Source organism: Strigops habroptila, chromosome 10 (assembly GCF_004027225.2).
Source record: "Strigops habroptila isolate Jane chromosome 10, bStrHab1.2.pri, whole genome shotgun sequence".
NCBI lineage: Eukaryota > Metazoa > Chordata > Aves > Psittaciformes > Psittacidae > Strigops > Strigops habroptila.
Window position 1 is genome coordinate 36,185,640 of NC_046359.1, and position 114,693 is coordinate 36,300,332.

Consider the following 114,693-nt stretch of genomic DNA (forward strand, 5'->3'; position numbering starts at 1 on the left):
AGGACTGTTGAGTGGACACACTGAACACCTCAGTAGGGAATACAAGTAATTTTCTGTGATCGCAGTTGCACTGCAACAGTCTTAATGACCTGCCCCTTTTTAGCTTGTATCACAGGAGAGAGGTTTGGCTTAAATTAAAAAAGAAGTCATTGCATTGCACGGGTATTCTTATAATGCTCCTAATTTCCAAGTAACTTTGCTAAGCAAAACATCATAAACAGGTTTTGTGTGAAACACGGAAATAAGAAGCAGAAGTAACTATACAGCAAGGGAAATTGGCACAACATTGTATGAACATCTAAACCCACCCAAATAACCTCACTGAAACCACAGAGTGATCTCTGATTTTTTAAGCGCTAATAGGCTGTGGGGGTGCCAGCACTTGAAAGAAGAGGTAACTTCTCCTAAGAGAAAAAAGAAGGTGAAGGATTCTGAAGACCCAGGCATCTCCATACAGAAAGTTCAGCAAAATGGGAGGAACAAAGGCATTTTTCTTCAGATCCTACAGTGCAAAAACTAACAGGAATTCCGACTTCACTGGAGCTGGATTTCATCTGTGGTCTCTGTTTGCAGGGACTCACGTTGCCATGCCGTCAGGCACACATGGCAGAGCTGAGGAGACTGGGCAGGTACTGATTTTAATCAAGTTACCTGAAAAAGTCAGTGTGGAAGGTGTCTTTACCTTGAGGTGACAGAGATAAACCAGATACCTTGGACACTGTTACACAGAGACAACTTAATGTCAGTGTGTGCCTTAAAGCAGTGAAGGTTATGTGGGCAATTTGACACAGGCATACCTGACATTCTTCCCAAATTGGAGTGAAAAGACCAGCCTGTGATTTATACAAAGGGGAGACAAAGCTGCACAAAGGCCAGAGGCAGGGAAGAGATCAAAGTTCTTAAGCAGAACAAGCTATCCTTATCAGATTGAGGCTTTTTTGCATTTCAGGAAACCTTTAAAATATTAATTTCCAGCAAAAATCTTACTCTCAGAATCATCATCCTAAAAAAATGAAACCCTTGATTTAAGAAACTTCAGGTTTCTTCTCTTGTTTGATTGATTTCCTTAATCACTTTTTCTCGTCTTTCACTTTTTCAGAGGCAAAACAGAAAGATTAAGAGAGACAGAGAAAGAGAACATATCCATCAGCCACAAAGAATCCAGGACATTTCCTGCACAAATGCTTGTGTACTATTTTCAATTAATAAGGTGTTTATGCTGTATGCAAAGGCTGTCAACATGAAAACCTTTCTAAAGATCATTTTTCTACCATCATTTATACACAAGCCTTAAAATAACACTGGATTCAGGTATCACTCAGCATCAAGTTGAAAACAAAGAGCCTAACATGACTTCTTATTCTCTCTCCAAGCTTCTCTTTTTAAAGGCAATATTTACAGGAGTAGGAGGCTCACTCTTTCTTATTCCTGCCTACTATCCTATGCTGAATGGCAAGCAGAACAAAGCTAGCACTTGCTACTGCCAATCCATGGCCAGACACAGCTAAAGACAGTAATTTCCAGGAATGGTACACAGGGTTTATTTCTTTAAATGGCCAAGTTTCTTGTATGTGTGTTTTCCTTAAGCGTTTTCTAGTTCAGCCATGTTCTGGGGTTTCATTTACAGCTCAGGCCTCCCAAACATTGAGATTTCTGACTACTCCACATTTATTCTGGGCTTGTGATTCTGTTAATTCTCTCCAGGCTGCTGGAAAGACAAGGTAGAAGAGCAGACAGTCAGAAAGACACACTTATTTTCATCTCTCATGCAGCTGATATCTGAGATGAACATCTCAGTGAGGCCCTAAGGGCAGCAAAGACTTTGATTTACTCCAGAAACTGCTTTCTTAGACAAGTTGCTCTCTTGGCAAAATTTAGCGTGAATTCTTGAACTATAAAGGCCCAGGGAAGGTTTTGACTTCCTGCCCCACTTGAACAAATATTGTTTGCCCTGTATTTTGTGTGACCCCACCAACCCCCCAGCAACAACAGTAAAATTTCCTGGTGGCATGTCAATATGTTGCACGTTTAAAGCCTTCATTGTTCATAATATCAATAATTATTATACAAACACAACATTGAAGAATTATTTCAAATCCTCATTAATTTCAGTACCAACGGGAAGAGGAAACTAGGGCAGGAAAACCCTGGAATTACTGTTACGCGTTCCCCGTAACATCAGTCACACTGCATCAGTACACTGTCTTCCTTGTTCTGCATCTCTCTTTAGCTCGGATATCCTCTGGCAGAGCCAGCTCAGAGAACAAAAGCTGGATTAGACATTTGTATGAATAAGAATAGTATCTAATATTACACTACCTAATGAAAAATGTCCAAAGATATCAACTGTCATGCTTCAAGAGGATAAACTGATCGCCAGCTGAGGTCAAGAAAAAATAGCTTCCCCACCCTCAGCCATGCAACACTTCAATGTAATTACAGTGGGAACACAATGAGCATTTAAACCTTCTGCGCTTTTGTTGAATCAGGCACAACTGGAAGCACTGTTAAGAAAACACTTGACCAGGCAACTTGCTCGTCTCAAAAATCCTTACAGCAGTACAAAAATAGACAGGGTAGCAATCCAGACCAAGGTAATAAAGGAATTTTGGCTTTCCTCTTGAAATGCTGGCAGATGAGCCACATATGGCTGCTTGCTGCAATTCATGCCAACACATTAACGAGAGTTTGTTGATTTACTACAGTTTCTTTACAGCGTACTGTCTGTATATCCACTGTGGACCCATATTACAGTTCAGCACACTCTGTTTAACTCCAGTTGTTCTAATCACTGGTCCTGCAAGGTCAAACTGCCTTTGTTAAGTTTGGCGGTTCTTCGTAACTCAGTTCTTAACACACTGAAGTCTACTACTCAGCAAGACAGTAATACATACTCTCAGAGGCACGTGCACATCTCAGGTTCAGCTAGTCTGACTCTACATATGTTTCTTTTATACCCTGTTCAGTCAATATTAAGTATACCTCTGAGTAGCTGGTTCTGTCTCTGCTTTATTTAGCAGGCAGAAGGAGGATTTATCTGGCTGCCAGTGCTATAGATTTAACCCATCATCTGAGAATTAGGCTTGTCTTTCTATTTCATACATCTTTTTTAATAAGAATAATCATGCAGTCACAGTGGAGATGTAATTTAAGAGATGGTGCCTTCGCCTGGAGCTATGCAAATTCTGAATCAGGAGTAGCTAATATATATATTAATTACCTGGCTCTCCCTAATTCTTGTATCTGTTCCTCTCTGGTAGTATCCTTGCCTTCCAGAGTTGACCTTGTATTTATCTGTAAATCCTGGAACAACCATAAAAGGTTGCAGAAGCAATACAGAACTAAAAATGCTGGACAACCAAACTATCTGCCTTATTTTGGCATTCTTTTCCCTATCTGTAATATTGCAGAAATGAAGCAGATACGACAGAATCACAGAATAATTGAGGCTGGAAGGGACCACAGGGGGATATCTAGTCCAAATGCCCCTAGAGAACACTGCTCAGGATTGTGTCCAGAATACCATGTAGTGCCTGGCAGTCTTCCCTCTTGAAAGTCAACATTCATTGGGGTAAATATTTTAGTAGAGAAAGGGCAGGTGGGAGAAAATTCAGAGATACAAGAATGAAGTTCACAATATAAGTACCTAACTGTAAAAAGACTTTTTAAGGAAGTTCTGAAATGTATCCTCAGGGAGTTCTGATTCTAGATTCATCTCATATCTTTAGAGAGATTTTTCTATCAACTGTCAAGAGAACGGATATGTCTGGGCTGTGTGTCTGGTGTAGGACCAGGAATGCAGCAGCTACTGTCTTGTACAAACTAATATTTAGCTTCCAAACCTGATTCATTTGTTGATTTGAAAACTAGGTCTGTGCCTTAAATTGATACTGAAACTAAGTAAGAAGTGGCACTTCCCATTGCAGCCTCAAGCATGGAGAAGGCAGGCAGGCAATCGCATGCTGTCCCAACTGAAGTCTGCGCATCATCCTCAAACCCAGCTTTAGATACAACAAAACGCAGTCACACAATCTAGAGGTGACGAATGAATTGGCATAATGCAGCCAGATGCTGTGTTAGGGAAGAAAGGCCAAACTTTCTTAGAAAGCTGGAAGTGAAAGATTACGTTTTTAGAGACTAATGTAAACCTGAGCTTCCTCAAGTGAAGCGTACTGATGTGTCTCAGAGCTTCAGCTCACCTAAACACTGTTTTTATAACAGCATCAACCTTGATGACCAGATTTAAGCTTTAAAGAAACCTGGGTTTATGCCTGCTTATTTATTTTAGATTTTTATACACACACTTACATATACGTACATGATGTTAGAACTTCACCAGAAAACTTGTTTCCCACTGGAAATTACTCACTTGATTTCTCCTTACCAGAAAGGATGACTGTAAATTGCAGGGTCAGAGACAGTTTGTTGAAAACCTAAATCAAATGATGGCTCCTGTGTGTAAGTACAGAGGTGTGCAAGAAAACTGCTGATCTCTAAGAAGAAGAGTAGATCACCTGTACTTCTTAGCTTCGATATTTACATACTGGAAGATTGTGAACTAGAAATCCAGTATATTAGTCTGCAAAAAGCACACAGGATTTTTAACTTGTTTGTTAATATGCATACTGCATACAAAGAAGTATTACCAGTGTCCTGCGTGAGTGCTGTCTGCTGCCACAGGCTAAAACCTACACCTCTTCCTTTTAAAACCTACACAAACAAACAAATGAGAACAATAGATTAACTGAATCAAGCTTTCCCAAGCCAGCACACAGCTGATGGCTGACTTAGCAAGAAGATGAACTGGATTTAGAGCATGAGCATGGGGAAGACATGAGACAAGAGCTGGGCTCAGAGCACTGGGCCCAGGGAGTACTGTAACCACTGATTCTACCCTATAATGAAATAGGTAACCACTTACCCAGAAAAAGAGGTGTTCTGTCCCTAAAAGACAACTACTAAAGACTATTGTATAGGATGACTTCCAGAAGTTAATATTGGCTTATGGCTTTAATTTCCTACAGCACTGCAGAGAGGTATATGTGGTAGCTTGATATTGAAGGCAGGATAAATAAGCCAGGCCAGACCTTGCCTTGTCCCAGCTCGATTCCTTTGGTGGCTAAGGGAGCAGGACAAGCATCTCAGTTAAGGCTGTCAACCCTTTCCTTTGCCTGGTCAAATAAAAAGATTCATGGAAGTGAAGTAGCCCCTTTGTCCAGCTTCCTACCTCAAAGAGGAGAAAAAGATTTCACCTGTTCCTGTGCTTGTCCAACTTTCCCACGTTATTGCAACTTCAGGTTTCAATCCACTTGCATGTTAGTTAACAGGAAAGAAAGAGACTATACTGCATTTTTAGCCAAAAAGGCATTGCAACCTCTGGAAATCTTCAGAGGGTGATGTTCCAAATAGCTAATTCCTAAATTAGGATCCCGGGCTCTCTGGACAGTCACTGAGAAGAGACACTGGTGCTTCTAGAAGGTTGCACCTGAATTGGATGTCTGAGGAAGCAGGATACCACAGCCCAGGATGCATGTGCTTTTTCATAGTGGCAACAGTCAACTCTAGGTGCTGGCATTCCTATTGTCTGCTGCACCCATACCCAGGCAGGCTGAGCTCTCTGATCTCACTTTACTGAACTAATTCAGTGTGTGGCAAAACCTGGTATCTGGGAGTTAAACTGTCAGTTCAGATCATCAATTACAGATCAGCCACTGTCCTATACACAAGGGATGGAAGAGACTGAGAATGAGTCTTTTGATACAGTTCCAGTTTGTCTTCCCCATTTCCTCTTCCACTGTAGAAGAGGGTACAAACAAGAGCTGTTTCTAGTTTGATATGCCTTCAGATCCTCTGAAGTAAAACCAAACCAATCTGAGAGCTGCGATAGCTTTGAGGAAATCTACATGCAGTCAGGCACACCTAAACGTAAAAACATGAAGAGGCTGTGGCTTCCTCGCTGTCTGGGTTTCCTAAGGAAGGGTGGACCCATTTTCAGATAGCATGGAGTTGGGTGGAGGGAAGGGGGAAGACACTGGCAGCAACAACATCTGACACGAATCTTTACTCTCCTAATCTTAAAATGCAGCAATGTGAAACCAGAGCAAGCGTGAAAGCTGAAGACTCCAGCAGGGTTTCACATCAATCGGGCTTTTCAGGCTAAAGTGTATCAAAAAACCAGGAGTGAGGCAGCAAATGTTAGCTGTCAGGATGATTTCTGAGCTCTTGCATAGTCGGAAGACAAAATAGGTTTAAATCCACAGCACTTAGATTTACAGTCCACCCCAAAAGCTGCCCTGTCCCCAGGTGGCAGAGGAGGTTACAGTGCAAACAATAGCTATCTTTGGGGCAATGCCATTTAAAGAAATGAATCAGCCCTCTTCCACTGACAAGGGGCTCCAACAAGGCTGCACACAAGCATAGGGGCTCCCTCCTGAGCAGGGCCTCTCTGCATGCAGCAAAGATTTGAGGACCACAAGCATCGGGAGGGAGTCGCTCTCGATTGCCCAAAGGAGGGGGGATAACTGGCAGAGTGGCCCAGTGACAACAGACAAAAGGCAAATTTCAACCTAATATCAGAAAGATAAATTGCTGAGAGTTCTCATGACTGGAGACTAATCCTCAGGGATTGCATGGCCCAGTGCCCCCTGCTACAGAGGCCATCGCACCTGCTCTGCTGCTTGACATCAATCACTCCCTCGTGGTCCGGGAACCAGGCGAGATATAATAGCGGGTCTTATTCAAGCTCTGTGCCTGGGAACATACACTTACAAAGCAGGCACACAATAGTATAATTGCAGCCCCTCCGAACTGGTTGGCCCCTTGCAGTCTGATAACCGGCTCTTATCCTTTAGGATGCGTGTTCAGACACTGTAAGGAAACAAGAGATTAGCTGGGAAGAACTTGAAGACAGAACACAGGTGGAAGAAGTCTTGAAAGGAGGGTTGTGGAAAAGGCAAGCTAGACATGAGGCATGTGTATACAGACTCGCCAGCCATCAAGCGTATTTTGCTTCTGTTTTACTATTACAGGTCAAGTGTTTTGTGTTTTTGAATCCCCCAGTTATTTCAAACAGTTTTAAACCTAGCTGTAGGTACTTTGAATCATCTGTGCATCATGTGTCAAATTCATTATTATAAAGGCATCGTGAAATAAAATCATGAATTACTAAATATGATAAATGAAAAGAGAGTTTATATGTCCCTACTGTGCTAGACCATTTATAAAAAAATGGAAATCATAATAACATTAAACATCAATTTATAATAATAGGAGTTTAAGACTGGAGCATATTATTCTAGATTTTATATATTTAAAATAAATATAAGCTTAAACATCAGAGCATAGTGTTTCTTGGAGAGCACCAAAACAAAAGAAACAGATCAGGCTACTTTTTACACTTAACTAGGGTGAAGTGAAAAGTCAAACCATCAGTTTGAATGTCAGTAATTTCATAGCTATAAAAATTCATGGAGCTGGTGGAAGTGCTCACTGAGCCACTTGCATCATTTATCAGCATTCCCGGCTAACCAGGGAGGTCCCAGCTGACTGGAGGTTAGCAAACAAGATGCCCATCCACAAGAAGGGCCAGAAGGAGTATCTGGGGAACTACAGTCCTGTCATTCTGACCTCTATGCCAGGGAAGGTTATGGAGTAGATCATCTTGAGTGCCATGACGTGGCAGGTACAGGAGGACAGGCCCAGCTAGCATGGGTTTGTGAAAGGCAGTCCTGCTTGTCTAACCTTATCTCCTTCTATGACAAGGTGACCTGCTTAGCGGATGAGGGAAAGGCTGTGGATGTTGTCTGCCTAGACTTCAGCAAAGCCTTTGACACTGTTTCCCACAGCACTCTCCTGGAGAAACATGACTCGGATGGGTGTGCTGTTTGCGGGGTAAAAAGCTGGCTGGACGGCCGGGCCCAAAGAGTGGTGGTGAATGGACTGGACTTGATGATCTTAAAGGTCTTTTCCAACCTAAACAATTTCTATGATTCTATGATTTATTACAGGTTCATGGAATGTGTCCTTTTCAAATACCCCTAGTTTTAAATGCATAGAAGCTTACAATTCCCTAACTAAACATCGACTACCTTTTACATGCTATTGTTTGCATCTCTCTTTCATGCTTATTGCTCTGAGATCATAAAAGTTACTGTAGTCTCAAATATTATGGTTTAGAAACATTTTCAAGACATTTACTCCATATGTATCGTGTACAAGAGATATCAGAGGACAGTTTCTTGAACTGTCGGTCAACAACACCATGTTGTTCACCTGGGACATATTAAGCTAGGTGGATTTGAAAGTCCTCATAGAACTGAGAAAGTAGCAGAGCTTACCTCCTGGCGAGCCACTGTATTTCAATTTTATGTTGTTTTGCTTAATGCTTCCTGAATCATTTCTTCTAAAGTTTCTTTGTGTGAAGATAAAACTACACAAAAGAAGGTGAGAGTAAGTCATTGCTTGTCATTTATGTTACAAAATTCATGCCCATCTTTGTGAAGATTATACTCTTCCAGTGCTATGCCAAATAAATACCTCCAAATCACATAACTACCTACATCTAGAAGTATTCAAACTAGTGACAGTGTAACACAGTACTTTCTATTTCTGCCCAATTAGTAGTGTCATACTGCTGTGAAGTGTTAAAAAGCTGACATATTATACTCCCCAAATGTTCATAAAGCTTCTCTAATAAAAAAGGATCAAAGAAATTATGCTACAGAACTACACAAGCTGCATTTCAAAAGCTCAAGACAAATGGGAATCAACAAAAGGAGAGGAAAGCCTGCTACATGCAGTTTTATGACTACATGAAATACAGAGAAAACTGATTACCTCTAGTGTATATTAATGTCAAAATGAGCTACATTTGGCACTTAACAGATCAGTACTGTGTCAGGAAAGAAATCAAGCTGTTAGAGCATCAAAGAGAAAACCAAAATTTTAAGGTCAGATGGGACAGAACCCTAACTAAGACCAGAGTAGAAGAAAAGGGAATAAGGGTTTTGGACAGCTTTGCTGCTGAGACAGCCATGAGTTCAAGTTCTGTCAGATTGAAAAGAGGACATATTAAGGAAAAAGGTTTGATGTTCAGCTATGCCTTATCAGATCACTTGGAAAATATTTGGGAAAATACTATCATGTATTATAAAATAGATATTTAGAACATTTTTAAAAGATAGGTTTAAAATTGTATATTTAAACAGACTATTTTTGTAAGAAAAAGTAAGGGAGAGTATCTAACCTTTTACTTCAGGATGGCACCAACAGAACTCTCTATTCAAAGCACTGCTAAACTCATCTTTCTTCATTGCTGAGTTCACAAGCCTTCAGTTGACCATTTCTGTTCATTTTTACCTGGACTGTAAGGACATCCATGGCTTCTCTCTTTGAAAATTGATTTAGGGCCAAACACTAAAGCGTACCAGGAGTTTTTATGAGAGAAAAAACCTCAGCAGTTGCAATACCCCTCTTTCTTATACCAACACAGCTCCAGTAACTCCAATTAACTTACTTTTGATTCATACCATTAATGTAGAGTTGAATTATTGTCCCAGCATGCAACACACAGAAGGGTTTTTTTATTCCAAAATTAAGAACTTCCTCAGTGAGTGAAGGGAGAAGAGGTGGCTGATGCGGTTACTGTCCTCTGCTCCCCCTACGCTGTGGGTACCTGGCTGTGCTCCTGTCACCTCCTGAGCGCTGCCGTTACAGCAAGGTGATTTCAGGTAACCTGGTGCTAGGATTAGGCGAGGGCAGACACCTCATCAGTCATCCCAAACCAAGCTGTCCTCATGTGTCCTTCATCTGACCTGAAAATGACTTCAAATATACACAAACTCACTAATAATCTCAGTACATCATCCATCTTTAAACTACAACATTTCCTACTATTGAGTAACACTTTGAAAATATTATTATATGCAGAAGACATGGCTTAGGTAAGGGTCTGCCTTTAGTTTATATTTTAGTCACACTGTTTTCCAAGGATCAGAAGACTGTAATATCATCAGCATTACTAAAGAGTCAGTTATGAATAATCTGCTCCTTTCCTAAGCCACAGAGAAACGTGCTAGAATTGCTATTGAGATAAATCTACAGGCAATTTTGGTTAAGGCTTTACAAGGGCTTAAGAAAGTTTGTTTAGGCCTCAAAGCAAAGCCATCCATCTACTCTAAAGACTCATTGCTGGAAGAGTTCAGCTTCTTACACTGCCATCATTGTGGCCAGCCCGCAGCAAGAGAGTACAAGTTATCCTTGCTGCTTTTACGACAACAAATCAGCACCAGTTTTAATTAAAGGTTTGGGAACTAAACCTCTGGAATATATCTATCCATTTGCGTGTAAAGCGACATTTATCAAAACCTAAACACATGGAATCCAAACCTGAGTTGGACATATTACCTTTCATACTTTTCAGGAATTAACCAAAATTCCATGTCTCCAGGAAGCACCTGAGTCTGTGCAACCTTCTAAAGTGGAGACCTTAGGAAAAACACTCAGAATACAAGCTGCCAAGTAAAGAGAAACAGCAAAGTCAAGGGTCTTTGGTGTGTAAGACTACGTAGTATTCAGAAGTTACAGCAAGGTAGGACTGCAGCCTTTCTAATCCGTGCACGATCTGTTTTACAGCCTCCCCAGACCTTAGAGACCTTAATTCTGATAGAGGGAGTGAACCTATGATATAGAGAGGCGAGGTAACTGATGCCAGGCTGATACAACACACAGAATAAAGAACCAAAGGGTAAGAACATTAAAGTGAAGGTAGTTCTGCAGCAGTGACTCTGGATCCAAATTGAGGAGCCTGTGGAGATCTTTTATGAACTCTGGAAAGTTATTGCCTTTCTTCCAGCCTCTCTTACTTAGGCAGACTGAGCTTTCTTTGCAAAGGCAGTACTGTGTCACAGTACTGTGGGAATATGCAATACTGTCCCAATGTACCATCATAAATCAAATCAAATGCTAGATGTATAGGCACTTCAGATATTAACAGCAGAAGTAAAATTTAATATAGCTTACCAGCATGTGGAAAAAATTTAAGGTCCAATTCAATGAAGTCAGTGTGATTTTGGCCTGGATCGCCCATCTGCTCCCTATATTAAGTAGTATAACATTCTCTGTGTACATAAAATAAATTCGATTTTGATGATGTTTGACATTTCTTACAGTGCTAAACTTTTTGTCATTTGTCAACCTGTATTTTTAGAGCTCTCTTGGACTGACTGCCAGGGCTCCATCTGGCAAAATTAGAAGTGTTCCTAACCCAAAGCATTTAAAAGGATTTCTCCTACATTAGTTAAAAAAAGAAAAATCAAATTAAAATGATTGTGATTGGAAAAAGATGGATTTTAATTTTCTTATAAAACACAATGAAACAGTATCTTAAAAAAACCTCTTTCCACCACTATACCAGCTACCTACCCATCCATCAATACCTTGTGTGAGGTAGCTGCATTCGGAGTGATTATATATTGAACTTAGTGTAATATTTTAAAGGACTTACTGTAATTATTGTACATTAATTTTTGTTAAACTAATCACTGTATTACCCACACTATAAATGTGATTGCAATCCGAAAAACACAGGCCCTAAGGACAATACAGACAGCCAAAGTATCTAATACGTTAAATATAACTTTTTTCCCCCGAGGTGAATTTGAAAGAGTTGGTCTCAGATACAAGTCCCACTCCCAGGAAGATTCTGGTTTGTACGCTTTATTCCTGAAGAAAGTGTACTAGCAACTCAGAGCCACAAACAGAACTCTGTCTTCCCACATAAAGTCTTTCCCCCCTTGGATAGTCAGACGTGTCACTTTAAAGACTCACTGCACGTACAAGTCACAGTGAAGTCTTCCCTAGCCTTTGAAAAGGCAGAAAGCTCATCTGTCATGCGCCAAGCTACATGTCATCACTGCCAGAATAATTATCAAATGCCCTGCCCAATCTGTTAAATACCCCAGCATGAATTATCCATAGAAATAAGGCTCTGCATCTTCTAAAGCCAGGACCACGTCACTTAATGGAGGAAGCCCTAGCCAGTGCCAGTGGTAGGGCCCTTACCCCAAGCGGGCAGCCTACAAGAGAAGCACCACACTTAGCCAGCATGACATGCACACCCCCAGGTTCACTATGCAATCCTAATGCAAGGGAGGACCTTAGTGACAGCAAATCAGTTAATGGAAATAAGAGTATAATTCTAGACTCATCAGCTTCCCTTGGGACTTGGCAAATCATTGGCAATTCTTGGAGAGGTGTCTCAGTTGGATCTAATGATCCTTATTAAAATTTCCTGGAATGGAACAGGATCCCAGCTCTCCTCACTTCCTTCTAGTAGCCTTCTAGTATTGTTTTTTCCTCTCATGAGTTTTCTGGGGGTAGAGTAATGCATAGCCTTACCAGCCTTCGACTGTCACTGGAACCAACGCCTCTCTTCCACTCTCCAGGAGTTGTATTGGTTTGGATCTGAGAGTCTATGCATGAGCTGACATAGACGTGGCGCACACACGAGGCTACATACTTGGTATTAAACTTACCTATTTCAATGATCACTCCTTGTCCAGCTAAGTGATTTGGAAAGAATAAAGCAGTTAGCAGGGAAGCAATAGCAAAGTCACAAAGAGCAAACACAACAGTGGTACTGTTCACTAGCCAAGCCGATTAGTTCACCTTAATCTTTTCTAGGAGTATGTTACATCACGATTCCTTATCTGCCCCATTTTTTTCACTGTATCAACCTTTAAGAACATACAAATCATAATGAAAACACAATATTAATTTCTATCACTTACCTCAGTGTTATAAAATCAGTTATTAATTCAAGCAGTTGAAAGGGGTTTCCTTATACAGAATGCACTCGTGGAAAACAGGCTTAGAGAAAATCTCACTTTTGAGCTCATCAGCTCAAAACGTCTTATGTTGTGTAAATGTGTTAGCTGGGGACCAACCCTAAGGCTCATGTCTCAAAGGCACAGCTGTGAAAGAGAGCTGATGTTCCAGGCAGTACATAAGCATTACACACTGCTTTAGCCAGGTCTGACTGCAGGACAACTAAACGATCATAACATCGGTTTTATTTCAGGACGATTTATTGCTTAGTGTGCTACATACACCCCTCACAGAAACTGCACCCAAGCAGGTGCAGTGGTCAGGAAGAACGTTGAACAACAGTGACAGCCCAGTTTATCTCTTACCCCTTTTAATTTCTTTGGATTGCTAGCACTGCAAGTCTTAGCTCTTTATAACTAATGGCCTCTACGGTGTTGAAAGAAAATGCTTGAATGATTTACAAACATTTAGACAGAAACTGGCTTTGAATTATGAGTTTTTAAAGAATTTAAAGTGAGTTTTATTTTATATCTAAGAAAGAGCGCTACTCTTCTTAAACTACGTAGAACTATTTTAAGCCTTTTATATAGATTTCAACTTCTTACTCTATTCCAGTCACTGGGATATATAAGCACTAACATCGCTACTTCCAGACAAACCAAAGTGGTTTGTTGTACAATACTAACATACATCCCCTCAACATGGATATTATAACATAAAAAGCCAGGCTGCTCCTCCAGTGATTCAGTGCACACCGAGTACATGATACCACATCAGTCCATGAAATCTATCTTCTGTTATCTGTGTATTGTAAATCAACATAATCAGCATAACTAAAGGATTATATGAAGAGAGATTTGTCATTAGGGTGCACAGCAATTATGCCATACTACACAATTCCAGGTCTCAAATCCACTCTCCCTGAATGATGAGACCAGCAAGCGTTCCCACGACCAAACCAGAGCTGCCATTTGACTAAACCCTGCAGTTACAAACACAACGTCAGAAATCCCATGTCTCCGTTACATGGTTTAGTTCAGGATTTGTAACTACATCCTGGAACTTCCGTGGGTAAGGAAACTCAGAGGACAGTATTTTATGTATTTGAAGCTCTTAATTGACTTAATCTGAGACTACTGACAGTAAGGCTAGAACATGTGCTTTAACTATGCCTTTCTCTACAGCAGATTTACTTCTAATTTCTGTACTTTGTCGGGAAAAAGTTCTGTACTGAAAGGCCTAATTTTGTAACTCCTGATTTAATATACATACATGAGTCATACACATGAATTACACTTTTCTTGTCATCACTGAGAACTAAAAAAAATGTTAATTTACTATGTTTCCACCTGTATTCTCTGGTATTTAATGGTAAAGACTATACAGTAACTGCCAGAAAGAGCAGTTTAAAATGTTTTATTGCACTATATACAGATATGCAACAAGTGCCCTTGACCTCCAAAAGCTTTTCTTTAGATTTTGTTAGGCTAAATAGATGAAAACAACTCCCCTGCAGAGCCAGTCTTTCAGACAATGCTGAATGAACACAGTTACAGTCCTGCTGCTGGTTCAAGGCAGCAGGAGAATAAAGGTAAATAATGTACTCTGAAAACGTGGCAATCTCAGCCCACCCCAAACACTATTAACCTCACAAGCCCTGGCTTCAGGAAAGGGAGAGTTTTTTTGTAACGCTTTATTTCTTGAGCTGGTTTATAAGGACAATTCAAACTCTAAGGCCCTGGGACAAAAACTAAATGAAGCATGATCCATCTTATGAGTTACAGCAAAAAAACATTCTGGACAACATAAGGTTTTACTACATGTAATGGCTTTATGAGATGTATAAATGTTACTGTTCTATAAAATACATGTTTCATTCCAAAACGCAAATTATAATTCATATTTATTCAGGACTTGCCTTTTTAGCGTTTTGAACTTCCTTTGCAAAAGAAAGACACAGGAATCCCAAATTAAAGATTTATTATAGTGTTTTTATTAACAAACTTTCATTGGAAAGTTCTGGGCGCATTAACATAGGAGGCACATTGGCTTCGATGTTTGGCATTTGACAGTCAACAGAATTGCACTTCACTGTGATAGCCTTGCTACAGCAGTGGGGATTTTCACGGCAACCCTCGTAGCGAGCCTCTCTCACTGACCTGTTCAGCAGATGGTTTTTATCATTTTGGTCAGCCTTCAAAACCCGGTCATTCTGCAAAGAACACTGATCTATCTTGCTCTCAGCTTTCTTTTTCTGCTTTGACAGAGAAGCTTGCTTGCTTTCAACCCCATTCGCTTCTGTACCACCCTTTTCATCACCCTTGTCTGCCTGCTGACAGAATCCCTTTTGGTTATTTAATACACTGTTCTCACATTCAGAGCAACGCACTATCAGAGGTCCTGCGTTGCGGCAGACAAACTGTGAGGAGCTCATCACCTTTGGAACAGTTCTTAGGTTTTCCTCTGGGTTTGGATGAGCATGTGACTCTGTCCTATTTATTCTTTGATGTGCCTGAAACTGTTGCATGGGCTGGAGGAAAAAGTTTTTAGGCAGAGAGCTCTGCGTCATTGTTCTTTTGAGCCTTCCTTGAAGGCAACTGCAGTGGAGGACATGCTGGACTGGATGCACGTAACCTTCGGCAGCTTGCTGTAAAGCATTTAGAGGAGCTACAGAGCTTTGGATCTGTACAGTTCCCTGCGAAGGAGAACACTGGTAACAGAAGGCATTGCTTAACTGTTGGCATGAGTGTGGACTCCACTTCACTGCCACTTGCTTATATGCATCAGGACAGTTACACTGCCTGGTTTGAGAGAAAATTGGGCATATGGTGTGTTGGTCAATAGATGTCTGTAGCACAGCTGAACTAGCAACATTTTTTATGCTTTTGCTCACTTCACTATTATAGGTGGAATGCATAGGCATACGTGTGTTTTGGGGCCTGCTGCTGAAGAGCTCGGAGCAGATATGAGTTTCTTCATAGGCCACTTTCTCTGCAGGGTTACAGATACCAGTTTGTGATGCCAGAGGCTCAAGCTCATAGTGCTCGTGCTCCATTTCTGGCTTTTGACTTCTGGAGTCCAGCTGATACTTGCTAATGGGATGTGATTTATTTTGACCTCTGCCTCCCTGGCCTCCTGAAAAGGTCTGAGAGAAGGCATTACACCGCAGTTTTTTTGGCAGTGGGATCTGGCCACAAGTGCCCTGGGGTCCAAGGCATCGGCACATGCACTGAAAGAAGAACGTTGCAAAAGCCCAACTAATGCACATTATAAGCATCATAAAAGTGCCAAGTTGCGTGTATGCCAACACTGTAGAGGGCATCATCATTGCTCCAGCTACAAATGTAGTCAGTGCAGCCATTGCAATAGCAGAACCCATACGGCTTAAAGAAAATATGACTTTTCCCTCTCGGTCAGGGTCAGGGGCTAAGCGATAAGCCACTCCATAATGAACAGCAAAGTCTACTGATAAGCCGACTGCCACTGAAATAGTGACAGATTCCAACACATTTAGTTCCCATCCAAGGAGAACCAGAGAACCTACAGTGACAAAAATAGTTCCAGCTATTGAAACTATTGCATAAAGGCTTATAATTATGTTCCAAGTTGTAAGAAGCATTACGCTAAATGCAACAGCAACTGAAAGACCCATGGCAATCAGAGTACCATCAGAAAGACTGTCCTGAAGATCATAAAATTCAAGGTTACTCACAAACCAACCACTGCTAAGACCTTCAGGAGCAGAACTAAGCTCACTTGAAATCCACGAGTCCACCTCCTTGTAGAACTGATGCATTTTCTCATATGCCAGGGTGAAGAGGTAGGTGCTTTGGAACTCCAACACCACTGCCCTGATGGTGTCATTTAGGTCAAAGCGAGGCCCTGGCGTTTTACTATCTAAGTGGTACCCTGTGCTTCTTTCTAGCTCCATTATAGCTCTCTTGATACATAATTCAAAAACTTCTTGTTTGTATGGAAAGCTCCAGTGGCTGCAGCAGGGGTAAAGAGATGGCTCATCACAGTCTTGATTTTCCATCCACTGCTTAAATGTTTCAATGAAGCAGCTTGTGAAGTCTTGTTCCTCAGTCTGATAATAAAACGTTTGATTTCTTAACTTCTGACAGAAACGTAAAATCCAAACCTGTGAAGCTGGGCTAGCGATATTAAAACTGCTATCTAGCTGCAGCTTTCCTTTACTTTTAGGGTTTAAAGGGTCACCGTTATCCTCAGGGGTGACACCCCAGATTACTGTTATTGGCATGTGAAGCTCTTCTCCATGGTGGACACGTTCAAACATAAAAAGCTTTTTGTATTCTGCATCATATCGTTCAAACGGGTGAGAAGATCTAAATACCTGAAACTCTGAGAGCTCCAGTGATGGTAACTTCATCTTTGGGTTTACACACACGATATATGCTCCACCAATTGTTAAGGCAAGGAACCAGAAAAGCCAAATATAGCGAAATTTGATAACGATGCATGGCAAAACTTTCTCAAAAAATATCCTAGATGCTTCTGAGACTGAAAAAATAATCTTGTGGAACATTTGGCACAACACTGTCCAGCAGCTTTTGTTGTTGTATACCCTTTGCTGAGGTTTCTTAAAGCAACTGAAAATATTGAGAAGGTATCGTTCATGTAGTACAACTACAGCAGGTAGCCATGTAACCATCAGAACATAATTCACCAAAATAGCAGTGCCAGCATAAACACCAAAACACCTGATTGCTGTGATATTGCTGACATAATTAGCATAGAAGGCAGCAGCGGTAGTAAAACTCGTGACAAACATGGAAAGAGCAGCATGCTGCAGCGTGATGCTCACCGTCTCAGAGGTTCCAGCATGAGGTTTATCAAATTTTGTGTAGTTCCAAACGTCACATAAGACAAAAGCATCATCTGCTCCAATCCCAACAAGAATAATCAATGCCGTGAGATTCATGAATGGGAAGAACTCAAAATTAAATACTACCCGATAGAGAAAGTAAGAAATGATCAAGGAACTAATTATTGCAAACATAGTCATCAGCGTGATAAACATGGACTTCGTGTATACACACATAACTAATAAAACAATTACAATGGCTATAGCAGGATACACAGTATCCATCAACAGGTAATCTTGAAACAACCTATGTTTTATTCCAAACTCAATCCCTGTGACGGTTGTTACACCATCGGAAGCGTTCCAGTTCTCAAAGTTATCTAGGTAAATACTCATCATGCTTTCCCCTTTCTCAGTCGGAGAGAAGAGCATGCTGTATTTTAAAGCTGGTAAGACATAGTCAGCTGTCTTTGGGCTTAGAAAATCCTTGTCCACTAGATAGTGAAGGATCTGGTAAACAGCGTTGTACTTGGTACATTTGCGAGGCACGTTTGTACACTTGAGTTGGTCCTTCCTTTTGGCATTCATATCCCAGCAGTCCGGCCCCAGGGTTCCATTGTAGTAGTATTTGGCACATGTGCGAAGCAGCTTTAAGGTGTGAGAGACATCCCGTTCTACTATTTTTTGACACGATGACCTGTTATTTAGAATAGCAATATAGTTGCCCAGTGTCCAGCTGGGACAGCACGAAGCAGCAGTGGCTCTCTGGCAGAGATCACCAAACTGGGAATGGGATCTGATCTGTATAAAGACAGGCAGGGCAAAAAAATCCAGTTTAAAGGACTAGTCTGAATTATTAGGAACATTCACCCACCAAGCAAATAAAACATTCCAAAGTGATGAAAATTCACCTTATGGTCCTTTCGCATTAACATTTTAAATTCTTATCTCCACACACATTGTTTTTGATCACTATCCTCTTACATGTAGCAGACTAAAGCAGCAGAAACTCAGTACATGACTTGTCACAGCAGGATAACATTAGCAGAAGTGTTAGGAATACTGTAATTCTGTTGTTTGAAGATGCACTGAGGTCTTGGGGCTTTTTCCCCCAGACTGAAGACTGGTAATTCTCTTATCTCATGGTATAAGCCTGAAAATAAACTATCAGCCATACATCAATCAAGTTTCATTCTGCTTGGAATCATACAGTGCACTTCCTAGGAGAGGCAGGGACTTACCACCCAGAAAGGCAAGATGTGACAGCTTTACGACGACTTCCTCATCTGACCTCTCTTCTACAACCCTCACTTTATAAGTCTTTTCTAGCTCTTGTACAGCAAAAAGACACTTCCCCCAACCAGTCAGCCTGCCACCCAGGCACTGCGTGTCCTTAAGTCATACGGGGTTTCCAAGGCACAAGCACAAGATAATTCTGCTGTGACATAAGGCACCCCAAAATAAGCCCTGCCGCACAAAGACAATGGTCATGCCTTTGAATGCTGCACCCACCATGGGACAAAGTCCCATGAGCTGACTCAGGAGCAGAGTGGAGGAAGATGCAGCAGCAGCAAGGCCAGAGAAGTCCAGAAGCTAAGGACTCTCCTTAACTAAATGAGTGTTAATCCCTTATACGGATACTCTTCTTCCACTTCGAGAATATTCCAGATTTAGTTGAAGCCAATAGAGCACAACTTAAGTAAATACAAGGCACTTCTAGGCAAAATCGAAAGTATCTATAAAATAGAACTAAAACTCTTAAGTAACAAGGTTATGTCTAGGAAGTTTTCTCAAGTTGGGAAAACTCAATCTTGACAGGGCACAGGGAATAGAAGTCTTAAAAGCCAGAACTTTTGGCTTTTTATACATGACAAATTAGAATTAATCCTTCAAATAGATGTAAAATTTCAGTCTTAATCAAGTTACACTGAATGAACACATATTAATACAGTCACATTAATAAAGCCATGTGTTTAAGAGTTTACAGGAGTGGGGCCTGAAACCATTATCCATGTGTGTTTTAAACTTAGCTGGTCTAAAATATACCACTTTGGGGGGGGGGTTTGTTTGCTTGGGGTTGGTTTTTTGTTAGCAAAGTTGCACAGATGATTAGCAATCCTTCATAATGCACACAAAAACCCTGCACTTGGGGATTCTTATGGCAGTTCTAAAAGCTTTAATATGGACTTGAATTTTGTCTCCCGGTTTCTGAACAGTAACAAAGTGGCATTCCAAAAAGGCAGGGTAATTCACATTTGATCGTTTCCAGATAAAAACACCAACACATGCAAACTCAGGAAAAACTGAACAACCTACTAAATAAAAGGAAGCACTGGAATAGCATATCTCTATTTTTCATGGCCCATCTCCAGGTTAATCCTAGGAGGATATAATAGGCAAACTGGGAGGAAAGGATTGTATTGTCTTCTCTATGTATTCAAGTTCAAGATGGGACAATGAGGTTTATATGCTGTTCTTCAACACTTGCTGCAGGCCATAAACATTCACCAGTAAAGCAGCTGTTGCCAAAGATAAAGTAACATGAGCTGGCAGCTGGAAATTAGAAATTAAAATACAAAATTTAGCTCCGGATAGCTCATTAAAACACTATGTAAAATGTTAATATATTGTAGCGTTGGGCTTTGTTGGTGATCCAAAGGAACTGAAAAGGCCATTTTGCTGTTGCCAGACTTGGTCTGCCACTGGCAACATTTTCATTTATTTTGGATCAAGCAAGGAGACTAAGCTGTGCAACCTGTGTACATGCTGTATCTGTGGGCAACTCTGTCCAAATGGATCTATGCAGTGACAGAGAATCACAAACAACATGGTTCTGGGGAAGCAGTCTGAGGAGATCATTTACAGTCTTTGAAGTTTATAAAATAACTGTTTACAGTTTATAGGGAAAACATTCTACAATTAACAGGTGGGGAAAAAAAGGCTTTTCTTATCCAGGTAGTAAAAAATCAGAACACTTCTTATAGCTATTTTGTATATAAAGTTTCCAGGAAGATTATAGGACTACCATATGCTGAGCAGCTGCAGGATGGAGCCCCTAAGTGTCAGTAAAACATATAGTTAAAGCAGTTACAAGCAGACGGGAATACAATTAACACACATGGGGTATACTGTTAGTTCATACTAAAGCAAAGACTAGTCAGTGCTGAAATCCTGTTTATCATCAGAAAAATACAAAAATTCTACGGTTTGCGTTTCCAGAAAATAGCTTCTGATCTTCCTGGCTCAGAATACAGAAAGCTTTGCCACTTACTTCAACAGAATAGTGGTCCTACACAAGCACGAATTTAACAACAAACATAACTACAGCCAGAAGAGAGTCTGTTAGATCAGAAGGTCACTCAAGCTTCTGATAGCTGCAGTGCAAGTCAGCATCCTGCCTAGGGACTGGATGCAAGCAGAACTTAGCATTAAAAAGGGGGGCATATCACAGCACTTAATGGAGTTACATACTTCATGAGTTCTAAAAAGTGTTAGAGGTGTTTAGGAATTGTGAGAAAGTGTTACAATTGTTTAAACATGGTATTTGTAAGTAACGAGCATTTAAAAGAAATTAATGAAAAAAGATTCAGCCCTTTCTGAGCCCCGAGTATCTAATTTCTGTTATAAATTTACATACAGAGAACAACAGTAAGTGCAAAACCTAACCACATCCATTTGTTTTGTCTACTAACTAGCTAAAAATCAACACTGCTATCATGATGCACTGTCATTTTGCTCAGCTGAGATGTTCAATTACTACGTTCTTAAGTCAATTAGAGAAAAGATCCACAGAAACATTACCTGCAACAATACTCTCTATAAATATCCACACAACTATGGGTGTAGCTGAAGTAGCCAACACATAATTTTCCGAAGTGTTCTTCTTTCAAAGGAAGAGCTGTTTTTATGGATACAAGAAGTGTGGTGCTTGGTTTTGTTTTTCTTTTGTGAAGCATTTCCATCCTTCCATCAGAAGGTAATGTATTTCAAATGTATTTGAGAAAATACATTATTACCAAAGCGTGCATATAGGGAGGAAAAACCCCAAAATTCCTCAGGAGTAATGCGTTCATTAATAAGATTGTTATTCAGAGGTAATTAACTCTCTTTATTCTGTTATAGAGAAGTATTTTCTTTTCGTTATTCATTGCTTTGCAATGATCATAGAATCATAGAATAGTTAGGGTTGGAAAGGACCTTAAGATCATCTGGTTCCAACCCCCTGCCATGGGCAGTGACACCTCACACTAAACCATGTCACCCAAGGCTCTGTCCAGCCTGGCCTTGAACACTGCCAGGGATGGAGTATTCGCCACTTCTTTGGGCAACCTGTGCCAGTGTCTCCCCACCCTCACAGTAAAGAACTTCTTCCTTATATCCAACCTGAACTTCCCCTGTCTCAGTTTGAACCCATCACCCCTTGTCCTATTGCTACAGTCCCTGATGAAGAATCCCTCTCCAGCAACCTTGTAGGCCCCCTTCAGATACTGGAAGGCTTACCTGAACCAGCAGTCTACGTGACTAAACTTCTATGGTCAAATACAGAGATAAATCAATTTTTACCCTTGTAAAAGGCTCTTCTCCACTGTATCTCCTGATTAAAGTGCTGATATGATTACCTCCTAGTTCAGTTCATTCAAACTGAACTAGGCTAGGTTAAATACTGTACTTTGCTCACCTGGCTCATTCTGATTGAAAGAGATAAAGGCTAATCACATGAGCCATCCTGCCCATGCAATAATCTCTGATGTGGAAATAAGGAACATTTCCTGAGCATGTGAGGACAAAACCCACTTACAGCAACAGAGGCCAACCAGGACAAAACGCCTGTGAGCAGACTGCCAAGGGAAATCTGTTACAGAATGTTTCACTACAGCTCAACATTTTAAGCAAGCAAATGCCAGCTGTTAGGGAAAAGTTTGGGAATACGCTATATTAATACAGTTGTCTAAAAGGCAATGATAAACAAAACTAATAATGAAAATATTCAACATGAAATAAATGTGGTATAATATGAAGCTGTTTATTTTTGTTTCGGAGGAGAAAGAAAATCTGTAAATAATCAGATCATTATTAATAGAAGAAAATAACATTGCTTTATCTCCACCCAAAGTCACCAGTACACAAAAATTCATGGTTACTCAGCAGTTCAAAGGAATTCATTCCAGCAAGTGACAACCTTATATTTTATAAATATACCATCTGACTGCTTATTTTATTTTAGCTTTTGTCAGTTAACTTCCATCAGTTGAAAACAGACATCGATTTCAATCAGAGTACTCAATTATCTTCTAACACATGTAAAAGAAGCTACGTCAGCTCCAAAGCTGGCTATTACAATGGTTATTTTGACTACACAAGGTACTGAGTACAAGGAGCGCCAAGAAAAATTGTGTCAGGGCCAGACCGACAAGGCCAAAATGTTTCCTTTCATTTTCTCAGTTTTAAAGAGAAAATTAATATTACCCTGAAAGTATCACTATCCATGTCTGAATAACTAGGCTATATTCCTAGCTACTATATCTATGTTCCTTTGATGTCCATCTGCCAACCTATTCTCTTTTGACCTAAAGAAAAAAAAGTTCTGAGTGACCAACTGGGTATCAGAGAAAACTGCATGTGCTATGAGGATGCAGCAGGAAAAGATGAATTATTTGCTGGGAAACAAGAACAAAAATCCATGGAATAACATTGTAAGAGTGAACACACAGCAGAATTTCAGACAGTCCTTCCTGCAACACTCTTCCATCTATTCTGGATGTAATTAGTAGCAAAACCAAATAAATTCTCTTGTACCATCTGTTTTACAATTGAAAGATGTTTAACTTTGTCTGCATGCTGACTGACCATTCAAAGAGCATGTGAACAGTGTGAAGTCCTCTCATATGCTACCAGATGGCAACGGGCAGCAAAACAAAGATTCAAATACACGCCTCGTATCTGCAAGTTAAACAAATGAAATGCCATCTTTACTTACCCTCAAGTTATCCACATTGCACATTGACTTAATTGCATTCAGATTCCATAAATTCTCTCCTTCTGTTGATGTAAACACCACTCGTGAATAGCGATCACCTGCAATTACAGGAGGGGGGTGGTTACAGACTGTTTGTGTGTGCCTGGTTATCAAAGACTGAGGCAAAATCCCACCATTCAAATGACACAGACAGAATCTTTGTCAGGTCATGGGAATCCACCTCCTTTTCAAGCCGAGCTGTTTATCTGTAAGACTCAGTCCACATGAAAGTTTCAGTTTCGTTAACGTGCTTATAGTAAATATCGCATCTTCAATTCTTTATACCACTTAGAAGCTCTATTCAAGCCAACTATCTTCTGAAATATGACAGACAAATAAAAATCAAATGATCTAATCAGCGAACTATGAAATTCTTGGCACAGCATAATGGCAGCTCACAGATAATAGTAATCAAAGGCTGATTTAGTAAGTCATTTAGGAATATAAATAATAATTATAACGCTGTTTCTACAAGAATGTTTTTGCTTTAGAAGCAAATGACTGCAGTGGAAGTTGTGATATCCTTGAGGCCATTTTTAAGAATTCTACAATTTAGATACATACAGCTTAAATTACAAATTAAATCATATTTATTAGAAGACAGCTTTTAGGAAAAGAAATAATTACTTAATGACTGTGAGATCTTTATGCATATCTAACAGGGGAAACATATATACAAACATAATTGTACAGTACCACATAACACAATATGGTACTTTGAGTTAAGAAACATTATCACATTAATTACAATACTCCCAAAAACCAAAAGGCTGAATTTTTCCTACTGCTGTGAACACGCAGAATTTTGCCTTTCACAAGACTGTAATGAAGACTCAAAGGAAGTGCTTTCTGATCTCTGACCATGCTTTAGGAGCAAGGAAACTGAAACCTGCAGATCCTGGAGCAGGCAAAGAAAGATACCAAGAATGATAAAAATGGGTCAAGAGGAAATCAACTATTTTCCTTACATAAAGGACTGGCAAACTTTCCCATAGAATCCCAATTCCTTCATGACTGCCACAACTGAGACTATGCAGGAACAGTAGTGGAAAGAATGAGAGTGAGACTACACAGAAACAGCGGGCAGGATAAGAGGAGTTAAATCTGCATCAAGTTGCAGTACTCTCAGTAGAGTTTTGAGTACATTTCCTCTTCCTCACATAAGATATGCTCAGGTCTAATTTGGTTCTGTTCACAGAAGCAGAAATTAGGACCTTGCTCACATCCTCTCACTTAGATTTAAGACCATACCGTAATTGAGAAAACCAACTCCATAAATCTGTTTTTCACCCTGGTTTTTACTGTTCTTTGCTCGCTCAGATCAAGTAATATAAACAAATTATTCCACAATTATGTTTTTGTGCTCTGTTGTCAGTCCTCACATATTGAAACAGCAGCAAAAGAGCGCAGGTCATTATATGAATAACGGCAAGATCTCCATCTGTTAATGCATGCTCTCTGCCAGACCAGGACTTATCAAAGTTTTGCAGCATGCCTTGGAAAAAGGCAATAAAGATTTCTTTGTCTTTTTTGTCCTCTAGTTTAACTTAGACAGCTTCATAAGCCCTCAGTACTTTAAGCTGTTTTACTTTGTATTTATTTTTGTTTCTTTAAGGGTTTTATTTTAGGGTTTTGTGCATTTTGGGGGCTTTTGTTTGTTCTTTTTTCCTAAGCAAACTCCTGAATTCCGTACAAGACATGACCTGTGGATGTCTTTTAAGGCCATATGCAGGAAAAGTATTTTGATTTAGGTTTTTTGTAAGTAAGTTAATGGCACAGATTTAACACAACTTCTTCCCTGGAGTGAATTAAGTGCTACCTCTACAGTCAAACACATAACACCCCTTTTACAATGATCACATTACCAACAACTAATAAAATAATCTTTACAGGAAACAGAACTACTTAAAGGAAGCACTTTCAGTTGCTTCCTATAAAAAGTCAATAGAACACCCCATTTCAACCCCATTTCTTCAGACTTCTGCACTCAGAAAGGTGTTTATTGTGAATATGCTAAGCAAAAAATATTGTCCTAATAAAGCATACAATATACAGAAGAGTGCAGAAATCATTCAGCTGGCAGAAGTTTTTAGCCTTCCTTACACCACTACTCCACTTACTTGGAATATCACAGAAAAAAGTATCCTTGTGGAAGTTCCAGTCTGCTTGCCTCTTCTCTCTTTCATAGTGATCATCTGACCATCTGTCATCTTGATGACTAAAATAGAACAAATAGTTTTATCTCACCTTAGCAAAGAGATTATTAGTAGAAGGAGGATCCAAACAAGTCACACATCTCAATAGTTCTTATATATGAGAAAACATATTTTTACCAACATGATTTTGGTAAACAAAAACTGGAACATTCATTGCATTTTTTGTTTAAATTAGAGACTTCAAAGGAAATATGATTGAGCCAAGTACTGAAAATACCCATAATTCGAAGAGAAAACTAAAATTATACTTTGTTTTTTTAAGAGCTGGCAATGGGACATATCTATTCCCATGTGAAAGACCTTGAGAATTGTAGATGATCAGATTCAACATTTATTGCAATCAGTGACAATATACATATTAACATCAGAGGGTACTGGAGCAAGCACTATGTACACACCAACCCCCCTCCCCCCAGTAAAATAAAATACATTTTTAATACAAATTCTTACCTTTTAGCTTGTTCATCTGCATATTTAAAAGGATAGTTTGCAAGTGTTGCTTTGTATCCTGTGTTTTTCACCATATTGTTCCATGTGACCAATCTCTGTCCTATGGCCGTCCCTCTGGGTTCAAAACCCTAAGAGAAGAGCATCACAAAATTCCATTAATACTTTTCATTCTTTAGCTCAAATGGGAAAGTGGAAACATGATCAAAGTGATGGATAGTTTTCATTATGAAGCATAGTTACTCCAGACACCTACTTTTAAAGGTAAAATGCTTTCTGACAGGTCAGGAAAAATAATGACCAACTGTACAGAGTGACAAGGGATTAAGAATTCTTGCACGTACTACTCCTCTCCCTGAGAAGTGATGATGATTTAGTCTATCAAACATTCAACACTCAGTTTTCAGAGCAAGGGCATTCTATAGAGTCCTTTCCTGTATCTCAATTACCAATCCTTACTGATTAAATATGATTAAAAGCACTCAAGTGTATCTTCTTTATTTCTCCAAGAATAAGGCAAATCTTGAAGTAACTTCGAAAGTGACTTTGAAACAATTTTAATCACTTCACTGTTTTCAAGAAATATCCATTAAATATGGACATGTACAGATATACCCTACTATAAGTAACAATAACTTACAGGGACAGTGTATTTTTATTTGAGGATAATAATTAAAAACAGTATTTTCAATAAAAGTCCTGAAACCTACTCATGTGTAAGACAGTTCATGAAAAGTAAGAAATGAGCAGAGTATTTAATAGAATCGGATAAAAATCACTTTCAGTCTTTTAATATGAATATCATTTCATCCCCAGAAGGCACTCCAAATCCTCTTCCTTAATAGATGCTGCCCCCTGCTCTTTGAAACCTGATTTAGAACGTATGGTCTTGTGTTGTACTGCGCTGTACATCTAAAACTGGGATTGATTTACATTATTCATCTACAGCAGCTCTGTTGAAGGACATATGACCTTTCTATAGCAAAATGCAGAAGGAATTTAAAATAGTGGATAACACCCTCTGATGGCAACTGCATCTTCACATCACAGTGAGCTGCTCCAATGTCAAGATTTAATACTTATTTTTTTAATTAGAGAAATTACAAGGCTCTTTAACAACTCATTTCTTTCATGGGTTCATTAGGCAGAACTTGCTTCTGCAGGCTTACTACCAGTTGAATCTCTCCGGAAATTGACTCCCAAACAGATTCACAGTACAGGGAACCTTTCGAGGCATATTAATGATGTTATTTTCCTCTAGGCAGATCTCAATTTAAGAGCACTGTACCAATTGCTATACTTGCATTTGCTGCTTATCGTTATCACTGAAAAAACAGCAAACCAGAAAATACTTATTTGACAGTACAATTCATTAATATTTACCTACCAGCAATGGATCAGAGAAATCTGGAAGATCTGGAACTAATATTCCAACCAGTGCACACACCACTATTAACACAGTACACATGCCCAGGACCACCACAGGCCAGTCTGCTATCAGCGCAGCATAGCTACAGAAAGGAACAGAGAAAGAGATGTTACACAACTAAAAGTTATACACAAAATTAATACATGCCTCTCTAAAGAACCATGTTGAAACACCGACCTGTTTTCTCTTTAATACTTACAGGAAATTAAGCTAGCTATCATAAATGAATGGAAACCATTTGGAAACTATTTCTACCCCTTTATTTTATGCAAGAAAACAAAAGAACACCCCAACACTTTCTATCAAGTCTCCCTACTGAAACTTTCTATTCTTATATAGAAAAGCCTTTCATACCAGACTGTTATTTTTCCCCCCAGGAATTCTGACAAAAATGCAGGCTTTATCCTAGATTTAGTTTGTGCTGCTACAGAGGTGATTTACTATGAGCTACTGAATCAGCTATTTCTGTTGTTTAGTGCATATTCAGCATTGAAAACTGTCATAGCAATGATTTACATAAAATGCTTTCACATTAAAAAATGCAAAAAAGGGCATATATGTGAAGTGAAAAATGTTGTTTAAGACTAAACACATTTTTTTTTGTACGAATATCTTTTTCTTAACTTTATACTCAACTTTTGGCATGGATATTATCCATGGTTGGGGACCACTAGAAAATAGATGCATTGTTAAAGATTGAATGATAGAAAACTTCACAGTTTCTTCTTTGAAAGCTTAAGCTTTTCTAAGAAGAATATCAAATAGAGAAAAAAAAATCAATTTTAAAGTAGAACCCAAAAGAAAACATTTCCTCTATATTTAAAAGTCATTAAAAAAAAAAAATACTCAAACCCTAAATACTAAAGATCCATAAAATCTGTTGTAAATTCAAAGGCGCAAGGGAGTTGTGATATGATACCTAAACTAGTCAGCATTAATTTAATCTTCTAGTGTAAGTCATATCCTTGGATTTAACTCTTAGCTCATTCTAAATTTTAAGACTGAAAGAATTTTTATATGTAAATCTAATTTTCATCATTCTCATATTTTTATTTTATAATAATAATTTTATTCATTAAATTGCTAGAAAAGTATCAGAAAATAAAATGAACCCTAGAAATCTTAATTCCTGAATAATTCCTCTTACGCTAAAGACTTGAATTCATAGAGTTTATGTTTCAAGGACAACACTGTCTGAGGAGCAAAGAGAGTACACGAAGTCCCACCAAGTTTAAAAGGCATTAGCAAACTAATCACAGGCTATGAATCATTCTATACCGATAGTCTCTGTACACACTAAATATCGAGCAAGAAGATCTATACTCTTATTTCCTCCTCAACTCACATGCAATGTAACATGAAAGTTACAGCAGAGTGCTCTTTCACTTATTTCTACTGTCTTAAAAGATTATGGTTATTTTCAGTTTAAAGCAACTCATTATCTACTCACAGTTGAATCATCGGCTGTACAGCAATTTTCTGTCCCATTGCTAAGAAGGGAAGTAATGCCCAGATCCTCACTCTAGCAACACCTTCCCATTGCTAAGAAGGGAAGTAATGCCCAGATCCTCACTCTAGCAACACCTTCCCAGTTTTACAGATCCAACTGTAAAAGCAACGGCAGTGAGCCAGCTTATTGCTGACTTGCCCTAGCACGTGGAAACAGGGATGTCTAAGGGTCCAAGAACACTTTTAAGGAGCAAGGAAATGCAAAGAGCTGGGTGTACCTCCACTTCCTATTAGGGTAAATGTGGAATAATTCTTACGTTCTCACACAAGAGGTTAATTAGCAAAAGCTTGAAAAGCAATCTGAAGTGTAAGTTTTTATTAAACTGAATCACAAAGGGGCAGCTTGCCAAATGAGCAATTGTACAAAGTGAAGGGAAGTAAATGACCTAATAGAATTTTCCTATTTATAGGACTGTTTTCCTAAACACCAAGCTAGATCAACTATTACAGACATTTGCTCTGAAGTCATAAAAATTACACCCAAAATATTTATTTTCCTATTCATCACTAGTGCCAGATTTATCACTTTGACATGTTGTCTCTACGCTTCCATTCTCAGCTGAGCAGTTCTTAACTTGGTTAAATCCTTCACTCACTAGCACTGTGTCCTAGGTGAGGTGTTTAACACACTAACAAGGCACATACAGAGAACAGTAAGTGCTTGTTTACACCTGCACGTCTGTCCTGTTCCTTGTATCACATACTGCAAAGCTGACCTGGGCTAGAACACCAAAAAGGACTAAGCATGCCACATTTTAGTGTTATTTGTCTGAGCATCATTTGGTGCTGCTGAGGGCTCTGGCTCCAACCAAATTGCCTACAGCCAGCCTCAATCCCAACCCACTGTAAGTGGCAGAACAGATGGCAATGATTTTATTTTCACCCATTAAAAAGCCATAAAATGAGTTCAGTTACTTTTTATTTTCTGTGAAAAGTAAGCCACTGCCCTCAGTCAGGTTCTGTGTAAATGACCCCTTGCCTGAAAATGTCCGAGTCCAAAAGAAAAGTGCTTAAATAAATTCCTCAGACAAGGAACCACATTCAGAAAGGGCATCCTTAGTGCTAAGCACATCCTTTAGCACTTTTCTAAATCAGGATAACACCTCCTGCTTTTTGGTACCTAATTAAAACTATGGTTGTGCAATAAGCTGGACATACAGCTACACTGACATATTCTTTCTTTCCTCCAAACTATTTGAGCACTGAATAATGAATTCTCAATAACTATGACACTGACTGAAATCTTTTTTATGCCATTTCACCCTTTGCTTTCAATCCAGTTATTAGAATGGTAACACTATTTCAAGCTGCTTTGTACCATTAAAATGCACATAGTTTTCATTCATTTCTTTCCTCCTAGTGTTTTTCACACACCTGAGAAAGGTTTGGATTTGGGTTTTTTTCTTTTCTCATGTTTTAAATAATTAAAAATGCTTAGGAGATATAGTAAGTAATTCAATCTATAGTTATCTCACCCATTTAGCACCACTAAAAGACTGGTTTCAAACTATTTGCCCCAGGGTGATCTAAGACCTCAGATACCATCTTCAAAAGGAGAAGGTAAAAAAAGATAGTGTTTGCTTTTCCTTCCCAGGAAGGAACAGTGTGACACGCGGATAGTGTTAAACTTTTCAGTTCAGTACTTACATGCAGACACACTGAGGTTAAATCTCTACCCAGTCTCATATAATGAGACAGAAACATACCATATATTGTGAAGTGGTCGCTACGATCTACAGCTATTTGTGTGATTGAATTCATATTAACAAACAGATTTATGTAACTCAAACCAGATATTTCTTTACTGAAAGCAAATCCTAAAGGTGGATTATGTTTCTAATGTATTTTCACTTGAAATGGCTTCCTATCAGTTGCTATTACTGATGCACTAACAGTTTTGGGTAAGTTGCTCTGTTTTCTACAACTCTGCCATTCTTCAAAGCATATACAGTCCAAACCACTGTTCAGCATTGCATCGGGTTTCTGGTTTTAGGAAGGAGGAAAGCTCATTACAATGAAATCTCGTGAACTTTTCTGTCAGGTTGTTTTATCATTATTAACGATACAACACAGCAGCTTCTCGGAATAACTGTTAATCAAAAAGGCACCGAGTCACACAGTTTTGATGCTTGTGCAGATAGTGTACATGCATACAAAGAGAATGGCACAGATTGTGATTAAAAATGTCATAGAATATTTGAAAACAAGGAACACTGAAATCAGCATAGATTTTAAAATCCTGTCACAGCATGGACAGAATTTTACGGAGACAAGTAGTCTCTTGGCCACCTCCTGTGGTCTATCCCCTTCCTGCTCCCCCAGGAGTCACAGATGTGTGATTAGCGATGTTAAAAATGCTTGTCATCCCTGCCTCCTTCTTTTAGTGTTTATTTAGGGACCCCACTGTAGATCAAGTCTTCTAAATGTTATTTGAATGTGCTGATGCTATCTGCCTCCACAATCTCCTGTGGCAGTTGCAGAAATTCACTACCCACTGCAAGGAAGAAATACACTCTTCTTTTTAAAACTGCTTTATTTTGATTGCCTATTATTTTCCTTGAACATTCCTCACTCTTGCATTGTGTGGGGAATAACAGCTTTGCTATCAGCTCATTTACTGCCTTTATAATTCCAAAACCCTCACATGTGACAGTATTAGACCTCACCTTTTTGGTAACTTGAATGGTCTGGCTGGCCTGGAAGGAGGAAAAAAAGAGAGTAATTGAAAATGTATGAAATATACAGGCACATGCCAAGTTAATTCTTCCCATACATGGATAAGCAAATAGATTATAAAAACCAGATACTTTAAGATGTGAATTATTTTAAAAGGCATACAGTCATATTCAATTGAGTCTTTGTCCTCAAAAAGCTGGCGAGACAAACATTTCTTGGGAAGGACAAACGTGATCAACAACGCTCTTGGGACGATGCAGGTGCCTTCTCGATGAATGTTCTTGTGTATTTGCTCTTTCCACAGCTTTCCCAGCCCCTTCTGCATGCAAAAATCTTAGTAAATGGGTATGTTTTAAATCTCTTTTCAAGCTTTACTCTGTCTTTCAATTATGCCTCTAACTATATGACAAAACCCAACAGAATGTAAAGCCTAGTTTACACAGAACTTTCAAAAGTTAACTAATTTGGGTTACCCAAAAGGAGTAAAAAATACCAAACACAACCATTCTCCATCCTTCCCTTTTTCCCATCAAACCCAAACTACATTTCCCTCTGTTTCCTCCACCTGCAAAATATATTCAAGTGCTGAACAAATGATGATGATTAAGTTCTTCAAAGTTCGGGAGGGTTAAAGGTCACACCTGCTATCAAACTGTTTTGTTTCGCAAAGCATGCATTAAAAACCCCTGTGTACACCCAGCTGAATTCCAGCCGTGTAACCAATCCCTTGCAGCTGTTGTGATGACTCTATTATACCGGTCAATAGGAAAAGTTATCCCTGAAAACTATGTCGTGTCCCCCCCCCCAAATTCTTTAGTTATGCTCTAAAATACAGAAATGCATGGCAAAACCGGATCTTTCCCACTTCATTAATGCTGCTGTATCTAATTTTTGAAGTATTACACTTTCTTTTCGCCGGTTGAAATAACATCACTCCAAAAAAGTGTAGACAAGAAGAAAAAAAAACCCATCCTCATCAGTTTTCATGAGAAAGAAATGGTGAATTCCATTATTTTGCTGGGACAAAAGCCAAATTGATCTGTGTATTAAATTACCTCCATGCTTCGTTCTCACAAGTTTGATAGCGGAAAGTGACAATCACAGTTGTGACAGGACTAGCACAACCAAGTTATTACATAAATTACAGTCACTGATTAAAATCTAATCTATGCACCAAGGGGGGAGAAAGGAAGGGGGAAGAAAGGACAGGCTCTGTTCTCCTGCCATTCACTGCAAGTCTCAGCACCTATTCAACAGATTCTTTGCTTCATCCCGTCCTTTCCTAATGGCAGAGTTTAGACTGAGCATTGCACAATTAGGAACTATATAAGGAAAAGAGAAATAGACTGGTTAAAAGCCCCAGACGTTTCCCAACATGTATTTTGTTGTCCAGCATCTTTCTGTGTAACATGGTGAAAAGGAGAAGTGGTGTTTTTAAAAAGTGTTGTTATAATACCTGAAAGTTTACTGTAGGAAATAACAGTAACAGGAGGATGGACCAGGGCACTGGTTTGGACTAGACTACTACAGCTCTAATACTCACCACTCCAGCCTAAATAAGCACTTAGAACCTCAGTGTTTCTACCAATATTTTGAACAATGAGGTAATAGAAAACATTTGTGCCGTTGTGTAAATACCAACTTGAATAGAGGCAGTTCACACATACAAAAAAATCCTATTGCTTTACATATTTTTCAACCTGAGAAAGACGATGACTAGAGCTCTGGCTTCCTGAGGGAACACGCTGTGGCCATTCGGCCACATCCTGCCTTCAGGTTCTCAATGAAGCCAAAGTTTCCTTTCAGTTGCAGCACTGAAGGAGTTTTCTCAGGAGAGTTAATAGATTGGCATGAGTATAACAGAGAGGGGAGTTTGCTCCTGATTTCAAGAATCACAGTGGAAAGCAAGTTCTATAACCTTCATGTCACCTGGACATTACATGGCACAAAGCCATGTTTCACGAACATGTTCCTCAGCACGGGATCACTCCAAATGGATTTAACACTTAATAATAAAAACTGTGGACGGTTTACTGCTTTCGCAGTGTATTTGTTTCATTAGCCTAATGCATTTCAAGGGAATACAAAGCTGAATGTGTTAGAGAACAATAAAAGTATCTAGATATTCCAAGACACTCTTTTGCAGTCTTTCTTCACAAAGCTCACTTGTGAGAAAGGTAAGTATCCGCCTTTGCCTCACACCACAAGGAATAAATGCTAGCTGCTTCCTCGGCAGGTGCAAGAAACCCTGCAGAAGGTAGCCATGAAACAGGAAATTAGGAAAACAGGCTGTGTTTTGAAGCATATTTTCAAGAGTTTGCTGTGGTAGCAGCTCTCAATAACCTGAAAGGTTGGAAGAGATATCAGTATGATTTTGAATTGGAAAATTCTTGCCTACACTGATAGTAACTTCTTTTTTTTTTTAAGTCAGTTAAAAATACATTCTAAACCATACATTTGTACTAACTTATCCAAACAATACCTTCCTAAAACATTTTAAATTTAAATTCCTATTGTAACTCCTTATATTACCCTGAATGTTTGATTTGTGATTTATTTCATGCCACTTAGATGCAATTAATTTCTATTTCACAGTGGAGCTCGGATGTAGAAGGGCCTTCTCCCTTTTTTTACCTTGAAGGAACAACAAACCAGTTGAACTTTGGGCTATAATTAGAGCCTGTGGGGTTACTGCCCTGACATGGGGCAGCACAGAGGCAGGGACTGTTGTACTCAGGTGTAAGGAAATAACAGCATCATGGATAAGTCTGACACTGTCAGTATAGGTACTTCTCCTGAAAGCTGCCATCTCCCAGCTGGAACCAGCACTCATTGAGGAAGCACTGCTCTTCCTCATACCATTGCCTGCCACCAAGCAGTTTATTATGAACCCCCAGCTGACTGGACCACAAGCATCTCAAAAAGATACGCACCAGCCTTTGCAACCATGTTCCCTACTTTGTTGCAGGAACTGGTCCCAGATGAAAACATACTGCTGATAAACGCCACCCCATCACAAACCCAGCTGAGATCCACGCTCACTGACATTTGAACATGAACAGCGACAGCCACCTAGAATTTCAGGGTTCAAACCCAGGTGCAAGTGTAGCACGGAAATGGCCACAGACAGAAAGTTGACAGAGTAGGAAAAGCCCAATTTTCCAAACAATCAGTCATAGAAAACTAACTGGTTGGGTGGCTGCTCTCCTACATTTTGGCACTGAGCTGCACAAAAACTGAAAATCAATGTATTGCTTACAGCTCTTTATCATAAAGTAGTTGTTATGGGGCTGTAAAGCAATCACTAATAGTACTGCAGATACAGCAGCAGCAGAAGCAATCATGGCAACTGCTCCAGCAAAACAGGGGCTGGAGTAAATGAAAGTTGTAGACATTGCAGTTAGCCCTGTAACACCTTCGGTTTCCGGCAGCGTGGACAAACACTTGACAGTTGTGTATAATCTTAATTCTACTTTCCTCATACAAATATTCATAAGAGGGATGTATTATTTCTCTTGATATCAGTAATATTACACCCATAAAAACACACAGCCTATTTGTGAAAGAGTGTACTCTTTAGGACATAGACTATATCCTCTTTTTGAAGCACTGTGTATACCACAGGTGTCTAAATGCATTGATACAAAAAAATTCAAAAGCCAACAGAAGCTAATTTTGCACTCTTGCTTTTCACTTATTCACTGGAGTAAAAAATGTTAAGTTACAATAAATACCTGTACTTACTGAGGGAGAGGGAAATCAATATAAAGACTCCCCTGTCCAAAGATTATGAAGTGTTTAACCTCAATGCTTTACTTTGCCAGAGGGAAACTATTCCCTTTGTTGGTGGATCTGGTTACAAGAAGTGATAAAACATAGCTTTTTGTCATTATTACACTCAAGGATAAGCTAAATCCCTGCAGCGTAGAATGAGATACGCATCATACTGTACACCTTCCATTAGAACACACAATACAAACTAAATCTCTGCAGAGGAAGAAAATTCTCATGTTTTCAGAATGTCACTGACCCATAAGAAGAGTTTGAATTGCACTTAAATATCAAGCTAGCATTTGCTGCTATATCAGATATAACACCTATGTGCTTTATCATTTTAACAATCACTGCAATCACTCAGACAAATCCAACAGATTAAGTTGCCAAAAAACCTTTTACGAGCCCCCCCAACTTCATTTTTTTTTGCTGTGATGTGTTGTTTTCCTTGATTCTAATCATGAACTCTCTAGATGCTTTTAAACATAGTGTTTATTCTAGTTGTCTGCACTCAGCTTTACTTATTTACAGCTTTAAAGAATCAGACAACCCACAGCAGAAGGATGTTGTAAAGATGACAGAGAACTCAATTTTGTAAGTTGCCTTTTTTTAAAGGTATTATTGAAAGCAAGAAAAATGCAAAGAATTTTCTTGTTCTCTCCCACATAAAACGTCAAGGAACAATCCAAAAGGCTTTTATTTTTTCATCTCTAGATCATTAGGGTGATATAATCTGGGACAAACTGCCATTTCATCCCACTAAAAAGCGTGAAATCTCAATGTTGCTGCTTTGTTTAACCTTATACTTACAAAATATTTCTGCTAAGACTATTCTTTTATATAAGATTAAGCAAAATGAAAGTCTTTACAGTAGAAAGACCAAAAATCAGTATGCTATTTGACATATATATTATAGATGTCAATTCACATTTTCATAGTTGAGATATCAAGCTTTAGAAAGGTTCTTGACTGCTATTCTTGTATTCTTACCTACCTCTTCAGTTCCACCTGAGGTTCTGCTCTATGTTCACAGCAAGTATGAGCAAATAATACTGCTTTTCTGCAAGGAAAACAATTGTAAGGAAGTTAACAATAGTAAAATCATTGCCCAAGTGATTCTTGCTCCATCTGATTTAAGTTTAGCATAAAAGTGTATGTTTTACTGACCTACGGCATGCACACTGGGTAAAACCAGGCTCCTTGAACATCAGTGGCAAACCCTATACACTTAACTAAACCAAGGTTTTGTTCATTTACTTTCTGCTATGAAATCAGTATTAAAAGAGGTAGCCTTGACACCTCTCAGTGACAGACTCCTGGCTTGTGCCAGCATACAACAGGATAATGTATTTCCATCAAGTCAATAGAAAAGGTGAATGCAATAATATTGACATCCTATACATATGTATTTTCATTTGGAAGTTATTTCGATAAATTTAGTATCAGGGCTGGAAGGAAAGTCCATGAAAAATGGCTGAGAACTTTGGGCTTCATAGAGTCATAGAATGGTTTGAGTTGGAAGGGACCTTAAAGATCACCTAGTTCCAACTCCCAACTTAGTCTGGAGAAAAAGAGGCTGAGGGGTGACCTCATTGCTCTCTACAGCTGAGGAAGAGAAGTGGAGAGGTAGGTGCTGAGCTCTTCTCCCTAGTATCCAGTGGTAGAACGTGTAGGAATGGTTTATAGCTGTGCCAGGCGAGGTTTAGACTGGACATTAGTAAGCATTTCTTTTCTGAGAGGGTGGTCAAACACTGGAACAGGCTTCTCAGAGAGGAGGCAGATACCCTAAATCTATCAGTGTTTAAGAGGGATCTGGACAATACCCTTAACATACTTCAACTTGGTCAACCCTAAATTGATCAGGCAGTTTGACTAGACAATAGGTCCCTTCCAACTGAAGTAGTATTTTCTCTTCTATCCCAGTATGATTCACTATACGCTAAAATTAAAACTTCTGTAAATTTATAACATACAGATGATGAAATTGAAACGCTCCCATAAACATCTCCAAGATTTGTTGTTTTTAATCCCCACCTCTCCTTTTCCTCACTGATCCGTATGGATGGTATACACGCAGGAGCCCAGGAGTTACTTACCAAGTCTTCAGTGTAAGGTTCCTTAGAAAACAATTTTTCCAATACTGACTCCTAATGCCTTCTCTCTCATCTTCAGCAACTGACTAAATATCATCAACTATGAGAAAAGCTCTTTTTCTTAAGAGCACCTACTTGGTTCACTTGTCTTGAAGGGGACGTAAATCATCTTCTCGGTAGGAAGTATTGCTAGTGCATGTAGAAGCCAAGTAATATATACCCTAAACAATTTTCTCGCATTCTTCTTTCCCTAAACTTGTCTCCAATGAGTGTACCCACTTTTAAACAGAGGTCTCAAACTGTCATAAGAAAACTGCCAAACATACTCAAACTGGATTGTCCCAGCTTTAAATGGCCAAGTTTATACATAATATAAAGTCTATTCTTCTTTAAACTGTTTAACTGAAGCAAAATATATATATATATTCCTTTAAGTTCTGAAGTACTAAGGGCAGGACCACAGATAGCACTGCTTGGCAAGTTAAACAAAAGTTCTGAACTATTCAAGACAATAAAAGAGGCTTAGTAAAATACCACCATGAATCATTATTTGAAAACAAGCCAACAGCTAATTTGGAGCAGACTAATATTATTTCAAGATCCTTCACAAGTCTCAAACTATTAGTCTTTTTTCTTTTCTTGGTAATTACAGTGAAATTAATAAATATGTTCTGGGATTTAAACGATGACTAGAGAAGTTTTCAGCATTTTTATTGGCAGAAAGTTCCTTCCTTAGAAATATTTTATTTCAAAGCTGTTTTTATTACACTTCCCAGTCGGAGCAACGCAAGGTCGTGGTCACATCTTGTATTTTTCTGACGGACAGGAAATTAACATGACCCAAGAAATCACAACATACACACCAGAAAAACTCCATCCCATGATACCAAAGAGAACGAAAGAGATGTACAAAAGCGCCTATTTCTACGGAGGTATTTCTCCACAGAAGCTGAAATCCATGCTTTTGTAGGCATTAATGATTGACATTAAGCATATGTAAGTTTGACTCCGGACTAGGGAGACTTCAGACTGTCATATATCACAATTCAACTGGTACATGCTTCAGTCTTCCTTCCTGTGCAGATGTAAGAATTTGTCAATGTAAGTCATCAGGGGGTTCATTTTTGCTCTCAGAAAACCTCCTTTAACTAGAGAGCTTTTTTTGAAGATAGAATACAAGCTCTTCCAATTGCTCCAAATTATTCAACTGACTATGGGGACAAACACTAGTTTTTATCTTTCTACCCATTTAAACCTCTCACAGCAAATGAAAATACTGTTACTGAAGCAATTTTGTTCTAAATTCAGCAAAGTGTTTCACTTCAAACATGTATTTTGGTGTTGAGCTGCTGTTCCAATGTCTGTGAATTTAGTCATTTAGAATGTCATCATTTTTAGACGATATAACACAAGTGTATGTTCAACACAATTACAAGATTTAAAAGGATTTAGTCAGCAACTGCAGAAAGAAGTCTCTCTAGTTTATGCTGACACTGACGAAAAGCCACATATATAATGCAACATCACCCTCTGTACCTCCTGAGATTAAATTTGTTGTGTTTGCTCAGTAAGCAAGCCGAAAAGGGAATATTTACTGAGCATTTAAAGGTTTTCAGTGTTGTAGCTAAGGCACTGAACAGGCACCGCAAGATTAAACAGACCATTAAACAGATTTAATATAATCAAAACCATTAACAAAAGTTCATCCGTTTGACTGAACATCCTGCAAACTGGAAATGTAATGCAAGTGTTTTGTGGAAAGGTATCCCATTAATATCACTGAAAATACTGGAAAAGCCGAAGCAGCGATGCATGAATGCTCTTCTAGTCCGGTACATTCAGCTATTCATCATTTTATTACAAACAAAACCTCATTTCCAAATAGACAGGCCAAGCTTTCTGAAATATGACCAGGATTGTACCTGTAACTTCCCTTACCTGTACTGTTAGTGCTACCATCTCATTTCTACTTTCATTGATAGTCAAGGCCTTAAGGGACTTCTTTATTCAGCAGATATCCTGGGCAGAAATCTCACAGCAATCTTAGTGCAGCAAAATTAATGTCAAATTGCTCAGGCACTCTCTGTATTTTCCTCTTGCATTGTATTTGGGGGGGGGGTGTGTGTGTGTATGTTTTGATTTACTGTTCAAGCACTTAATTAAAAGCATGCACATCAATTATTACTTACTAGGAGATGAAGACAACATTGAAATATCAGAGAGGAAGGATGAGTGATTTTGAAAGGAGCTAGAGACAGAGATAATGATGGTAACTTACAAAGGGCTTTCCACAGTTGACATCCCTCATTCTGCACTTTTCCTCCATCATAAGGAATACTGGAAACTTTTAAGAAGTAAGAATATCCAAATATTTCAAACTCCACCTAAAAGTGCTGAAAATCAGATCAAATGTCTAAATGTTGCTAGTGACCTTTCTTCTCTAGTGTTGTCTTTTCACATTTGAACCTTATCACAACCTACTATTAAAAGTGCAGGAGAACAGCTATACATGGGCAAAACACTCCAACAAACTGCCATCGTTTTGGGTTTTCTTGATTTATACACGTATATAAATGCTCAGTTTTAAAAGTCATCTCAAACCCCACACTGATCAGTCCTTTTCAAGAGGGAACACAGCTGATGCTGGTTTTCCAGTCAATTTAAGTACAAAAGGAAGAAGGATGTTTTACCACTTCCCTCACATTATCAGCTTTAGCTCTTCTGAAGACTGCACTTCAAAGGCCCAGCAGATTGGTAGTTAAGTACTAGTTCTTCTGTTGTTCAAGGAAAGGTGAGGGATACAGGGCTGGGAAATCCATCTTTAAGAACACACAGAACCTGGACTTTGTAAGTGGCAGAGATTAAAGGTCAAAAGAGGGCCAGGCTGGTACTCAGCCACCCTCAGACCAGAGCAGGAACCTTCCAAGTCCCTTTTTCCTATTGCTAAAATGCTTGCTTCAAAGCAATGTGAAGTCCAGACAACTACTACTGCTTAATGAGAACAATTAAAAGCCTGCAAAGATCCCCTGGCCTGCCTAACAACTGAGGTTGGGTTTAAGTGCACTTAATATTTTGCTAGGCACGTTATTTTTAATTTGGTCAGCCACTGAATTATAAATAGCACGTTTTATTCATATTCTGGTCTCTGCACATCAGCCCTTTACTTTCAGCTCTGTGCAAGACTAATGGAAAGTGCAGCGTGGTGTTTGCATAGCAAACAATGCGCGGTAATTATCATGGGAAGAGTAAATGATTTCATAAAACCCGAAGTCTAAAGGTCTCACACTCAGGGATAACACAAAACTAAAAGTAAAAAATAAGCAAGATGAGTAAAAATGAGAAAGCACAGCTCCAATTCCTGACTGCCATGAAGAATTATTTCCAGGAAAGAAAAAGAACCAGTTCATTTGTTTGGTCACGGTGAGAGCTCTTCCTCCACATCTGCACAACAGAGAATCCCACACTTGGACTCACATTGAGAAGGATGCATGAGATGGTTACACATTCCCTTTCCTTTTCTCAACTACATCAAAATGCCCAAGTATGACACCGGGCTTTAATGCCGTAACACGAAAGGGACCATCTAGTTTGTGATTACCTTATGCCTCCAGCCTCATCATTCTGGGAAGCTATTGGATAAAGAATTCCTATTTTAGGATGGAATAAACAGCTTAAATGAGAATAAAGCCAGAAGTCATCTTGTTTCCATACAAATTGTCAACATGCAGGCACTCCTGATCTACAGCATGAATCAAGCTATTGGCAATATCCTGAACAGTGAATCACAGAATACCAGGTTGGAAGGGACATCAAGGATCATTGGATCCAACCTTGAAATAATGGTAACAGCTTTTGCCTTTTAGCGGGTAAAGGATGATAAAAGTTTTAGAAACAACCTTTAAAAAACTGACCTAAGCAGGTTTTCTTTTTTAAAGATACCTACTTTTAATCTCCCAGGGGAAGGAGCAAGTCTCTTACTAATTGATAACACAGTCTATGCATGCGTTTTGTACAAAAGACATTAGCACACATTTCATATAAAAAGCAAACCTGAAAGTATCTTTTAATGCATCAATACAGCAGAAGCTAACAACTTTCCAAAGAGAAAATATTGAGATAGGTGGAAACCACTTTGTTTAAAAAACTCCACATAGATCTTGTGAACCAGTTAATGTTGCTGAAATGAGAATATCTGAAAATATTACATACACGTGTATACACATAATCAGCTCTGCAAGCCATGCAGAATGTACTAGATAACAGTTATCCTTTTCCTGGAATCAAGCAGGGAGCTGTTTCATAACAAAGTCTTGTTATTAGGATTGGTATTTGGCAAACATTCCCTTGCTTTTTGAAAAAACAAGAGCTTTTTCTTTCTTTCTGGTTCTAATCTTTATGTCAAGTAACTAGAAGGAAAATATAAAATGGGGAAGAGGCAGCTATAATGTTCTACCCTCACTGCACAGCTTTTCATTTTTATAATCTCCTTTTTAAAGTATTAACTAAAGTATTCAAGTCTATCTGCAATACTGTTTAAACACTGTGGGGCACAGAACTCTCTCTGAGATACAGCAGAACTCAGAATCCCAGAACCAGCAGATAAATCTGAAATGCCAAAACAGTTCAAAAGAAGGCTTAAATACAAATGAAAGGAAGATGCACAGTAAGACTGGACATATTAACGCTTTACCAGCTTCCTGACTCTAAAGCACTACGGGTTTTGCCTTGCTTAGAATATAAGTTGGTCTAGCAAGCAGAAACTTTGAATCCAGCATTTCAAACTACCTAAGCTTTAGGAGCTAAAACCTCCAAACAAGGCTGGTGGGGGATGAGGGAAAACTCACATATATCCCAAAGTCTTAAATTTTAGCTAAGCTAATGATATTGTGAGGCTTTAAACTGATTGTACTTTTGTGTTCTAGCTTGAGATGACTGCATGATCATGTAGAGATCATCCCATCCCACATGTCTGTTTTACCCAAGATAATTCCAATGCTTTTCAGAACAGTTCTTTCTACTTATCTGCTTTAGCTTAAAGCATTAACAGCATGGTCTTATAATGTGAATAATGGTAGGTGATATAGCGCAGGTCTCCTCTGAGCAAAGAGTACTTGTATGAATTTATTGGTTCGATATTGCAGCAGCACAAGCATTACACGCACTGGCAGTTTGGAGCAGCTTCCTTATCAGCAGTACCATCCATCGGTTCTTTTATAGCTCCCTGACCTCTTTCTCCCCTACCTTTTGTCTCCAAGTCCATAGATCTAAATTGTTTCACCAAAGAGAGATCCCAACAGAGTTGGCCTCAAGATTAGCAAGGATACAAGTAGCTTTTAACTGGTGTTTCCCCATTTCACATACAAATCTGAGAGAAGCAGTTCATGTTGGTACCAGAGACAACACTGTTACCCATGCTTTCCACGACCCTGAGATGACTTACTGAATAATCTCTACACATTCTTCCTCTTCTGCTCCTACTATATAGGCATGCATGCATATAAAAGAACAGACTGTGAAAAAGACCAGGAATGATTTGAAGAGTTTTCTGGTTTTACATTTCTTGACTGCAGTATTCAGTTCTGTTAAAATATGCATCCCTTTGTTATTTGTTTTATCCTCCTTTCATCCCACTAAAAATGCTGGTGGGCTGTGTAGTTTTAGTCTTCCCTAGCGACTCCTAACTCGGTGCTTCCAGTTAGCATCAGCCTTCATGCTGCTTGCACTTCTTCAGACTAACAGCCTTACTTGGTTCTTCTTTCTCATTTCTATTGTCTACTTATTGTCTACTGAAGGTTGCTGATGAATACAGCAGCAGAGGGCAGCAAAGGAGGGGCAATAACTACCCACCTTCCAGTGGCTCTAAGCCCCAGAGTTTTCTAGAGACACCGAAGTGCCTTCAGACAAAAAGGGTTACTTCAGCATGAGTCCTCCAAAGGGGCAGGGTAGAAAAATGATCTTCTAATAGTGCCTGAAAAGAACAACTAATCATGCTGTGCTCCAAACAGGTAAGTTCAGAAACTGCTTGTCAGAAAGCAAATCAAGTCCCTGGACAACTACATTCTGATATGGAGAGACAGCTGGAATTTCTCATGGAGTGTTTGTATGGTCAAGATATTATGCCCACTAAAAAAAGAGGCATGAGCATGTTTGAATGAACCACATCTTATACACGTGCACAAAACAAAAGAGAACTTTGCTCAAGATCTTCCAACCTCACAAAATCATCTACAGATGAATCTACATCAGAATCATCACAACCAACAGCTGACCTATTTTACCTACTTTCGCAGTAGAACTGCTTGCCACAATCACAACCACCAACCACTACAAATATTGTCTTTTATGCTACAAAGCCCTTTCCACCAATCTAAAAAAGGTACCAGCTGCCCAGACATTCACGTTATGGTGTACAGATGACAACTGCATGTAATATAGTTTAAACTTCAAAGCTGAACACATTGCAAAATTCCAGATCCAGCCAGCTTTAAGAGGATAGGACAAGTGTGGCATTATTTCAATCTGTCTTCTTCATATACTCCAATCTGCAATGATATACCAGAGCCACATTCCTTTAATATTAGGTCACTGACAAACATTAAGCCTTGGGCTTCAAAACCTGACAAAACCTGTCGTGCTGAAACAATTGGTTACCTGCCCAGAGCTGTAAGCATTAGTGATACAGTTTGCAGAAAGCATTCACCCTCCTCTGTCTAATCACATCTTCCCCCCCTTAAACTTAAAACTATAACAATATTGCAATGCATTTTTTAAAAACAAAGAACCAAAATGAAAGCCAGTTTGACCACACACTGAATTTAGTTGATGTATCGTATGAGAACCTGCATTTTAAATAACCCTGTTAAAACATGCACGTGTTAGCTGGATGATTTCCAGTTAGCCTCGTAAGAAAAGTATGTGGAGAAGAAGCTGTTGGGCAGATTGTAGGCTCAAAATGTAATAGAGTGTAGAACAAAGAGCATGTAAAAATATCATACCCCTAAGCGTTACTCTTCTGTGTACAGAAAGTTACCTGAGCATATAAAGAATTAATACATATTTATCACCTCTTCTCTTTAGCACTGCAAAGTCAGTACCAATGAGATAGTCTGCTTCTTCCTGAGCATGCATTCATCCACCTGCAAGGCTGCATCCACTTGCACCCTGGTTTCACCATCTGTCAACATGTCTCATTGACGGTGGCACCTCAGTATGATAAACTAGACTCACAATGCAACAGGAGACCATTATATTTAGACATATCTTGTGGACTACCCAGAGAAAAAAGATGTGTGATCAGCATGGAACCAAAGATAAGTGATACAGTCAGATGTATGCATTGTCCATTAATGCAGCCATGGCCAGTTTAAGGAGTTAAAAGTCCAGCTTCCCCTACATGACAAAGGACCAAGCCCTATTTACCACACATTTAGAGCTAAAAGAACAGGTAACAGCTACCAGAACCTAGGTGGCTTTTAGAAGATAGACTCGTTTGATTTACTGACCTATGAGCCATATTGCAAGTCTCTTCTCACTGAGAAAATTCAATGGCCTTAGATAGAAGCAAGTCCAGAAATTAAACAGTAACCACTTGATAGGAATATGTAGAGTATCCTAATGCCTACAGTTGAGTAACTAAGTATAGATGTTTTAAAGGTCAGGTTGCATCCTTATTTTGACTGCTAACAGTAAGATGAACATTTATCATAAATCATTACTTAATTTCTGACCATTTATGTACAAATGCACACCATGGTGAGGAAGTCCAAGATGAAAAAAGGCATCTTGGCTTAAGATCCCAATCAGAGCAGTTCAAACAAAGTCTTTGTATTTATGAAGTGCTATGGAAAACATTATTTTACCATATCTGTTGTTTTTTTCTAAAGTAAGAACAGAAACACAGATTGTGGATCATATTTGTTCCCTCCCTTAAGATTATGGAATACAGATGAAGTTTTAACAGTCCTGCTGCACAGGGAATAAAACAGGGAAATCAGTGCACCCATTCTGACAGTTGAAAAAGTATGACTGATTCTGTAATGGCTCAACCTCCTGCATACCTTTGCATACAAACTTATATGAGAGTTTTCATCTTGACTTAACATTCAAACGAGTATGGGGTGGAAAAAAACATGTCTGATCATAAGCAGTTCCAGCAACTGAGAAGATTTTTTCCATTTTCTGGCAGGGCAAAGCTGATTTGCACATTGTATCATTATCCTTATTTTCATCTGCTTTCAACTCAAGGAAAAAGCTTTATTTGCTTTGACTTTTTCCACATTACATATTTGTCCCAGACTGATACTCTCCGAAGTTTAAAATCAGTTCATACATTTCATCAAGATAAAATGATTAGAACTGACTGAGCAATACTCAGAGCTCCAAGCTTTCAAGCGAGGATGCAGATGTTGGCTGACAGGAAGAAGGGTAGATTTTATTACCCCAGTGAAAATTCATCCAGTTTGGCCCCACTCAAGAAAAAATAATCCTGCATAAAAGCTTTGAAGTGTCTTACTGCAACAGGGAATTTGGATTTTAGAAGGTGCCTCTTCAACTGACTGCTTTTGACCAGGACCTGCAGGCTGTAAATTTTCCTTATGGCTGTTGCTCCTTGTAGCTGGGACTACAGTCACTTGATCTCCAAAGCTAACTAACAGATAAAGACGCAAGTTCATATGAAGCGGGGGATAGAAAGGATTAAAACTTGGAACAATCCAAAATTTCCCAATCTGAGCACAACTTTGAAGCTCAGCAGATACATACGCTGAGAAGACATGGGGATAACTCACTGAACCAGCTGACCTGACAAAGAAAAACCACCCTTAGAATTAGAAGTATTGGAAGTGTTTTTCAACACATCTTTTTGAGGAAGTATGAGGTTTGATTACACTATGCAGAAATAGCAGTTCACTCAGAGTTTTCTTAGTTATCTCTGTATTGGTTTGTTTCACACAATATAGATGTACACTGTGTCTTGTAAAAGAGCTACTGAGCTTCCAAACTACCCCCAAGAAGAATTAAAACCAGCCTTTTCCCCCCTCCCCAGAAAGAGCTAATTCACTTCAGGAATATTCATGTAGCCCAGCAAAACTAGTTCCCTGACTTGGTTTCTCCTGAAAAGAAAAATACAGCACAGATGAACTTGTAAAAACACTGGGGAAGAAATTTGGTTCATCTTCCTTTTACATCTTCTGCTTTTGTAAGAAAATGAATTAGTTCTGGGAAAGGTTACCCACACTGAGAACTAACAAATAACGCAGTCTGCTTACCTTATCCTGGCTACATGTTGCTGCACTGGCTGATGCTGAAAATGGTCAGGCCACTGATGGTGAAGGCAGAAGGATGGGGAGGGCTGAAGACAGCAGGCAGGCTGATATATGGGCGTGTGTTTTTGGCAAATAGATGCTGAATACTCAGAATGTGGCTGCATGCAGCACGAAGTCATAGGAGATGGTGCTGAGCTGCCAACCACTGAATGACATTCTTGCTTGTTATTATGGCTACTCAAAGAGTGATGGTATGGACAAGGGTGGCAGCACTGCGACAACATCTGCTGAGTTCTTTGGTTGTCTAAAGGCAGAAAGGATGGCTTGATTGTACCATTAAGTTGGAGGCAGCCATTTGGACTCGCTTTTGTTCTTGGTGTTTCCTTGGATGGGAGTTGTTGGGCCGTGACATCTCCGTCAGGAGCTGCAACAATACCTGGGCCAGTAGCATTTGACAAGATGCTGCCATTGCTCAGAACCACAGAGTCACTGACGTTGCTCATAGCCATGCTCCAAGTTCTCGATGGATACGTGGTGTTCCTGAAGAAACAAAAAAGCAAAGTTTACAGAGCTGCGGTGTTTTCAGCTGCTCAGAAATAGCTTTAGATTAAAATGAGTAAAGCTCCTGTCTCGCCTTCATCTTTCACAAGACAAGGAAATAGAAAAGAGTCATTCCCACACTGCCAGGAATGTTTTAAAGGACTTTCATTTGTTTAACAAAAAGTTGCATAAACGCTCAGTGATTAGACCAAGACGTAAATCAAGTGAATAGACACTTGACAGTCCCTGGGTCACAGCTAACAAGTAGTGATTGAGATGCATGGAAACAAGACTAAGTAACAGCCTCTAGTTACGAAAACAGATTTTGGTATAACCTGTGCAAGCATCCACACCTTGCACTGCAATTTGCCTGTGTGCTTTGAAAGCCAGCAGGAGACAGGACCACACGGTAGAGGTTGTTTAATAATCATTAATGTGCTGGTTTCAGTAACCTCCTTTCCCATCTCCAATTTCTACTGAAAACAGGGCATATTTGTATTTTGGAAGGAATTAGTTTAAAATGCCTTATTTAAATAAATCAAGCCACTTCAGCAGACATCTGTCAGAATTCCTGAACGGTGGACCAGGGCTTTAGCAGAAGCTCAAAATGAATTGTTACAAACACTAAACACAACCACGTTTTCCCAAGCTTAAAAATAAAGAAACCCAGGATTCAACCACCGCTGATGGAGAAGCTCATGCTTCTGAATAACACGTATTCCAAAGGCAAGTAAGAAATGCTGTAAATAAAGGATAATAAGGATTTTCTTCCAAAGTCTTGCCTTTTTTAAGCAGAAGGTAAATAAGTGGAAAACTATTAACACTGGAAAGGTGACTGAGGAGCTTGGCTCGAAATCAGAACTCGTCTGAAGTGCTCGCAGCAGCCAATTTCCCTTGCGTTAATTATAATCATGTTTTAATAAATAAGTTGGAGATGATTATTTTGATAAATAACATGAAAGGTCAAACATCATGCTTAGATAGGAATTTACTTCCCAAGTTACGCGGCAGGGAGGAGGGAAGAGGAGGAAGAACACTAATTATGTGCTATTTAAAAGAATAAATCAACTCTTGCTTTAAAAAGTCAGTTAATTACAACTGCTTTGGCTAACTTCATGTTACCTTTTTAACACTGAATTCAAGCAACAGCATTCCGAGCCCAAATTGCAAGGCTTGCATCGCAGACACTGAACTTTGCAGAAAGACACAACATACGGATTAAGACAGCTAAGTGAGGAAGTTTCTAACTCATTTTCTTCCCCGCTACCTTTGCCGAGTGCTCAGAGAGCTAAGCCTGCCCAGCCAGCTGAGCTATTTAATTGCCTGAATGCCAATTCTGAGCAGAAAGCGCTTTCCAGAGCGGAATGCTACCCCCAGCAGCCCCCCCCCCCCAGCATCTCCCCCAGACATAGCTAAATCCTTCACTTCTGAAGTGCAGATTAATCCTCTGCTATTTGTTCTAGATCATGTGCAGAGCCAGATGCCCTGGGAAATCACTTGCATTTAGATAACTGCTCAGAACAGGAGAATATGCTGCTCAACGAGTGTATTTTCCAGCCTTCAATTCCACACATTCCTGCCGGGTCCCCCCTACCCTGACCCAGGCAAGTCAAGCCCATGGAGGACTCTGCTGAGTACAGAGAGCGAATTCAAGTGGCTGGCTAAACTTTGCTTCGCTCTGAAGAGACACATCAGTTGTGTGAAATACCACTGCGTTTGAACAGGCTGGTCCTCTCGCACTGTAGGCAGCTTCAAAGCCTGCTGAAGTGGACAGAGCAAGAGCTGGACGTTAAGGCAGAGAAAGCTCCTCTGCAGGCAGCTGGCAGCATTTTGGGGAACTTCTGGCTGCTTATTTCCACATTCGAGATAGACTGCACAGTGATGCTGTTACATTTCTGTTTCTAAGTTAGTCTGACACATCCGTAGCACCTGAAACCGCTGTACACTCAAAGTTACTGTCCCGCAGACTACTACTGTAACTGAAAACAAGGTAGGGAAACACTCCCAATACCTCACCCTTCAAGAGGGCAGATGCACCATCCTTTTGCTGTAAGCCCAGGACATCTGCAGCATTCAGCCATTGAGATAACAGGACATAATTTTTAGTAGCTGTTTCTAATCAGTTTATAAAGGAAACCACACATTTACATGCAAAGCACACATGTGCCAAACAGAGATGTAAGCCCACAGAAGCTGGGCAATCCCAGCCGAGACACAGAGGCTTGAGACCTTCAGGGTCTGTGCTCCTCCTGAACACCAACACAGGAATCAGAACTTTTGCTCCAGCCAGCCTCTATTTAATATGATCAAAGATAAAATGCTGTATTTCCAACAGATGCAATATCTACCTGCATGCCTTTTCAGTTAAATATAACATTCAGAAAGACTCATCAGAAACTAGAAAATTCAAAGAAAAGCCAAGGATCATCATCATCCCTACCACAACACATAATTCTGCCTTTGTTCTCCTGTTGAACAGGCTATTCATGAACTATTTCAAGCTATCAAAATATTAACAGATCAAGCTGATTCTCTCTAAGCCTTGAGAAACTATTGAGTTCTGTCCATTTTCATGGAATCTTTGAGCAAGGCAATGGAAGCACCTGCTTAGCTTGAAGCTCTTTCAATGCAGTATTAAAGACAGACTACTCTGCATGCTTAAGGTAGCCATTTGATTAAGCATTTTATTCAGCCAACACTAAGAACTGGGACTCAAACTAATTCTCTAGAATGAGTTGGGATGTACATTTTCATTTGGTTTGGTAGCTTTTCTTTAACCAGATGCAAGATGGTTGATGTCATCTGACAAGTCTCTAACGTCATCTGAGTTTTGTTTCACTCGCATTTGAGGGTATTAAAAATTAAGTACTTGTGTCTCTCTACAACCAACTGCAACTCCACTGACAGCAAAACTTCACCTGTAGCTGTTACACAAAATACATTCTGAGGTTATATTCTTATCTCTCTGCTGTATTTTGTCTCCTCTGCCATAACTGCAGTGACTGGGAACTTACTGAGAAATGCACTAATGGCCCAAGGCAAGAGTTAACTGAGAGTCTCTCCTCTAGAGGATGCACAAATAAGCTGGTTAAAATGCAGCAAGTAAAAGCAGAGTCAGATTTTAATAACACATGGATGTGGGAAATCAAAGAACTTGTTCATCACGAACAAACATCTAAAAATAAGGATCTTTGAAAACAGTCTGACAATTCTGAATTCTTTCAATGTTGACATTTATTTCTGCTGCATTCCTCAGACTGCTTTAGTATTTGGTATTCTCCAACCGAGTGGGATTTTCAGACTTATACCAATTTCTATCTGAAGGCTTTGAAGCAGTGAGCAGGTATTCTGAATAATGAGGCTGTAGATAATACAGGTTTTACTACAGGCAACCCTACTTAATAGAAGTTTAAATACAATTAGGAAAAGTACTCACCTACATGTTTAATACATCACACTTAGGTACTCACCTCTCCAGCTAGACACAAGGTATTTCAAACATTAACACCTATTTAGAAGTCATGCCAGCTGGGCTGCTAAGGAAAGAAAACTAGAATTATCCTTAACTACTCCATGCTTGATAAGGGTAACTGCTAACAAAGCACGTTAGCCACAGGGTTCAAAACAGCAGCTTGGAGGAGTGTCATATCTGGGAAGCACCTTGGTCTGCAGAGGCAATGGTTTTATGGAGTAATCTCCCTCTTGTTTGTGGGGCCAACAATGAACACAGCTTATCCAGCAGACATCTGCCATCCACTTCAGGAAATCAAGTAATGCTGTACCACACTGAAACTAGGTAGGATTTAGTGTTCCCCAACTAGGGTGTTCTTCTTAGACTTGGATTAAGTTCACCTGGTCCTTTGGCTGCAACTGAAAAGATTAAAGCCCCCAATACTTAAAACCAGATTGGTTCAACAAATCCCATCTGGACTCATAAGGCCTGCAACTGCAACTCAGAAGTGCAAATTCCAGAGGGAATGATGTAGTGGAAATTTAGTATAACCTAGTGGATTAGTACAGATAAATGATAGATCTTTGAAGACGACAGAGAACAGCTAACTGTTGAGGGGTCTTTTAACCATGCAAGAAAACAAACAAAAACCTACACTTTGCACTAAAACAAACCTAAGCTGGTTCTAAGACTTTACATATTCTGTTCAACAGAGGACAAAACTCAGATTTCATTTAAAAGCTATCTAAAGCATTGTGCCACTCAGCCAGCTGAACCAGCTTTCCAAACCTTGCCGACCTGTCATGGTTCTGAGACGAACATGATGTCTGAAGTAACAAAAACGTCTTTTCATGTCAAAAGTTCATCTAAACCAGCTGGATTCTAAAAGCAGTTCATTCTTGAAATAAGCAACACTTAACAATCCCAGTGCTACCTATTAAGTCTTCTTCCAGATGAAATATTCTAATGGTCTTGTAGTCCCTTAAGACGCTGAAGCTTTTCACTGTGGCAAATGGGTTACATGGTCTCAGCGTGTAAACCCGCTTAAATCCTCTCTGGGTTGTTTGCTGTGCCAACCAGCGCAGAGCCACTCTTAAGGAGGGTTTTCTCCTCCTTCACATCACCGAAATTCTTTGCATCTTTGCTGTTTCTCAGTGCTCGCAGGAGTAGCAGGTGGTGCCTGGTGGTTGATACTGGGTTTTATGGGACACATCTAGTTATCTATCACTGCAATGGTCTTTAGCAAGTCAAACAGCTTTTTCATGTTTTATGGTTGTTGAGCTCTGTTTTGGCTCTCAGCTAGGCATTTTTCAGACTCTCTAGCTCTTACCCCTATGTGTTCATATGCAGTGCTTGGTTTTTCTCAATAGCCTGATTCTTGCTCTTCCATCTCAGCTCTTAACCACTGGGTCTTCCCTGAAAAGCTTTCACTATACAAAATACAGACACTTACCAGAACAAGCCTTCCCTGTACTTTCCACTTCTTTCTCAGGTATTTAAAGTGTGTTTTAAATACGTGTATTTCACCTTCAAGAAGATTCTGGAATTCTTATTTCATCAGCACACAAGTTTCCCTGATATATTTATTAATGCAACCGTTCTGCTTTGAGGACTGATGAAATGTAGCTCCTCTTTTTGAGAAATGCCATTAGGGTCAGTTTATTTTCTGCACAGTCTATAAATACTCATTTTCCCAACTAATGTCCCCCTATTAACAAGCAGATTTTCAGCAATCTAAGTGCTCGGCACCACGAAGTAGTAATTAGAAGACAATTAAGAAGCAGAAGAGATCTGCAGAAGGGGAATTTCCCCCCCTTCCATTTCGTACCAAGAGTTTCAAGAGCTGCTGTAGCCCCTCCATCGCTCTCAGCAGCCTCAGAGGTTGAGCAGCTGCCCCATCCTGCACCCCAGCCACCATGAGTTCATTTCCTGCGTCGCAGGCTGGAGGGGGAATTGCAGTTCCTGTGACACGGAGTTTCCACATGTCACCACGCCAGGACCACAGCTCATGCTACAGATGGGCACCAGCGAACCAGCGCTGCCAAAAGCAGGCGCATGAACTGACCCACCAGCGGCAGCTATGGGGTGAGGGAGCTGGGGAAGGCTGCAAAGGGTGGGGAAACCAGAAGATCAGAAATAGGTTTTGCCTTGCTTTTAAGCTGAAGTTACTTTTGGCACAAACAGTAAAACAACAGCAGACCATTTGCAGGGCTTCGACTAAAGAAATCAATAGCAGTGCTTTAGCTACAAAGTCTTGTCAAAGTCAGAATTCCCAATAAGTAATTAAACTATAGATAGAAGCAACAACAAGGAGCCCTGAAAATTCTCTTCCAGAAGTTTTGTACCATCCTAAAATTATATTAAATAAAAAAAAAAGCATATATATAGATAGGGGAAATGGAAAGAATGTTATTAAGAAAAAAAAAGAACAAAAAGAGCTTCAAAATACTCTGAATTTTGGAATGAGATACAACTACAAGCAGAAGTGATTGGAACAAAACATACTACAAGAAATAACATGCATAGCTCTTGGGAGCAGGTATAGCTCAGCACAGTTTAAGAGCACGGAAAGCTGTTAAAGAAACCCCAAACATTTCTTACAACTGTGACACTGTCATCACACTAAATCTTATTTACACAACTTGCTGCCTTTCCATTACCATATGAAAGGCATTTACGTTTTTGTAATCGCAAATACTCGGGTCCAAAATAGCTGTAATCCTGCTCTCACAGAGGGGGAGAAACCAAAATATGTCCCTTGCTGGATGTAAAAGGAGTTATTCGTATTGGAAGTTCCACAGATTTTGACTTCATCACGCTGTGGGATTAACATCGAAAGTATTACAGCTGTAGAGGGACACACAGGCACTTCTTGAGGACACAGCTCCAGGTATGGCCACCATCATCCTGGCCATATCAGCCTTATCTACAAGGTTAAGAAATCTCTGGACCATCTGTTTAGAATCAGATTTCTGTTTTCTGACCAAAAAGCTATATTTGAACATCTTTAAAGAATCTATTAATAACTGCATTTTTTTTCTTTGTATTTTAATAGAAGCACTAACATAATTTTACAACTACTGGACATTAAACAAGCAAAGCTCTTGGTGAGAACGCGGGCGCACCTCAGGCAGCTCACACCTAGCTGATAAGCACGGGGTGTTCTTCACCTTGAGCTACACAAGACACAGCAGAGTTTACATGAGCAGCCCAACAATCATTTCCTTCGAAAGCTAAAACATGCGGGAACTGATTTCTTTCCCTCCCGCTTCATGTCCCATGTAGGTTTTAAGTCTCCCCTTGGTTGAGCCAAATGATAAACTTCATACACCACTTGTATAATAGCACATCTGTTGAAATAGCTGGCTCTCCACCCGGGGGGATGTTTTTCTTTCTCACCATGCTCTTCAGCGCTAGCAGGGTCCTGCTCTAAGCTCTCCGGCATTCTACCCAGCTGCAGCCTTTTACAAGCGCAAGACCCTCCTTGCATTACAAAGTAGCATTTCAGTGTAAATAAACCGAAGGTACACAACAGTCTTAGTTAAACCTCCGCGCTAACGCTTGCTGAAAGCCTGAGCTGTTGCAGCTGTACCCTAAAGCACACCACGGGAGCGCACGGCCAGATTTGAAGCGATCCAACACAACGAACCTACTTGCTCAACGCTTACCGGAGATGATCAGCCGGAGGGAGAACGCAGCCCCCTCCTCAACCAGGTATCCCCGGCGCACTGAAGGGGGGGAGCTGCCCGCTCTTCCCGCAGCCACCCGACAGCGGGGCTCGCTTCGCCGCTCGCCCAACTCCGGCGCTGAGCGGGGAGCGCTGCGCCGAGCCGAGCCCGCTCCTCCCCGCGGCAGGTCAGGGAGCTGGCAGCGCCCCGCCGGCTCCTCCCCGCTGCTGCGGGAGCCCCGGGGCGCTCCCCGCCCTCGGTTCCAGCCCTCTTTGATCTGCTTGGGTTCAGGCTGATGTGGGGATGAGCGCCGCGCCCGCGGGGAGCCGGGCTCCTGGCCCCTGCCTCTCACTCTGCCCCTGCTTCACCGCGCATCCTTGCGCGGAAAGCACAAGCGGCAGCACCTCGCCACCAGCGTTTGTGAAATAGAAAGAGCTGAGGAAGGCAGGACACTGAAAACAGCACCGAGTGTCATTTGGAGCGTTTTCCAAACTCACCTCGGGCCTCATTAGTTCCTGGCAACGTCTCGTCCCCCTCCCCAGCCGCAAGCTCTTACTTCATCGTTTGGTTGTCAGGCATTTCTGACAAAATACCTCTGACACTTCAACAGCAACAGAGAAAACTAACTGAAAAATAGGGCTTTCCCCCCCACCAGGTTTTAATATTTTTGTACCTAAAATGCCTTTTCCTGAGCTTCCTTCACACCCAAGCACTTGAGGACCCAGGAGTCCAGAAGTAAACATCCCCACACACTCCTCAGATGCATTTTCTTAAAGGCTTTATACATACAAAGTGAATTACTCCAGGCTATTCATGCAGAAAGCTGAAGACTGCCTGGTCACTTACAAGCTAAAATATAAAAACAGAGGTTGCCAAAGTCTGGGGATATTTGAACCCTCAATTGTAGGTCCTCGGGAATAAAGTGACAGGTCGAGTTTTGGAAGAGCTCAGTGTTGAGGTGGGAAACGCTGTCCTTACTCTGCTCACAGAGCTGTATTATAAGGGACTATGAAAAGCTATGAGCTGCTCTCAGCCTGCTCTGCCAGGGTATGCTCAAAGGAACTGCTAAACCTCCCATGCTCACAAGCCTCGTGCTTTGGGAGACAACTCCTGGTTTCTCCTCAGCTCTGGGTGTCTCAGCTGCAAACCTCAGAACTGGCATCCTCCTGGGGCAGATCTTAGAAACCAGATCCAAAGCAGATCACGACCCAGCTGGAACTGGCCTTTCAGAAGAGCTCTCTTCTCCTCTGGTGAAATGCAGGAGCTCTGATTTCAGGGTCAAGCTGAACTGGTTGTAGCAAAAGGAATCACTCATCTACATGCATCTTTACTCCTTGTAAAGCAAAAGAAGTCTTACCGAAGGGAACTGGGTTTCCCTTGGTGTGACCTTAGAATTACTCGTCCCAATTCTGGTCCAAGTTTTTATGCACAGCAGCTCTTCCTGCTCACTTGATCTGGTCTCTAACAGGTGGTGAGGGACTGTGCTGCTTCCCCACTTAGGAAACATTACTTCACTAAGCCAGTGTTCCCTGCCTTTCCCACTTAGCTTCAACTGGAAAATGTCACTGGCATCAGCTGCCCTGTCTCCACCTCCCACATGCCGTCGGCATCCTCCCTACAACATCATTTTTCTAACACTGATAGGCTCTCTAACAGAAAACTTGCTCTCCATCCCATGTAGAGCTATTCAGTGCTAAGGATCCCAGACAGTTCTCATACAAGAAACTCGGATATATTCATTGAACAGAACAGCAATACTACAAAGCAGATAACGTTCAACCGTAACTCAAAATGGAAGCGGCACTACAATATGATGCTCGCTTTCTGAAGAGCTGAAACACAGAATATAAGGCCAAAATGTCACAACAATGATCTCAAAGCTACTTCTCCCAAGCCACAAATCCTACATATTTTTGAAAAACCTAACTACTAATAAAAGTATTTCTTAAACATGTGTGACTGTATACCAGGTACTGCATCACTTGTATTTACTAACCAGCTCAAAGAAGTGACAAGAGGCATATATCTCACCGCTTTGATACCTAGGAGGAAAAGGGCTATCAAAATCTAAGGATTAGAGTCTATTAAAGCTCTCAGATTATATGCACTGCACAAAATAGTGTTACTCTATCTTAGCACATCAGCTTCCTGGATGATAGTAAAACAAATGTATAATGTACGTTGATAGGTTATGCCTTAATAAAATGATTCCTGTGGAAATTAAATACTGTATCATGTATTTGAGTCACAGACTTGTAGTGACTTGCCTTTCAGTATCTGAGGGGCAACCTCAACACTGCGAGTGCTGGGAAACCTCTTCTCCATGCTACCCTCCATCCCTGCAAAGCTTTAATGGTCCAGTGTTCCCGTGGCACACTCCTGGTTTGGACATCTCCATCACACACCCTTTCACACCCCCTTCTGCCCTACATTCAACTTTTAATGTTGCTACTTATCCCGCTGTTCATCTCCAGCGATATCAGACAAATACTGACTTTATATTTGTAACTGATCAGGAAATAGGCCTGAGCTCTGCAGCACATGGAGCGCAGGTACAGAAAAACTGGGGGAAGGTGGGAACGAATGGAAGAATTTAGGTTGATTCAAGGCAGACCAGGGACGTCAAATCTAATCTGTAGAAGCCTCGAGAAGACAAATGAGTTAACACTCTGCTCTACCTACCACCTGGAAATGCACATGTGCAGAGAATCTGCAGGACGGCTGCACTACTAATTCAGTCTTGGTTTAAGTCCATACAATCTCTGATTCACCAAAAAGTTCCACCTACCTATGGATCTAGCAATACATTTTCCAAGTGACAGTATTTCTATCATAAATAAAACAAACTCCCAAAGCTTCACTCTGCATTAAAGAGCAAATAAGCAGAATAAAATTTAACCACCATGAAGATTAATTATTATGTTTAGATTTCACTGCTTACTTAAAAGTTTGTGATTTGAACTTCAAGGCCTTGAAGAGAGATGTGCTGCTCTGGGCAAAAGTACTCTGCATGTTCTGATCAAAGAGAAGTCCTTTGAATGTAGGAAAATGGGCAAACCATCTCTTATCAACTTAGTACAATAAGCAGCTTTTTAACTGAGATTTTAAAATAATATTGAACAAAGAAAACCAAGTAGTAGTAAAAATATTAATATAGTTCCCAGAATTCTATATACAATCCTTAGGAGGGAAAAAACTCAAAACACCTGTTATAGAATCATAGAATATGAGGATAACTATATCAGAGATTCAAGTAAATCAGTTTGTAAAATATATAAGAAGATTAGCCTAAAAAATGGAAGCTTATATTTACAAAGTACAGCTGACATACTGTGTTGCAGTATATGAAGTCTGACCATTCTCTAAGCAAGGTATCAAGAGTTGCAGTTCTTGGCCATGATCCTTTCATAGCCTTTCCTAAACTGGAGTTACCCCAGGCTACGCTATCAAGAACCAGCCACTTCTGCGAGCTTTGGCTGCCCATCATGAAGGGCTGCTCCCAAGCTCCCACCCTTCCAACGCTGTCAGCACAACATTCTCTGAGCCTTCTCTTGGCTGGATGCCTCCACATGACTCTCGGAGCTTAACATGATGTTAATCACAGATTCTTCTTGTCACAGCAGTGTCTTTTAAGGAGAAAGAGAGATCCAGAAGAAGCTGAAGGACTTTAACAGTGTTGGACATTAGTAGGAGAGCTGGTGGTGGGTTTGGATGCTGTAGGGACAAATTGATGCTGAAGAACTATTCAAGTGCTCAGGGAAATGGCGCAGAGGCTTTTGAAACCCTTGAAGGCCAAATTGAAGGTGCCAGAGGTGCTGTAGAAGTTCTGCTGAATGTAGTGAACTGAGGAGAATAAGGAAATAAGGACTAGAAGTAAAGAGCTAATGAGAGGTTAAAATGCCAGAATGAGTTCTGTACATGGCACATTCTATTATAGCTACATTGAATTTTTATTACAATTCCTCTCCACCTACAGAATTTCCTGACCGGTGGTTTTTTCTTGGAAGCAATATTCTCTACTACATCTTAGCTGCTAGAGTGCCATACTCACAGTAGGCAATTTACCAAGTGACATGTAAAACAAATAATGCAGTGGGAGAAACATGGTAAGGACCAACCATTTATTTACTGCTTTTTGTTCTACAGTGTAGTTTTGTGCTGCACTTCAGGTAATACTGAGATAGTGGCAGCTACTTTAATTATTTAGGGGCACACAGGGCCCATATTGGGATCTTCCAGATTGTAGCAGTACATGGGACATGCCAGGAGCACAGTATTGAAGTTAATTGGACTGAGTCAGCTTGATCCATCAGAGATTACCAAGTCTAGACCACCACTGATTGTGTCACACCTGATAACTCTGCAAGAGATAGCCAGGTGCCACCGTGGTGCTCTTGGGTCCAGAAATACTTGTTTCCACTCATCCAGACTTCATCACAAAATCTTTCATAACTGATATCCTCGGGAAAGGCTGAGAGTTAAGTGAGCAGAGAGGCTGAAAAAAGCTTTAAGCCTTACAAAGCAGTCTCCTCCAGCACTAGTGAGAGGGGAAATGTTAAGACATGATTGCGGATCATGCTCTATGTGGAGTTGTTTAGATAAACGGAGGACTCCTGGCTTGCAATTGGGAGATTTAAACTATCCACACTACAGTCAATAAAACAGATACCAACACGTTCTTTTAATATGCTGGAAACTGGACGTTTAAGGTCACATCATCTTAAATATCACTGAAACTCAAAGCACAGAAATCAATTTGGGGGGGCGAAAGGGGTTTTTTATTGTCTATGAAGTGCCTAGAACAATGTCTTAGTCCCTAGTGTAATTAAGGAGCCAGATCAGTATGATATTGCAAACAACTACAGCAGGAATCTAAACTCTTTCCTTTATTGATTTTTTAAAAAGCTCTCCAAGTATGATAGTGACATTTTCCAGTGTTCTCCCACAACTGAAGAGAGACACTCCAGCAGTGTTTGTCTAACTTTTTTCATTGAGGTTTAAACCAGGTCGTGTGAAGGTCGAGTTGTATGAAATATAAGACCATCTTGGTTTATCTACTTACACAACAGAAACATTGACATCAATTTGATGATTTGTTTTTTCAGTGAAGATCTAATAGAGACAACTTTTGTTTTGCATGTTTCCAAAGCACATATACTCCGAATTGAAATGTGTATCTTGAGGCTCTGCAGTAACTCAAGTCCCACATCACACTCAAGTCTCAAAAAGCTATTAAGTTTAAAAATTCCCCACACTAGAAGCAATTATTTACATTGCTAAATAATATATTGCTAAAAAAGTTGTGTATTCATCGTGGAAACCAGAAACAAATCTCAGATGTGAGACTCTGAAAAATACTTTATTATGGAAAGATACTAATACGAAGAAAACTTGTTCAAAGTACAAATACATCTGGAAGCAGAACTGAAGATCTCTATTTTTGATTTACCCACAGCTCACAGTGTTCTGAAGGAATGTTTAATAGCTTGTCTTCAGTGGTAACAGTTTTATTCTTCTCTAAACCGGGCGCTCCAATAATAAGTTACATTAAAATGCAGCTGCATAAACATGTTTACACACAGTTACATTTTCTCATTCGCATTCCTCTCTCACAGGTGTACCTTTTCCACTACGAACTAACTACACTGAAGTATATCTTATGTAAGCGCACACATGTATAATGTCACTTGTAAAATAGTCCAGACTGACCAGAGGGAAAAACTAACAGAAAGCTTTATCTGAACCTAAAATAAACAAGTGACATAAAAAGCAGTAATTCCATCACTTGCATAACACCAGCACTTTAATTACAACCACCATCCTGACGTTGTAGTGAAAGCAACTATTGCAGTCTATTTTTTTGCCCCCCCAAGGAGAAATGCACTTTAACAACATTGATACAGGAACTACCAAATTAAGATTAACTTGTCTGCAATCAAAGAAACCAAGAAGTGCATTTGGAGGGACTCTTATAGCAACAGTCCAGAAAACACAACCACCACTGTTTGTATTTCAACTAGAGAAGCAAAGGAAAGTCAATTTTTCAGATTCATACTCACAGCTCTGGAAACATCAGTCTTGAAATGTAAGGGATTCTTTGAAAACACTAAGGTCTCAATAGGTAGGGACCCATTTACTCTTTTAAGGTAGGGACCATTGTTTTGCATTTCATTTCAGGGAAATTAATAATGCAACATCAATATTTATTGCAACTGCGTAAATAATGCCATATAGTATGTTTGCAATATGAACAGTTATGTGCAACATATATGTTTATGTTGCAGGCATCAGAAAATCATTCATTTGGTTGTTCATTTCATTCACTTTGACAGCAAGGAAAGTAGAAGGTTCTTGCTAATCATTTAAGAGCAAATTAGGCAACAACTGTAGTTCTGAAGCATTTGTTCTACCTATTGCAAGTTCAACCTTCAACCTTGTAGTATTCCTTTGGCTTAGTAAAAGTAACAGGAGAGAACCCCCCCCACCAGCTGCTTCATTATTCATTTTCCTAAAGGATTTTCAAAATTAACTGCTTTAAATCTTCAAATAATGCATGAAAGGGCTTCCTCCCCTTTTGTGCACAACCCACATCACACCTTCACCTTTCCTCATTAGGAAAGTGAAATAAGCACCAAAGCTAATCTTTTTTCCTTCAGAAAAAGAAAGATCTAAGTGTTTGGGGTAAACAAGCATTGCTAGAGCCCACAGAGGAGCTTTTATTTGATGTGAGCTTTCCTCACACACCAAGGCAGGCCTGACAGACAAGGCAAGAGAAAATGCTATTTGAGCCCAAACTCAATGTTTGCTCACTAGGCTGCTTGCCTGCCAGAGGGTTACCCAAACACAGCTCCTGCAATGGGAAGTCAATCTTTTCTAGCTGTCTCTTAGCAAACAGATGGGAGCCTGGGAATTTCTCATACATTCAGACAAAGCAAGAACCAGACCTTTCAGAGCACCAACTTCCATAGCTTTAGGACACGGCAGATTTCTCTGGACACTCTGATTTTACACTGTTTAGCCTAAACTACAGTTACTGCCTCTCATAAGCAAGTCACATCATTTCCAAGGTTATTCACTACAGTGAGTTTAATATGTGTCTGGTTTAGCTGCTACTCTAAGTCAAAATCCTTGAGACAAGTCTAAACTATGAAATACCTCTGCCACATTCCCCATGTAATCATGTTTGGTTTATGGTTTTTTTTTTTTAATACTATCACTATCCCTTTTGTATTATGCCTACAGATACTGAAGTGTATCTCCCCAAACCCTGATTTAGCGTTTTCTGCAGTGCACAGGTTCACTGGAGCCACACAGTTCTGAGCTATATTCTTGTCAGTACCAAACTGCAGCTGTATACCTTCCCCATCAGTTCTCATATGAAAAAAAACAACCTTTGGAAAAGCACTGTGGATACAGAAACTGCCTTACATTTGTTTTACAAACCCAGATACATTATTTCTCTGCATGAGGTCCATTTAACAAACCAAAGTTTTATATTGAAGATGTCCAGTATTGACCAAATGTCTAAGGCTATGTACTTGAAGGCTTTTCAAACCTGGTGGTACCTCCAGGGATTTACATTCAGTAAGTACAGTTGGATAGCTACGTAAAGATCATATTCAAGACCAGACCTCAATCAGATTACTTCTGCTACGGTCTGATGTATGTAGCAAATTCAGTCAGACAATACTGTTTTTTCCTATCCTTACAGGCTACCTATTTTGTATGTCCTATACATGCTGTTTCTAGGAGATTCGTTGGAACAGGATTTGGTTCTCTACTGGTTACGTGAATTGTAGTATCAGATAACTCTCTTCACGTAAGAATTAAGGAACCTGAAGAGGCTTATGTGCTGAAACATATTTAGGAGTACAGTTTCTTTCCATACCCAGGATTTGTGGATCGTGAAGCATTCCAGGATTCTGAAGCAGCAGGACTGATACCCGCCTGCACAGGAAACCAGGCTATGGGAACCGAGAGAACACTAGTCACTTTAGGTCATTACCGAGTACGAGCATGGAGATACTTTTTCATACCCTGGCAAAGAAGAGTGCCTGGGTAGGTGCCAGCAGCACCCCAGCTGTAGAGTCAGCCCCACTAAACCACCTCTGTATCAGGGACAGGCACAGAGCAGCTGCAGGCAGCTTCTGGCAGCCCTGCGGCCGCAGCAGCTGCACAGCCATTGCGTGGCCAGGAGAAAGGTTTGGTCCCTTTGCAATTCCCTCCCAGCTCACTTAATTGGGCCAGGTACCTGTTCCAGCGCACGGGCACTGCTAATTTTAATAAAGCTAAGCAATCGCTTTACTACCAGGCCATGGAACCTTTATAGCGGTGTTCAGATAATAAAACCTGAATATTCTTTTTACAATTTTAAACCTTATTTAACAGAACAGCCTTGTTTAGTCTACAGTATTTAAAAGTCACCAGCCAGATATGGTTTTAATGAGCAATGCATGCATAAGATACTGACCTTCCCAGCAAGAACTCGCAGCCCAATCAGCTATGGAAAGCAAAAAGCAGCCACAGATAGATAGTTCTGTTTGTCAGAAGATATTCATCCTTGCATATGCTCATGCCGTGTGCCTTTTCCAAAACAACTTTGGTATAAACCTACCAGCAAAAAAAAAAAATCTTCCCCAAAGAATTTTAGAGACATAAGGGAAAAAATAACCCACCCTTGAGGAAAGCATCCCAGTCAATTTTGGATGACTGGTTCTTCATGCTTGCATGACATGTCCGCTACACTTTTTTTCCTCACAGTGAACAAAAAAGTATCCCGTGGATCTGGTGACAGTACTCAAAGCCGAATGCGTACAAGGTTATTGCTAGGCATTAGAAAAGACTCTAATATCCGCCAGTGTTCTTCCTGCCTTTCCTGTACAACCAAGTGAGAGATGTGGGGCAGGAGCAGCAGTATTGTGCATGGTGAGTAGAAACTGACCCTCAGCTCCTTGGTTACTGGCATATTACAAGCCAGGGGTGAAAGCAAGCTGTGCATTTCAAGGGGAAGGGGGCAGGGAAGAAGGGAGAGAAGGGAACCTGGAATGCTCGGCCGAGGTCAGAGGACAAGGAATTTCAAAGCTAGGCGATAATTTTAAGAGGCAAGTGTGTTGTCACGCGAACATGTGCTAAAACGCTCACCCACACACTTCCCCCTCATACATTAGTTTTAATCCCTATAAAATTTCCCAACTTCAGCTCACCACGTACCTGCACAAGCTTGTTTGCTGGCCTAAGGGTGGCCACCATAACAGGCAAGGATAACCAGCAGGCATGGGGAGATGTGCTTCTTTAAGTGGCACTGATGATTTCACTCTACTTAGGACAGTGTATGTGCATAATGTGTATATTATAATACATACCGTAAAGGCAATAGGCTTGAGAGTTGATGCTTAGCACTAAGTAGAAAGTTTGCTTTTAAAACCTCCATGTAGTACACAGAATATAACTGCAAAGTAGAACTGTAAATCAAAGGGATGATGATGTGTAATTTCTGGTTGGAAGTTTTCTATAAAAGAAGTTATTGCTGAGCTACTTTTGAATCCTCACAAAATACCCAAAGCAGAAACAAAGGGCTGTGTTTGAAATGCTTACCGACTGAAATGCCAGTCCCCTCCATACAGGAACTTCTTTCATTAGGACAAGACAGAGAAGAACTCAGTGATTAGCATTCTAATTCAATACTAAAACATAGCGAGGTACAATTGGTAAAGGCAGTGAAAGCACTTTCCCAGGTTTCTTGCTTTCTTGGTGAATGACTGCACTTCTTTCAGAGCTAAACAAGTCAACACTTCCCCAATGTCATTATCTTTTATGACTTTCTTCACAAGTACTGCATTACTGATCTGCTTACATGACTACTGGAAACACTGAGCAGAGCCACGGATACTCTTCAGTCAGAGCATGGTGATGCTTCTTGTGCCTCGGGCACATCTAAAACACACCAGCCACCATGAGCTAGTTTGCAAGGTGCAGGTAAACACAAGAGCAACACCAAACAAAGCTGTACTCCATTCAAATGGCACGGGAGACACATGTGGCTGCCTTCAGATGGAGGGAAAGCAAGGAAAACTGTGCTGTGTATTACTGCATTCTGCACAGTACTTCGCAAAGCCTCCTGCCTTCAAAAATGAAAGAACAGCCAGGTCCTGTTAAATTTACTACTCACCCCCCTTACATTTAAAGATGGAAAGAAATACTTCCCTCAGGGAAGGGGGGCCCAGCTCATAATTTCTGGATTAAACCCATTACTATTAGCTACAGAATGAAATTATTAGTGACAGGTTCACTGAATTACCTCTTTACAGAGGTCACTAGAGCTTCCTAGAAACCTAAAACTGCCATTGTAAATTTAGCTAATAACAAGTGAGGTTTTTTAAACCATCAAAATTGGAGGTAAACATAATAAAGAACCTGGTTGAATACCCTAAATTTAGTCATGCACTGAAGTACAATTCATTTGCATTTTCTTCACTTCGACGTTATAAACGGAGCAGCACACGAGCGCTGGCATGCACCTCTATTGCATCAACGTTTTATATCCACAGATGTGGATGGAGAATTCCGATTGACTTTCATTAGGCTCATTTCTCTTAAAACTATAACACAAACCAAGAATCATTTCTGGCACGTACACAAACCCTAGCTTGAGGAGCACATTTAAGCTAAGATCAACCAGAGGCTTAAAATAGGATTAAGCAGAAGCTTTCACCATGCAAAATTCTGATATGAAATGAACCGATTCCACAAATATCAAGGACCTGGGGAAAAGAAAAACAAACCAAACCAACCAACCAAGAAACTACATGTACAAAAATCTTACTTTCGTTCCATGTTTATTACTGTCATTTTAAAGCTTTGCTCAATTATTTACAAAGACCCTTAACAGAAATCGTTCAAGCCACCACTTTACAGGCTATGTTTAGTTCTGTTTAAGCTTCCAAAACTGCTAATAAACTCTTGGACTGTTTCATGTAAAATACACAGTCCTTGAAGTACAGCCTGTGTTTCCCCCCTCCCAGGTAAGTGACCTCATCATCGGATTACAAAGTCCTGTTTCTCTTGCTTGTGCTTTCCCTCGCTCTGGTCCTGTAAAGTTTGTGTTTCTAGTTGTACAACGGATGCCCTTGATCCCAATCCAGAACAGTTTAGTTAAGAGTCCACTGCTTGGTGAGAAACCTGAGCTTGAAATGCTTCAGATGGATTTCAGCATAAAATCCAAGTCTTCCTTTCTTTGGAGTTAGCATACAATTGTCCTGCTATTACATCAAAGCATTGCAAGGCATTTGTAGACACACCTTCACTGCTGTTGCAGAGGCACTTGGACACTGCAGAACCTGCACTGGGCACAGCCTCTGCTCTACAGCACACCAGTACACCTTGCTGCTTGGACTGGAGCAAGGAGCTTTGGCCAAGCTCTCTCCGCTCCTCCCCATGCATCCAGGACCTTCATTCCTGTTGTCCCTCCTTAAGTTCTGATCTACTTTGTCAGATGTTACTTTAAGAACTTCTACAAATAACGACGCTCTACCCTAGCTAAAAATATTTTGAAATCTCTGTTTTTAAATAGGGTAAAAGAAACACCTATAATTGTGCTGGTTCAGAAGGAATGGGCTGGTAAAATAGTGCTATAGCCAAATTACTGGGGAAGAAATGGAACACCCCACCAAATGGTTATGGTGAATCTTCCATGGGTGTCTCCTGTCACAACTGAGCCACATTCAGTAGTACTAAACAGGTACCTACTAACGTTCTCATTGTCCCACAAGCCTTAAACAGATTTTAAATTTACCCTGTTATGATTTATTTTACCAGTAACAGACAATGATGCAAAAGGCTGGAAAAAAGTGCTTGATTTATCAACTGTGAGATTCAATATCACTTTTTGTGCTGGGCACATCTGCTTCAGAACAATGCTGGCAACCAGCCTCTTCCCTGCTGTGCCAGCTCCTGTATCACTGTGCTACAGAGTAAGACCGCATTGTTCAGTTACCTCCTGGCACTGGGTTTAGCTCTTCAGGTATCTAAGGTTGAACAGATGATCTTACTGAAATAAGAATTGCTTTGAATTGTTTGAATTTAGAGAGTACTTGCAGTAAGTCAAGAGGGGACAGGTACTTAAATACCAAAGTGTTTGTCACCCCCCAAACGAAACTTCAAGATAACCAATATCCACATAGGTGGGTAACCAAAACACTGAGGAATTCACAAGAAAACTCAGGCACTGAAGTGCTGGAGTGGTCTAAATTATCTCCAAATACTCTTACACTGTATTTCACTACTCCATTTCACTATAGTTCATATGTTCTGTGGGTCCCTTTGCAGCACCTGGCACCTAAATCAGAAGTTTCTGCCAGGCTGTGAGACACCAGGTGAGCTGGAATCCAAACTCCGCCAAGGGCTGTGCTGAATTATCTACCATCTGGAAACCATAAAAATCAAAATTATATGAAGGGTAACAAAAAAATACTATTAAAACATGCTGGGGATGGTAAAGTTTGACAGCTTTCCAACAGAACTAACTGGAAACTTGCCTTTTCTGATGACCCATAGAGCAAGCTGAGCCGAGAGCGGTGAGGCATCAGATAAGGCTACCCAGCAGGGTCTCCTACCTGTGGAGATAAATGCCCTGGAGAGAAACTCTTTCCTTCTACAATGAAATGCAGAATTTGGGGGTTTAACTTTTAAATGGGATTAAAAAGAAAAATGAACTTTCAAAACACTGAAATTCATTGCAAAAGCACAGTTCCCTTTCTTCAGTCAACTCTATATGGTTTCTCTCTGAAGAACAAAGCACTGTTCAAATCAAGTTAAAGGATTATTTGGAGATGTCTTGCATAAGCACAAGCCAAGTATCAGCTTAAGTCACTATAATGGTCTTTCTATAGGCTCATAAGTCACACAGCAAATTTTGGCAGAAAGAGACTTCAGTCTTTGGAACATACACATTTAGGTATTCGAACGGAGCGCCAAAAATCTCCCAAAGATAAGTGAAATCCACGAGGAAAACTGGTTTTAATATCCGAAGAGTTACTCAACCTGAACTGAATTTATCAAGATAAAGAATACATTTTTCTTACTCTTCTGAGGACAGCCACATCTTTCTGCTCAATATCTAACAGCTGCTGCAAACAACAGATGCTGGAAATTCTCGAAGAGCTTCTACAAAAGAATCTTTTACAGAGCAAACTATTTAGCAACCTAAACACCAGGATTTCTGTAATGAAATCAATTTCTATGCTGTGGTCTTAATTTCAGTCTACTTTACATATGCATCCAACCTGGAGCCTCCAACCTTTACATTCAGGACGTTCTCACACCAGCAGTAGTCCTCCACAAAAAGGTTTGTTCCCTTCCTTGTTCTAGTCTTTGCTCAGTGAAATACCAGTTCCTGCAACCTGTCAGAAAGTGACTGAACAACAATATACTCCGGGCTGACAGAGTAAGCAAAACACCTAAACAAGAACTAAAAAGGCCACCTTTGCAAAACTGAGACTTCTTGTCTGTGGAACTGGGTAATTTATTCTACATCAAACAGTTCTGCTTATTCCTTAATCCAAAACTGAAAATTGTAACCTTTCACCAAATCACTGAAAAGCTTTTCTTTTTCTTGCCACTCACCAGTTTAAGCCAAATGTGTCTCAGTGTTGGATCCCAAACTTTAATTTCCTTCTACTTGTGCTATTGTTATGTCAGCACTTCTAAATATTTACCCTTCCCAGATTCCTAACATGGAAGGAGCCGGGGTTCTTTTGTAGTGCAGATGATTTGCACAGACCCCAAGTAGTGGAGAAATTCTCACGCTTTCATGGGAGGGAACTGGATTTAGGGGACACTTTGGTCATGACAGGGTAAAGTAATCTTTAATAAATTCAAATTGAAGGGGCTTTCTAACACAGAGGGATTATGCATATACCTTCCTCATGCACAGTGATAAACATTAAAGGCATTAATAAACATTCCTTAGAGAACTGCAGATTTACAGTTTTCATAAAGCACAGATGTGATTAAATTGCATCCCTATCGGGAAACATTTAGCACGAAGCTGTTGAAAAGCTATTTTACTGTTTATGCCACTTCAGTTTATCTTCCAAAAAAATCAAACTGCCATTATAGGTAAGGATTCACTAAAAGCTTAAGCAAAAAAACCTAAGGAAAGACAAACAAAATGCAAGCATTAAACAACATGAAAAAGGGAATTAAGTGCCGGTTTTATGGCTAGTGAATGTTTTGGAGTCTCCACAGGGAGAACTTAGCCACTACCATATAGCAAGGGGGAAAACCAGCTTGGTCTTTGCTGGCATCACGTGCATTCAGCAAAGTATCAACAAGATAAATGCTCCATATACTATTTATTTATCGAATCAACCCCACAGTCTAACAAGCCATGGTAAATCGAAAGGAAACGCAAACACAGAAGATACTACGGAGCGATCTGAGACAAAAGCAGTTCCCCTTTTCTTCTTTGTTTTGTAAGCACAGACTGAGTTCAAATTCTCCTACTTCACAGAAATCTGTTGCTAAGGCATTTACTCCTCCTGTTGCAACAGAACAGCCAGAAGGCCAATTAAAACTAAAGCCATTGATCATGCTATCTTAGCTGAAGCTGTGAAGAAAAGCATCATTAGAGTAGTCTTTATTTTAAAGTTGTCAAATTATACACTCTAACTAGAAGGAAATCCTTCCAGAAGGATCTTTTTGAGCACTGAGCCTCTTTTGTTATCAAAGCAAACATTTCTTTGTGTGTATATTCCATCTGATAAAATGGGATTTCCCCCTTCTGGCTGCTGAAAACTTGGGGGATAAGAATCTAAATGAGATCATCATCCCCAAATATTCCAGACTTCTTTAAGAATCTGTACAAGTGTATGTAGTCATTCACAGAGGAATATAGCACAACTTCAAATAAAAACAGTTTTCTGTACAGTGGGGACGCACAGTTCCTCAGTATCCAACTTGGAACACTACAGAGGCAAAGTAGAAAGGAGAAAAGCAAGTAGAGGCTGCCAAAATCTGCTCTTCAGTCTCAGGCAGAAATAGAATTACAAAGAGTTCATAATTTCTATAAAACCAGGGAAAAAAATCAAATACAATAATTCAAAAGGTACGGTTGTTACTACCAAACCCATTTCACGCAGCTCTGCCAGTCTATCAGGAACCCTTTGTGCTCCAGTTAGAGCACCATTTCTCTTTCTTTTATAGGGACCTTTGCTTCTTTCTCACCTTCTGCTTCTATTTTTATATTTATCTCCTCTTTTCCTGGATTTTCTTAATTACAAAATCTTCTGAATCAGCAGAACCAGCAACTCAGAAGATTGATTTCCAGAAGCAGCAGTCTAGATAGGTAAGGAGAAATCTTTGCCTCTGTCCTGTAGGCAGTCCTGCTGTGTGGAATACCTTATCTGCATAAACACTATTCATCACTGCAAGAAGTTTAGATGTGCAGGACAGTTCTAACATATAACCAAGAGGTTTCTGTGGGCACACAGGTTCTACATTAACCAGTTTCACCTTTTAACCATTGCAGTCACCTGCACCACATCTGCACCTCCCACAACCCTGAAGTATCACGGACCATAAAGCTAATTGATGAGATGTTCATGAGGTTAGTGAGAAACTGTAATATTCGGAGTCATCATTAAAATGATTTTGTTTTTACAGACTGACTTCACCAAGAAAATATTTCAGAAATCCCCTTCTAAGTGATTCTTACTCAACTGGTAATTTACCATACAGTTATACTTCACCCATTTCAGCCAGTCAACTACTTTCAACTGTCAAAAGACCACCGAACCAGCTATTTACCACCAAAGCCCCTATCTTTATAAAAGAAAACACTAAAAAAACAGTGCTAGAACTTTAAACCCCTGGAAAATAACAGATACTGACAAGTTGTAGGCACTTCTTCTTCCTGAACTTCTTTTTAGATCTATAGAAGCTGCTTTAGAAATCATAAGAAGGAAAAAGAATTTGAAAAAGAACAATTCTTTACCATTTAAAACTCTCAGCTGAACAGTTAGAAGCCTGTCCTACATGCTTCCTGAAGGGATAAGGGCACATTACCCAACCCCATCTGCAATAGGATCTGTGGTAAGTCAAGAGCACCAGAATTCAAAACGACTGATGGTCATGAAACACTTTAAATGCTCTATCTCTTCTGATTATCTAAACCCTGCAAGCATCATGAAACTGGCTTACGAAGCAGGTAAGTCAAGGTGTGCTGTAGGAATTTGGAATTCCCACATACTTTAACATGTTCCTAACAGTATTTAACAAACTATTTTATAAGATTGACTATATATTAACTAGAAGAAGTGAGAAATAAAAAGGAGAATAAGCCTTAATACCATCAACCGCCATACTATATATACTATATATAATAGAGGGATGTGTTTCCTGTGGCTTGGTCCTGGGCTGTAAATACAACAAATTGGTAACTGTGTATTTGCCTGAAATCGGAAATGAAGACATTATTGTTATCTTGAAGAACAATGACAGGTAAGTGAAAGAAAACTCGCAGGAAAATCAAAATCAAATATGGACTCTCAATTTATCTAGTTCATGAGCAAGCTATAGAAAGAAGTTCTTATCAAAACTATATGGAGAAAAAACCATATGGCATTACTGGATTTTGTTATGTTTCTAAGCTGTTAATGAAACTAATACTAACCAGCTGTAATGAATATTATGACTTTCCAGGGTTATAATGGGACTTCAGTATTTTTAGGCTTAACAGATACCAAACAATGGAAAATATTTCCAAAGATAAGTTTAATCACTATAATCACAGAATCCCAGACTGGTTTGGGTTGGAAGGGACCTTAAAGCTCATCCAGTTCCAACCCCCTGCCACGGGCAGGGACACCTTCCACTAGAGCAGGTTGCTCCAAGCCCCTGTGTCCAACCTGGCCTTGAACACTGCCAGGGATGGGGCAGCCACAGCTTCTCTGGGCACCCTGTGCCAGCGCCTCAGCACCCTCACAGGGAAGAACTTCCTAATGTCTGATCTAAATCTCCCCTCTTGCAGATGCCCCAGGTAACACAGCTGCTGGCTTCAAAACTAGTAATTACCAGAAAGTTTTAAAAAGCTGAAAAACCCCTGAACTTTCCATAATCTCTTAACTGCAGTAACCAAAGGTTAATACTACTGGAGACAGGGTCAAACTTTTTAAAACTCTTTGTTCTACCAAATTATGTGTTTTCCCATTTATTTGGTCTAAAAGGTATACTTTAACCATATCTGACTTAAAAGCGAAGAGATAAGGCAGCTAGTTAAGATGGAAAACTATAGTAGTGCCAAAGTTATGTGGATATGCATCAAAGAAATATGTTGCTAACACCGAATAGCATCCTTAAGCTGGAAGAGCAGTTCTAAAGAACAGCCAAGGTGAATTTGCACAGTAAGGAACAGTCTTAAAATGGGAAATACATATATTTATATATTTAACAGTTCTGTATGTAAGTAACATCCAGAAAACAGGCCACAGACACAAGCTGTTCCAAACAGTGAATGTCTGATATTCTCAGGAATCTTGCCCTCTCCAACACAGACTGTGTAATGTCAACTCTGGAGAGCAGAGGCAAAATGGAACAGGAGCAGAAAAGAAACTGGAAAAAGGTAGTAGCCCAGCTCTAGGCAGGATTATGCCACTCTGAAAGGCACTGCATAAGGAGAAAAGCAATTTGAAATAGCTTTTTGCATTACTCTTCAAGATAAGATTTTGGTGATACTGGAAGTAATTCTCAAAGGGAAACTGAAAAAACCAACCAACTTCAAACTAAATTAAAAAAGAGAATGTGTTCACCAAAAGAGATGCAAATACTTACTGCATTTTTCTTCCATCCATCACCACAAAACATGACACTTTACATCCAGATTTCCTACAATCTAAATTTTAATTGATGCTTTGTCACCAACAGCTAGAAAAGATGGCACCTTCTGGTCATGGCTTAGTTACCTTGAACACAAATGAGCTGACAACTGTAACAGCAGCATTCCTAGTACAGAAGACTTCAAATCATGAATTCCCCAAGCCTGCACAAAGCAACCCTTTCCTTCCTTACCCAGCCATCAGTGTGGCTCATGAGAAACAGCTGACTGCAGGCAGAATGAAGTCTCCACTGGAAACCAGGCTCATGTGTTACATTTGAAGTACTTCAGGCCAGGGAAAAACTTCATTATAACATTCCAAACAGGCTTCCAGGAACAGCAGCACACTGAATTAGGGGCTGAAGGAAGAGGGGTTGTCAGTTGTAACTGCCTCAGAAAGAAAAACAGGAACATATTTCCTGGGGTTTTTAAAATTACACTTCAAGAGCTATTGTTACTAATAGCTGCTCTGAGCTGTAAAAACTACAACCTCAGAGGGCAGAAGTCAAAGCAACCCTCCTGATTTTCCCCGGATTACTCCCAGAATTAATAAGATCATTTGGGAGGCAGCCTTGAGGTTATCAGAAATCTCTCATCACATGCCCACAGTAAACTTATGCAGCATTTCTGTTTACAACTCTAAAGAGTTGTAAAACTGAACTGCAGTGCTGAAGCAGAACTCCTCTTGCCTGCTAGCAGGTCCTGCTGGAATGCAACTTGGGTACCTACATATGTCATGTTTGCAATAGCAAAGTTAGGAAAACATGAAGCAGGTAAGTCTTTAGCTGTTTTTCAGTACACAGTTCTAAAGTATCTTTATAAAAATGTGTTCACCACTGAAGAAATTAATATCAAAGCTTATATACCAATATTACTGATAATATAGACACATATTCTTAGTTATTCATGATGTAATCAAACAGAACATTGCCTTGAAGTGCCATAGTAAGTGTTCCTTTTTAAACTACTTTTTAAAGCAATAGTCATAGAATGGTTTGGGTTGGAGAGGACCTTAAGATCATCTAGTTCCAACCCCCTGCCATGGGCAGGGATGCTTCACACTAAACCATGTCACCCAAGGCTCTGTCCAACCTGGCCTTGAACACTGCCAGGGATGGAGCATTCACCGCTTCTCTGGGCAACCCATTCCAGTATCTCACCACCCTCACAGTAAAGAACTTCTTCCTTATATCCAATCTGAACTTCCCCTGTTTAAGTTTGAACCCATCACCCCTTGTCCTATCGCTACAGTCCCTGATGAAGAGTCCCTCCCCAGCATCCTTGTAGCCCCCTTCAGACACTGGAAGCTGCTCTGAGGTCTCCGTGCAGCTTCTCTTCTCCAGGCTGAACAGCCCCAACTTTCTCAGCCTGTCTTCATACGAGAGGTAGAAACAGTCCAAACAATGAAAGTTCTATAGTTGAACTGAGCCCTGCTGTTTTCATGTGTTTTGACACATGAAAAATCCTAAATATCAATGTAACTGAATGGAGGCTATGCTGCAAACAGATTCTTGTCAGGGAAGAAATCATAGGGTTTTAGCTACAGGCATGCCTTCACTACACTATGTTTAGGGTTTTAGCCCAACCACTGCCACTATTTGTGTACAAGTATGTCAGATTCCGAGCACAGGGTTTGATGAAGTCCCCCACATCACTAGCTGTGCAGAACAAGAGAGACACCAAGTTGGACACCACCTCTCAGTATCAAACACCAGAGCCAGAGACTCGGACATCGCTGTGAATTTGTGGTGGGAGGTCAGCAGGAGACAACCAGGACTGGGATGCCAACTACAGCCTCTCAATAGGGCCACAAGAATAAGTGGAACCAGGCAGACATTAGCCAAATAAAAATGAAAATACACATGACTTCAACCTGTCTTTAATGGGAAGGGCTCGGACAAACAACCAGCATTGCTGTAGTGTGCATTTGGAAGTGTTATGCATTTGAAAGTAGATCAGGGTTTTTTTTGGCGTTTTGTACAAGTGTTCTGAGAAGAAAAGGGAAGGACTTGAAGAGGGTGAATTGGCCAAAGAACCAGAGTAACATTACAGGAGAGCAGAGAGACCAATTGTCATCATCCGAATTAAACCACGACATCTGGCAAAGACATAGGCTGGGAATAGTAACAATAAAAAACCTTACTGCCCTCCTTAAAAGAAAGGCAAAAAAAGAGGCAAAATTCCCCAAAGCAGGCTGTCACACATAAGAAGTTGACTTAACTTTGTTATCGAGTTGAGAGAAATCACAGTATTTGTTGAAGGATTTTGCTGGTTTAATCAGTGCAATCACTGGAGACTTAAGATTATCAGGCACTCACTGTCACAGCTCGGAAGAACGTTTTGCAACATCTGACTTCCCACATCCCAGGCAATCCAGAATGGATTCCAAACGAGCAGAAATATTAAGGGTCTTTAGCCAGTTACATCTGTTTTACTTGAAAATGTGTGAGCAGAACAAATCCAGCACATCAAGAGACAGGGGTAGCAGAGGGATCCATGCAAATACACTTGGCTTCTGAAATGGAAAGTTAAGTCTGGATACGGAGCGGGTTTGTGTGTATCAACTGCTGTACATGGGAGTTCACTGTTAACATGGCAAACTTATTGACCATTTCAACAGGCAAAACCTCTGCCTGGTTTTTTCCACATTAGAAATAGCCTTAAAGCACTGAAACATCCTAAGTCATGAGTCTTCCTGCAGCTTTAAGAAACCCCATGATGCTGCTGTGGTCTGCTATCTAGACACTGCTGATTCACTGTTCACACACACGTGTTGCAAAGACTGCTGTCACATGCACCATTCTGCATCCAAGTGCAGCACCTTGTTTGTGTTGGCATGAACTTCTGCCCACTCTTGACTGATTACGCTTTTTGCACAGGAAGAGCTTAAAATGAGTTTGAGAAATTCCTTTGTCAGGGCAGATTCTCCCTCCCCTTCCCCTCTTCCAACCTATTTTGGGGAATGGGGGGGAGGGGAGGAAGAGAAACGAAGCTTTTAATCAAGTCTGAGAACAGAGAAACATGGGCACATATAAATCAAATTAACAGTTAGTTAATTAACAGTACATATTTTGTCCCAAAAATTTAAGAACAAAGGGTATCTGTTGCTTCCCCTGTAGTGCTACACCAGCCAGCTAGGAGAGCTTCACATCCTGCCTTGGAAGCGACCCATTGATTTCAGTCCAATCCTAACAGCAGCTCTTGGCCCCATTCTTCTATCTCTAACACGTTCTCTCTAGCATCAGTAGCATGAACTGAATCTGCCATCTGAACAGGCTGGCAACAGCAGTTTCCTTGCCTGCAGAACACTGCTGCCTTCAGCTACCTTTAGCTGTTCAGTACAGACGTTCTTCTATCTGGATACTGTTTTATGAGTTTGAGCAGCAAAGTGTCAGCTGGAACACCTAACTAATGGGACAGATGTACACTGGCTCGTGATGCCAATGGCAGTAAGGATGAAGCAGACGAGTAGTTGGTTGTAAGTCACTTAGGTTATGAAAGAAAACCACTGTCTTGGAGAAGTCACTTAAAGCAGTAAGATGCAAGGGTAAATTCCATTACCTGGAAATGACAGTCATAGCAATCTTCTCATCTGTCAATCTTGAGAAAACAGACAAAAAGATCTTAGACTATGAAAAGCAGGGTCTGTCCTGGAGCTGGGATCATGGAAGTGTAAGGCAGAAATGGTTATTTTCCTTTCCCAAAAGCCTTATGGCTGGTAGCATCTGGAGGCATCCATTAGCTTTATTACAGGGGGGGTTTGTTGGCTTGAAGTGATTTTGAGCCCTAGGTGCCCAGAAATAGCATAACTTCTTTCTGAAAGGAGGAGAGTTTGGGGTTGTAGTAATTTTCTTCATATAATTAGTTAATTACTCACCCAAACCAGTCATATCAATAGAGTTTCAATGGAGAAGTCCCATACTCTTTTGCTTACCTTTGAGCTAGCCACAGAGCTACAAGCATAACTGCTCCATGGAGTCAACCACTATTAGCCCAGCATCTCTACAAGTCCTTAACATTTCCCTGCAATCCCCTCTATCGAACAGGTTTACACTGATTTTGGCACTTCTTCACTGGTAACCCTCTCTTAGTTTGTCTAAACCAACTAAAATCTAACTTCTGCATTTGCTGGATGATGACTTGTCAGAATTAGGTTTAACTTGGGAGTTTTAGACCAAGATGCAATTATTACCTAGTAAGATTAGTAGGAACTATCAACACATTTCCATTCTCTCCCAAATGTAACAGGTTTGGATTTATTATTTCATCTACAGTGTATTTAAGCAACAATTTTCAAGTCTCTAAAACAAAAAGGTGACAGAGGACAGTATTTACCCTCTGTATTTAAGTGTAGACATTACCAGCAAAACAGAGCTATTATCCACAAGTAGCTATTTAAATATTTAGAATTCTGAGTATTAAAAACAAGAAAAAATTAAAGGGGCTTTTTCACCTGAAAACAAGGATTGAGAATTTATAAGAGATCAAAATACTAAATATACTGCAGGTGGAAGGGTTCAGAAAGTAACTATACAGCTCAGAGATTAGAAGTAGGAGATGAAGTCCTCTAACATGCTCTAGTTATAGCCAGCTTCAGGCAGTATCCACTAAAAAAAAATAAAGTTATCAGACAACTTATTCCCTGCTCATGTAAATCCAATGGATGGCTTAATTTCAGAACTGACAGTCTCAATGAGTCAAGAATTTGGAGGCACATGGGAGCCTGTTTCCGCTGCACTAAACCATCAAGGGTTTATATATATTTTTATTAATAGAAGCTTCATTTCTTCGGAGTAAAACGTTTTTACTCAATAGAACCCTCAGGAGTAGTGGGAAAGGAGCAGACCTGCCTTTAAAAATGGCCTGCAGTTATTTCAGCATACCTTGAAGATTACCACGAGGTCAGGAGACTCCCGAGCATATCCCAAGGCCTCTGCTACCCATTCTGTGCTGGGTGCAGAAAGCTGTATGAATAAGCAGTGTGAGGAACTGTACGTGTCATGCTGACCTTGTCAACTACGTGAATATAAAATACCTTACTCAGGACCCAAAATGAACTCAAATCTGTATAATGTAAGTAATCAGAAGGTAAATGTGTGTGTGCAAGCCGATGGCAGATTTCTAATACCCTTAAAACCCGATTTATGTCAGGAATATGGTCTCATGTTTGTATGTTCTTTATTTTAGGTGAAAAATTAACTAGTCCAAGCTATTTGTGCTCATTTGCAAAGATGACATTTCTGCAAAGGATACTTAAGAGAGAAAGAGATCAGAATAAAGTTCCTCATTCTCAGGATCAGAATATCATGCCATTTAATGCTTTTTAAATTAAGACAAATTTGGTTTCATAGAAGAATAAAGTTTGGATGAAAGTTAATAAGCAGGACCTGGATTGAAAAAGAGAGTCTGAACTGATGAGCCTCACGAGGGCAGGAAGGAATCTCGGTGTAAATTTCTAAGTGGAGCTCTGCTTGGAATTTCAACGAGGTAATTAAATATAGACCGCTTCAAAGTGGGACATGTCTATACCGATCACTGGAAGTGGAGGACCGCAGAAGGGGAAAGGCAATACTTCAAAACAGCATTTGAATAAAATATGGATATTTTGTAAAAGCTGTACCCTCCAAGAAACATCACAACAGACTGCCACAATACTTGAGCAGGTCTGCTTTGCTTTTGTTTTCCAGTTAACATGATTTATGCCCACATACAAGTGTTTCTTTGCAAGCAGCAGAACTTAGCTGTTGGCTCCAAATACCTTAACATAATCAGAATGGTTTTAAACATTAGTTATGCCACGGTTCCTAATCCTTCTTGCAAACTGTAAATCCAGTTTGTGTTCTCTCTAGGCGACCTGAACTTGTCCTGTTTGAATTCAGAAGTATCTAATCTCTCCCCTCCAGCTCACATCATACATGATACTACTTTTGTTGATGCATGATGTGTGCCAGTATCTCAGATTCTTTCCTCTGTCTGCTAATTTTCCACTTTCAAACCCCAAGCTTTTGTAGACAATCAAGAGAAAACACTTCTCTGTGCCACAAATACACTGCCTGGATTGCCCTGAACATTGATTATTCCTAATAAACTCTTCCTTCACTGACTTCCTCAAAAGATTTCCAAGTCAAAACTCCTCTCCACAAAAGCTAAGCTGTCAATGTATTAAGTTCATCCAGTTTGTCTGGTGCAGAAGTGGGACTTACACCATTCCTTCCCTTCAATCTGCAAGCTCAAGTGAAACAAGTGTTTAATCACAGTATCAGAGAAAAGAATTGGCCACTGGGCTTCAAGCTGGCTGATGCTGTAAAACAGTAGCTAACACAAGCAGCAGGGCAGCTGGCCACTATTTTGGCAAAAAGAAGTTGCAGCTATTATAGAAGATCCAGATTTTTTTAGAAGGAAAGAGAAAATTCACTTGTCTTTAACCTAAAAATAAATTCCTACTTTTCAGGTTGTTGTTTTCAGGGCTTTTTAATAAGCAAACCTGCAATTCTTAATTTATAATGACTATATCGCAGTGCCCAAACAGATCTATTTGCATTCAAAATACATTTTGTGGACTGATGTGCAGGGACTCGGTGAACTGAAACTTTGCCTGAGATGATGTCAGCCAGTTGCACATAAGATGCACTGTCAGAACTGGGAGTACACGACAAAAGCCTTGGCTCCCTCTCTGGAGACCTAGGCAGAAGGCAGTATTTCACTTGTAGGATAGAATACACATAAAGCAAAATAACAGACCTGTCTCTTACAACAGAAAGAGGTTTTGATAGATGACTAAATAGGTCACATCTTCAAATAACCACCACAAGATTCAGAGTGGGGGGTTTTTTTGTTTGTTTTTAAAATGCAAAATATACACACTCTTTTACAGTCATGTTTCATTCAATGAGCTTCAGAGAAAATATGCCCTATTCTGCTGATTTGCAAACTGAGAACACATGCTAGCATTATGCATACCACAATAAAAAGAGCGTGCTGCCTGCTCAGCTGAACATCTCTTCCTGCACATGTACACATATGGAAGCAGCTGTTGCCACTAAATATCTTGTGGAGCTGAAATGCATCTGAGCAACTCTGCTCCATCACCCAGGCAGGATAGGCTCTTATGGATATGCAAAGCTGGATGGCGTAGAAAGTAAATGCAAGTAATGAGGTGGCTTGCCATCCTCCCACCCCAACCCATAAGCAGCTATGAAAAGATACTCATAGAGCTTTGGGAAATTAAAAGACTAATACAAACATCACCTTCTCCTCTCACTGGTGAGCTAAGCAGCAACACTAAGGGCACACTTTGATTTTACAGCACAGCACAAGCAAACACTGGGCTTCTTGCACTAAACCATGAAAACATACAATTTGCCCACCAGGTCGCTGTAGGAGTAGGCAAAAAAAATAGTGTCTGCAATGCTGACTTATAGTGAAAAAACAAGGAGGTGGAAGGATGAGGTAATGGAAAGAGGGAAAGCAGTTTATCACTCCACTTACTCTCCCCTCGCAGAGGGCTTTGAGCACGCAGGAACAGCAAAGGACTATGTTCCTACTCATGACCTTGCTTTGAAAAAGCACAGTACAAAGTCCTGAAAAGTAACAGAGAAGCTGGGGTGGAGGCAGAAATCTGGCATTCCAGCACTCCCACTCCCAGCTTCAAGGCAGAGCATTGCTGTTTCACAGCCTGAGCTGCTCTGCTTTCCATGAACCAAGAATGCTTGAGAAATTTTAACTTAATCTCTGCTTAATGTCTCTTGTTCAAATCTTACTTCTGGAATCTTTAATGTCATCAATGGCAAAAGCAGACCATTGAAAGGGAAGGTTTAATAAGAAAAAGAAAACTAAGAATCTTGCTCTGGAAGATAAGCCAGAATTCCTTTTTCTTGGAGATTTTAGAAACAGGTTAGTTTGGTTTGCATGTTTTTAGACAGGTGTGAATATATAATAAGATGAATTACATGTAAATCAGTACAGAAATTACACGCTGCTGGTCAGCCTGGAGAAGAGAAGCTGCATGGAGACCTCAGATTAGCTTTCCAGTATGTGAAGGGGCCTACAAGGATGCTGGAGAGGGACTCTTCATTAGGGACTGTAGCAATAGGACAAGGGATAAAGGGATAATAACTTAAACAGGAGAAGTTCAGGCTAGATATAAGGAAGAAGTTCTTTACTGTGAGGGTGCTGAGGCACTGGAACGGGTTGCCCAAAGAAGTGGTGAATGCTCCATCCCTGGCAGTGTTCAAGGCCAGGTTGGACAGAGCCTTGGAAGACATGGTCTAGTGTGAGGCATCCCTGCCTATGGCAGGGGATTGGAACTAGATAATCTTAAGGCCCTTTCCAACCCAAACCATTCTATGATTCTGTGATTTATCAAATTATGAGTAACTATTAGCAACTGCACTAAAGCATACTTATGTATGGGTTAGAAAGGCATTACTGCTTTCTGTAGCTCATGAAATCATCTCTCTTGTGGAAACTGGCTACAATAATACCCACTGCCGTATATATTGCGCTCTCTCTCTCTATATAAGCATAGGTATTTACATTTCTGTGACTGAAATATAAGAATGATTGTGCTGAATCAACCCACAAGATAATGGATTTCTCAATCGTCATAAAGGACAAAATACCTGAGTCTTCAAAGAAAAGCATGACTGCTCAAGATGGACAACTCTATGGGGAACGTTTTCCGTAGAAGTTATTTAAGCCTTAAGTTCATAACTGTTTCAGGGGCTTTTATCATTCGAGTGAAGTTTCACATTTGGAGCCCATGATGTATTTGTAAGCTAAGTTTCAGCTATGGCACAGGCCCTGTCTTTACAACATCAATTCTGCAGCCATATAGCCAAATTTTCTGATTTCCAAACAAACTGTGCCTCTTGAATCCATCTCATACTTCCAAGAACTGCGATTTTTTGCATTACCATGATCACGGGAAGCAGGAAAGCACATACATGCAAGTTTTATGCCATGTTCCATCACGTAAAAAACCCATACGTTTTCCATTTCTCCAGAGAAACCCTGCCAGTATCTTCACTCACACAGCTGTGGTTTGCCTTTCGTCAAAGGAAAAAAGGTTTAATGCTGAATTTCAACTAAGTGTTCCTGCAGTCACCTCCAGACTTCAGTCCATTACTTATCCAAGTAACAAAGCAAACAGAAGAAGGAAAAAACACAAACAAGAAGCCAAATCAACAATTCCAGGAATCACAGGGAAATTACTTTGCTTCCAAGGACATGATCAATGTTTAAGTTAAGCCCTGATATAATGGCACACTCTCCCCTACTGCAAGACCTCATCCTCCACGGCTTCTACCCAACTTCCATCCCACCCAAGGACATCCAATAGGTTTTCACCTCTGCAGGAGGGTGCACATACATTTGCATTGTATTTTAAATCACTTAATTGTTCTACCTGCTTTGTGACAGAGACAGAGCAGATATGACAATCATTAAAAGAAAAATAATAATGAAAAGATTCAGTAAAAAGAATAATATGCTTCCTTGCCTTTTAAATGTAATTAATTCAACTATTCTGCTTCCAGTTCTTTAGAGATACTAATAGCTCATTTGATCAGCTCTTATTTAGAGAGTCAATTACTGTACTGGTAAAATGCATCTTTAATGCAAACTGCTACCCGAGACATCGTCATTGTTGTTCTCAATTGATTCCTCAGGTCCTTCTCTCAAAGGAAAGTTCTTGTCAGTGTCGCAGCATCTTTCTCTAAAGCTCCTGCTTTTATTCTTCTCTGCCAGCATCCAAGAAACCAATTCCCAATCACAGAATTTCCATCCAACCTCCATCCTAACTCTCCCTAGGAAAACAACACTCTTGTCATTCTGACTATAACACTTCCCCTGAAGGCAAGGGGGGAGGAGAGGAACATCTGTATCAAAAGACACTGAAGCTGCTGAAATCACATACATTGCAAAGAAAAGGAGTGCACTGTACTATATGGAGAGTAACTGCACAGAGAAGTTAGTCAGAATTGGGAATTTCAGCCCTCATTGTCTCAAAGAGTTAAGTCTCACACATTCACCAGACTTGCATGTTATGTTCCCACCTTATATTGTTTCCCCCTCAGCTGCCTGCTTCTTACGTGTTTGCATACAGCACCTTCAATTGCTTCCCCACACCTCCTGCCCTATGAGCAAGATGCAGCTGGATGAAGCCACCAAGCACTTGGCATGTGGAAATCACAAAGCAGGGGGAAGAGAGCAAAGCCTTGTTACAGCCACATGTTGCTCTTACTGGAGCTCCACGCTCAGGAGTCTCATTAGAAAGAATACTGTTCCCAGTTGCAACCTAACAGTGGAGAGAAATAGAAGTAAAGCAAGTTGTCTGCTCATGACAAGAGAACACTCAATAAAAATCTAAATTGGGTACCTTGATATCTTTGAAATCAATGAGCCTTTAGGAATTCACTGCCACATGATGCTAAACAGGGAATACAGTAAGATTTAGTGCACTGCAAATTTTTATGGTTGACAAGAACATTTGGCTGCTCGTAATATTAACACCAATGGAAAGACTATTGGAAGAGAGAGAAAAATCTAACTTTTAAGACACTAAGCTTCTCATGTCTCTGGCTCAAACCATAATAACTTCACCCTCTCTAAGGTGGTAAGATTGATTCCTTATGATAAGATCCTTGCCCCATCAGCTCTAGTACACTTCAACCCCTTAACTCAGCTGCTTCTACTGGCAAAGACCACAGAAACATATTCTGACTCAAAGGTAGACCTGACACATGCCAGGGCTGGTGCAGAGACGAGGCTATCACACTGGCTTAGCTGTAGTGTGCAACTTCACCCCCAGCACAGGAAGCGTTTAGCTGCTTGCTGAAGCATTTGTCTTCATACTGTCTTTGAAAATGACTAGCACTGACTAGGTCCTCAATGATGCCAACAGCTAAACTTATCCATGATGAGCCATTAAGCTGAGGCTGCCCCAGGAAACAGGTTCTCCTACCTACCTACCACAGCACTTTCCACAGACCCTGAAGCTTCTGGCAGAGGCTGACGTGAGATGACACAGTAAGCAGCCAGACTACAAGTCAGATGTAACAGAGCCATTTCTATACTTTTTAAATGTCTTCTTTATTGACAACCGATCTTATTTTCTGGTGCTACTTCTCCCTAGACATCATAGAATGGTTTGGGTTGGGAGGTACTTAAAGCTCCTCTAGTTCCAATCCCCTGCCATGGGCAGGGACACCTTCCACTAGAGCAGGTTGCTCCAAGCCCCTGTGTCCAACCTGGCCTTGAACACTGCCAGGGATGGGGCAGCCACAGCTTCTCTGGGCACCCTGTGCCAGGGCCTCAGCACCCTCACAGGGAAGAACTTCTTCCTAATGTCTAATCTCATCTCCCCTCCGTCAGTTTAAAACCATTCCCCCTTGTCCTGTCCCTACAGGCCCTTGTCAGAAGTCCCTCTCCAAATCTCTTGTTGGCCCCTTTAGGCACTGGAGCTGCTTTAAGGCCTCCCCTTAAGGAGCTTTCTCTTCTCCAGGCTGACCCAGCCCAGCTCTCTCAGCCTGGCTCCAGAGCAGAGCTGCTCCAGCCCTCGCAGCACGTTCATGGCCTCCTCTAGACTTGCTTGAGCAGGTCCACATTCCTCTTGCGTTGGGAGCCCCAGAGCTGAACACATATCCCATATACTTTCTTTATTCTTCCTAAACTTGCCTTTTCTCCGGCTTTTTAATGGTGCACTCTCTTTCTTCCTGCTTATTCTGTTCTTCTAGACTTGCAAGGCCATTGTTCCAGCATTCTGACAGGCTTTGTTCAATTAAGGACTTGACTTCTTTTAGCCTGCTCACTACTATTAATTCTTAGTCCTCTGCCATCTCTATCTCATCTCTACTCAAACTACCAGAATATTAAATCAAAGTAGTGAATAAATTGGTACAGCAAAGGGGTACTGGACAGCTCTGTCCTTACTAATAAGCCTTCTCATGCCCTGGGCTGAGATCTGATGGTTCTTTTCATGCTAGTATCAGCACCAATTTAATCTGTATTTTCAGTATCAAGATTATAGTGCTACCAACACACAATTAGTACTACCAAAACTCTTCAGCTCAAGCAGGGCATCTGCAGCTTAACCAAGGAGACAGTACAAATCTTCATCTCTATTATGATCTTGTGGTCAGGTAACTATTACACAGCCTAGCAAAAAGAACTTAAATATACTATTGGATTCCTAACCTGTAGCTAAAGGTACCAAAGTAAAGATGCATCTGCAGCTATCTACTTCTTTTGCTAGAAGGGCTAGTTTTCCTTAGCCTAAATCCCTATCAGTTTCTAATAGCCCAAATGAAGTAATCTGGCCTTTTTCCAGTTGCCACTTAACCCCAAATCACTTATAACGGAGAAAAAAGTCAAAATACAGACACCTAAACCAATGATTACTCTGATAAACACCACTATTGGCACTCTGTGCACCCAGGCCAAGCGGCAACCACAAGAATCCAGTTTGGACAAGATGAAGACCTGGGATATCCAGCCCTTGACTCCCCAACTGACCCTTGGTCTCCCAGAAGGTTTCAACAACTTCAGCAGGTTTTCCATGAGACGTTATTGTGACTCCAGTGCAATGCAGAATAAGCATTCCTCATCTTATAGCACTTCACCAGCCTCCAGCTTCACCCATGAATGTAAAGCTATGGATTGATAGGTTTTTTGTCAAAGACCAAGTCCAGGTGCTAGTTTTTATCAGGTTCCACTGCCAGCATCTCCCAAGACCAACTCAAATATTTCCCCGAAAAGTATTTTTAAAATGAGACCTTTAAAGCAACATGTAAGTTCCTTCCCTTAGAAGCAGCATCACTTTTTGTGCCACTTTAAGATACTAAAAAACCCATCTAAAAAAGCACACTGATTCCGTGAGTGGTTGATTCTTTACTAATGCAGGTTTTAAAGCTCAAAACTGTATAACTGAAACAGCTCTTTAACAAAGCAGCAAACTGTAGCCCAGCATGAACAGATAATCTGATTTCACTGTAACTACCTTCCACTGCTGCTCCCCTCTCAAAGCTTTCCCCTTTCGTAACACTCTAGAAACCCAAGGTCTTGCTTTGCAACAGCCCCGAAAGCCTGGCCTATGGCCAACTTGCAACTGATACTACAGTTTAAATACCTTCCCAGCAAAGTTGCACAAACTTCAAAATACTCTGGGATCAGTCATTAAAATGTTTTTGTTTCAGTTACAGCACTAATGAAAACCAAATGTCTACATTTATTTTAGTTAGCTTAATGGTCTGGGGACTTAAACTTAAGAGAAAGGTCTGAACCAAACCTCACTTACCCAACCAACCAGATTGGCAGTACGACATTGTGCAGAGATAGGGGTAATACTTTAAAGGGATTTCATTATATGAGTGTTTCGGCCACAGATTCAATTAGAGAGGCCCAATTAATTGCCTCAATTTGATCGTTCTTCTCCAAAGTCCTCAATTACAGTGCACCCAAACCTATGCACTTTTAGCTGCAAGTTTACAAGGTGCAGTTTGCAAACAGATTCAAAACGCAGAATTAATGCTCCACTACAGGATCAGCTACTGCAAACTGAATGGTTTTACTACCCAGATGAGATACACAATAGCAGATCCTGCCTGAAGTTTAAGCCTTCCCAAAGTGTCTGCTTGCAAAAGATTTCACTGTGTTATGCAAGTGTATCTCTCGGTTAATACACATGCCACATTCGGTGAACATAGGAATATTCTGGGTGGGAACTGCAGCATACTAAATGACATGCTTCGTACAAAGCTGTCTTTCAGCTAAGAGTCACGACATTCTGCTGCTGGTTTAATCCATACCATCTACAATTAAGCCAGCAAATTCTATGCTGGTTTTGTACAGGCTTAGCAAACTATAAGGAACTGATGTTTCAGCAACATTTTACCCCTAAATTCATTTTAGAATGCTTTGTGCATACTTCTCCACAGCAAAGACTATCAAAGTTCTCCTAAAACACAACACAAGCTGACACAAATATCTACGCTTTCAATGAAACATTATTGCCCATGGTCTGCATCTCAAGGTATTTGGGGTATGCACCACCTGTTTCCAACCAGCATTCACACTGTTCAACCACACCATTCACGGCAGCTGGTAAAAAGTCTAAAATATCAGGGAAAAGAAATAAAAGCTTAACAACAGCTCTGTAGGACTGAGGCAAGCCAGAATCTCTTGCTAAATAGGAGTCATAATACATCCAATCCTCTAATAATGTGTATTTGCACTCCTCAGCATTCCCTTCAAGAACATTATAACTCAAAAGTATACCAGTTTCTGTCTGAAAGAATGCCAGCATCTGTTACAAGTATTCCTAGGACTGGAGAGCACGCTCTGTGCACTCCCAGACTTGTACACACTCCAGAAATCCCTAGCAAAGGCTTCCCAAGTACTCATCCCAACATGTATATTCATACAATTTAGCCAGGAACGTATAAAATGGAGAAATAACCTGCTTGAGAGGTAATACCAAGCATACACAAATGCCAACTGAAAAAGAAAAGTTGAGATTCAGTCACTTAAAATGGCTTATTCCCCAAAATATTTAAAAGCCGATATATAGCAAGAAATTCAAGGTGATAGAACATTGATCACCCAGGGAGCAGGCTTTATACCAGCAATTCTAAACACATTGCCACTTTATTTGAAAGTGCCAAGTTTGCTTATGAGCACTGACATTCCTGCCATGCTTTCAAAAGTACGTAAACCTCTCCCTGTGTAGAAATCCTTCTTCCCAGCATCTCAAGACATAGAAAAGAGTAAATTTTCATATCCTTATTTCAGAGTTTCACAAAAACATCACGTTTACAGTAATTCAATTAATTTTGCTATTTCAGAGGTTCCTTTTCCAGAAATTAGAAGGGCATTCTAGTACTAAGTAGCTGATGTTTTTTTCTGTTAATCCCGAAAGGAGGAGAAAGGAAGAACACAGGAAAAAGGGATACTTCAAACTACTACACTGAAGTTTCACAAAAAAAACACACAACATAAAAGTATCCAAGGCCTTAGGTCTCTGCCTTGGTCACGACTTTGAGGTTTATAGAAGACTGGCATCACATCAAGAGCACCAGAAGCAAAGAACTCTAAGTTTCAGCTAAGCTATCTTTAAAAGTAACAGCCAGCATTGATTAAGTAGTTCAGCTGTTCAAATGTGAATGAAGAAACATGGTAAGAATAACTTCTTATTCCTCTTTCTTTTGTAAATCCAACCATCTGCTCTCCACCACTTTAAGAAAGAGTCAAGACACCATGTTTATCCCCGTAAGAGAAAGAGCTATATAAGAGAGCAAAGACTGAGTGGGATGAGTTCAACCACACCCTTCAAGAAACTAACTATAAAAATACCATTTCTCAGTCTGAATTTTCTCCAACCTGGCAGCCTTACAGAACAGTCACATACATAGCTCTGGCCAGCAAAGGGATCCTCTTTTGACATTTCAAAGACACAAGAATGCCTTCACTTATTAAACTGAGCCTACCTACCCATTTTAATTCATCTCAGGCATCCAGCACAGGAGATTAATAAAGAGCCTGTGGCTCAAACAAGCAATACCGCCAGAGATCAAGAATAACAAAGCTCTGCAACAACACTGGAAAGAAGTTCCTTTTATCACGTGCTGTTTGCACAAAGCAGCATAGAAGTGTAAATTGTGAGCTCTCAAAAGACTCCCACATCCCATCTGCACACAAGGAGAACTTCTAAGTTTCAAACCTAACCTATGGTTTGAGACAAACTCCTCAGAAGTGAATCCACTAAACAGTAATCCACGTTCTTTCCTCTCTCAAAGGAAAAGAATCGCATCAAAAGCAGATTATGGAGAAACAACATTACTGAAGAATTAAGTTTCATAAATCAGAATATTAAGACTGATTTTTATAGCTCACAGAACAAGCTAAACAACAGGTGGCTGCTCAACTTCCTTCATATCAACACACTCAAAAGGAGCAGTCCCTTGAATAAGGACTTTTGGAATAAGGGAACAACATTCTGAGGTGTTTCATCCACACGCCCCTTTCCCTTTCTTCCCCCATTCCCGAGTGCATCTGACACAATTTCTCACTCTGCATTAAGGGTTAATCCAAAAACATTTAATAGGGATTGCTCCATGAATATTTAGGATCTTAATGTCAGTCTTGGAAGCTAGCTGTTGAGTCAGGCCAAGAAGATTGATGGAAAATGAGGTAATCCAGCAGATGTATATAGCGCTTTGGGCTTCCTTCCCCGTCACGAACACAAGTGACTTTTCTGCCTAAAGCAGAATTTCCAAGTATGGAAAACAGACATATGGGATGATCAGAAAAAATACAAAGTGGCTTTTACCTAGAAACCTACTTGGAAAGTAGGTTTGAACTGCCATAAAAGCAGCCCAACCCAAGAGCATTTGGTCACTGGTGATGACCAGCAGGGTTTGGTATTGTTAAAACAACCCCTGGCATAGTGAAATAAGCACAGACTGCAAAAGGCATTCAGCCCTGAGCACTGGGATTTTATACCATCCTGCTCAATGTGTGGTATATGGGCTATACTGGAGCCAGCAAGGGGAGCCATACCATATCACGCCTCAAAACCCAAAGCTAGAAATCTGTGTTTCTCAGTGATTCCAGTGAGGATTCTCACAACTCCATTTAATCCCAGACAAGTGATAGTAGCCTCTTCAAATCCACGCCTGCTTTCTTCCCAAAGACATTGAACTTGTGTCAAGGACTAGATTAAAGCTTGCCTCGCTATTCTGCAAGATAAAGGTTCTCTCCCTGACACACACTCATGACTGGATGTTTGGCTATGAAGAACTACCCTAACTAAACTCTATCTCCAAACAGGTTCAGCAAGTACAGAATGTGCATTTCACATTCCAAATGGAAACGAAGATGTTTAATGGTGCTGGCTGCTAAGTGGTATTTATCTTCCATGAATCCCTCGAGATATTTTGCACTAGATCTAGAAAAGCAATGAAAGAGTTCTTCTATTAAACAGGCATAGTTTGTAACACATCTGTGGCTGTACCTGTCATGTCACAAAGAGACCTCTCTGGTTATTGCTATGGATACCAAACCCATAGAACTTGGAACATCTAACACAGAACATCTTGTCAACCTCCATTTGGAAACTCAGTTTGGATGTACCACACTAAAATTAGCACACTATTTACACATTTGAAAATACAGAAGAAATTCCCGTGTAGAGACATCTCAGGTTTGCGAAACACAAGGTATAAGACTATCACACTCCTGTCAAAATACCTTTAATAAACTTTACATGTAAGACCTTTAAAACAAGGTTGACAGTAGAGTTAATATGGGAAGTGACTGGTTCACAGCACTGTGCTACACAGAAGACATTCACAAAGAAGATCATGCCCAGGTGTCCTTCCCGCTCAAGAAACCTGCCTTTGATTATGAAGTGGGAGGGGACAGAGCCATTGTGGCTGTGGAGTTCTAGGATTAAGTTTATCTCAGCATGTACATCAGGCTTGGTTTTACCAAGAAAACTGCTGCTAATCGTTTCTTTTGCCCCATTAAAAGTGCTCATCTCTTTTTTATAGAGCTGTTTCTTTTAATAGGCATTTTCCTTCCATACTCATCTTTCACTTTCCACGCGAGGATATTCACCTTTTCATTCTTTTTCATTATGGTGCCTCTTGACTTTTGGCTTATTTGACCAAAAAACTTACCATGTGTCCTGCAGCAGTTGTTTGCTTTGTCCATTAGGACTGCACAGTTTAGAGTAAGACAGATAGGGTTCATTTTCTTCAGCTGTCAAACACGCCTGCTCATGCTCCTCCCAATGTGCCCTGGGAAAGGAGCAAGTTAATGTTTGACTTTTTGCTTTAATTGTATACTTTTTCTAGTGGTTACTTAACAGCAGGGTCAGGTGTGCTGTGCAGATAGTTCACATGGGCTTGAAAGTCAGCAGTCCCTATTTCTGAATTAAGATTTGAGAGGTTACATATTCATCTTTGTAATCCTTATATTGGAAGAGGAGAAAAGTAAATGAGTAGTTAGAAAGGAGCAAAGCAGATGGTTCAGAAGGCAGAGAATTGGCAGAAACATGCTTCAAGTGTTGTTTTCATGTAAGTAATCTCTCTTGGGCACTTGATCGATGCATGCAGGAGTTTTATGGTTTAATTTCCTTGTTACGACAGCTCTTAGCCAGATAAAATTCACCATCCCCCTTTCCCCAGCTCATGAGAAGTCAAGGACCTCTCCTTGCTTCATGAAGGTGCATGAAACGTAGCAGATTTTGCAGTGGCAATGCTGCATTCCTCAGTTCCTGGGTGCTGCAATAATGCATGTACCTTGTCTACCTATTTGAATGCTGGTTGACAGCACTCCAAAGTACTGCAGGGCACACAAAATCAGCAGGGACATTTGAATGCAGAGGAGAAAAACCCCAGCAACCTGAACAACCAACAAGCTCGTGTAAAGATACACACGTGAGCATCTCTGCATTAATTCATTCCAAAGTGACCTTAATCCATTTTGAAAGCAGAATTTACATCCACTGGCCAGTTAACTCCCAATGAGAACAGCATCATTTAGATGCAGAACATTCATTTGAACATAGCTGGTATGAACCTTCTCTACCTCATTCCTCCGTAAACAAACATTACGAACCTGACATATCTATGGCAACTTGTGCTGTGGAAACGAGAATTCAACATAACCTTTTCAAAAATGATGCCAGTTCTTTCACCAAGAATTCACTGAAAGAACTATAAACCCTGTGGGGTGACACTGGAATAATAAATTTCAATGCAAACGTCAGTGGAGGCCTCGCTTCAAACCCACACCTGCAGGAAGCAGCCTGCAGGGATTTCAGGCTGATGCTCCCTGTTTGAAAAAGGTATTTCATTGCCCTAAAGACACCCCAAACCCTCTCACTCTTCAACACTGCTGGTTTGCGGAACCAGAAGGACATCGCACTAGCATGGCCCCCAGCCTCTTAAAGAAGCTTCACAGAAATCCATCTGCTAGTTGTGTTGCTATAACAATGCTAAAAGTCAAATCCGTTTACACTCATTTAGAGAGCCTACATAGTAAACAGAACTGGGATTCCAACAGAATTCAACCTCTGCAAGCTTTCTGAATCCTTATAAATCATGAGCAGAGCCAAACAACTACACCATCCATCTGAAGTCTTTGAGGAAGGAGCTATCTTTGGTAGTAGCGGGGAAGAAAAACAGGCAAAAGAAGAAAACAAGAGGCTGCATTTTCCATATATACAGACCAGGGAAAATATCACAGCCAATTCTACTGTGATCAGTATTTTTAACCTGCCAACATTTTAAATGGTTGTTCTTCAACCTGAACATACTGTAGAAGTAGTCAAACACAAGCTAAAAATCCACGAATGAAAACCTCGGGCTTATGTACTAACTTTTAATGCAGAGAGATACATATCTGAGGGGTTTCATCTCTGCAGCTAAAGACAAAAATTCCTCCTTAGAGCATTACATTCTGTGTGTGGAAAAAGAGGGCCAGGAATTCAACATGACCTTCAGCAAATCATTAATTCAACATCATATCTAAAATTAAGATGCTGGCAGTTCCGTCTCCCAGGCCCAAATTCCTGCTACCAGACTACACTGCTGCTTCCTCATGCATCTTAATCACCAGGTTTAAGAGCCTGCAAGATAAAGGCTGGTATCTGCTAATGAGGGAATGTTTGATTTTATATCTTCATTCTAACTTGGAGTAATGAGCAAAGCAGTGTGAAATCTCAGAATCTGATCTGAAACTTACCGTGGGTTTGAAGAATTCAATTTCTCCCTTGTCCCCAAAGCAATTTAAATGAAGCTGTGGAAGAAAGATGATGCCGGATTTGCAGCCGCCAGTATACACTCAGTGTATATCAACTGGAAGGTATTTACAGTCGTGAAATGAAAGTGAGCCAGAAGGTATATAAAAGTATTTCTCCCTTCTCCACTGCAATATTACTTCCCTTTGAAGAGCAGGGAGTGGAAATGAGTACAGATGTGCAATTTTGATAGCGAGACCCATTAGCACAAAATGAGAAGGTGATTAACATAGGCCCAATGCTATTAACCACTTTGATACCTTTTTAATTTGTATGCCCCTGCTTTCTACAAACCCTTCTAGGACTTTCTAATACTATAATGGTTGGAAAGGAGCTCCATAAATCAGCTAATACTGCCTCTCAGGACTGGGGGAGAAAAGCAGTCTAGACACAGTTAATCTGTGCCTTGCATGGCATTCTAAAACTGGAAATACCAGAGTCTTCCCAAGCAATCTGTTCCAGTGGTTCACAGTTTTTCTCCAGTGCTCATTTACACCATCTTTGTTGCAGTTTAAGCACGTTACCAGTGATTCTATCAGAGTGGCTAGAGCTAAAAACTCTTCTTTATCTGTCACCTGAAGCCAACACTTCTTTCTCTCTGTAGTCTTCTGCTCTTTAAGGGAAAAAGTTCTATATCTTTCTGTGAATAATCACTTTCCTCTGGACTTTACTTTCCTCTGGACAATCTCAAAGTACTTGCAGCAATTCCTATCTTGGTACCATCTGCTGCTAATATTGCATAGCCTTAACGTTTCACTTGAGTTGAAATTAGTGACAGAACCCTGGGGAGACCATTCAGACCGGACATCCTCTGATCTGACAGTGATCCACAGAGGTGTTTAAGGTTTTTCCACCAACTTCATAGTGTTTAGAGGAGTATTTCCTTGCTTTTCATACAGAAAAAAGTCATTATAATAGCTCATTAAATTAAGAGCCTACTCATTCCTCCCAAATAAGACTGGGTATCATGTCATGAAAAGAGATTTGACTGCTTGTGAATTTCGTTTTGAGAAAACCCGCATTTATGTTTATTTAACACCTTTGTACTCAAAGAGCTTACGAACAGTTTGTATTTGTTGCAAGGTTTTTGCACATGGTCTCCAGTTCTCTAGCGGTTCTTTTCCACCTGCCCCGTTAGATTCAGGTACTGGTTTGGCTTCTTCCCCTTTTTAAGAGCTTTATCTATCTACAAAAACTGATAACAGTTCTGAGACAAGAAACCAGGTAAAGCAAAATAACCTGCTTCTCAAATTAGTGTTCTTCATTATTTTCCTCATCTAAGGAAAGCTCCTACCCTTCTTTTTCTGGGGTCAGGTATAATTGCAGCTTATCCTGCAGTAAAGATAAATCTGAAGCAACAAGTGCTCTCAACAGTTTTCTCAGCACTGTGTTACATTTTACTCAGTAGCAAGCCAACCCCTTACTCTTCTTATCACCATATATAAACTCTACTAGAAGTCCAGTATCTTAATTGTAGGAAGCATAAAGAGATGCCTTTAGTATCAAACGTGCATGAACAGATAGAGGAAGAGCTGGCCCTGTAGAAAAACCTCTCCAGACAGAAACACGCTAATGTGAAGAGCTTGTTGTACAGTATTAACACCTTTGTATCCTGCATTGCTACTATTTAACCATATTTGCTTTTCAATCTTTATTCTACAGTTGTTTAACATAACTTTGTCTCAGCGTGAGAACTCTCAGCCTGCTCTTAACCAAATTTACAGGAAGAAATCCATCCCTTAATCAAAGTGTGAAGCCAGGAATTGCAAGTATTTTTCTGAGAAAAGGTTTATCCAAATCTTTTCCCAAAAGGTTGCAACCAAATGATTTCTTCAAGTATTTTCACCACTCAGCTCTTTTATTAGTTGTCTGCACCCTATTTTACTCAACACCCACATTCAACAGTCCAGTTTGGGAAACTTGGGAAACAACGCCTTCTGTTCCAGATGGAAATGATCTGATTACCAAATACCCCATTAGTGCTAAGGGAGGTCTCCTGCCTCCTGTTCTGGTTGAGTTGCACCAATCATGCCAGTGTACATCTGCCCATCTCTGGAGCTCATTCAGCTTGCTAACCAGAAAGCTCGCCTAAGCAAGTAGTTTTCTGCTGGTATAGCATATTGTGTAGTCTTATGCCATGAACACATAAGCAGAAAGCAAGACCACGTTCCTGCGTTTGCACTGCTGTGGTATTAAGTGATGATTCCTATTTCCCAACTAGTGCTGTCACCCCCATCTAGAACATCACCCAAAGTAAGAGCACAACTACTGCACGTGGCAGGCACATCTATACCTAAAACTACTTGATACCATTAATCACAGACCAGCCTCTCAGGAAGCTGGTCTATAAAAGTCTAAATTGTTTTGGCCCACGTTTTATTACACTAAATAGTAAATGACAGAAGATGACCCAGAAGCAGCTCACGGATAAAAGATAACTCCATCTTATGAAGAACTACCAAATATTTACTTTGTTCAATCTTTTCACTTACTGCATTTCTGTTCCCTTCTCTCCCCCAGTCACTCTGCTTAGAGCTGTAACACAATGGAGAAAATTCCTAACACAAGTACGAATACAAGTTTCCAGTAAAGGCAAAAAAGATACCGCAGAACATCCTCTTAACAGGGTTGACAAAGGAGCTGGCATTAAGCCCTGAAGAGCAAAACAGTATAATCATTTTGGGATATCATTCAGATCCACTGTTACCAGTTTACTTATCTTGGAACCTCTGATACTAAGGCAGTGACCACCAGACCCTGCCCTGCAACTGACAGGGCAATACTGAAAGGTCTGGTAGACAAGAGAGAGCTCTGTTAATGACTGTTGGATCTCAAAAGCAGGAAGAAGCCTCAATGTCTCATAATCCCATTATTACAGCTTCAGTTTGTGGGTTTGACAGATTTAGCAGCTGCAGTTCTAAATGCAGCAAGGAATTCTGAACAGTATTCAAATTGGCTTTGGGGTTAGAGGAGAAGATGCCAATTTAAGAAAAACACAAAAACATGTTTGGCACAAGCAAAGAGATGCTTGTTTCTCCTGCCTATATAGTAAATAAATAAATAGAAATTCTTATACTTCTGAAAGTCAGTAACTTCTTTACTGTATATCTTATTGGTAAAGCCATGGCAAAGACCAGAGCTTTGCAAAGATTTTGAAAAGCTAAGAAGAGAGGGATAAGCCTCCCCTAATCCATCCACCATCACACATCAGTTATCAAAATCTATTTGCGAAAGAAATCATATGAAAACCTCTCCATTTCCCCAGAAAGCTGTTTGGGTTGTGGAACTCAACCATATCCAAGGCAATAACAAACAGCCATGTGACCCTCTCGTGGAAAGGCCATGGAAAGAAAATAAATCTGTCTGGAGTTTGTGTTGGCCAAGGCAAATCAATATACTTAGTCATAACTCACCAGCACCACTTACAAAGCAAGTAATTGTTTTCGCCACTAATGCCATCTCTACCAGTTTTTAACAGAGAACAAGTTGCCAAAGCACTGAGTTTGCAGCGGATCTTAAACTGGCTTCGTTTGACATCAGACGAAGCAGAGAAAAACAGTTTATTGATGCAACAGTTAGCAGCTACACGGTAAGAAAAAGCCAGTTACGGTTCACAACACTGCTTTCTTCAGCTGTCTCCATGTATAAACATTATTATCCAATGACACATTTACAAATACTACACTCCAAAACCCTTGATGCAAGTCTTTTTCATGTTGTAAAGTTTCACTGACAAAGAAAATACATGCCAACTAATTCAGACCCCCAAAATTCCTACAACTATTCAGGATATTAGACTTTATCGTCTCAGAAGTGAGTTCTAAACTATGTTAATGATCTTATTTTTAGTTTTAATAACGATTTGGGGTTTAATTCCATAATGTTTTTATAAAGCTATCAGCACGACATACATTTCACATGATTTAACTTCAAAGGGATCAGATTAAGTTACTGAATTCTTGCAATACCTACTCTAGTTTTTTTATGGTATTAAAGAAGCTATCAACAATAAGTGAGAACATATGTTTAAGAGTAGGGTAAAGTTTATTCCAAGAGGCAAAAATTCCCTTCAGCTTTATGGAATTATTTTGAACAGCATACGTATTAAAGAAAATATTTCAGCTTACTTACATATTCAAACTCTGTGGCACAGCACTCTGGAATTTTCTAAGCCCAAAACATCATAACTGCAGCAACCTTTAATTAATGACTTCGTTCTCAAAATCCCCCTCTTCCTTCCTCCCACCAAAAGACATCTCCACATCACCCAGTGTTTTATGCAACTTCAACAACTGCTGCCCAACAAGGGGGTTTCAATATTCAATAGTTTTACCTTTAGAAATGGATCCTCTCGGCTCTGTTACTGAGCATACTAAACTATCTGTTTACTTTCAGCAAACACAAAGGGCAGAAATAACCTAAGAAGGTCTTTTAAGTTCACATCAAGGCTAGAAGACTCTTCAGTCCAAGTCTCTAGGTATCAAGCACCTACCACGTGCTTATTACAACTAATAGGAAAGTTCAAAACTCTGAAGATCACAAATGAGGCCTTGCACAGAAAAGAAACCAAGCTCCCAGTCCCTCAGCTTTAATTCCAGCACTACCCTGGAGCACAAGGGTAACCTGAGCTGTATCATTCCACTCGCATTCCAGGTAGAATGGATTTTGTGTTTACAAAATGTGTCTTCTCCAACCTCGCTACTGATGGTCCATCCTGGGTATAAATGTTTAATCGCAGACAAATGCTTCCTGAACACATATCAATGGCAAATGCATCTTCCCTAAGCTAAAACATAGAAAAATCCTTATGTAACACATACAATTAAATATGCCATTGTAAAAAGAAGCCTTAAAAGAGATGTGCCTTGAAAGAACCAATTTAAGTTAGTCATTTTAATGTCAGACAGGTCTAAGTCACAGGCAGATGATGATGCTTATTCAAACCTGAACCAATTCTCATCCACACTCTCGTCGAGCACTGTGGAAAACAGCAAATGTGATACTTCACAAAAGCAAGCCACAAGCACGGTATTAGCTGTGGTAATAAACCTTCCTGCCTTTGAGATTTACTCCTTGGTACAGTTCCAACAGGCATGTCTTATCACATGCAAGGATGGCAATGGCATAGAGAAATACCAGGAAGTCTAAAACATGGCTGTTTACAGCCCTTGACCAACCTTGGTTAAATAAAGGCAGAAGATAAGGAATTAAAGCTCTAGGGGAGGCAGAGATTCTTGACAATCCAGGAATAACAATAGTTTAACTTCTAAATGCTATGGCTCTGCACAAGAAAGCACTACTGCTGAGCATGCACGCTTCACCCAGAAACAACAGTGTTTTCAGATGACAAGGGAAATATTTCCTCCTCTTAAAACCAGAGCTATCCCCTTCCCATTTTATCTGTATGTCAAGTTCATTAACAAGGAGAGATTATACAAGACTAAAGCACAGAATCCATCTGCTAATAGTTATGGCTTAATTTAGTCATTTTTATTAATTTGTGCTATGTAGTACAAGACTTATGTTATACTATAGACAGCCCAAGAGTGTTTTTATCATGCTGCATTTGTCTGTTTCTACAAAACCAACAATGCTACAGATTAAGATACACAGCAAGACCTTTCTTCAGAGACTTGAATACAGAAAGCCAGCGTTATTTCAAGTCATACGTTGACTATACCAAGCCACCAGAAAGCAAGTTTTTCACCTCTACCACATAGGATAAAGATGAGAGAAGGAATAAGAACAGGGAGTGCTTGAAAGTGTGTTTAATTCACAGCTTCTGTAAGCTAAGCAGCCTGTGACCACCACTCCGGGTTCTGCACCACTGAGGACATCCAGCATGGCACCTTACCATGTCCCACTTGAGGTTACCTGTACCTCTCATCCTGGGCTACATGCCTTAAGCTGTCTCCATACCACAAGTCCCCCAGTTCCTCACCTCAGCACCCAGATTCTCCCCTCCCAGCGACAGGCTGCACACGCTCCTATTTTCACTTCCATCCAACAAACAAAAACCCAAACACCTTTCACCTTTATAAAACACACACAGCTCAGGGTTTCCCAACCAAGCAATCCTCTCTGTTAATTGAGCTTTCACCAGCTCAGGTGGATTGTGCTCCTTGATGCCCAGAACATTCCTCAAAAGCTCTTGACTTGTTGGATTTACTGTTCCAAAAATTACATGGGGAGGAGGGAATCACTTTTTTGACTACTACAAGCCTCAAAAATCAGAATTCATATGGAAAACTCACGTGACTGTTCTATTAATGCCAAGCCACATGCAACAACAGCATTGGTGTATGACACCTCAAGAAGAGATCCCCTTAAAAGGGTATGTTACTGTAACAGGGGTCTCATTTGTACAGTAAAGCTAAAAAGTATTTTGCTCCCACCAAAACACTCATCTGTTAATAGTTATTTGCACTAAAAACTTCAGGGTCGAACAAGCAATAGTTACAGGTTTTGACTATTCTAGCATTAGCCTCACTGAATGTACGATTTAGAGGCTACGATCTACTCTTACACCAAAATGAAAGCAACCTGCTTTCTTAGGGCAGAAAAGCAACCTGCCTTTTTTTTTTCTCCCCCTTTTAATATCAGGCCATTTTCACACCTTCCCATAGTGTTTAATTTTTGCTGCACTTCACACCAAAGCCCAGCTGACTTGGTAAAAACCGCTCACAGGAAGTCACACTACACTCAGAAATACCATATGGTCGCTGAACAAGAAAATAGCCACAGTTAGCAAAGCAAATGAATGCCATGGATCACTTTCAAGAGAGATAGTTGTAGGCTTGCTAATTATCTGAGGTGCTTATTATGGATTTCAAAGTTTGCAAGTAATTTTATACTTCTATCCAAGCCAGTAAATCAATCATCTCTATTAAAGGCTTAGAGGAAAAGTAAAGCTTATTGCTCAAATCTATGGTCAACATATGAGAAACATTACTATGAAAGCCATTCAAAAAGCCTCCTCATGGGAAAGGGTAACATTATGAGAACTAAGTGTTTTCACATGTTCTTTTACCTTTGTTCTTTTATAGTCTTATTTTTCACCTCTTCTACGGCGAGATTTTTTTGGAGGCTACTAATCTGAATTCCATCTCTTTCTTCTCAAGGCCCCTTGGGACTGCTCTCCCCCATCAATGTCTTTTGTTCCTGCTACAGTAATTCTCCAATCAGTCAAAAATAGTTTCACATGGCATTCTCCAACAGAGTCGGGAATCTGCAGTGGTAGCAGATTTGGAAAGGAGTGAGAAAGAAATAATTTGAAGGGGGGAAACCCCTCTGTTCTCAGCAGTGTTGTAAGCCTGTCCGCTGAAAAATAGAGAACAAGCTTTATCCTGAAGTCATAACTCTCACACATTACTAAGCAAGAGAATACTTCAAATTGAAGCCAAGATACTGCTCTATACACAGGAAAGCCCAGCCACCAACGCTGTTCTTTCCCAGGTTCCATGAAGGCAAACATGCAGCCCTATTTATTGCATTATACAACCCGCCAACAACCTTAACTATGCTACAATGAGTTCAAAAGCAGGGTATAAGAAATTGCAATGATTGGGGCTTTCATTTATTCCCCACATATAGACAATGCCACCCAAAAGGGGAAAAAAATCCCTCCATCCCAAATTATGCTACAAAGTCTCAGATCCTAATGGAGTCTTCCACATTTTGCACCACTACACTATGCGGTCCCAACTTCAGCATCCATCTGCTTCTAACTCACCTACACATTTAAGCTTCTAATCTCACAATAACCAACTGTGTCCTCAACCTAAGCTATTATATTACTACAGGATATTACTCACCTCGCTGTAAAGGAGGAAATAAATCTTTCTGCAGAATTTGATTTTCCTTTCTATTTAATGACTTCAAAAATATCTCATACTACAATCATGGTGTAGTTCAACCATTCTGTGTCTGAGCACTAGAATATTAGTGTCAAAGGCTGTTGTGGTTTGTTACTGCAAGCTTCACATTTAAAGATAATTATTTATACAAAAGAGAGACCCTGGATGTTTGGCTGCCTCTTTAATTTATACCTCAGTTCACTTGTACATTCAGCACAGCAGCATCCCAACAGTAGTCGCAGTTTCTGGGAGCTACTGAAAAACTCAAAAAAGCACAAGTAATTTATTTTACATTCAGAGTAAAATAAATAGAACTTGTCAACGTTATAAACATTGTAACATACTGCGAATGTTTATAAGCATTACTGTTTGAGTCAACAATTCAGTGATTACAAACATAAATATTTGCCACAAGAGTCTATAAAAGCCGCTGTTTTAAGTATTTCTATTTTCCTAATACACATTTCCCCACTACAAACATTGTGACACCCCCTTGTATGTTTCACACTGGATCTTTTCCACCTCCATCACTACAGGCTGTTCGCTTCAGGCTCTTACTCTTTGCTCCATCAAGAAATCCCATCTTCCCCCCAGTCTTTATCTGTCCCAGCTGCTTTCTTGCACCGTTATTCCTGTTCAATTCCACCAGACAAGGCTTTTAAAGCTGAGCACGTTTGGAAGCCCACTGACTATCTGGATGCCTTACCCTAAGTTACAGGTTTGTCTATAGATAGTCTGTAACAAGCTGCTTGCAATTCTGATCAGACCGCTTTTGTTCATTTAAAACACACACATACTACAGGCACACTTTGAGTAACCACAGCTTTTCACCCCTCCCCTGAAAAGAGCTGGCTCTCATTTGCTGACATACAACGTGAACCATCAACCATTGTGCAAAATCCTGTTTTTCACTCTTATCCAGAAGCTGAGAACACAGTCGGAGTGCCCCACTGCCTTCCTCACAGAAGTGTTTTCAATTAAACTTCTAATATCCTCTCCACTTCTACTGGGAAAAAGATGGGAAGAGACCACCAGGTGAGCTATCCTTCACGTGGGGTCTGGAAGCGGGTACAGTGACAACTGTAAGGCTGCAGATGCCATCACTAGTAACACGGTAACTGGTTACTTGCACTGAATCCAGAAACTAAAGGTTTGTGCAGTACTTATCACATACATGCTTGTGGACAGACCTCTGCCTTAATGGTCTCTCCAATACACATCCAGTGCTTGCCACCACCACTGGAAGCAAGGCTCCAGCAGCTACCAGGGTACTGGTTGTGCAGACAGGAGTTACCGTACCTTCATTTGTTGAGACAAAGGGTGCCACAAGTACCACTGCCTGCAAACCTTATGTTCTCACACTCTTTGCTCCTAATAGTTGAACTAGGCAACTACAAGCAGTGCATGTCTGAACAAAGACCAAAAGCCGATGAAAGGCTGGTCGTATTTCAGAACTAAAAAAGTTAGGTGCTTGAATAAACAAAACCAGACCCCAGCTCCCACTAAAATAAACGAAAAAAATCAGAAGTGGAGGTAAAAGAAATAATTCATTTTTACATAACGTTTTAAAACAAAGCTCAGAAGACACAAGGGCATCGCCGGCTGCCCAGTGGTGAGAGGCACCGTGACCGGCCGCACATGTCCGCCCCAACGAGAGCTCTCCCATGCACCGCTGAGGGGACACCGGTCTCCCGCGGGTCCGGACCCTCGGGAGCGCTACCCGAGGCGAGGGGATTTCTCCCCATGCCACAGCCACCTCCTCCCCCGAGCCGCCGGCCCGGGAGGGAGCCGCCTTCCAAACAGAGACCGGCCGGTGGCCCGCCTGCCCTGGGGGGGCTGCAGACGGAGAGGAGACGTCCCGGCGGAGGAGAGGCGGGAGGGCAGCCCGCCGTGCCCAGGGGCCCCGCCGCCGCCGCCCGGCTGCCCGCCGGAGCCGGCTGCGGCGGCCGGTACCGCCCTCCCGCCGCGGGGGCCGCACACCTCCGCGGCGGCAGCGCGGAGAGACCGCCCCGAAGGGCCCGCCCGCCCCGGCGGGCTCCTCTCACCTCACGACCTGGGGCGGGCGTGGAAAGCCGCCTGTCCCGCCCGGCGGTGCGTACCTGGCGGCTGCTGCCGGCGGCGCGGCACCGGAGGCTGCTGCCCGTTGTTGTGGCCCGGGTGGCGGCAGGAAGCGAGCGGCCCCCGCGACGGCGGCGTCTCCACCGTGGCGCAGTTACCATGGGACGGACGCCCTCTCCCTCCGGAAGTCACCGCCGGGAGGGCGGGGAGCGTGGGGCGGGGAGAGGCGCCATCTTGAGTGCGGCGCCCGGCGCCTGCCTTCCGCCATGTTGAGCGTGGCGCGGCTGTAAGGCGCTGCGGGCGGAGCGCTCGCCCTCAGGGCTTGTCCCTGTCAGTCCCCGTCCACCCCGGGGAAGGGTCGGTCCCTGGGCTCTGTCCCAGTGAGCCGCGGAGGGGCTACGAACGGAGGCTGTCTAAAACTGTCCAAAGAACGACAGCCTAAACACATAGTTTCAAAGAGAACGGGGAGGGGGAAAGTCATATCTGGGTTGAAATTAATCTCTTCAGTGTAAGAAAATTACAGTATGGAAAAGTGGAATGAGCGTAACGCTAACCAGTGGAAAATACATTTGTTTTTTATCTGGAGAAATTGAGTAAAGAAACTCAACCTGGCTTGCTCGGCAGCTATGCTGCAGCTTGAGGTGGCTGCAGAGGGTCTGTGGCACCACAGCAGGACAGGGAGCATGGTGGAAGAAGAGGAGCTCAATGGTGGGTCCAGTTTGGCTCCTCAGCCTCACCATGGCTCCAGCAGCCAGGACAACCTGGGTCTTAAAAACATATGTTGATATTCTATCTAAAATTACACATACAAAACAGTATTCTACCTAGGTGGGTAAATGCTGAAATTCTAGGGAAAACCTTGTTACAGCCGTAATTGTGCCATCTTGTGCATCTGCTTTAGCTTTTAGTTACATGATTGCATACCATTTGGTCCCAAAGGACCTGTGCCTCATTAGTGCACAGAATGGGCTGAAATATGGTTGTGGTGTTGCTCAGAGACGCAGTTTCCTAACCTTTGAGCGCTTGCTTTTGCTGTTGGAATAAAAGTACAACTTTGTAATTTTAAAAACCAGAATAAAACACTGGATAATCTTCAGTAGTCCCTTTTACATGGCAAACTGTTACACTTTCATACCATTGCAAAAGTCACTCTAAAGCACGTGAAACATCCACAGGTCAGGCTATCGGTGGGTTGAAAGTCAGAGCCTGCAGCCTGAGTCAGAGACCAACCCCCTCCCTTCCTCCTCATTCTTCCTCTAGGGTTCACTTGGCATGGTTTTTATTAAAGGCTTGCTTTAATCTTGAGTTCTGACTCAGACCTCATCCTAAATGCTAGCGGCATGTCTGCTGTAGCAGCACAAGAGTTTGTGTTTGGTCAGACAGGGGTAGGATCAGAGCATGAAGTGCTGTGAAGTTGATGTTTTTAACTCTGTCAAGTCCAGCACTAGAAACACACTTAGGGAGCACAGTGGTGAATGGGAGAGAGCATATCAACCTCCTTTTCTTTCCTACAAAGCAGCAGGAGCAAGCAGAAGAGGAAAAGCTCCAGACCCTCTGGCTGCAGAGGGACTTTGCTGCCAGGCCTTGTTGCTTTATATCATGTTCTGCCACCTCATTTCTAATTGTGCCGATTTCTTCTATAGGCTCAAGCAACTACTGAGTCATGTAATATAGATTCTGTAATTCCTGTGAAACTTTCTAGTTTTTTCACAAAATATATCTGCATATCTCATTTATACATCATATAAATATATATCGTTTATGCTTCAGTGATCCTCCACTGTAGTACACGAACCACAAGAAATGTGAAGTATCGGTGTTGCCGCGCCACAGCTCCTGTCTTCCAGTGCCATCTAGTGCTCACGGGTGGAAGAGAAGCTGTAACTAACGGAATTTCTCCTCATCAGCTCGATTTGATATAATTAACACCTTTTGGAATTGATAAATGGCACTGGTAGAAGGTATATTTGTAAACTAATAAAATATTTCTCTATATAAAATCTAGACATATAGCAGTTCACATTTTCATTTTATGGCATTAAATTCCAACACAGATCTCACATTAATTAAATTAAAATCAGTAGCACTCACAAATAAAACTTTTACATATATATATCTCAGTTATTTACTTCCGGATATGCTGTTCTCTGTAACTAATTAGATTGCTTCAGCAAGTAGTGGTCACCAAAAAAATAAATAAGTTTTTTAATAGTACTTAAAGAATTTATCACCTTGCTTCATTTTCAGCTCCCCAAAAGGAGGAGCCATCCAGATCAGAGTCTAATCAAAGTTCCACTTGCAAAGTAAAACTGCAAAGGCTTGGAGCGAGAGATCTTTCAGTCCATCTACAAAAAGCAGCAAGGTGGTTTTTGACAGAGGAGACCAAAAATCGGGATTATCTAGAGAGAATCTGTCTTCAGTTTCTTATCTTTTCTCCCTTGATGTCTTTCTTTGCAGTAACTTTTAGTTCTTATTCTCATCCCCCGTCCATGATCAGCAGTTAAATAACTTATAGCCATTGAAACACCCTTGTCTGTCTGTTACTATTAACGCATAAACTTAAAAGACAAACATGAAGGTCTTCTAAAATCTCCCCACATTACTATGAAGAAAGCATTTAGTGCCAGTAGAGATAATTCTCCCTTGAAGATCCGAGATTCTAAGTTAACATACAAATCCTGAGTAGCAAACACAATAATAGGAATATGAATACAGAATTGTATACATTGGCTTTGTGTATACTCCAATGCTTCTATATTTAACAAACCTTATCCTCCTTACCTGCTCATGGAAATTGGAAAGTCACTATTCTCTGAATTAGTCCACTTCAAAAGGGAACAAAGCAAGCTGCTCAGCTGCTTTCATTCCAGTGAAATTTTAATTCAATTAGAGCAATTTCAGCTCACACTTCTGGCAGCTGTGTTTATCACACTTGCTTCAAAGGATAGGAATTGGCATTGACTGACATTAGCATCAAAGCTCATTTATTCACCCGCCCACATCCTACCAGCCCTTCTGAGTTTGCCTGTTTATTTATCACTGTAATAACACCACAGTAAATAAGATTTCATTTCAGTGTAAATGGTTTTTGTCAAAGCATTTAGCGCAGGCTTTTTATAATGTCACAGCAGAGCCCTTTTTTGCAGGTTTGATGAAAGAGCAGCTAGCTGGTCTCCAGAAGAGATGTTTTAAATGGTGAACAAGGACATAGACTGGGACCCAGAATTTCTTTTTCTTTCTTTTTTGTGAACAATTAGAAAATATGTGTCTCAGCAGGGAGGGGAAGTGCCAGAAACTACCTGTCACCCCTTAAGCTGCAGAAGACTGCCCAAGTCCAAAGCCAGATGGGTCACAGGGGTTTTGATCTTGGGGGTTTTGGGAAACCCTGTGGTACTGAAGACTCAGCTCTCTGTTTCACAGCTGCTTTGTCCTTGCTAGCTCATACGGAGGCATGAGTGCTGCCCTCTCAGCAGTGCACAACCTGCTATCATCTCTTGTGAACTAAAAGTAGGTTTGTGCTCTTAAAGACCATCTTTATTTCATATTTTTGCAGCACCTGGCAAAATAGGTCTTGATCCCCACTTAGAACTGCTGGAGCACAGGAACGAGGTAGACAGATCACAGCTTAGTTGCCTCTTTTGGAGGCACATACAGAACTTCTGCCACATCAGACCAGACGCCAGAGGCTTTGGCTACAAGGAATCTGCTGCCTACATTGCAACCTCAAGCCCTGGGGTGATAGAGAGAAGCAGTTAGGCCATGGCCCCATGGGCTTACTCTATAGTTATCATCAGTAGTTTGCATGTAGTCATGATTGTTCATGGATGACAAAATACAAGTAAGATCAGCTCAGCAAGCACAGGGACGGTGTGGGCATTTTCTGCCTTGTGGTGAAACATCAAAACTGGTAATGGAAATGATTGTTTCTTCCCAAAGGTTTATCATGCTACAAGAACAGTAGTCTCCCTTAGACAGTGTTATCAGCATTGGCCCCAGCTGAAAGAAAAAAATCAGAGCCCTCACTTAAAGACATCATTCAGAATGTGAACAAGGATCAGCATAGCTGTAAGTTGTCTTTCCAGTAGGCATCTGCTCTGAAGAGAAGTTGACTTTCAAAAACCAAAGAAAACAGATGAGAGAATGACTAATGGGAATAAATTTCACTCTTTCACCACAGCATTACTTTAGCAAATCCTGGGGCTTAATATGCAGCAGAATTCTCATAAGACAACAGTTTTATATAATGGAAATCATTTAAGTTTCAGTGTTTCATGCAGCAGTGCAGAAAAGCCTGTGGAGTGTGCCATCTTAGCTGGAACATTTATTGATGCTGACCACTGCTGTATACAGGAGGAGTTGAAAGGTGAAGAATTCAACTTGCCAGTGCTGAAATTAGGAAGAAACAGAAATGTCAATGAAACGAGACACTCGGCAGCCTCTGAGAAAGTGATGGAAAATTCGCAGCTTTCAATCACCTACAGCACTTGTTATGCAGAAATAGGCTGAGCTCCCCGTTTTACTTGGAGGTTGTGTCACTTCCAATCTTCCCTGTGAGGCTCAAGCATGGTTTCTAGTGGCAATTTGCATGTAGATGAACGAAACATCTGCTTTCAATGATTGTATTTCTGAAAGTTGGTTTTCACTAGCTGAGAAAGAAAACAGCTTTTCTGGGGGGGGGGGGAATATTACTCTTGTAAAAAATCCTTACGCTCTAAACCATTTCAATCAGTCTCACCTTTTTCTTTTTAAAAGGAAAATAAAATCAGGCTATCACACACAATAGAGCAGCCCTGATTGCATTTTCAACTGACAGCCCAGCGGCTGGAGAACTTTGTTTATTCCATTTAGCCAGCCAGAAACCACAGAGGCCCATGCAAAACCATGTTTTGGACATGTTTTTTCTCAACTACCATGAAACTGTCAGGGAAAAGCCTAATTTAGACATCTCTTCAAAAGTATTGTCCAGAAAACTCGTCTTGTGTAGTATTTTCCATAATCCATTCTTCCAGATGTTCTTCTCTCTTTCTTCATGTGTACAAGTAATCGAAAGAGTGCAACAAAGAGTAGCTTAGGACAATACTCAGTACCTCCTAAGGAGATTACTGAAGCAGAATATCAACTAGGGTAAATAGATTCTTCTTTTATTAGCTTGGTTGACCTATAAAGCCAGTTTACCTTCTTCTGAATACTGACTGACACTTTGCAAGATGATTTAGGTATACAAGGATATTGAATTCCACTGTAATGCCCCAAGCAGTAAGTTTTGCATATTCAGAAATGACCAGCTAATGACAGATCCATCAGAAAATAAGAGCTTCAGTTAAATGGGAACCAGGTGACAGAAGCTCCGACTATCTCCCTAGCTCAAATTAAGCAGAAGATGCCACAAAGGCCATGTTCTTCCTCACAAAACTCCTTTTTCTCTTCAGTGATTATGTTGCTTTTTCTCTAGTGAACATTAAAGTCCTGCTGTGCTTGGGCAAAGGGAGAAGATGTTTTATGCTGTGCCCTGATAACAGTTCATTCATAGCCTATAAATTACTTTAATCAGAGATATATTGGAACAGCAACATCCAGTATTTAGTAGTTGAGACATTTTGGGTCACAATCTGAAACTTCATTAATGTTTGCAAAAGCACTTTGGGAGAAACCCACTGTATCCTTAACTGATATGTCTTCGACACCCTGTACCCTAAGGTGGCTTTGTAAACTAAAAGAGTCCATGTCATTTCTCTCAGAGGTCTCTCCACCATCTCCATGTTCCTGAAGACAACACAGTAAAACATGCATTGGATAAAAGGCAACTAATTTAGTTATCTTCTGTTAGGAGCACTTAAAAATCATAGTCGTCCAGTGTTTCTAGTTACCTTGAGCATAGAGGCTGATTTATGGCTGTAGCATATGTGGTGAAGTAATAACAAGACATTTGCAATACCAGAAGCCACAAAACATAGTTCAAATAAATCCTGGAAAGCAACAATGTGGAAACACCATCCGCAAATCTGCTGTTCTGTTTTAGAAATGGACCAGATTTGCTTTAGCAGCAAAAAGCTGCAAGAAGTCAGTGTTAGAGCAGCACGGGTGAGCTGCATTCACCTCTGGGTTTCAAGCAGGGTCCCAAATGCAAAGCCTCCTGTGCTACCCTTTTCCTCTCAAGTTGTCCCCTTCCCTGTGCAAGCATGACAAAATGCTATTAAATAGGTTTATGTATCAAAAAGTCAGATTTAAGACTGTTAAACAAAGATAGCATTTGATGAGCAAGAATCAAGCTCAAGTAGAAGATCTCAGAATATGCTGCCAGGGCTGAGGTCCTGTTTTAAAATTCACTTACAACATGCCTAAAACTTGGAAAACTACACTATCATTTTTACCTGACCCTTCTTCACAGCAGACAGTCACTTGAAAGAAGTGGCACAAGCTGGTACTTCAGGCCTTCATGGAAGTTGCGTTGTGCCTAAATTGCAAGAGCTCATGCCTAGTTAATCCCTAAAGTTACAATCCTGTGTAAAACTATCAAACTAGAACTTGCAATACAAGTTTAGACAGTTTCAACAACTTTTGGGACCCCTTCATTTATAGGCATCCCCCAGCAATGCGAAGTGAACTTCAAATGAGTTTGTAATCTTCTAGCCCCACATTTAAACAAATCCCATCTTTTCTGTAGAATTTTATTACTAGAAAAACTGTACTTCCCCACAGTTTTCATCCTTCCTGAGTTACAAATTTCACCTGGTTGATCATCTCTGCAGGGTTTCCTCAAGAAGCACTGGGGCATGCCTTTCCTCAGCTAAGCATCCAGTACAAACCATTGTCACAGCCATCAATAACCAGTCTCTCTACATAACAAAGCAGGGCAGGTTATTTTCTTCCTGGCAGGAATTAGTAAAGGATAATTGGAGTTACATTACATTGTTCAACAGCCCGTTACATTGCCCAACAGCCAACAACACTAATAAACCCAGGAGCGTTGCGACAGAGCGATGCACTTCAGAGACCTCCAGTGAGCTGGTGACAGAAAAACTCTTTATAAGTTGGTTTTGGGGAGGGGTTTTGTATCACCGACATTCCTGAGAGTCCTTTGTGGTTAGACAGTTTTCTAAGGTGCTCCTCTGATTCTTAAGATTTTTCCTAAGGAGGTACTGTTAACAATAATCTGGACCCCAAACTGGGGCCAATATTTGTCCTCAAAGCCTAGACCAACACTGATTTCTGATTCTGATAGAAGTCAACAATCTGGCCATGCACCCACGTCACCTTTGCCATGCACCTCCACCTCATCACTTTGGGGAATAAAACTCCTAAGGTTGTCTTGACTTCTTGATTGTTCACTTTCAAATATCATTTACAGACAAAATGCAGCTTAAATGCAGCAACTTCAGAACGTACAGCCCAGGAAGACTGGTGTGTGTAACAGGACACTATAAACTAACAATCATACACAAAGCTTTACTTAAGCTTTCAAATAGCTTTAAGTAAAACAGTAAAAAAAGCATTACAGAGCCAAATTTAGTCCAACAGTAGATTGTTGAGGGCTGAAATCAGCTTTTAACATCTTCTGTGGCGTAAAGCATAATAGCAGAGTTAAAATAAAGCCTGATGAAGCACATCCTCTCCATTCTCCTAAGCAAGATACAGATCTTATTTAGCTGGTTCTGTGTCCTGTTGTATTCCTCTATTGTGTATCTGTATCTGGGTTCGTTGTGTCCAAAAAGCATGGCAACTGTCCTTGCAAGGGATTCCCAAGCTGAAAACACACAAAAGGCCAGTAATAACTGGAACATCCTCCTTCTACTAAAGGGATTTTTGCAGCAAGCATTTTACAGGATGGCAGAAAACTCCGTGGAGCAATCCTCCGTATGAACACAAAGGATCAGCCGATCAGATGACACAAGGCACAATTCGTTCACTTAGTGAAAATCTTCTCTTTGCTTGAGAAACCTCCTTCATAATCCAGCATTTCTGGGATAGCCATATCTCCCTCCCTCCACTCCCTGTGTAAAAGATTTCTTCCAGGCTATGTTTCAATGACACAAATTCACCTCAGTTTAATTCCTTACATGACCTCACTACTACCTCAGAACAACCACTTCCACCTACTTATGTACACCTGCCTTGCTCTGTGTAGGGGTTGAGAAATAGAACTGGCATCCTTTATATTTTAGGAGGTTGCTGAGGAAAACTAACTCGTTGCAACTGCTTTCAGGCCCTACCTTTCCAGATGCAGCACTGCCGTGCCCATGGCAACCTGACAGACACCACCTGGCGTAAACCTCGACCAACGCAATTCTCCTGTCAGCTTTCTCAGACAATGTTCTTGCAGCAGTTATTGCTATGACCCCTTTTCTTTAAGGCCAGTTTTCCCTGCTTCACTGGTCCTTACACCCTCCCTACATGTGCACCTTGCTCTCCCTTTAGTTATGCTGGTCCAATCTCAGGTGCTCAACTGTTTTTCATGAAACTCCAATAGATCTAGATCAAAACCAACTTGCTGCCTACTAATTAATACACCACATTGTAAGTCACACCGATTGCAATACACTAGTAAAGTTTCTGATAAGTGTCAGTGACCTTTATTTTCAGTTGCTGATAACCTGTTGTTAGTACTGAAGTATTTCGTCCCATGTGGGGAAGAAAAGGACTTCTAAATGCTTGAAAACAGGGGTAGGAGTAAAATAACTTTTTTTCTCTAGTCCATGTTAAAACAATTCTTTAGTGGCTTCACTGTTGTAAATCACAGAGGAACTAGTTGGAGAAAGGGGACTTTGGAGCTGGTCAGGATTGCAGGGCAAGGAAAGCTGGTGTTTGTAGGACCCCATCCTTGGTCATGGAGAGCTTGGAATATGTGGACGAGGAGTCTGAGGAGCGAGAAGGAAGAAAAGATGGGTTTATAACAAATGCAGCTGAAGGGTGACACAGAGAGTTTGACACCATGGCAGCCCCTGCCCTACAGCTCCCATAGAATCCCTGTGTGAATCCTGGCAGCTCATAGCTGCGTGATGGGTGCTTGCTGGGCTCTGGTTCCAAACACTTGCCATCCTTTGGCAGGATGTGTGACCATTCATAGTCGCTACAGATGCACACAATAGGAACACTAGCCACGCTAAGTGTTTCTAGCTGGATACTCTAAGTTAGTTGTCTGCTGACAATCTTGACTCCTGTCTTTATATTGTAAAAAATGATATTTGCAGAGCATTCAAATACTTATCCGTCAGCTCTCCTCAAGAACCCAAGAGGAGATGAACAAGTCCCCATTCTGTACTACATTCCCATGTTGCACAGCAAATAAAAGAGAATGGACTGCACAGATATATAAAATACACTGAAAATAGACCATGCTGTCTTGAATGAGTAACTATTCGATGCGTAAAGTCCTCTAAAAAAGTGGTGCATGACCTTGTAATTAAAGCCTGTCATGCTGTGTAAGCACAGACTGAATTGAGCTTTCATGGAGCTATACTTTTTTGCTTAACTGATTTTGCCATCATAAGTTGCTTTTGATGTTTAACTGCAGTATAATAAATAAATAATATAAAATAAATATAAATAATAATTTTTATTTATAATCAATACATCACAGAGTAAGAAACAAACATTAACCTAAGCATCTGCCATAATGCTATATATGGGGATGTGATGTTTATTTGGCAGCAAAAAGTACATTTAATGTGAGAGGATGGAATGGCATCAAGTAGCTTCATGTTGCTTCAGAATCAAAAAGGTCAGCCATGGGTCTGACCATGAAAATTCACTACTATTTCACTCTCAGCACAGAGGGATAAACTGAGCAGGGCTCTGCCTTGGACATTTATACTTAGGATTTTCCTTAGTGAATGGGTTGGTGCAATACATATATCTGTAAATACATTTTTGCAAACAGCTGAGAGCATCACAGGAAACAGGAATAAATTCAAAAGAATTTCTATAAAACAAATAGAATCATTGAATGGGTTGGAAAGGACCTTAAGATCATCTAGTTCCAACCCCCTGCCAGGATGTAAGGAAATCATTTCAGGGTTCTGCCTTTAGACAAGATGGGAAACAGCTGCTTAGGTGGCAGATCTGCACTACTCTGTCTTGGTGAGGCCCAGCTGGAGGCTTCTGTTCTGTTTTGGACATGACAGCACTTGAAAAGCATGGGGAGAAATGAGAGAAAGTCCAGAGGACAGCAATAAGAATTAAGTAAGTATCTCAGGAACTAAGACTAAGGCAGAAAGATGCAAAGGGCTGGTGGTGTTTAGTCTACGGATGGAAAAGCTAAGGGGAGGCATGGCAACAGTCAAGTACAGGAAAAGGTCATGCAAGACAAAAGGGTAGTTTGTCAATAGGGTAAGAGAGGAACTTGAAATGCAGACAGCATGATCTATATGGAATAAAGAAAACTCTATTACTGAAAGGATTCAAAAGCATTACCTGGGGAGCTGATGCAGTTACTGGAAGTCTTTAAGAATAAATGTGACAAGCCTATCAAGAATTGCTTGATCGCTTTTGGGGCATGAAGCTAGACAAAATGGTCCATCCTCAATTAGAATCATCCTATTCTGATTCTCCTCCAAGTGCCTTCTGCCACGCTGGTCTAACTGTGAAGGATGCACAAAATTCGTAACATACCCAACATACTGCACCCTGGTTGTTACCTACCTGAGTGATAATCAGGTTTTTCTGTTGCTTTCAAATTACAATCTTGCTTGCACTAAGACTGGCTCTAGGTATCCAAAACCAAAGGGAGATGCCTTGACAATGCTGCCAGGCCCTGGAACAGAGCAGCTGCTGGGACACAAGGCAAGAGATTGTCCGAGTTTTCTAGTGTCCCATGGCCTTGGCAGTGACCTTTATGGAAAGGCAGTTGCTCACCTGGTCTCAGAGCATGCATGGGCTTCTGGATGTCCCCACATAAGGAATGACAAAGATGTTCTTTTCAGCATAACCTGATGTAAATGATGTACCTTGTTACAGCTCTTCCCATTGTAAAGCTGCAATACCACTCCTGGGTGCATACTGTTTGTGCTCTGCAGCCATCTAGAGGGCTGCTGCCTGGACCAACTTCATGCTGTTGGCTAGAAACCATAAACCTGCAGGAAAATACAAACTCTGCTGACCCTTAGTGGCCATAACTCCACTACAGTACTATGGGATTTCATTTTTTTCTTTATAAATTCAAGAGTGCTCTTGTTCTGGTGCTGTTATGCACTGCGTTACAGTTTTTGGGCGGAGGGAAGGTACTGAGTAACCTGCTGAGGGCAAAAAAAGTACTGTCAGCAGAGAAGAGGATCCAGGTATCACAGAGAAGATACCCAACCTGAAGATTTTACAGCAATTCAAAAGAGCAAATGCAATCTTAGATCTAGGAGCTTCCAAAATTGATACTGTAAACTGAAGGCAAGTCATTCCTTGGGACAGAAAGATTGGAAGCATGAAGCAAAATGATTAGAAACAACTACCTGGCTCTAACAGATGTGATCCTTGGAGACACCAGGAGGTGCATGTCTGGTTTAGATAGGGGAGACTCAACACGCTGTGCTGGTGAGGCTTCATCTAGAATATTAGACACAAGTCTGGCTTTGAGAGTCAGGCAACAGCAGTTTGAGTATGCAAATAAGGCCGCAGGGTGATCGGGGGAACTGAAACCCTATTTTATGAGAGGAATTTAAAGATTAACAGGAGCTGCCACAAAGGTGACTGGGTAAACACACTGACAAAGAAGGATACCTCCTTAGCCGGAGTCCTGAGACATCCCTGAGAAGCTCAGTGGACACCTCTGTAATGGGAAGTAGCTGGCTGGACAGAAGAAACCCTGATGGGTGCAGGACAAGGAAACTGTGATCATGAACCGACCTTCCAGGAAAGCAGGAGTCAGCAACAGCTATCCTGGGAACTAATGTCCTGTGCACACTTACATATTGACACCCAAAAAGTACAGTAACTCACTCACTACCAACCCAAAATGAGCTTCTCTGCAAGGGATCTCCCAGATAGCCTGCAGTCAGATCATGGTAAATGCTTCAAAACACAGACCAGAATGATAGCTTCTCACCCAAACGGTTCATGCTTCCGTTATAAGCCAACTGACAGCAAACAGATGTTCACCACCGCAGCAGAAGACAAGACAACCCCTACAGGCTGGCTCCACAGCTCTCAAAAGCACAGGCCCACCTCGCAAGCTCCTGGCACTCCCCAGGTCACCCCAGCAGCAGCAGTGCATCTCTGCCAGTCAATCCCACTGACCCACTTCGGCCTCTGCCAGCACACCAGTAGCTCTGCCCTAACTGGAACTCGGTTGCCTGAAGATTCTGCATGCTGCAGCAGTAATGAAAAGCCATCCCACCACTTGTCATCATCTGAACTTCCAAACTACTGTGCGTTTCACAGCTGTGCCTCTG

The 114,693-nt window shown here is 40.7% G+C and overlaps 1 protein-coding gene across 5 annotated transcripts; it reads right to left on the minus strand.

Annotated features, from left to right (window-relative positions):
• Nucleotides 1–14,788: 14,788 nt before the first annotated feature.
• On the minus strand, nt 14,789–102,483 carry DISP1 (dispatched RND transporter family member 1). Of its 5 annotated transcripts, none has more exons than XM_030500255.1 (9): nt 102,358–102,483; nt 47,077–47,613; nt 36,712–36,777; nt 31,934–31,963; nt 27,717–27,840; nt 26,333–26,460; nt 25,787–25,884; nt 23,628–23,725; nt 14,789–18,451 (listed from the first exon to the last, which is right to left on the minus strand). In XM_030500255.1, the coding sequence occupies exons 2-9, from the start codon at nt 47,580–47,582 to the stop codon at nt 14,807–14,809; spliced, it is 4,695 nt and encodes a 1,564-aa protein (XP_030356115.1). In that variant the 5' UTR covers nt 47,583–47,613; nt 102,358–102,483; the 3' UTR covers nt 14,789–14,806. The 5 variants fall into 5 exon arrangements, with proteins under 5 accessions (XP_030356115.1, XP_030356114.1, XP_030356112.1 ...); XM_030500254.1 differs by having other exon boundaries at nt 102,304–102,483; XM_030500252.1 differs by lacking the exon at nt 102,358–102,483 and adding an exon at nt 63,943–64,019.
• Between the last annotated feature and the right edge of the window lie 12,210 nt (nt 102,484–114,693).

Excerpts from the sequence above, each read along its gene's own strand:
- DISP1 (XM_030500252.1), bottom strand. The coding sequence starts at position 64,007 with ATGCCTGCTGGTTATCCTTGCCTGTTATGGTGGCCACCCTTAGGCCAG. Across the intron at positions 25,885-26,332 it reads GCAGATGAACAAGCTAAAAG|TCATCAAGATGACAGATGGT; the intron begins GTAAGAATTTGT and ends GTTCTATTTTAG. Across the intron at positions 18,452-23,627 it reads GCAATGTGGATAACTTGAGG|ATCAGATCCCATTCCCAGTT; the intron begins GTAAGTAAAGAT and ends GTCTTTATACAG.